This window comes from Temnothorax longispinosus, chromosome 4 (genome assembly GCF_030848805.1).
Source record: "Temnothorax longispinosus isolate EJ_2023e chromosome 4, Tlon_JGU_v1, whole genome shotgun sequence".
Classification (NCBI taxonomy): domain Eukaryota; kingdom Metazoa; phylum Arthropoda; class Insecta; order Hymenoptera; family Formicidae; genus Temnothorax; species Temnothorax longispinosus.
Window position 1 is genome coordinate 5,104,452 of NC_092361.1, and position 113,400 is coordinate 5,217,851.

A 113,400-nucleotide genomic window follows, 5' to 3' on the forward strand; every position below is an offset into this window, starting at 1 on the left:
TCGCGAAAATGTCTTCGGACCGTAGGCACACACCGAAATGTCGCGCCGACCATTAATGAAACGATCGCGTTAAAGAGACTCGATTGTCGTCCGCCACGACCCGCGACGCAATTAAATGTCAATGTCGGTGCACGCCACGCGCGGTCCGTAAAATGCATTGGTGTCATTATGACAACGTCTGCGTTCTTCCGGTATAAAAATCGCTGTTTCTCTCCTTCTCCCCCCTCAAGATATATATTACGTATATATTAGAAATTTCGGAAAACTGTTTGGGAAAAGACAAATCGAGGAGAAACAAGTGTACACATCACGTCATTCACGTCAGAGCATGACAGTTTAATTCCTCAACGAAAACCACGGCCTATTTTTACACACTTGACTATAAAAAGTAACAACAGACCAAATACCGTATATTTATTTACCGTATTTCGCTATAAAAAGTAGAGATTTCGGAACCAGCAAAACTTCATTTCTTTAGCTTTTTTTTCCTTTTTATTATGTTACGTAAGCGGGAAAAATCCAGCGACGCTCCGGCGACGGAATACCGTTCCGCGTTGAACAGCATTAATTATTTCAGTGACACGTAAATACTGCTTTAAAGACACACGAAAAGACGTTGGCTTCTTTCCTCTCGATCCCTCCGGGGCGGGGACGATCTCTCTACCGAATTCCGTGTTCTCCGTTATACGCGCCGAGCTCTTTAGCCTAGGTGAACTTTCTGGGTGCATCCGGAAGGGGGGCCCGGTACCACCGACGAAGAGATTATATCCCGTTCCTTTCTACGCGTGGTGGTTGCCGTGATCCTGGTAAGAGATGAGCGGGTGACACCCGCCCTCGTCGTGGCGCGTCTCAGCGATGCTGGCGTTGGGCGGAATGCTGGACGTGCTGCGGCTGATGGTGCAGGCCGACCGTATGCGGATGCGGGTGTGAGTGCGGATGCGAGTGCGGATGCGGATGCGGATGTGGATGCGGATGAATCGTCGGATGAAGAATCCTCGGCGGCGTGCCGCGTCTCGACAGAAGTGTCGGCAGGGTGCCGCTTCGCGCCGACGTCGGGGTCGAGACCGTAGACGTCGACGTCAAGGTCGGCGTCGTCGGGGCCGGCGTAGGCGTCGGCGCCGGCGTCGGTGTCGTCGGGGTCGGCGTCGCCGTCGGCGTCGGGGTCGGCGACGGCGTCTCGTCGCCCAGCACGTCGATCTCGTCGTCGTCCTCGTCGTCGGAGTCCGCGGGCGCGTCACTGCTCGCGCGCGACTCGCGCCCGCCGCTCAGCGAAAAGTCGACGGGACGTTCTGTCAACATCAGCAAACAATCGTCGATTAGTACTTTTCGTTGGGAACTTCCGGATAAAACTGTCCGGAGCGATATCCGAGCGAATATTTCCGATTTCTCATGTCTGCAAGCGAAACAACGTTGTTGCGACGAGATATTTTTATCGCTCAATCGGTTTCTCAACGCTAATACTTCCACGACTTTCCGCTCGAGCGAAGACAGTTTCCCGGTTCTAATATTGTCTCTCGATTGTGGTGACATTTGAATAAAAGTCGGATTCGCGGCACGCGCTTCTACGGCCTACGATAGCCCTCAGCGGTGAGCACAATCGAGAATATAGGTCTGACCGAGCACTTAACAGGTAATTGAGCAATTCTCTCTCCAAGAGAGAGAGAGAGAGAGAGAGAGAGGGGGGGGGGAGAGATAGAAAGAGAGAGAGAGAGACAGGGGTAAACGGGAGTCGGAACAGGACGGCGAAAGAGAGGCATCGAAGGAGGGAACGAATCTCCCCGCCGGAGTTCCTTACGTAGCTCGCCTCGAGTCTAAAGACGCCGAGGCGGTCGCGTCTTCTGTATGCCCTCCACCCTACTCACCCTCCTCCTGATACCTCCTTCTTGGTTGCTACCAAGGAGACGTCTATGTAACTCGGTTAGCCCTTCCTACCGAACGAAGCCATCTTGTCTACCGAGACGAACAACTTTGGTATATGGGATGCGAACGCCATGGACCAAACTATTTAAATCGCTCTCGAAATGTCTCCCGTCGTCTCGTTAAATAATCGCTTTTATATTCGTACGCCGTGAATCCCGGGGTGGCTTAACGAGCGCATCCGTCAAGAAAAACTTGTGCCAAATTATCGAAAACGGAAAACAACATGTATTATAAATCACTCGAGGCAACGACATCATCGCAGCGAATTTTCTTCTAGGAAATTAATGAATGAGTACTGCGTTATCGAAAACGAAAAATAACACGTAAATTGCTCGAGGAAATGACACCACCGCAGTGAATTTTCTTCTAGGAAATTAATATAATGCCACGTTATTGAAAACGGAAAATGATATGTAAATCGCTTGAGGTTACTATATTACCGCGTCAAATTTTCTTATAGGCAATGTATGGCGCATTACGTTATTAAAAGAAAAACGGAAAATGATACGTAAATTCCTTGAGGCAATGATATACCACCGCAACGAATTTTTTTTTTTAGGAAATTAATATAACGCACATTACGTTATCGAAAACGAAAAATAACACATAAATCGCTCGAGGCAATGACACCACCGCGCCGCGGTAATTTTCTTCTACAAAATTAATATAATGCCACGTTATTGAAAACGTGGACAATAATATGTAAATCGCTTAAGGTAATGATTATACTACCGCGGCAAATTTTCTTTTAGACAATGTATGGCGCATCACGTTATTGAAAGAAAAATGACACGTAAATCGCTTGAGGCAACGATATCACCGCGAAGAATTGTTTTAGAAAATTAATATAATGCACGTCACACGTTACTGAAAACGGAAAATAATATATAAATCGCTTGAGATAACGACACTACCGCGGTAAAGTTTTTTTCAGACAATTAGTACATTACGGTGCATTACGTTATCGAAATGAAAAATAACCACGTAAATCACTCAAGACAACGACACCGCCGCGCCGCTGCGAATTTTCTTTTAGGAGATATTAATATAATGCGCGCCACGTTATTGAAAAATAATATATAAATCACTCGAGGCAACGACACTATCGCGGCAAATTTTCTTTTAGGCAATTAATGTAGGGAAAACCGGGGCTAGTTGATACGCTCTTTTAAATGGTTTACATGTGACTAATAAGTGGAATACAAGCTACAAAAAAATTTTTCAATAATCGCATATTTATACAACACAAAAATAATTTTTTAACCGAATAGTATAATTATAATGATTTTGTTGCACCAATGAAACGAATAATAAGAGAAATAACAACATGTAACAATTACATATGTTATATTACATTTACTTTGTTGAGTGCAAAATTATAATGTAGATATAATGTAACTGATGTTCTGTGTTAACTGACTACGTAATAAGAGACGTTAACGGTGAAATCTTACATAAGATTAAAGTATCTGTTGCGCCGAGATTATGCGTTACATCAGACGGAGTTGGTCAAAATTATAAGTAGAAAGCTGTAACAACCTACCCCGTCACAACCAGCTCTGACCTGTCATATTTAGATATTTTAATTATTGCTTAAGCAAAAAAATATTTTAAGACATTAACATAACTAGAAAAAGTTATTTAAAGTAGAGATAAAAAAACAGATATAATGATCAAATTTATAAATACAACATTTAATTTATCACTGATTTATGTATTTTGCTTTCGGTTATGTAAAACTAAAAAAAAATATTTTTTTTTCTGTTTGTAAAAATACGCTACTCAACCTGAAATAACTAATTAAAATATTATTGCAATGTTTTTGCGGAAATACTATATTTTTTATGTAGTGTAAAGCGGGGAGCATAGACTTCTGCATAACACATAATGCATAATGCATAAGGGAATGAACTAATCAAAGTCCTTCACTTCCATTGTGGAGATAGAAATGAAGGACTCTGATTGGGGACTCTCATTTCCTTATGCGTTATGCATCATATGCGCTTTGCAGGAGTTTATCTTTTGTCACTTTTACAATATTTATCGTATACCAACTTGTTCCATGTACCAACTAGCCCCGGTCTCTCCTACGACACGGTATTGAACATTACGTTATTGAAAACTGAAAATAACACGTAAATCGTTGGAGGGTAACAACACCATCGCAGCAAATTTCTTTCTAGGAAATTAATGTAACGCACGCCACGTTATCGAAAATGGAAAATAATAGGTATATAAATCACTTGATTATCGAAAATGGAAAATAAATTAGTCGAGACAACGACACTATCGCAGCAAAATTTCTTTTAGGAAATTAATGTAACGCGCGCCACATTATCGAAAACGGCAAATATGTATAAATTGCTCGAAGTAATGATATTACCGCGGCGCATTTTCCTTTAAACAATTATAAGGTGCATCACGTTTTTGATAACAAATAATAAATGTATAAATTGCTCGAGGTAACGACACTACCGCGACAAATATTCTTTTACACAATTGTAAGGCCCATCGTTATTAAAAACAAAAAATAATACATAAGTCGTTCGAGATAACGATACCATCGCGGCAAATTTTCTTTTAAACATTTTAAACAATTGTAAGGCGTTATTGAAAAAGAATACCTATAATATAAATCGCTCGAAGACACTACCGTGGCGAATTTTCTTTTAAACAATTAATGTACAGCGCATTGCGTTATTGAAAACGGAAAGTAAAACATAAATTGCTCGGAACAACGACACCACTGCGACGAGTTTTCCTCTAGGAAATTGATATAACGTCCATTTATAAATGCAACGTCAACGGCGAGCGATTATGGTAATATGTATATCTACGACGAAATGCAACCATTATACGCAGATACCGTTAATGATTATAGTTCCTCGCAACGTAACCACGGTTACGGTCTGGCTAGTTACGCCGAACTTGCGTAATTTATTGTCAGCGGTATTTTGGTTGCATTATACAGATATCGCCCATTAGCGTGACAACAGGGAAGTATTTAACGACAACCGACGTTATAACGCGCCATCCCGCGCCTCCTCCGCTCTCCGCTCCGGTCAGATATTAACCGATAACTATGGACCGATTAATCCCGATCCGTTCGTCGTGCCGGTGTATTTGTTTAGCATTTTGATTACGTATCCGCACATTCGTAGCTGCCTATTACTATAATTAAGCCGAATACGCGCGCCGTTTATGACGCTTACGCGGTACTCCGTCCGAAGAGATTACACGCCTCTCCCCAGGATCCAGCTTCCGGATTCAGCTTTCGGGATCCGGCGCGTAAACGAGCGACTATATACGTGCACACGCGCGTATTATTTTTTATCGTAGCGACGCGCGGCCATTCATGAGTTGGTGCTTATCTAGGACACGGCATCATTATACCCATTAATCCAAGTTAATTAACTCGCGGTGCGGGAATACTGCTCGCAGCTGTTTATCGAAAAGTCGATATGCGCATTTAATTTGGTAATTAAGTTATGCGTTGCGGAGACTACTCGATGCGAAATTCCGTAGATACTGTAGATCGCGAGGTCTTTCAAACGATATCGTTCAATTGCGCGACGTAAACGCATCGTTTAGAGCTGCTCTCGCTCTCGTGAAACCACCCTCGCGACTTATCGCACCGCGCAACGGAGCCGATTTACATTTTTCCTTCCGTCGAGGCGAACAATCGTCCGAAATGAAATGGACACGACTCACCAGCGGGCGACGTAACCGATATCGATTGCTGGCCCGAATTGGAATTGCCGCTGCCGCTCGTGTTCAGCTTCCTCAGCTGCTTCTTGTGCTTCATCCGTCGATTCTGGAACCACGTTTTCACTTGTGTCTCGGACAGGTGTAACGCCGCCGCCAGCTCTACCCTCTCGGGCGTGCTCAGGTATCTCTGCACCTCGAACCTCGCTTCCAAACCTGCCAGCTGCTGGTCGCTGAATACCTGAAGCCGTAAGGAAGCAAACTCTTGTCTCCTACAGTCGCGAGAGAGATAAATGGGGGGAAAAGAAAAAAAAATACATATATACATAGTTAAAAGAGAGCGAATGTGCAACTAGAATGGCGAGAAGCGAGAGAGGTGAACGACCTGATGATCGTTCATTCGGCAACGAACGCATATCACAGATACGCCTCGTTGCTGTAAAATTGTAAATAATTGCACGCGAATTCGACTTGACCCCGATTTGCGTTTTGCTCCGGCTCCAACGATCGTCGATTTGGAGAGTCGACTATTCACTATTAATTAAATATTAAAGGATGACATTTAAACCAATACCTTGAGTTAAATAGCATTTTGTTATTTTCAACTACCATGTGTGTCGAAATATATTATTTTAGAACAAAACAGTATTATTTTAATTCCATTGATTTAGTTAAATTATACGATATATTGAGTGGGAGCAGTGTGGCGATCTACAGGAATGGTTGACTCAAATTGAGTATAATTTGACACCACGAATTTAACAGTGTTCGATCCATAACATTTACAAGTTGGACGCGGCTTCTCGATTTCCACTCCGGATGCAGATGGAAGGCACCGGAGGAGGGAAGGAAGATCGAGGATGTACTCACGGTCCGGGCCTTCCGTCGTCGGCAATGCTTGAGAGCGGCCAATTCCCCGACCCCCGGTACCACGCCGACTCCCATGCCAGCGCTACCGAAAAGCGGTCCCAGGAAGAAGGCTGCCGCGGCGGGCGGTGCCGTGGGATAACCGGGGAGCAGACTGGCGAACTGCTGGTACTGGTGGTGCTGCCCGTGGCCGGAGGTCGGCGTCAGGTGCTGATGGTGCAGCTGATGGTGGTGGACGTGCGGGGTGACGGTGCCGCGGCTAAGGATATCTTCGATGAGGAACGACGTCCTGCTGGCGGAAGTCCCGTTCTGGCCTGGCTGAGCTTGTTGCTGCTGGCAGGTCGACTGCATCTTTCCTCGTTCGACACTGCGTTGCGGCTACGACGCGGGGCATGCCCCGCAGGTTACATCCTCGCCCGGGCGCCCTGGCGCGACGCCAAGGTCGCGAGATCCTCGCCGTGCCCCGTTCTTCGCGCCAAGGGGATCTCTCGATCCGCGTCCGCGTGCGCGCGTGTTTACAACGGGGGTCCGACGCCGCACGAAGACGGTAATCTCGCGGGGCTCACTCTCGAAACCGGTCACTTTTCTCTTCCGCGGATCGGCGACCACTTGACCCTGAGACTTGGCTCAGCTAATCGGACGTCGTTCGTCTCGCGAGTTCATCCGCCCGACGGAATCGTGATTGATCGTCGCGGATCCTGCCACGGATCGGGTACGAATCCGTGCGAGACGCCGTCTGTCGCTCACTGTCTTTTGCCGTCGTTCACCGAGTCCTTCGTCGTCGTTCAGGGCGCGTATAGAGGTGAGCGCGGCGCGATTCAGGGCGATTCAACCCCCCGCGACGCGATCATCGGCAGCCCCTCCCGCTAGTTAGCGTACCGCGGCGGCCCCCGTATCTCCGTGGAAGGGTGACGCTTGAATCCGAGGGCCTGGCGCCCGCATTGGCCGGCGTCGCGACGCTCGCCGTCGCCCGGGTTGGCTCCGCGAAGGTCCCGGGGGCGGGACTCGGCCACTCGTTTCCATGGACACCGCGCTCGGGTACTCGTGAATTCAACGGCGTACGAGGAGGCGGCAGTGGCGGTGGCGGCAACGATGGAGGAGGAGGAGGAACGGGAGGGATGGATCCTTCTGTATTCGCGATTCCTCTCCATTCTGTCGCGCTCTCACACGTAGATAATAATGCGAAGTGCAAGCATCTATATGTAAGAGTACGTTACGAAAACCCTCGCGCTCAGCCACCCCCGGCGCGGCGCGGCGTAGCCGTCCGTTATACGTGCGCGACGCGCGACGATTCCCGGTTGCGAGTATTTATTGAAAACCAATTCTCCCCAGTCTCGTAGATAAGGCTCTAATTTCGAAAGTGTCCCTCCCCCCTCGATATTCCCCCCTCGGGACAACCGAAACGATCATCTTCTTACGCGCAGCATCGTCTCGATCTCGATTCGTCGCGCTCCCTTGCATCCCACGTAATCAGGTTCCTCGTACGATGCGCGAATACCGCCTCGCGCCGCGCCGTATCGGTATTGAATCTTGGACGAGAGAGGACGGGCGGAAACGCGGGATTAAATTACTTAGCGGATCGTGTATACGGGGGCGCTTTCCAAATGGCGCGGTACGAGCGTGTGCGGCGCTTGACGAGATGACTACATCATATCTCCATACCCGAGCAATAAACAAAGTACGAGGTCTCTGAAAGCGTAAATTCGACGGAAAGGCGCGATACCGACGCGTCCTTCGGAAATCGTCATCCGGTTGGGATAAGCGCGACGCGCACTTTTTCCGTGTTGAGGGCAGCGTAAACGTCTTAACACTAGACACTTATAACATTATTATGATATATGTAGACGTTCTATACAGAACTTCAAAATTAGAGTGGTAGAGAATAAATTAGCATATATATATTGTAATAATTTTTTTATCTTGACAAAAGTCGATATAAATTCCAACAAAAGCACCTTAATCGGGGATGGTTATTCTCGTTATTCTAGTGTTTAAAAAAAAGAAGAGGGAAAGAAAAGAAAAGAGCGAAGAAAAGAGGAAAAGAAAGGAGATAAGAAGAATCTTGCACTTTAACAGTCTTAACGTTAATCTCTCGACGGCTTTTCGTGTATCTCCGATGATCTCTCTTCGTGCTCTGCTGGCGTGACGACGGCCGGCTATGATTAGGGTCGAGGGACGCGTGCCGACATTTAGACGGGGTTGCTTCTGCGATTATTGAGTAAATTAACGTCGCGGTAATTGCGTTACCGGCGCGTGTCCATCCGTCCGTGTGCGTCCGCCCGCGTCGCCCGGCGTCGCTCGGCGTCGCGTAACTCTCGCCTCACCTCGCACCCTCCACGCATTTGCGCTGAGAGAGAGAGAGAGAGAGAGAGAGAGAGAGAGAGAGCCGCCCTCCGCGCGGCTCTGCCTGTAAAGCCGAAAATCCATCGTCCGGGGTTCCGGCCGCGGCTCGAGAACGTCCTTCGCCGAGACTCGTGAATCCTCCGGGGACTCGTTAGACAACGCGAGAGCAACGGGAGGGACGCATTAATTTTCAAGTTTTGTGTTTATTGTGATACGTGTCGTACAGCCCAAAGCGCGACGGGCTGCGCTTTACAATGATGCGCTTTTTCGAACAGGAGAAATGTACACCTAACTCGCTCACGCGACGATATAGCGCATTGCGCTTTACGATATCTTAACAAAACGTATAAAAGATACGCCGTACATATTTGATGAAGCTTAGACTAGATGTATTCGATGCGTCATCCGATATTGCGGATCCTGTTGCAATCTAAACACTATATCTCTTTGTACCTCGTTGTTTCTTGATGTCTGCTTAATGTTAAAAGAAGCAAGAGTAAGTAGCAAAGAGATGCAACTGCGTTAAAAACAATATATATACACATATGTTGTTAAATGTCATCGTCGTTGGACGCGCGTTTATAGAAGGCACGGGAGAAGGTAGCAGGACCTTGCGACCCGCAGAAGAAGAAGCCGCGTCGCCAGAAGACGAAGAACGCCATGCCGATTGGGATCGCGACGAGTAGACCGATTAGCACTCCCACGAGGATCGCGGCATCCCTTTCCGGTCTCGCGTTCCACAAATCCAAGCAGCGTAGATGTCGGTCAGCCAAGGACGTGAGCTTCTTTCCCTCATGTTCCGGCGGTGCGGAACAGTTGAGCTTCTCGGCTTCCTCGCCCATTAGCGCCTCGCCGTATTCCGGCAACACGTTCCCGATCTGCGAGAGATAATCCGTTAGTTATCGTCGTATTCGATCCGATCGCAACGAGCGAGATCCGAGCCTCTTTACTCTTTTTTTTCCTCTCCCGACAGCTCGCGCGTCCCTCGATTGTCGGAACTTACCAGATATTGATTACGGCAATCGCAGCTCCACTGGTTGTTCGTCAGGCGCAATTCGTCGAGCTTGTCCCATCTCCCGATGAGCAACATCGGCAGGTACCGGAGAGCGTTGGACGCCACGTTCAGCTTTTTCAACGGCGGCCATATCGTGCCCTCGGCGGTCTACGAAACAGTAACGCAGTAAATTATAACCGTTGTCGACGATGCATTTACCGTCGGCTGTCGTATGTCCGACGTACCTTGGACGCCATCGCGTACTCATCGATGCGCTGTAATTTCTTGCAATTTTGCAACTGGAGACTCTCCAGGCTGGTCAACGCCGACAACCCGCCGAATCCAATCTCCGTCAGATTCGGCATCTCGCGCATACTGAGCTCCTTCAGTTTTGGCAGTTTGGGAAAGGCGTTCGCGAGATTGATAATGCGTATCGAATTGCCATCCAAGCTAAGGTACTCCAAGGTCTTGGCCTCCTCTAAGGCCCTGGGCGGAACTGTGAGCTTATTGCCGGTCAGGTTCAGCTTCTTCAAATTCCTACGGAAGAGCAACGGAAAGATCTCAGGAAACCCGATCTCGGGCGACGTAAACGTAACCGCATCAAAACTGTAATCGTCGCATATATTTCTCTGTTTCTTACTTCGCATTGTGGAACTGAACGCTCGGCAGTTCTCTCAGCTGGCAATAACTGATGTCCAACTCTTCCAAGTACGACACGCTGCTGATCGCTATGGATGTACGATAGTCGAATACGCCAAAGGGATTTTCCGCTAGCTTTAGCACCTTAAGGTCGGCAAGGTGCTCAAATATGCTCTGATGTAACCAGTGGAGTACGTTACCACTAAGGTCCAAGATTTTCAGGGTCAGAGGCTCGTACGCTTCTGGCGAGAACCTTCCCTGAAATGATCAGGAATAACGTCATTCATAATAAACAGATAGGAAAACAGAAAACATGTGGTAATCAATTTGAGCGGAATAAAAGTCGCAAGATTCCTTTATAAACGAGGAAGCGAAAGTTCTAAACGAGGTGTGAACGAGTATAATGTCCATTTTCATCAATGCAGATTAACCTTTTTAAATTACTTTATATTTTTATCTAATTCTTAGAACTAGAAAAAGATAAAAAGTAATAAATCAAGATTAAAGTCTGCGTTAGTACAAATGAACATAAACGATTTATCTGAGGAGAGAGTTAAATACCGCGACGCAAGGATAGCGTAGTCATGAGCCACATAAGGCTCATCAATCGGTAATCTTATCATCATGAAACGTTTCACTGCCGTATCAATTCTAAAAAAACCATCGAATTCAGAGAATGCTGGGAATTCGGCACTCTGTGAAATAAATTTTTCCGCGAATTCGCTTTATCTGTACAAGTTGAACGAAGAGAGATATTCTTTTTAGCTTATCCCTCTCTCGTTATTTTCTATCGCTCACGAGTCGAACAAACAATCAATGCGCGACGGTAATTTTCGGTTGGAATAAAATCAGGACAGTTTCGCCGAAATGTTGATCGATTATGTATCTCCAAGCGATAGAGTTCTACGATGAATCCTTTCATATCCAAACTATTTAACGGCTACAAAAATATATTTGTACTTTTATGACGAATGAGCGATTCATAAAAACATTTTGACATTTTGAAAACAGTTAAGGACTTTATGCGTCACTTTTATTGCAATTGTGTATAATAATTTGCATTGCGAAGTTATTGTACACAATGAAATTTGTGCGCAATAACTCTTTTCTTACTTTTGGTCAGTAAATTCACTTGAAATATTTCGAGGAAGTTATAGTTTTACGAGCTTCGTATAAAATTATAATTTTCTTGAAATATTAGCTTGAACTTATAATAATTCTTATCACCGAACCGTAGCGGTAACAAATGAAAGATGTGATAACACCTAAAAAGTTATTCAAATACATATCGAGATACGTGCTATCTATTATCTATAAGTATACGAAGTTTCTATACCTCATCCAACGAGAAATCATGGTTGATCAAACATAAATATAACGATAGGGCACAGAGCCGCAACAAGGTGTGCGCGTTAAATTATTTTTACTTTTTATAGTGTTGGACAATATTTATTAAAAATAAAAATAATTTAACGCGAACACCTTGCTGCGGCTCTGTGCCCTATCGTTATTCATCGTTGTTTGATCAGCCATGATCTCTCGTTGGACGGAGTATATAGTTATCTATCTAAGACGAAAGGAACTAATGTATATTCGTTAATATGAAAATTTAGATGACAGTAATGTCTTTTAAATTCTAAATACGCGGCCGTGTGTGGTTACAATCGAAATGGGAAAGGAGTCCGGTTAAGTGCGTCCGGAATCGCGGAGCGTCAAAATCTCTCTCGTCGATTGATGAATCACGAATTGGAGGCGAGCCACGTTCGCTCCGCGCCTTTTGATCGGCCTAACGCGCGTTAACTCGCGCGAAGATATCGTTCCGATTACCTCGAAGACGTGCGGCTGCAGCTGCTCCGACGTGAGCTGGTTATGACTCAGGTCCAATTCGGTGAGATTAACGAGCTCCTTGAAGGCGCGATAATCGATTTTCACGATACGGTTCTTTCGCAGGATCAGTTTCCCGACGGCTATCCGCGGGAAGGGCGTGACGTGCACCAGGCAATTATGCTCGAACGAGATTACCTTCGCCGTCACGTTCGACCATTGCTCCTTCTCGAAGTGCGTCTCCAAGCTGCGATTGCTGCAGTCCACGTAACTATCTAAAAAGGAGTGCGTTACTCTCATATGTCTATCGATGCAGATCAAGAGACACGGTCGTGTCTCGCGCCAAGTACACGCGGAGCGATTAGCTTTAATCTCACACATAGTTTAACTTTACTTCTTATTTTTTTTAAATAATTCTTAGAACTGGAGGAGGATAGAAAGTAAGTTAAGCTAATCTTAAAACTGAAATGTCTATAATAATGTCCATTTCTACCAATGTAGATTAATTTTAATTTCGATTTAACTTACTTTTTACCTTTTTTTTCTAATTCTTAGAACTAGAAAAAAAAAGTAATGTTAAACCGAGATTAAAGTTTACCTACATTGGTAGAAATGGACATTAGACATTTTAGTTTTAAAATTAGCTTAATTTACTTTTCTATCTTCCCCCAATTCTAATAATTATGAACAAAAAGATAAAGAGTATTCTCCGAAAAAATAAAGATAAAGAGATTAAAGTTATTCTTCGAGCTAGAAAAGGATGAAGAGTTTATAACCCAAGATTATAGAGTTAACATACATATTGGAAATAGATATTATAACTATTGAGCGTCCCGTGAATTTTTGTGATTCGAAGAGAAAACTTTGCCACATGTTACCGCGATGAACGCGTTATCAAGCGTTGGCTCGTCTTCGATCGAGCTAGATAGTATATTGAATTGCGACACTCTACCTGTACAAGAACACACGGCACATATACTCTCGGGTCCCGACGTCGCGTTGTCCGTTTTAATCGCACTCGGAACTACGGTCGTCGCGTTTCCCGGCGTTTCCCGGCTCTCGCACCTCGCGAGAAGGATTACCGCGAGCAGCGGCACCGACAGTCGCAGGTCCATCCTGACGCGTAGAATAAGCTCACGACTTTCTGAGCTTCCTCGCGGTGTCGACTGAAATTGAATATATCCGACCGTATCTGACGCTTCGCGTATACGATAACAAGGTGTAAGCGCGATAAGATAACATCGCTCGTCTAATTACTCATCGCTCGAGACGAGCTGGAGAAGCGCCGAGAAACGCGGCGTTAGCTGATGATAATCCCGCTCTAAACCACGAGCCGATTCGATCTCGAGACGTAATTTCGAATTCAAATCGCGATATTTCGCAGGCGACGCGTTTTAGCGTCTCACCCGCGCGCATCGTAAGAAATCTCACGAAATCGAAAGTAGAGAATTTTGCTGCGCGAAATGCGCAGCGTGTCATTGTAGGAGAAGATATCGTGTGTTGAAGCGTGAATTTTTTCAAGTGGCTGTCCGAGTTAGTATAGAGCCTCCGCACAAAACTTTCGTATGGGAACGTAATAACGTAGATTAAGAAACGTATTGACGATACGTAACCGATACGTTTCTTGTGCGTTGACCCACGTTACGTTACGCTACGCTATCATAACGAGAGTCTTGTGCGGAGGCTATCGCCGGTCGGAATCAGAGAGCCAGTTTGAAACGCGGGGGCCGAGCGCGATCGATCGTTATCGAGAGCGCGACACGCCGCCTCGATAGCCACAGTAGCGACATCTGTGGTCGCGCGGCGGAACCTGGAGCGATCGGAAGATTATTCATTTAGCGACCGCCGGCATCATCTAAAACGTGAGCGAAAGAAATTTAAATTTATTTTCTCCCGCGTCATCGATCGATAAACAAGTTGTTAAAAAAACTTGTAAAAATTTAGATAGTTAGAATTTATAAAATGTTAATTTCATAATTTATTGTTATTTAAATGTTTTGTAGAAGTGCATATATAGTATTTAAATGTTGGATGCAGCGAGCGTTATAGACGTGAACGCACCCGATCGTGAGAGTGCTACAGAAATGTGGGAACGTCAAAAAGAATAACTAGACTTTTAAGATTTTTGAAATGGTGCGATTCCATGGTATGGAACGTATGCGCAATGCGGAATTGGTAGTACCCTCGTGATTGATGGTTCGACTTTTTTTTACATTTCGCTGATTTCTATCCGCAATTAGTTATATTTTATCCGCACTGATTGCACGGAACTACAATCTGGAGCCGAGTGTCAGGCGAAATAAGTTTAAACCGGATTACAAGTCGCCATATAAACGTATAGTCGTAAAGAGGTATTGATCCGATAATGACAATTTAAAATTAGTAGGGAATCGAAAAGTCGAAAGTGCAGAAACGTGCAAAATGGTGTAAAAAGTGCAAACAAGTAAAAAAAAACGGATTACGTGGCGCCATCCGACGGGCAGTCGGCATACCTCGACGGCGCCGCCGCGGCGAGAAACCTTCGCGAAAAGTATTGAATCGGTGACGTCACAAAAGACGGGAGCCAGTGGAAAGGAGTGGACGGGGTGAACGGAGTAGTGGCGTTTGTGCGAAAAAATGTCCGGCTACCGGGATTTATCGTCTACGTGAACGTGCGGCGAACGGTACTCGCGCGATCAGCGGCGTGAGTCGTGAGTCACCGGCGCTACGCGCGCAGGATCGGACACCGGTGCACGTCGGGCACTGGGCGATTTTTTCGGTCGATCTCTCTCTCCGGGATAGCGAGCGATCAAGTGCGTGCATGCGACGTGCCTGCGTGCGTGCGTGCGTACGTGCATTCTTCTCCCCCGGGCACGTGCACGGAGCGAAACACGGGGGGCTCCTCCCCCGTCCCGTCGATGCCTGTTGTGGCCCGTCGGGGCTCCGGACCACTCCGGACGACTATGACGGTTCGATCGCGCCGCGCGTAGTCGCGTGAAAAACAAAACGAGCGAGGGCCGCGCGCCGCTTCTAGGTGGATCGACGCTACGAGAGTCTCACGGTAAGCACCGAACCGATCTGCGTGTTCTCGCGATCGACCCGCGGTCAGGACGGTCGTCGATTCGTTCGCTCGGCGTCCGCTTCTGCGTCTTCCATACGACGGCGGCGGCGGCGAGGAGGTTAGGTTCGGTCAGAGTCCGTTTCCCCAAAGCGACGGCCGTAAACGCCCATTTTTCTCGACGGGACACGAGATCGGGGCTCGTCGCGAGGATCGGCGTACTCGTGGACGTCGCGCGGGCGACGTCGACAACCGTCGTCGTCGCGATCGTTTATCCTCGTCCTTCGAGCTCTCGATCGCGCGTCCTCGCAGATCAGCGTCGTCGCGAATGTCGCCCGCGCGTGTTTTTCGTGTTCGCGCGGAAGATACGCGGACGCGGATTCTCGGTCGTCGGATTTCACGTTGCGCGACGCAACACGCGGAGCCGAGGAGCTGAAAATCATGATCAGATCCCTCCGGAGCGAGAACGCGCTCCGAATCCGACGGTGGATTCCGACAATCGCCGATAATCATCGCCCTTCGGCTCGCTCGCCGTCCGACATTTTTGTACGAAAAAGGTGGGCCGCCTCGCGGATCCTTCGCGGAAGCGCGCAGCTTCGTTTCTCGGGGCGGGAGGGTGGGTGGGGGAGAAAAGCGTGCGACGTAAACAAGCGTCATCTACGAGACGACGCTGATCCCGGAATACTTTGCGAGAGTTTGGAGGCGCCCGGAGACGCGAGATATGGAACAGCGCATTTCGATACCGTTGCGAGACGATCAGCTGATATAATAGGGTCTGTTTTCTATTGCCTGAATGTGTGGAGTAAAAAAAAGATTAACTCCGAACTAGTGGCAGCCGGTTCAGCAATAGAAAACAGACTCATAATATTTCGGTCGCTCGTGCGATCACTACGATCTTTCGAGGGGCGAGACAGGGCCGAGAAAGCGAGAAAGAAAGAGCGAGAGAGAGAGAAAGAAAAGAGAGCGCGACGACGACGCTGTCGCCGCGTGTCTCGTCCCTAATCGCGACACGGCCTTCTCCGGAGGGCGCGCGGCGGCGATCACCCTTCGACTTTATCGAACGCAATGACAGGCCGGGAAAAGAAGCGCGAGGTGGAAGAGGGGAAGGAGAGGTGGAGGTGGAGGAGGCGGAGGCGCGGTCCGCCTCCCGTTTGTAAAGTGTAACGCTCGCAGGGCGTGTTTTAACTGCGGCCGCTTATCTGCGCGGCGACGTGCCCTCTCGTCGCGCGAGTCGCGCACGGCGCAGGTTAGGCTCGCGGCCGATGATCGACGGGCAGTAAACAGTGGCCGGTCGGTGCCTCTGCCGTTTTCGGAGCGGCGAACCCCACGTGCCGAGGGGAAAATCGCGGACCCTTCGTCCCGTCGTCTCTCCGCGATGAGATTCGCTCCCGGCTCCGACGGCCGCCGCTCTCGGAATCTCTCGAGACGGGACGAGTGCGGAGACGCGCGGTGATCTCGGGGAGGGAGAGAGAGAGAGAAAAAACATTCTCCCTTACGTAAGACGACCTCGTGGCCGCGACTTTGCCCCTTGTACCTCGCCGCTCGCCGCCAGTTTTGCGGAAGCTGACTGGAGCCTCCCGACGGGATTTTTCACCCGCGCGCGTTTCTCCGAATTGTCTCCTTTTCGTTTTTTTTTCTTTCGCTGGCGCTATTTAACCCGCGTCGGGAAAGACACACGCCGCGTTCCGAAATCGATGGGAGCCCTGGGCGCCGATGGCGCCGATACTGTCTAATGATGACATTTAAATGCGGTGCCGCATCGTTCGATTGTTCGCGCGGCGCGGCGGGACGCGACGTTTTTCTTTCTCTTCTCTCTTTTTCTTTTTTTTTTCTCTTTATCGATTTTTCACTTTCTCGCGCGTTCTCTCGCCTTGTGCCTTACGAATTTCCGCGGAGCGACCGTTTTTAGCGACCGATAATATAATTAGGAATTAACGGAGCGTCGTAAACAAAGTCAGTCGTCTTATCGCGATTTTGCCTCTTCCCAAAGCATCCTCCGGTTAAACGGGATTTGACCAGCGGGTTAAACGAGTGGTCGGACCCGAGGCGCAGAGGGAACGAGTCGCGAAGGATCCAGACGAAAATGAGGATCGCCAAGGGGGAATGATAGGTAAGAGGGCTCCGTTTTAAGGTGCGATCGATCTAAGGGATCGATTAAAGGGATCGTGGAGTATGACGATTCCGGCGATGTTGTCTGTGACAGGATGCAAGAGGGTAATACCGCCGTTGCGCTAGCGATGGTGACCCCCGGATACGACCAGGACCCTGCGAGTGGGGTCGCCGACTATACGACTCATCAGGATCAAGCCCAGTTCGAGGCGGACAAGAGGGCCGTGTACAAACATCCGCTCTTCCCGCTACTGGCGTTACTCTTCGAAAGATGCGAACAGGCGACCCAGAGCTCGGACAACTCCACGTCCGAAAGCTTCAACATGGATATACAGGCTTTCGTCCAGCACCAAGAAAGAGACCGAAAGCCGTTTCTGATCAATGACCCCGAGATTGACGGTTTGGTAAGATCGAAACACCTCACCGAAACTCCCGCTCGTCTCCTCTTCCTGTCGTTCCCCGCACGCGCGGTTGTGAGGGCCGGAACACAATACAAAAGTACAGGGAATAGGAACACACACACAGAATGCATTGATCATATATGCAAAACTAAACATTACCATTAGAGAGCTTCCGGCTAAATCTGAAGGACAGAAGATATGCTTGCAGTGCCGCTTTCCTTTTATAATTGTGACAATTAGAAAAGGAAAGCGGCACTGCAAGAATATCTCCTGTCCTTCAGATCTTGCCGGAAACTTTCCAAAGGGAATGCTCAGTCTATGGCATTGATACACGGCTTCCGATAGGTTGAAAATCCTGTTGCTTGCGTTATTCCTTGTTTTTATTTGCCTGTACCTTTGTATTGTGCTCCGGCCCTGAGTCGAGATCGGAAACAAATGAGCGAGAGAGGTGGCGAGAGATGACGATCGGCTGAACGTTTAAAGGCGTTTCCACGGGGACGCGTTTCTTGCAGATGATCAAGGCGATACAGGTGCTGCGTATTCATCTTCTGGAGCTGGAGAAGGTGCAGGAGCTGTGCAAGGACTTCTGCAACAGGTACATCACGTGTCTGAAGGGCAAGATGCAGAGCGAGAACCTGTTACGCAGCGACTACAGCCACCACGGGCACGACATGGGCCCGTCGAGCGGGAGCAACGGCAGCAGTCCGCTGCAGGTTAGACGTTTGCCCGATATGCCGCGATGAAGCTAGGCTCCCCGGTCTGCCCGGTCTCTATCCCCTTACCAACGTAGATATTCCCGTAGTAGAAGGGATGTACGCGAAGAGTCCCGCGACGCCGTTGTCGTCGTTGCCGTTTGCACGTCGGCGATCGTGAATCGCTGTCGATTTGATTGAGGCAGTAATATATATTGTTACATATCATCGCGTACGAGCGTACGCGTACATCTCTTGAGATATTACTGAATTTCCCATCCCTGCTCTCTGACGGCTAGTTGAGACATATATTTGCCAGGTGCTGTCATCTACAGGCAATGATGTTGAGTCGGGAGCTAACGGATTCAGAGTGAGCCGAGGGGACGTCGCCGTGGCGGAGAACGACGGCGCGAATTCGCACGCGCGAGAAGAGAGCGTTAATCACGACCAACTGTCGGCGGTTCGACCGTCTTCCGCCGTCCAGCGCTCGGGCAAATCCACTAGCCAGGACCATGACGATCCGCTCTCACCGTCCACGGTGCACGGAAGTACGCCTCTCTCGCAGATCGGGGCGCATCCATGCGCCCCGGTTAACGACATGTATCTCGGCCAAGGTGAGTTTGAACCGCGCGACGCACCAAAGTTGATTCTTTTCGATCGTTCACGCCGATCGAAAGTTGCGTTGACCCATTCAGGAATCAGGATCGGTTGATCGGTCGAGATATTCTCCTCTCTCGTCGAAACTCTGACTCTTCTTGCTCCTCTCCTCCTGGAGCAGCAGTTGTATTTTGCGCATGACGGATCTCCTGCTAAAATTCCGTTTATAGATGACAGTAGCGAGTATCTGCGGACCATCTCCAACAGGATATACCTGGAAGAAGCCGGATACTGGGGACTACTCGCCTTGCGAGAACGAGAAAACGCGGAATACGCGGATATCGGGAGATCTAACAATCAAAAGTATTTCGGTTAGGAATATAATGTGTTTCCTTCCGCGTGCGCGCGCCAGCGCTGAGAAATAGTAACGACTCGTTGCCGTTGCTATCTCTCAACGCGCAAATTACACCGTTATGCTATATCGCATTGAGGATCACGAGTGTAATGGATCACGTCGATCGTGTTTAGACATTACAGTTGCGGGCTCGCCTTCTCCCGCGGCGAGCGAAGACGAGGAGGAGGGTGCCAGCAACGCGGCCTCGAATCACGCTGGGAATCATAGGAGTAATCACGGTAGCGCTAGAAAGGGACGTCAGAAGCGGGGTGTCTTACCCAAACACGCAACTGGCATTATGCGAACGTGGCTCTTTCAGCATTTAGTAGTGAGTAACAATGTCGACAAAACTATCATTCGCGATACGTTTGTTCATTCGTATCTAACGCCCATCTGTCGCAGCATCCGTATCCGACCGAGGATGAGAAGCGTCAAATTGCCAGCCAGACGAATTTGACGCTGTTGCAAGTGAACAATTGGTTTATCAACGCTCGTCGACGGATCCTGCAGCCCATGCTGGATGGTGCGGGCACGGACGTGGCGTCGCGCGCGGGGAAACGTCACAAGACCTCGAAACACGCCGCGCAGCAACAGGCGGCCCAGCAACAACAGGCGGGCTGGCAGTCCGATGATTCGGCGAGTGACTCGGGTTCTAGCGACGGTGAGGGAGGTGCCGCTAGATCGAAAGACGGTAACGATAGCGATGAGGATGATCTTCACTGACCTCTGTCGATCACCGAAACGTCAACCTCTTTACGGTACCTTCAAATCCAGTTGCTCATTACAGTATTAAGGTATTCGGGAATAGATATCGCTTTAACTGTCAAATACGTAATTAATCTTGTGAAAGTTAAGAATATGCGGATAGAGGTTATCACGCTCTCTGATCATTCGATACTTTGATTTTTCGTTAGCTACCCGACCGATCTGCTTTTTTACGACAGCTGATTAGATTTTTAATCTCGACTCGTATATTATTCACGTGTTAACGGACTCAGAAACGAGAACTGAGATTGAATAGGTACTAGAAAGAGCGGTTTACTTAAGTACATCTAACTCAAACGAAAATATACCTATACGTTTGCATTACGCTACGGGAAATGTTATTTATTTTTCGACGACAAATTTGTAAGTGATTCGCGCACAAGTGGAGATAAATCTGAGCTTTCTTTGAAACTACGATCTTTTGTTAGTTTAATTACGTCACTTGTAACAAACGTACGTCCCTGATGATACTATTATTTATGACACTTGTAATGTATGTAAAAGATATATGTTGTTTTAAGTATAATCACATTATATATTTATATGTATATATATTTTTTATATATTTATATATAACGTGATTATAACGACTTGACTCGAACAAAGATTTGCCACAAAAAGAAAGATGCTTTTCTGATAATTATTCATATTTTCCATTCAATGTACATTCTTAAGCATTATCCAAGAATTATACAAATTTATTCTTTTTGACGTGGTGCATTAATTGTCGCTCAGTTTTATAACTTTGACACTATTATGTGTTGGGCGTATAATAAAACAATTTTGTTCCATTTGGACAAAGTCAAATTTTTTTCTGCTAGCTTTGCCGGCAATACTTATGTTATTACTGCTATTGTTGCGATTAATACTGTTACCCAGATACTAACTACCATTACGACTACTATTATTACTATTACTCCTACTATTGTTACTACTATGCTACTTCTAGTAATAGTATCACTACTACTATTGCTATTTCTTCCATTACCGCTATTACTATTACTATACTACTATTTCTACTATCATTATTAATATTATTACTGTTAACACTATCGCTCCTGCTACCGCTAAAGCTACTGCTACTACTACTATTATTACTACTACTACTATTACTATTACTACTACTACTACTACTACTGCTATTACTACTATTACTAAATTACTAGTACTATTACTACTACCTATTACTACTAATACCTTGTACTGCTCCTACCACAATAATTGTCATTTTTGTGTCACAACAAAATATCCGCATATTTTTTATTTTGTGATTATAATGCGTGTGAGCTGTTTTTGAGGTTGAGAAATTGACCTGCTTTACAATTTACAACTTATATAAGGCAATCCAATATGGACAGTGTATGAGAAATGGTAACGGCAATTGCTAACGTTGTTAGCAAATTGAAAGTTGTAAAAAGATGATATGGATAATTAATTAATTTCCAAATTAGATTGAGAATTATAGTTCATAGCATGCAATATTAATTGTACTTTTCGTGCCATTAAAGAGCGTGGTAACTTCCGCGTTTAGTCTTTGTTCAGCTCTGCAGTGTCGTGGCATAGCGAAACGCTGTCCCTCCATGATAATAATAATAATTAATAATAATATAACTAATAATGATAATAATTATTACGCTATTGATAAATGATAATAATTATAACTATAATTATATACAATAATGATAATAGTAATAATAATATAACAGCAGCAGCAACACAACCACAATACAATGATGATATGATACTACTTTAAATATATGATGATTATATTTTTAAACTCTAAGTGTCGTCCCTTGAACGTGTACTGCACGTGTTACATGATACTGTACATATTACATGCGGAACTGTTAGTGAGACAGAGAGAAAGAGAGACAGACAAAGCAGAGAATAAATATTACCAAGTATGTTAAGAAAAGCTAATACTTTTCTTGGAAATAAGAAATTGGATATATCCAATGATAACGATATAATACATTTTGGGATATTAATGTTTAACGCACTGGCTGTCTACATGTGATCATTACGTTTTACCAGTCGAAATTTTTCTTGTCGCGCTACTTTGACGGGCAGAAGCTCGCTCATCTCGAGCCTCCTACGCGAGTCCGGCGAACTTTCGATATCCACTCGCGAACTGGCTGTTCTCGCCGATGCATTCTCGTGTACATACCGTTCTTCCTGGATACACATACGCGTGTATATTTATGCTTTCTCCGACGCTATCATTTCCTCGCGATCCGTCCATCGAGATTTGAATGGCTAAGACCGTCTTACCTTGTTAGATTTGACGTAAAGTAACGTAGCGTAAAATTAGTTGTTTCCAAGTTAACAATTCCATAGGAGGATGTAATCTTGCTGTATCGACAGAAGTCGCAGGAACGTGGAATTCTCATTTTGTTCTTAATTTCTATTTTGTTTTCACCGTTATTGTCGCTGTCACTTTTCTCACGGATATCGCAGTTAGCGATAAGCTGACACTAGTCACTCGATCATAGGAGGGGAATGTGTCATATAATGTAGCCTGTCGAGACGTGGTTGCCTTAAGTAGCCAAATATCATTTCCTCTGTACTTATAATTTTTACGTTGATTCGATGTATATATAGCCAATTGACAAAGTGCTTCCATTAGTAGCTTGTTCGACCTGTTCTTACAAACTCTATATAATTTCTTTTTTTTTCCTCCGTTTCTCAAACGTATAGATTTTTGTACGCCCGACACTCTCCGCTCAATCACCTAATCGTAATGTCGATTGTAACATCGTAATCATGCGGAATATTTGAATATGCGATATAACTTGAGTAAAACGATATTATCAGTTGCAGACAGCTGACAGTATAGCTCCCGTGCACGGTGCCGCGATATCAGTCTGTTTAAAGTAAATAACGTTCGGCTGCAACAACGATGAACACCAAAAAATAAAACGGAAAGACGAGGAACATGACTCTGCGTTGCTCAATCAACACTGTTTCCCGACTTGAAGAAAAAACATTCATTGAGAGATCTGTGCTATTCTCAACGGATTGTTTGTAGTAAAAGTAAAGCAATAACTTACAATCGCAATCTAATATAAAAAAAAAGTGTAATCACTCCTCTAGAAATTATTGCTTCGACGAGCTACCTCGTACGGGGCTATACTGTATCCGAGAACTAAATGAACGTAAGATAACGCTTAGATTAAGAGGTAGGTTGTAAGGCTGAACCACGTATACGTATGTGCTGCGGCACCAGACGACTGTGATAATTCGGTGGGCGGTGCCCAGCCTCCTACTTCACTCCTTGTATACTGAAAATTAGTTAAAAGAAAGCGCAAACGATTACCGAAGAGGTTGAACGTATGTCGGGACGTGCGTTGCGTAGACCGTTTCCAATCCATATGCACGCGGACAGGCCGGAAAAAAACGCGTATATGCACTTGGCATATCTTTCACCGGGCACTCTCGCTTTTTTTACTTTGCACGGATGTCCGTGACGTAAAACTTCATTGCGACGCGTGCATGTGGACACTATATACAAGACGTAAGTGTCTGTCGAATTAACGTTAATGCGAAAAAAAATTATCTATCGAGAATTAAATTAAAAAGAAAAAGATATATAAAGATAGAAATGGGTCAAATAGCTTATGTAATGCAGAAATTATGTTACATGCAGGTATCGGGAAAATCGAAAAAAGTGATGTTCATAGAATTTCATAATTACGTGCTTTGTACTATAATCAAATCTCCGTATTCCTAATTCATCTGGACAATATTCTAATATTCTGGACGTACCTCCCGCCTTCATTTCAATGGCACATACATATGCAGAATGAAAATGTTTCTTTTTATCATGTGCACATTTTCACTCTATGCATGCCTGATCAAATAGCAAATGTACAGTGGCAAAGCAGTGATAAGAAAAATTGTCTATTTTATAGATGTTGGAACCAGTTAAAAATATCCTGATTATTTAGGTTATCTAGAAAACAGTGAGATTCTGTATAAATTTCTTATCCGAATCAACCTCTTTTCGAGAATGGCCCATTTCTAACTTTGTCCAAATTTCAAGTCGTAAATGAGAAACATATACTTAAATGTATACTAAAAAAAAAAAGAAAGCCTAGATATACAAATTAAATACTTCTTTCCCATGTACATCAACGCCCTGTTAAATAAGTTGTTTATCGATAATAAACGCCATCACGCTTGCATTATTCCCTTTTTATTTTTACCGCAATTATGTAAGATGCCATTTGTTTTAATACTGTCGATATATTTCTACACCATTGCTCCAACGAAGAGCGATACATTGCATATAAAGTGAAGATGATTAGGGAAATATGCACTAGAGATTTAATATTTGTGATAAAAAAAAACATTATTTCTTAAAAACTAAACTTGAAAGAAAGGGGAGAGAAAGAGATTATACTTTTCCGCTATTGTTTTATGATTCATATTTCGATTTTTTTAACGTTACACGAATAATCAATTTTAATCGCTAAAGAGAGTTGCTGTATTCTAACACTTTTATGTAATTTTCATTTTAAAAATCTTACCACTACCTAAATCTTACAACTACCTTAAATACACATTCATTCATTTATATACATGCGCACACAACACAAAGCTACTAAACTTATTTTCGTTTCAGTCATCTAATGTCTTTTCTCGTATAACTTCATAAATAATTAATAATATAGGTAGAGAAAGTAGAGGAAAGATTCACCTTGCCATTTACATTAAGTGTCAAAAATGCGTCCGTGATTTTTTTTTCAAATGAACCATTGTGGATGGAGCGATGACGAGAAATAAGATAATTATAAAGATAACAATGCGAGACACATCCGGGTATTTTTCGGGGTATAAAATAATCGTCCGAGGGCGTACCACACATACGGTTAAAGGCTAGTTACCGGAACATCTTGATTTTCTCGATGATTATCCAACCTGGTCATTGATATGTGGTCCGCGGCGTATCCCTAGCAATCAGCGGTCCTCCTGAAAATGTCATTAGTATAAGTATGTGTATGTATGCGGTGCAAATTACCTTTTGTAGAAAGACGATACAAACCTCGAGTTAAATAACACATCGGCTCGATTATTGACCAGCCATACTAACACAAACGAGAAACCGGCGACCAAACTACCCAGAATCAGACTAAAGCGTTCCGTCGCTGCCGCTGGTTTAAGAAACATTCTAACGCTTAACGTTTGCCATATAGATTCTGTCCAAGTCGAGTAGACACCCGATTTCATGTCGTATTCTGTAATAAGAGAAACAATTGGATATCCCCATATCTATCGCGAATAGCGTAGCAACTTACCCTCGATAATAAACGCGGGACTCACAGCCGTACTGTAATTGACGGTTGAATTGATACACAAGCCCGAAAAGTTCTGACCGCCCATCCAAGCAAGCCGATTTTCGTGGCACGTTGTTTCGTTCATATCATAGAGCTTTTCGCCCGTCAGGTAGGCCAAGAGCTGTCCCGTCAAAGTCGTCGCGATGTTGAGCACTCTGTGCACCCCGACGTACAACGGCAAGACCTGATCGACCAATTTGGCATTAGGCGCCGAAGCCGCACGAAACAGAGTACACTTGGCGCTCTCCAAATAGCAGTATAGCATTTCCGCGGTGAGCTTCTCCATGGATATCGGTAGATCGACGGGCTCCGGCGCCTTGCCCGTCACTTCCCGGTAAAGCTCATTAGCAACCTGAAGAGCAATTTTCGCTAAATCTGATGCAAGCGCGCTAGTATCGTTTCTAAAACATGATAGACAAGAGAATCTCAATAATACAAAATCAAGTAATGCTAAAACATGAGGTATGTATTAAAATCGAACAAATTACGTGTATGTACCTATCAAAACTAAGACTCTCTGCGTCATCCAGGATACCATTGTAATATCGGTTCTTAAACTGTCTCTCGTGATTGGTTATAACAATGGTCGTTAGATTCGGTTTCACCTCCAGGAAACTTTGCACGGACGTGGGTGGAACGCTACCATTTATAACCGACGCGCTATAACCAGTCAACCATTTATAACCATTCAACGCGCGCTGCAAACGTTTTATTATGTCGTCGTTGCCATTGCTATGAAGAAATATGTTTCCCTTGCCCAACTGGCCAAATTCGATCACAGTCTGGATATCGTCGAGTTTCAAATTGACTCCGCCAAGGGCGTTAAAATTGTTGTGCTTCAAGTCGTACACCATACGACTGGATCCTATGTAATCAAACGCCTCTCCATTCAGCAGAGAGAAGACAACGTTCGTATCTAGATATAATAATGAGAATAAATATATTATATTATGTTTACATTTGAACATTGCGCGACAATTCTGAGGAAAGATCTATACGTACTGTTGACAGTGGCATTTAAGACATTTAGATAGTACGCGGTGGCAAGCAACGTGACCAGTCCTGTTATTGTATTACCGGCACCGGGCGACACACCATCGAATAACGACGACGCGTCCAATCGCGCCGTCACCATTATCACCGTATTGTTATTCTCGTCGAGAGGCGCCAGGGGCCAGTGTATGTTCCTATCCCCGAGTGGGTCACAAAACGGCGTCGGATTGAAATTTATCATGAAATCCGAACGCTTTATGCAAGAATCCGAGTTAACGGCGGCGTGCATGAACGACTTCATTTCTATCGCGCAGAGAGATCTCTGATACTGCGTCTCCAGGTCGTGCGCGTTATGCGCCCAGAAACAGGTCTTTATGGCCTCCAGGATCGTCTGATTCTGTAAACACGATACTTTTAACTTTTTTGGTCCGTAAAGCGCAATGCCGGCACGCAAAATTCGTACTGTTACAATCTCGTCCAACCTCTGTGTAGAACATGGGGAACGGCCAATCTTCCATGAGCAACGCAGATCCGAAAGGGTTCCACGGTTCCGTCTCGTTGCACTTCTTATAACCGGAATATCGATTTGGGCACTGGTCCTCGGGCGAATACTTCGACGGACGTTCGTGGCTGGCATTCCTCGTCAGCAGCACGCCATTTATGTTGTTCGTGTTCTTCAGTCTTACAAGCGTGCTTCTGTCGAACATCGCGAACGGCAGGACCACGGTGTACGGGCCGGCGGTGGAATTTTTTTCTATCCAGGCGATATCGTCGTCCACCTCGACCAAGTGTACCACACCTACGCTTCCCGATCTACTGGCTGTAAATAACGGAAACGTCGCAAACGTCAGTAAAGTAACATGAAATGGTCGAGAAGAAGACTGAGGATCAACAATCGTGGAAGTGTGACGGGCGAGGGGGAACGAGTGGCGATTCTTACAGGAACATCCGAATTGATGTGTGCCATTGTGCTTTCGGAAACACGCAGCTACACCCTCCAAAGGCATGTATATCATATCCTTTATTCTTTCGGAGGTCACTGGAAATAAAATAATTCCGATAATTGCGATACACTGAAATTGAATGGCGCGTAAGACACGTGGAGCTCGGGGGGGTTACCTGAATTTATGATGACGACTGCCAAAACGTACTTCCACATTTCCATCGCCATGTTCCGTTGTTATCGCTCGTGCTCGAGAGTACCCGAGATTTACGCAATTCGACCAGAATTTCGGGGTATTACCTGGTGCTGTTAGGATACATCTCGAACGCGAGAATCGAGGTATGAAAACAATTAATGACACATCGTGTGAGTCATGACAGAGACAAGTCTGAGAGCAACAGCAGCAGCCATGGGCGCGATCGGGCGCAATTTAGCTGTGTGCAGTGTGCTCAGTGTGCTGTTACATTTCGAAGCGCCTCTATGTCTTAAAATGTGAACGTTGAACTACGTAGCCAATATCCACGAATCCCGTAGGTAATGTCCATGATTTTGCATTTGTGGTTCTCTTCCGTGCTGTTCGCGATTTTTTTCTTCTTTTCCGAAGAGAACAAAAAAATCGTGAATTTTGAATATAACACGAAAGAGAACTAAAAAATCATGAACGTAACACGGAAGAGAACCACAAAATTGACAAAATCGTGAACATTGTCACAAAAGTTGTAGATATAGCGGGGAGATAACCATAAAATCGTGGACATTACCTACGGGATTCATGAATATTGGCCACGTAGTTCAACGTCCATATGGACGTAGAGAGGCGCTTCAAGGTAAAGTTTACAATTTGAAACGAATCTGACATGTTCAAAAGTTAGAAAATTCCAATCGCTTGGATATCGAAGCCCTCCGGTTTGTAATTCGTATAAACGGGCTTTCGCGAGTAGAGAATCTACCGAAGTCTCGCGGCGGAAATTGTGCGTTGAACGAAAAGGCTTCGTGGAGAGGCTGAATCGGGCTGAATTTCGAATTGAGTGCGAAGCTACGCGGAGTAGTGGCAAGGTGTGCAGCGTCCGTTTCTCCAAGCGGATTGTTTTGATTGTCACATGGAGCAGAGACGGGACACACCGAACGAAAAGCGGAAGGGGGAGAATCCGTTGGCGTGCAGCCCCTGGAGGCGCGGGACTCCGGTGAAGCGAAACGATAATCACTTGAAGCAGCTGACGTATCAAAACGGCGCGCAATGCCTGCCGTTTCATATGACACCACCGTCCAAGCTGAGGAAGTTCATCACCAAGAATCCCTTCGAGCCTGATTTGATCAACAGACTGCACCTGTCCACGATCAGCCCGACCGTGTTCGCCAAGGTCATTTTGCTTGCGGAAGCTCCGTAAAGGAGTTACCTCGATCGACAGTGAGTACCTGTGCTGACAGCGAGCGCTAATCGCTAAAATTGCTGGCGATATTTAGGTTCCCAGTCCTGCGCAACACTCCCCGGGATTTACGTGGAGCATAGAGGAGCTGGCTCACATGAAACCGGCGAGGATCGAGGATTCACCGGTACATCAGGTGTACTCTCCCGATCTGGAACTGGAGACTCAGGCCCAAGCAGCTATAGATCGATTCTTCAAGCAGAATCAGATAATTCCCAGCCCGTGGGACGTCAAGCAGGAGGGCAAACCCCTTTTAGCCCTGGACACTCCCAACAGGCTTTTGAACGACTTGAATTCTACTCAGGAACCTTCGAAGATGACAAAAGATGGTAGGATCTAATAAGAGATCGATATTTCGAAATTGATCGATCTCATCGCCGTTGTATTTTCAGCCTGGAGTCAGACGATATTGTCTCTACCTCTGGATCTGCCTCCGAACGTGGAAGAAGTTTTAAAGCCCTTCTTCAATTTTACTCAGGTTTGCCTGTAGTGGCTGTCGAAGATGGAAGTATGATTATCTCTCTTTTGATAAAAATATTCTTGTTTTCCAAAGGAACAAAATGTAGACAGCGACGATGTAAATTCAAGCAACAATTCGCTGAGGAGAAAATTATTTTTCTGTCATGACGAGGGCACTGACAACGATGAGAGTTTTACGTCGTTGTCACCGGTTAAAATGAACGAGTCCATGGCGTTATCTTGCAGCCCTCCTCAAAGTGGCATGTTTGTTCACGGTACTCCGTTAAAGGTACGTAAATAACAGTATTACACATTCAAGTAATTTTTTTTATATAACAGTAGCAATTTTGTACTTCGACAAATAAGATTGATTATGGTCTATAGTTCGAGCATACCGCTAAAATTAACGCGATGATGTGTTTCAGAGGCTACAAACTAGACGGCGAAGCAATAGATCGTCCATAGTGATGTCTGAAAACTTATCGCCACCTAACATGTCGCCGATACATGAAGCTGAGAACAATAGGTTGTACGAAAGAGCTGAACATTGCTCTTCGGCCACACGGTTAAACTTTATGATAGACATGAGCACAGACGATATAGCTGAAAGAAAAGATCAAAGTTCAGTTAATGGCTATCATTCGTTAGGTAAATTAGCTTTTCGTTATAGCCTAATTTTTCAATACATTCTTTTCCCTTTATTTTTATATTATCTTCACTTATACAACTCTTTGGAAAAGAAGTTGCCTGTATTGCTCCTGTCTGTATTGACAACAGATTGGCAGTAGATTTGCTCAAATTTTGCAACAGATCTTTGCCGATATAATCTGCTAACAGATTTCTAACGAAAAATCGAGCAGAATCTGTTATTTCATAAACATTAAAAATAGAACACATCATTTAAATGGTTACGAAATGGCAAGTTTTGTTGAGTTTTTACAGCCATTATATTCTGTTAACAGATTCTTATATTTCTGTTGGCATTCTATCGACAAAATTTGCAGCAGACACTTTCGAAATTTGTTCTCGATAGATTTGGCTAACGGGAATGATAAGGAAAGTTAACAGTATCAATGTTGCGTACTTGCATAAAGCAGATTGTATCATAGTTAGAATTCTGAAGAGTTCAATAAGTTACAAATATAGAAAGAAGGGGTTTAAACATAGTTTTACGTTGACTGTCCTTAGAGAAAAGTAAATCTCAAATAATTATTGTACCACTTTTCCCATTAAAGTATTACAGTATTAATGCCTATCACAAGCAAAACAGATATACTCGTAACAATTACTTTGTTAAAAATATGTTTTAGATATGTCCAGTAGGGAAATTGACGTGAAACGTACTGGAGACAGTGACAAATTGATAATTATAAATAATGATAAAACAAATGCATGTGATTCCATTAATATGGAGGAATTACCAAAATGTATAAATTCGACTGACAATATTGTGCATTCCAGCGCCGTTGTATTTAGTGATAAGGAACATAATAAGGAAACGGCAAGTTTTTCACGTGAAAATCATAAACGGAGTAACATAATGTCCGGCGCGTTCGAGCAGCAAAGTATCTCGAATTCAGTTCAAGACACTGGTTATCAAACTCACAGTATGAATAGCGCAATGTGTACAATAGACAGTTACAATACTTCGACGAATCACAAAACTCTCTGGAATGAAAAAATAGCGATGTCCAAAGATTATACTCAACTATCTTGGAGAGAAAACATTAGAAACGTATTTAGCTCTACACCTTCCAAACATAATAAAAAAAGTGGAACTTAAATAGAATCATAGAAGTCGAATTCATAGACGAAATGCTCAAGTAGATGACAATATTTAGCTCACAATTATCATAAAAAAATATAGCGAATGTGTATGATTTATTTTTTGTCATAAATTTATTCTTAAACCTTATAAGTGGATCTCAATTTGATGTAGGCAATATTATTTTCTTCGCATGTCGAACTTGACATTTTAAAATTGTTTAATCTAATTGAATTGGATCTGACTAGCCTATATGATTTTCACGAGGATGTTATTCTACTTTTTAATGTGCTATAGAATAGAGATTTCAATATATCTATTATATAAATATCTCGTCGAGATACTTTTATGTGGCTATATTCTTAACATTTGTTCAGTCAAAATGTTACGTTAAACGTAACGTCTCGAAACTTTTGCTAAGGAAAAATTGGCTCCAGATTATTCAAAAGAAACATTTACATTTTTTAATCATTTCTTTATGATCAACATCATTGTATTGTATTATTAATATTGGAAATTCACCCGACAAACTTTCAGAGATTGTCGGGGGCACCATAAGGATCATTTTTTGCAAATGGACCCGGGGTCGGAAACGCGTTGTTACTTGATCCTTATAGCTCCAGTAATAGATTCTGTAACTCGTTATGCTGTCGTTAAGTGCTCATAACGACAGTTGTGCGGGTATACTATATGGTAAAAAAGCTGCGCAACGACAGTATAACGATAACGATTGAAAGTTTGTCCAAACACTCTGTATATTAAAGTATGCCATAATTGCTACGTGGAATAAAAAATGCTGAATAAAATAAGCAACAAGTTTTGCAATTTTCTTCATTTGTTTCATTAGATAAAATTTTCTTGTGGTTACAGCCTAAAATATTAAATATACTCAAGATATATATATAAGCAAGATCAAAAACTTAACAAACATTTTACAGCATGATTCATCTAAAATGAGTAATAATAATAATAATAATAATGATATATATAATTATAATATTACATATTACGCCAACAAAATTCTTATAATATACAATCTGTGTAGGTATATACATACATACATATATACGTACGTGTGTGTGTGTGTGTATGTGTGTGTGTGTTTATGTGTGTGTACATATAAATTAACATATCTCTGATCTTCCAAACCCAAAGGATTCTGCATTTGGCACGATGTCATGTAATGGAAGCAAACCAAACACATCATGTCTTTTGATTGTCCCTGGCTAGTTACAATGACACATCGTAATCTGCTTTGCTCCATACTTTGTGTTTTTTTTTGTGTCTGTCATAGGATGACTTCGCCTGTCAGCCGGTTGTGATAACAGTGTATATCTCCGCGTAAAACGTACGACGACGTACGAATAATTGTATTGATTTTGCGAATTTGTATCGTTTAACGAGTCGGCGCGATGCGTTAAGAAAAAGGAAAGATATGCGATGTTAATACTTATTCTTTCTACGTAATGCAATTACAGAGTAACAGTCTATCCCCCCTCGTCGTACCGACTCCGCGATTAACGCGATTGCACATAAGCCCATTTCTTCGACGAAAACCGGCTGACTAGAGTATTTCGCCCAATGTCAGGATTTACTGGTGTATTGCTTTACATTATGTGACTAATCGATTTAATTCTACCCTTTTTAAACCTATCGATTAGCTACACAGTATTATGATCGATGAATGGCATCCCGCTCTCTATAGCAGATTAATTTAGAATTAGCTATACGTGGAAGAGCAGATCTTCAGTCATAGCAAACGCGAGCTAGACTAAGAGAATGTTAACAAATCGTGAAGCTATAACATTAAATTTCCGTACGTTTATCAATTTGAAGATGCCAGCTTGTTTTAAGGTCGATATCAAGGTAGAGTATTCAAGGTGTGAGTAAGAATGCCAGTTAATTAATAATATTTATATATAATATATATATGTAAAACTCTATTTTTCGTTAAACAACATAATATATATAGAATTCTAAAACTTCAGATACACTGAAGTATAACAATGATAATATTGTATTCATTCTTGCAATATATCACAGAAATAATAACAGTAAAATAAAATTCAAAAACAACAAGAAGATAGATTGCTTGTAGCTAAATTTTATATAAATCATGCAATGTTGAGCATAGCGTGTTTAATACAGCGTAATACACATAGAATAATTTCAACTTGGAAGATGTAAAAATCTTAAAATGTGGTCATTCTTCCAATTTCATTTAAAAATAATATTATTTTTCTTTTATTAAATAAATTCGATATTTATCATATTGAGCATGGCATTCTTTCTTGCACCTTCAGATTGAATTTTCTTCTGGTGTAGCTGACTAGCTACAATCACATTAAATATTTGATGTAGCGCATCCTGTTTATTATACAAATTGTGTTTTCTAATTCTCTTTAGAAGATGTTTGCCGTACGAGCGATTAAAATTTTCAACTTTACAACTTGCAATGACTGATCTACTGCTTTAACAGAAACGGAATAACGAAAGACGTTAGACATTTTGAAATTATTATTCATTTAAGACTATTTGAATTCTACTTATGCCAATGGCGTACGTAATTATGAATTATGCTATGAAACTAGCATAATTCTATAATGTTGACGGTGAACTCTTTGAGCGATACATTAAAGGATCGTCGTAAGTAATCCCAGATGAATTCCGAAATGACAAATAGAATGCATTTGCGAAATTTGTCGGAGCCACGTTTCGCGCATCATGAACGTTGATATGTAGAAATCGTATCAGGTTGCGCTACAACAGTTGCGTTTCTCTGTCTCCCTCTCTCTCATTCAAAGTCACTAATATTTATACTTTGTAGATTGATATTTAAGCTAATAAACTGCGTACCAGCGAATTATTAGGAAGAACCTTTATCACGCGGGCAGTGCCCTGTAAAAATATATGTTCTCTCTATATTGAACTACGTATTAATGTATACAAGACCAGTTTGCCTAATATTCTTTCGCGCGTGCGCATGTCTTTGTAGCACACGTACATATCTTACAATTACAAGGTATTATCAAATCCCTCCTTTTCTACTTCTCTCTCCTTAGTGTTACGGTCTTTTTTTTTTACAAAAATAGGTTGTCTTTCCATGTAGTGCTATTTTTCATCTCCATCCGATTTTAATTAACATCTCAGCACGATTGCTATATATTCAGTTTCCAACTGAATACCAAAACTGGTCTATGGATACATTAGGAGGTCTACATATGTACAACACTGTTCAAAATCATCTTGAAAGCCACAAAGAGAGTAGAAAAAGACGTGAAATGATAACATTTCTTCGTTTCGAAATCATGTTGAATGTATCTCAATATCTTTTTTATTTTCTTTTTAAATATTTTTTTGATAATGCGTTTGTGGCACATATGTTGTACATGTGCAACAATGCACACCGCATGTTTATATGCACAGAGTGCCCTCAAATTCGCGTGTGAAAACTGTAATGAAAAGTCTGTGAAAAACTAAACAAAGACTCTTCTTAATCGCAATCGATGATCTTTTTCAACCACAAAAATTGAAAATCTGATAAAATTTACGATGTACAATTAATTAAATAGTCGTATATTCACAAATGGCGCGTATATTTTTATAATTTAATTGTTTAACGCGTAAAATTAGTGTTAACCGGTTCTACATACAGACAAATCATTATCCAAGCCAATATTGAACAAAGTCTAAAGTGCTTACATATTGAAAACTGTTGTTAGGAATTTAAAGAAACAAGAACGTGAACTTTTATATAACTCAGTTTTTCATAAACTTTCACGCTATTTCATCGTCGCCAATTTGGGAACACCTTATACACATGTACAATCAAACTCCCTTTTTCCTAACCGGTTGAACTTCCGTAAACACGATACCTCTCCTCTTCCACGATTTCATATTCGTCATTTTTATCACATATGTGGAATAAGTGACGAACGAGGTATGTACATACATACGAACGCAAGCGTGCGCGCGCGATGGCATCTTGTGTATGCGCAAACAGAAAGATTTGTTTCATCTCGAGTCGAGAATCGGGGAGTCCGACTATAAATACATGAATGAGTATGTCGAGCTTGACGCGTGCAATGTGTACATCTGCATATACATGCACGTATACATACATTTTATATACATATATACACATATACATAGAAATATGTATGCGTGTAATCTTTTTTTAAATATATTATCGATCTCTCTCTCTCTCTATTGAATACGATTGGCCTGTCTCAAAAATAACGAGACTAGCACTCTTTGAAGTAAAATAATGGTAACACTGGGCTTCAAATCGGGCTGTGATTTTGATGTCGAAAATCGCCGCGTTACGTTTGAAAACAATAGGTCTCGTTACTGTTGGGACAGGCTTCGTGACAGCAGATGTTGATTATGCCTCTATACATATCTACAAAAAAGAGGACAAAAGAAAACTGATGTAGAACTTTATCATTAATTAAACTCTCTACGACTTAATATAATCGTCTTGCAACAGTTCTGAAATGATTATTATTACTTCAGTATGTAATAATAATTTCTTTTATCGATATATATTCCACGTACTATTCAATTGTATCATTGTTTCAACAGTGTGTTTAAAAAGTATCTCTTTAACACTACATCTCTATTATTGCTTGTTGTTTAGTGCTACCGAATGTATTTTGGCATATAGCATGTTGTAAACCCTGAGCAACCACACCAATCAATTCGAAATGCATCCAACAACCCTCTCTTTTACTTAGCACAACTAGAAGTTATATGGAAGAATTTACATGCGCGTTTTTTTGTTGTGTTTACAACGAGAAACTGGCCTGACCGAAGAAATTTCCATGAAAGTCGATCTAAACGAGTTTAGAAATGAATGAAGAATTTACTGACGATACTATAGAACAAAAGTACTTTCTTGTTACTAGATGGTAAAATTCCCAAGTGCTTCCGACTCGCGCACAAGCGGGAAGCTCTCGATAACATATCGTACACTTTTTTCGAAATGTAACAAAATGTGTTAACGTTAACCCCTAATTTGTTTTAGGTATCGATTTCCCTCTTTCCAGTCTCGCCATCTCTTACGTTTTTTCTCCGTGCTCGAGTAATCGCTCGTTGTAGAACGTTTTTTTGGCTTTGCGACAACTTCCGATTTCGATGCCGTATTAATACCTTGTGTTACATGATGCGTTCTACTGTGATTTAGCGCTGTACTAACGCCAGCCAAATTCAGAAGCGCGTCCGCACCTTCTGCAATCTTTCTTTGTTCATCAAAATCTGGATTTAGTTCCTCCTCGTTCGAATGTTTGCTGCAAAAGAAATAAAAAGAAAACGATAAAATTTACTTGTTCGCGTAATATTTACGACGATCGTACGTGATTAATTTATCTTTACCTTTCCAATTTTATCGAGTTGATACAGCTATAAGTATGATCTTCACTGGAACTCCTGGTAATTACAGGTACCAGCTTTTCCGATTCCGGCAATTTTCGTTTACGATCTATGTTAAAACATACATTAATACATAAGTATATGAATTGTCTCAACGAAATACAGACAAGGACTCTCTTTTATTATTTCGCATACGTTCAATACCTTTATTGTGATTCAGAATGATAGGTCCATGCTTGAAGGAAAGCATAGCGGCGGCCGCTGCATCGACGTCGCTGTCTATCTCGGTTTCTGCGCTATCATTAATATTGCTAGACGCCAGTCTTTTGGATAGATACGGAAAGAGAACCGGATCTGGGAGACGTGCATTTACGCATTTTCTGGACACCTTTTCCGACGAAGACAAATTCTGGGTTGTAGGGGGAGGAAAAGGAGCGCGAGACAACGCCTGAATCAGATTTGGACGATATTGTGCATCCACCATCCACAATGATCCTTTTCCTAAATTCTAAAAAAGAAAAAAAAAAAAAGAATAGAAAGTTATATAAACGTTCGATGTGACGCGACGTTAACGCGATGACTCTCATCGATAAATCTCGCGGTGCGCTTTCTCGAAGAGAAATTTGCCTCGTACACTCACCGGAGCTTTCTCCACCTTCCGAAAGCATTTATTCAGGCTCAAATTGTGTCTGACAGAATTTTTCCATCCAGTAGGGGCGTTCCTAAAGTATGGGAAGTGTTCCAGAATCCACGCGTAAACCTCCTTCACGGGCAACGCCTTTACGGGACTATCTTCGATAGCCATAAATATGAGGCAGGAGAATGAATACGGTGGTTTGCTATTTCTGTGCAAATGAGGATCATACGGTATATGGGTAGGATGCTTGTTGCGATTAGACATTGGCAAATTATTGTTGCTCAAAGAAATCTTCGTTTGATTACTTGGCGAAATATTGCAATGACTTTTCGCAGATTCCTGAAATATTTGCGCGGGCTTTTGACAATTCTTGGCGGGATGCTGATAGTTTTGTCCGTTTCCGTTCAGCGTCACGCTGGCCTTTCCATTAGTCTCTGTCGACGCAGCGTCATAAAGAAAAACAAGAAAGGATAAAGTTAACGTAAATCCTAAAGAATACTCGACACTCACAAGCACAGTGCGGGATGTATTTCGAGCCGCGCATCTTACCTGGACAGAAACTATCATCCAAGCTTGATACGGAATTGGTGTTCTCAGAAAAATCTGCTATATCGTCGCAGATATTGTTATTCAGCATGTTCTCGTGTTTCATGTCTTTGGAGGGGTTCGAAATGTCCAAACCCTTAAGTAAATTCTGCTGGTGCAGCCAACTGAGAGACGTCAGTTCGTCGTCCGACTGATTGTTCTTCTCCGTCGACTTGTCCCATCTGGGAATTTCACTTTGACATTCGTTGGTCGAGTTTGTGTCAGCCAGAACGCTGGCGTTCTCCTTCTCCTTATCGTTCATCGCATACGCGTTCTCGCCGAAATTATAATCCTGAGATGAATTCAGTTCTATGTCAGTTTCGATACCCGATGCATCAGGCCTATCTGGTGGCATGTTGCATAGAGTCTTCTGGTCACTGCAAGCAAAATTATTTATATATAACATATTTCACGCCAAATACAAAACATTGCGGAAACTTAAAAGAGTACTACTGCTTCCGCAAATAATGTTTTGTATAAAAAAAAAGAAAAAAAAAGGTAACTTGCACTTGAACCGTATAATGTAAAGTATTTAAAGTCCAGGTTGTACAGGGTGTCGCAAAACAGACGGTGCAACCAAAAAAGGGACGATCTCTCGTGGAAAGATAAACACAATGTGCAGAATGGGATCTCTTTTCCTTCCTGGTACATATATCAGCTTACGGTAAACCCGGGGATAAAACGTTTCCTCTCCCCCTTCACGTTCTTACAACATTAAGGAAACTCGTCGACTTGGGGAAAATCTATCGCCATCTCCGGATTAAAAAATAAATCTCTTCGAGCCGGATATCGCCCATGTCCGTGGAACCACCTGGCCGAGGGAAGTTTCGCGGATCATCTCCCGCCGCTGCAATATATCGCGTTACGACATAAAAATCCACGCGGTAAGAAACCGCAGAAAATGGGCCTCCGGACGCTTTTCTATTTTTGGGGCGCCGCGCGGCCGAGGCGCCGAGGATAGAGAGGGAGAGAGAGAGAGAGAGAGAGAGAGAGGGAGAAAGAGAGAGAGAGAGAACGGGAGAGTATCGCGGAATTGAAATCTCCGCGCATGTGAGCCGCGCTCGCTCGCTCGCTCGTGCGAGCTGGCGAGAGTGGCGAGGCCAGCGAGCGTCACGCGGACGGAGGACGGGATTGTTTATCCGCTCGACTAATAAGCGACAAAATGGCCGGCGCTATCACGCGGAATCGCGCATCGGAATTTCAAATGGGACATCACGCCGCGAACGAGTGTCATCTTCGGCGGCGGCGCGGCGCGGCGCGGCGTCGCGTCGTCGTCATCGTCACCATCATCATCATTGTCGCCGTCGCGATACTCGCGATCAGGCTGATAGCAGAGAACGTAAACGACGTAAGCGTCGTAGACGTGGACGTGAAGTAAAGCAGAGAAGCACGTAAACGTAGATGAGGCTAAATAGTCATACATTTACGTTTAAGTCTTTCTCTGCCTTACTTTACGTCGACGACGCTTACGCTTACGTATGTACATACGTTCTCTGCCATCAGCCTCACTCGTGTTCCGAATGTCCCCCTCCCCCTCCAAACGTGGAATTTGCAACTAATGGCGTCCACTCGCGTTGCACACCTCCGGCAACGTGCTCCCGCCGCGCTCTCGCGTCCCTCTCGCCCGATTTAATGACGAATCGGCGAGACACTCTCCCGATGTCTCGCGGTCACCGCGAGACGAGCTTTCGAGTCACGCGATCTCACGGGGAGAGATGGAGAGATCGGCGGGCGCGATCGCGATCGCGGTCGCGGCCGGACAATCTTCCAGACGCGACGAGCACGTGAGGACGATTCTCTGCTCCGCGCGAGACGATTCGCGACGTCGCGCGTCGCGAGACTCGCGAGGAATCCGCGTCTCCCCGTCCCCGCGGGAAATGAGAGCGCGGCGAACCGGAAGAGTGTCGCGGCGGCCCCGGGGCAATCGGGCGGGTCGTGACGACCTGCATTACTTGTTGAATTCAAATATGGAGCTGATAACGATTACGAAACGCGATGGCAAACGCGAAAATGGCCACGACATCGCACACGCACACGTACACGCACGCACGACGCGGCGATGCACTCGCGGGAATTACATAAGATAAACCGAGCGTCGCCTTCGCGAGTCGACGACGGGAAAAGGGGCGCGACGGGACGCGGGTTTTAGGCGCCTGGTTTTGCTCCGCTCTCGGCGTCGGCTCCCCGGAGTCGCGCCGCGCTCCGCGGACACCTCGTCGATCTCGCGGATTCGCGTCTCGCCGTTTCCCCGTTTGCGAACGCAACGGGTCTCACTCACGTGCGTGCGACAGCCTCACGTCGCCGTCGTCGTGCGGTCGCTTCCCCCCCGAGCCCCCGAGTATGTATGTACCACTTTTGCGTCTCCGCGCGTCTCGCACTCGCGTGGCCGCGACTCTCCCGCGGGAAACCGCACCGCACCGCACCGCATCGCCCGTGGGAGCGGGATCGGGTCGGTCGCCGCTTGCGCCAATCGCGGATGAATAAACTCACGGTATCACGGCGGGCAGACGGTGGTCTCCGTTAATTCTCGCGAGACGGGCATCACGGGCATCGCAGGCAGGCACACTCTACACAACATCCAGCTGATCGAGACGCCATATTTTGACGTCATCACGTGGATGCCCCCACCCCGCCGGGGGTATCCACGCGTATCTATCGCGATTCGATATATCGCGCGCGCGCGATTCTTCGACTCGAAGCGGGAAGAGAAAAATGAAAAACTCAAACTCGATAAAATACTATTGAAGACAATTTTACGGAAATTCGGATAATTGTTGAAATTTAGCCGTATATTTGGGATTCGATAATATTTGATTCTAATTTTAGAACTATAATTTATAATCTATTAATGTTGACTATTGACTTTTTAAAATAGCCAACTTCGGATTTTGTAACTAAAGTCAATCCGAACCGAATCTTTTAGATAAGATAAAAGGGATTAGCCATATTATTAATTATAAATAATGAAAAAATTGTTTTCTCCTTCAATTACAATATTTTATTCTTCACGATGGCAATTCTGTCGATAAATTTTAACGATTGGTTAGAGTTAATAGTTAGTGTTAACAATTGGAAAAAGTGGCCTTTATGCGAATAATTGTAAAAAAAAAACATTGTTGTGGCAGAATATATTTATTACATTATAAATGTGCATTTTTATTTCAGAAACATCTTCAATAATAAATTTAATACCGTGTTAAAATTAAGTTAATTATTCATATATTTATGCTGGTAATCCAAAAATTTAATTCCATAGTCAATAACACCTTAAATTGTCTCCAGGGTTTCATTGATTGTCTCCATATATAATTTCTCCGGAATTGATCGTTTTTTAATCTCATCGATACCACAGTATACAGTATGTTTTAGAAATAGGTAGTCAAACACTTTAGCAGCCTATTCTACTCACAAGAGGATGGGAAAATCATATAAACATGTGACTTTTCCTTTTTATATAACTTGGATGTAATTTAGAAAATTATTTATTTAAATAGGCATTTGTACACCGTGGCTCTTTAAAAATTTTCACGCTTCTTTCTCAACCTCCTGACATTATTGTTAGACTCTGTTTTTGGCGATGTACGCACGTATCATCTGTAAAAGTGGTCGATATCTTGAAATAAAGGTAAAATATAAGGCAGCGACTTACTCGGAGAATTCGAAACTTTATTTGAAGCTGCTTATTATGATATACAGAACGAAATAAAAAGTAAAACAGTTTCCACTGTCAAAGACGCGTCATCGCGTCGTCCTATCTGAATATGCATCTGCAAATGCCATATGCCGGTATTAACAATTGTCACAGCCATGAGAGTTACATTTCTTGTAAACGGTTTTCTTCCTACAACTGTTGCGCGGTCATTGTTACCAGAGAAGATCAGAGAACTGTACATATGTACAAACGTCAATGCTGTATCATATAGGGATGTCCTATCGTTAACATAAATCTTTAACCAACTCTTCACCGAACAAATTTTTAAGCGCAACGTCGATCTTGTACCTTTGAGAGAATAAAATTATACGTTAAAAGTAACGTATGTCTTTAATATACTTCAGGAAGTTACTTTCAAACAGTAATGATCATAACTATGGCACACTCATACATTTATGTACATTTATATAGTCACAAAATTATTTGCTAATTATAAAAACCAAGTTAAACAAAGTACGATTTTCAAACAACTTTCGGTACGGAATTCTATATTCTTGAAAATTTTTTATGATCTCCCGATCTCCAATCGTAAAAAATGTACTTAAAAAGTTTTCACTTGATGAAATATGTATAAGTAAGACATATTTATATAAATTTAATATTAAAAATATGTAAGTAATAAAATTGTATCCCTCAGATATTTTATCACAAAGCTTTCGCGTGTCGTACAAAATAATTCGCATCGTTACCTTAGATAGAGATAATGTTGAAAATAAAAAATATTGAATTAAAAATTTTATTTAGAATTTAAAAGAGTCAAAATTCTAGTTTACACATAAAAAGTCTTTTCAAAAAGCTTACAGTCAATCGCGCGATTTGGCCATACAAATCTAAGACAGTCTACGCTCACGATTAAGTCGGTACAATACTTCTTGTTTATCTTACAAAAGCAATTACGTAAAATAAATAAATGTATTTCGTTTCAAGTGAATTATTTCCTTTTCCATTCCGAGGTCTCTATAAATTTTTGGGCTCCGTTTCCTTTAAGACGCACGCCTTCAAATAAATTTCAAACGCAAGCGTTGCATACTCTGACGGGATGATCCCATCCTCGGTGAGGTACAGGCTTACGGTGTTGCGAACATTCTTGACACACCCCATGTCCGCAAGCTCTACAGTGATGTAAAGTAAGCATCGAGGAAAACTTCCGTTCGCAGACGTAACAATTAACCACCTCTGAGTCGGGTATCCAATAAGATGGTCGTACAGTATCTTTTATGAATGCTGTGTGCAAATAAAGAATATTTAGAATTTATCTGAGAATTACGCGAATTCTAATGATCGCACGTGCGACCGCTTTTACTTACATTTGGAATAACTGAAAACCGTTCCAACGGCATTCAGTGTCGACACCACGTGCTCCGTTACTTTTCGTACACCGACGTCCTCGACAGGTTCGAGAGAATCATCGCTGGAGCAGTTTATATCTTTCTCGTAGCACGCGTCGCAAACCCGAACGGGCGAGTACCAGTTTCTGTTGGGCACGCATTTCGTTTTCGACGAGCACTGCGCGCAAAAGCCCTCCCCACATTCGCGGCAATGGTGCTTGTCATCCGTCAGACTAAATAGCATTTTGCACTGATAGCAGTGCTTTATCTCGTTATTCGGTCGCCAATAGGATGGTGCCACTTGATCCGCGGCCCAAGCTTTCAACGCTTTCGTTGGCTGCAGAGAAACGTTGGTGACAGCTTCACTGATATACGAAACACTATCGATAACCCGTTGCGCCGTATTCTGAGAAGCTATAGACCGATTCGACTGAAAGAGAAAAGGGACGGTGAGAAGTTACTTCATTAAGAATTAGAATTAAATAGACAAAAAAAATTTGATAATAAAAAGAAGCTTCTTACTCTCAATACTTACCATGTTCCATATGTGCGTGATCTTTTTGCGTATGGCAACATCCTCGGGATTATTGCCGTACCAGTACTGCCTGCTCTTGTATATTTCTCCACAGTGCGGACAATCTATGATGTATCCCGACCAGGCATTTTTAGCAAAACTGTACCAGTTGTTTTGATTGTCCTCGTAATACCGCCTGCTTACTTCAATTTCTTTTCCATTCTTGTAACACCTTTTGCATATGTATATCAAATTTTCGTACTGACATTGGAATTTGCACCTATCGCAACAAACAATCATTAATTCAAGGAGCTGTACAACTAAAACAGCGTACAAAAAAAAATCTATGTACCAACCTAGTATTACTGCTGTGTGGTTTTCCTTCGCGAAGGTGTCCCATACTGTTAGCACAGCCATTACCACAACACAGACATTTAATGGGACAAGTAAAATACTGTTCTGGGAATAGAGAATTGGAAATGTTTCCGTTTTCGTTAGACAACTGATCATTCAGCCTCTTAAGCGTGTAGTACACCAGATGTGGTTTTCTGGCTGAGCGTACCGTCGTATTATTCAATTCGCTCTCAATGGTGGATCGCAACAGCTCATAATCCGTCGTGTCGTTCGCCGATTGCAAACCGACGTATTTAATAGAGCTGAAAGCGTCAATTTCAAGACTCATCTGTGTAAATCTGTTCCTCAGGATATCTTCCGCACTTTCCGCCCCATCTGTAAAAGAACCAATCAACATGTCACGTTACAGAAGCGATTATCAGCCGTAATAAAGTTCTCAGTTTGAAATTACTGTCATCCTGAGAGAGTAGCAATATGTACTGTTGATCAAAGGTATGGTGTGCCTGGTTTCGTGCAGCACTATAATACTCGGTCCGAGCGTGCTCAACGAAGTGGAGATCCCCTCTTTCTGCCCGATCGCTTGTAAGGCAGCTTTAAAGTGATGGCTGTAAGCGCGCGACGCGGTACCCAGGAACGTGAACAGATCCCTGTTCAGCCTCTCGGAATGGATTCCATAAACCACAATGTCGGAAACCGCAAGTACTTTGAGCAGTAATTTTGCCCGTTCATTTTCACAGCTCGCAACAGCTAGACAAACAATGTAAACCTGTTGAATCTGGCACGCACAATTAATTTATACATATAAAATCTGAGAATGACAACCCAGAATATATTCTACCTTGTAAACCTTCCGTGTCCAAGCAAATAACATTGAGAATTGGATCGAACGCCGCCCAAACGCCCAACGTACAACAGTTCTGCTGGTTTGACGTTTGGAACACCTCCTCGCCCTTGAAAAACACCTGATTCATGGTGTGGCTCTTCCCGTCGCCCGTGTTCCCGAAAATCGACACGATTTTAACTTTGTCGTTCTCCGCGCAGTTCAACTTCCTCAGAAACTCATCCGCATTGAGGACCTGCAGGTTCCCCCATCCATTGAGCAACAAGAAACTCTTGTTATTGTTATTATGGCACTTTGTACAGTTCACCGGGGGATTCTTTCCCGCGGTGAACAGCTTGGGACTGAACTCGGGTAGCTTGTCGAAATCGTTGTCCAGGCTGCTGTCCAGGCTCTTCATGATCGCCGAATCCGTCGGTTCTACTTTTAAGGTTTCAATCCAGGGTTTCCACAACGTACTCATAACGTACACGAACTCCCTTGAAAGAAACGCAGATCAACACTCGAATCGCTGTGTGTCGTTCATCAGTGTCAGAGAGAAGCCGAAGCCTGAGAGAGGCCATTTTGGTCCGTGGGGGACCCCTGTACACTACCGCCAATACATCCGTGTTGGAAATTGGTACTACGTAGCCACATCCATTCTCCGACACTGCCGATAAAAACATCCGCGCTACATCCACAAATGGATATCTTATGCCACATGCGATTGTGAATCAAGAAAATTAATTATATATCTTTAAATAATTTTTTACTAATTATTGTGGACATAGCGCGAACGCGCATCAGAATTTTATGTTTTATCGGCAGCGTCGGAAAATGGACGTGGCGTGGACGTGGCTGCTGGTTGGAAATGTTGGTCTATCTCTTCCCAGTCTATGGTCCGGGCTGTCCGGGTGTAATTCGCGCCCCCGAAGGGAGAAGAACGGAGGATCGCGAATGCGAGAGGTGTAGCCTGGAGGAACTGAGATTTCGCTGATTACATATAAGTGGTGGGCACGCATCGTCGGCGAATTGCATCCTGTCGTTAGCGAAATCGTTGGATGGCCGAGCGAGGTCAATTCCGGTTTCCGAGTTCGCTTCCGTGATCCGTGATCTTTATTCTCGAGCGAGTCCCTGTTCGCGTACTGGACGACTGGACCGGATCTCGCTCGAGTCGCTATGAGCCAGTGACACAACTGGCCACTGCCAGCGGCATGCCGTCATCATCATCATCGTCGTCGTCGTCGTCATCGTCGTCGTCGTTGTCGTCGTCGTGGTCGTCGTCATCGTCATCGTCATCGTCGTCGAGAGGCGGCCACCAGTCCCGGCTGAGCTCCGAGATATGCTCTCCGAATTCGTGTCCGTGGCAGTGACCCGCCCCGGCAAAATTGTCGCCCTCGTCCGTCACGTCCGTGTGAAGTGATCGAACGATGGAGAACCAGGACGATCGGACGGTCAGAGCGAACGGAAACGGTACGTCACCGAGCGGTAGTCCTTGCTTTAGGTCTTTGTCGGTGTCGTCGTCGCGACACGCCGAGAGAAAAAAAAAATACGAAAAAAAAAGAAACGAGATATTTAAACGCAGTGGTTAGGAAAGCGCAAAGCTCTATCCGCTTGTCAGGCTTTTTTTCGAGACGTCGCGCGCGCGTTTGTTAAATGTCGAGGCCGCTCGCGATATGCGATTTAATTTCATTAAGAGAGGTCTGTTACGATTCAGAGGATCCACAGACGAAGATCAGCCGATTGGAGTCGGAGAACGTTAAGATGCGAGAGGAATTTAATGTACAAAGGGCCAAGATGAAGGAGTTGTTCCTTCAGAAAGAGGGTACGTAACATGCGCGATATTTATACTCCGGACTACAAGTAACTCTTTGGCAGTTATACCTAGAAGCAATGTATTTTTGTAGTGGAATTAAAACGGAGGCTAGAGGAAAATATGGGCCTGCAGAAGGAAAATTTGAGACTGAAGAATGAGCTGGACGAAGCAAAGAGCCAACTAGTCGTCGCGGATCTTAAAATACAGAATGATATAATGATGGAGAAGAGGAAGGCCCAGGAGGAGATAGCATCTTTGCAACAGGTTATACACGAAACGGTGGAGGAGTCCTCCTGCTCTAGGAAGCAGCTTGTCAGCGAAGTGTCGAAATTACAACTGGCTCTTTCTAAGCTTCAAGAAGAGAATGCGCTGCTGAAAACGCAATTGCCGCGCGACCCGCCGACGGACGGGCCGCAAATCTCGTTGTCTACAGTAACCAAGACATTAGCTAGAAAAGTGGTATCGCAATTAGGCGCGGATTCCTTATCTTTAGGCCCTGACAATTTAGAAGAAAGCATGCGGAAGGTAAAAAAATATGTACGTAAATCTAAAATTGCATGGTACATTTAACCCTTTGTGTAATCGCTTGCTAATAAATGCATATATGTCTTTTGCAATATATTTAAGTGATTTCTAACATCATCTCTTTAAACACGTTAAAACAAACGCTTGTCTTACAGCAATGATATTTGTAATATTTGCCGCGATATCGATAAAAACTTTTAATTTTATAGGCGCAAGAAGATGCGGAAGTTTTACGTTCATTGGTTGTTCCACTTGAGGAGGAGATAAAAGCTTTAAAGGAGAAACTGAGATCAACCGATGACGAATTACAAAAATATAAAGAAGTTCTAATAAAGAGACGGCAGCAAGAACCTGGTTCCTTCGAGCCGTCGTGTGATATGTGCGTCAACTACGAAGCGCAATTAGTCAAAGTAGAAGCGACTGCCAAGGATTTGGAGAAGCAGTTGTTGGACTCTCAACGTATGCTGCAAGCTCAAAAGGAGGATCTAGCTAAGGAAGTTGAATTTCGAAAGGAGATGGAGGAAAAGTGGAATGAGAAGAAAGAGGAGCATAAAATCAAAGTTGCGGAGCTCACCGTTACCTCGCAGACGGCGCAGCAAAATTTACTAGAGTTGAAGAAAACTTTTGAACAAATTCAAAGGAGTGTATCGGAGGAACTTTGTAAATTGACACGAGGCAGAGAAGAAGTACAGAGACATCTTACTGCGTAAGATAATCTTTCTATCAAAAAGTTATTTTTAGTGGTATATAGGTATATATATGTGCGTGTGTGTGCGCGCGCGTGTATGTAATACTAAAAATAACTACACACGCGCGGACACACATACACACAAAATTAAATTATATGTAAAAATGAGAGGTAGATGATATTATGGTGTATTATTAATAAAGCTTTATTCAAACTTTCAGACTTCAGATGGAGAATGAAAATCTTGTGGGCAAACATAGTAAACATTCGCAACAACTTCAAAGTGAGAGTATCAATATGCCAAACACTGTTGAGGAACTGCATATGAGCCTTCTAAAAATTCGCGAAGATTTAATTACAGCCAAAGTGGCTCAAGAAGTTGCACAGGAGAAGGAAGAAACATTGCGATACGAAGTTACTTTACTGAGAGAACAAATGGAGCAGGAGAGTAGGGTTAAGGAACAAGACAATGCTGTATTAAAGAATGAAATAAGTGGGTTGAGGTAAGGCTATACATTGACTATATATACGACAATGAAATTATTATAAATTACGATTGCTTCATACCATAATTATTAACACAAAACTTTACTCTGTTCCACATTTTACAGAGCGCAATTAGATAAATATATAAGAGATCATCGTACACTCGCCGATAAAGAAGAGAAACTTGATCGGTTGGAAAAACAGCTGCAGGAAGTTCAGAAAGAGAAGAAGGATGCAGACTCAGTTACAACTGAATTGCGACAAAGAGTTATGAGTCTACAGCAAGAATTAGATACCAGCGAGGCAGTACAGAAAGACTTTGTTCGATTATCACAATCATTACAGGTAATGGAAATAAACAATGAATTCAGAATTGTCGAGATACAAAGTTGATTAAAGATTGTCGAAAAAATTTGTAGATAAAAGATAACCAACTGTATTAAACTATAAGTAGAACTGTGATATACCGATAAAATAACATTATTTTGACGATCACACAGGTACAACTGGAAAGGATTAGACAGGCAGGTAGCGAAGTAAGATGGCAACATGAAGAGGATGTCGAAGAGTGTCCTAGTTGTCACACCACATTCTCAGTCACAAAAAAGAAGGTAAGTTGAAGAAGCGCGAGTTAAATTATTATGGCCTGTATATATACATATAGAACAGAATTAAAGAGGCTTAACATCATGCAGGTACATTGTCGTCACTGTGGCCATATATTTTGTCAATCTTGCCTCTCACACGTTGTGAACAGTGGGCCGAAACAAAGACCATCCAGAGTCTGTGATGTTTGTCATACTTTATTAGTGCAAGATACCGCACCATACTTCAGCCAAGAACCTCCACATACACCTGACTAAATGTTCTAAAGTTACGGGATTCTAACACAGTTTAATAAGACATGCAATATCAGTCTGGTAATATACTGATTGGTATGTCTCAAAAGTATACCGATCTAAGGTGACTAAGGCCCGTATTCATAGTCGAATCTTATTTTAAGACTGTCTTAAGTAATGTCTTAAGATGCTAATATGGCTCTGTGATTGGTTCACAACATCTTAAGATCGTATACTTAACACGGTCTTAAATATAAGATACGACTATGAATACCGGCCATAGATGACTCTCCTTTTTTGTAGAGAGAGAGAAAGAGAGAGAGTTAGAAATGTTGATAGCGTAAAAATGGGATTTAGATAAGATTCCTATTACCTGAAAACCGGAGTGATACAACAGATATCGTGTAAATATAAAGTTATGTACTATCTAATGGTTACTGTAATTTAAACAGATTAAAGCTTTTGAATGTATGTGAGTTGTTCAGAAGAATCGTGAGTATTTATATTACATTATCTTGTCTTTATTTAATTACGGATCTCTCAGATATTCAATTAAAAGTTTTGTGTCTATGAAAGAGAAACAGACATCTAACTCTTTTTGATGGAAATATTTTTTACTTAACCCTGCAACCGTACATGTTAATCGTTTGCGTCCTGGGCATTTTGACTATGTGGTATTTTCCAAAGGTTTGTTTATTTAGCGCGTTCGTAACGGTTTCTAAAAAAAGTTTGGGGTGGAGAAAGTGTGAGGCCACAGGCCCGCCGAAATCCGTTAGTTAGCTTGTGACTACGAGTAGTAAACTTATTGAGGACGTCAACGACCCACATATACGGTTTATATTATACATAGGTAAAATTCAACTTTTCAAAAATCCTTTTTTTTTTCTCAAAATATAAATTTTTACAAAAGTTTCGACTCAATTATTGCTCAAGTGCTAATGTAAAATGGCAATGAAAAACGGTGGACATCAGGCGATCGTTCCGTAAAAAAAATTGTGTTGCTGTATTATATTTACTTAAAATGATAAATTTGGATATTTTTGGACTTACCTACGAAGTTTTGTAGTTTAACCATCGATATTTTATTTTTTATTTCAGTTTTATCCTCTATAAGTCGCCATACAGAATTAGCGATTTTTGATCTTTCAAATAAATACCCTTTTTTAATATTCTCGAAGTTTCTTATATTTTTTTTCTGAAAGTACTTAACTTCAAGTAAAAATACCTAGAAGGATTTTTCTTAACAAGTTAATTAATAAAAGTTATGAATTTTTAAACATTACGGTGCGTTTTTAAAATTCTTTTCTTTCAAGGATTAAATTGCAAAATTAATTTTATAATATTATTGTTTAAATTTATAGTTAAAATCTCAAGGAACATCTTGTTGAAAAAGGTGCCGAAATTAATAGGTGCCGAAAAAGAGTGTACGGTTGCAGGGTTAATTTTTTCCTGCATCTTTTTTTTTTTAATAAAAACTAGTAATTGAATTGATACTTTTAATTGTTGATTAAACAAAATATAATGTACAATTATTTGTTATCTTATAACCGCTAGCTTTAATACAATCGTTAATAATGTAATGACAATGCGAGGGCAATAAGAACTTAAGGTGCAGTTGATAGTATGTAATCTATTTAAACCCCAGCAATCAATTTAAATTTGTACAATACCACTAAATAGATTATTACATTGTCAACTACGACTGCTACCCTTGTAGTGTCTGAATTATCAAAGAGGCTTTACCATCTATTAAATTATACAAGTTTACAGTGGGTGAATACTATCGTTCGATATCCATCCAAAGTGCCTGAATGAATTTTTAAGGTCGAAATGATACAAATCTGCAAAAAATACTTGTAAATAATTTGGTGAGAGTTTGAAAAATTAATTATCTCAAAATATCTCTAGAACAGTCCAAGGACATGCACGCGTTTATAATTTTTAGTTATCTATATTCATATATTACGATATTCATACAAGAACAAAATGCTTAACAAAAATTTTAGGATATACACTACCGCTCAAAAGTATCTGCCACCTTAGAAAAAAATTCTAATTTTTTGAAGTAAACTTAATTTAAAGTGGAGATTATTGTTACATATATTTATTATCTTACACAAAACTAATGTTATATTGGTATCCCTTACTTTCTAATTTCATGTAATTATTTTGCGTACGGAAAATCTCAAATAATAAATACATTTTCCGAAATCATCACGTTGGTATATCTAGAAGTAAAAAAAATAAATTACAAAATTAATCAACATGCCAAAATTGTGTAATGTAAACCGTCATAAAAAAAAACGGACATATTGATGAGGCAAAAATTTAAAATAATGTTATTTTCTTGTCAAATTATTGTTTAAATAACATGTAATTATCTATGCAATAAAGACATGTAGCAAATTATTGGCTTTTTCATTAAAATTTCATTAATAAACTCATCCCTGATCAAATTTTTTTAAGGTGGCAAATACTTTTGAGCAGTAGTATGTATATAGGATGTATTTATAAATATCGAATTTTTTATGAGGTGAAAAGGTAACTTCATACAGCAAAGCATCTGTTCAATAAATTGTTCACCGAGTTTTAATAGCTTTAATACCTATCTCGTCATCTACATTACTATTATAAACACAGGAGCATGTATTTCAAATATTTTTTGTGTTACTTAAAAATTATGCGATGCGTGAAAACTTACGATCATTGTAATCTTGAGACGAACAATGAATTAAACGTATTATAAATGCGTTTGATAAGCAATCGTAACAAAAAAATATTTTATATGAAACCTGAGCACAACTCTTTAAAAATTAAAACTGTCAACGAATAGCGAATCGTAAAGTATAAAATATATATACAAATCAAATTAAAACATTGGCAAATTTATATTAAAATGACGTATGTAAATACAAAATATTTAAAAAAGATATATTTTTATGCGCAAAAATTCTCAATACATCGAGATAAAACGTAGATAAACATCGAGTCTAATATAATTCAACACAAGCACAGCAACTCAAACTAAAAAAAGAAGCCCTCAATGTTTATATTGCAGTATCGTGACTAATAAAAATGAAAGGTACAAGGGAAAAACGAAACAAGGGGAAAGCTATGTTTTGTCGAAATTGATCTGATCATGCTATCTTGAAGCATGGAACTTTCGAAGAAACGCCAAATATATCGTGCTGGGGAAAAACGATCATAATCCACGTGTTTGTGCGGAAGAATCTATCAGAATCCAACATACAATGTAAATACTAAATAAACACTATGCATTTCGATACTTAGTATTTACTGCCAGTACTTTTTTCAATAGCTTCCTAAGATATTCTAATGTCTTAAAACTTAAAATTGCGTCTGTCTCGAAATTACCCAGGATGGATCATTTTTCCTCTGTACCCTTCAAATAATTTATAAATTAAATTAACATTTTCAATAAATTTGAATTAATATCATTAAATTAACATTGCATAAATTTGAATTAATATCGCACTGACAATTACTTAATTTATTAATGTTATAAAATATCAACATAAGACATACAGAATTATTAGGTAACCCTCGAATAACACGATTAATTAGTTCCGTGTTATTGAAAACCGTGCAAGAGTCAAGATTCCAGATCCATATAAAATTGGGCATGTGATTTTAAGAGATTATATTCATATATATATCTCGTTCAAATTTTAAGAGATTATATATATATATCTCTTTCAAATTTACTAGAATATATATATATCAAGATCTACTCCCGCTCCTAAGTATGTGCATTTTTTTTAGGTTCCTGGGGCTCGATTGCGTATCTTGAAACGAGGTGAAAATTACAAAAGTGAGGAAATTCACTAGAATATCTACGATTTTATTTGTCGAATTCTAGTAAATCTGTTCACTTTTGTAATTTTCAACTCGTTTCAACTATACACTACTCCTCTCAGCCACAACTACGTACGTTATCCCCAAATACATTTTAATAAATATTGGTACGAGAAATATAGACTTCTTCGAATACTTACAGGAAGCACAGAAAAACTCGTGCAATGTGATTACTCCTTGATTGCTGAAGAGAGTTTGATATCTCTTATAAATTCTGCATTATTTGAATGATTTCTTAAATGGTGATTCATGTAATACCCCCACATATATAATACACAATCGACCCCCTGGGTAGACATCGTGGTCATATTAAGTTCTTGCTATTGAGGCGAGAAATGACCCTATTTCTACTGCTACGACTAGGAGCCTTAATTGAATGACCGTGTTATTCCAACTTCACTCAAGTACCGTGTTGTTCAAGGGTTGCCACAATTTTTTGCCGTGCTACTCGAGACTCCGTGCAGTTCCAAGTACCGTGTTATTCAAGAGTCACCTGTATTACTCGTACGATCAGATCAATGCTTTACAAATTTCTAATTTCTGCGACTTAATAACTTTTTTTCTTTTCCCTACTTTGGCCCAAAAATGTCTTGTAAACGCAACGGACCAGTAAGTTGCTCGATGATATACAATGACATAAAATTTGAATTAGACACACTTATTGATATATCACATGGAAAAGAACACATTCATTACGTTTGCGATTGGCTGTGGACGTTTTTGTACATCAATCGGTGGTTCCTCAGATTGAGCGTGTTTATCTCTAAGCTCCTTCCAATGATTCAATATGTCCGTGTACTCCAATATCTTTTCATAATCGTCTAACTTATTATACACGTGTAAAAGTCCTCGATAATCGTATTCTAAACCACTATAACCCTTTCCGAATAACTTTAAGCCTGTCGAAACAAAATTTTGCGAAATGTAATAGCGTTTTGTGTCATGATAAACGCAATTCAAAACATATATACTTACTGATCGAGATACTACGATGGTAAAGCTTTTCGGCGTCTCTGTACCGGTTCATATGGAAATTGTATAATGAAGCTAAATGCCCTATACTCAAACCTACTTCATAATCATCGGGTCCTAATAATTCTTCTTTAATACCAATAGCTTTCAGATGCATCGCTTCCGCTTCCTGGAACACATTGAACGTACAACGAAATAATTAAATATGCAGCGTGTATATACATACTATATCAGTCTTTATTCTATGCATCGAGATACCTGAAACTTCCTCATACTCTGGTATAAGCGGCCCAAGTTTCCGTAATGTTTCGCCGTTTGTACGTTTCTTTCGCCAAACGCAGTTTTCGACATTTCTAAAGCAGACAAATGAAGACACTCGGATTTGAGTAAGAGATTCTGTTCAGACAACGGTGTGGACGCGTTATCTATAGCTATCTCTTCGAGAATAAGTGCCTTTATTCTCCTAGCACTCGCGAGCATCAAATGATTCGCGGGTAAATGTTTCTCCATGATATCTATAGCTTTTCCAGCATGATCACTGTAAAATGAGAGTTAATCGTACCGTATAATATATACGATAAGCCAGATGTAATTCCACAATTGATTACCTTGCATCGTCAAATCTGCCAGAGCTGTATTCGTGTACGTAGAGAGCGTAAGCTAAGTCTTCGTGTGCTAAGGCAACATGAAGATTAGTCCTGCCGAAAATCGTTTTTCTAATATCTAACGCAGTCTAAAATACAAGAACAGTTTTAATAATAGTCTGCACAGATTACGGTGATTCGCGCGGTGATTTGAAGATGTCTGGAGATAAATACCTTGTATATAGTTACACTATTGCTGATGCTATCGAAGTTTAGTAAGAAAAATCCGTAATCGATGAGAACGTCGCTATACTTCGGATGATCCGTATCGAATACTTCTCTCGCGAGGTATACGGCCTCCTTAATCAGCAAACCGGCTTTTTGGAATTCTCGCTTCACCACGCATGACTTCGCTGCTTGTCTCAAAACGTCGACGATGATTCCCGCGGGAAGCGATGGTTTCAATTGTTTTAACGCTTCTATGCTCCATCTGGATGGTGGGTAGTATTAGTACATATACATATAACGTCAGGAGTAGAAATTATGTAAAACAAACATTATGTCCATTTCTGTCAATGTAAATTAACTTTAATCTCGATTTAACTTGCTTTTCATCTTTTTCTAATTCTTAAAACTAGAAATGGACATAAATGAGGATCAACTCGCAGTCGAATTCGATTTCGATCCTCATTCCATATTGGTTTACAAGAGATCGATTAATAAGTCAAAAGTTTCTGGCAATTTTAATTCATTTTCGGGAAATATAATAATAATACGTATTAGGTAAGCACCTGTAAGCTTCGTCGTATTCGCTGCGTATATAGAATAGTACACTGAACTCTGCAAAAAGGGCAGCATGATTGCTATTATTGTACTGCTCGCTCTTTAACTTTTCTATCATTTTCATGGCAATTTGATGAGTCTCTGCAGCTTTCTCAAAGTCGCAGTATGCCGCTTCTGCATGTAACAGCCTAAAATGTCAATCGACAAGATGTACAATTCTTCTAATCCCGCTAGAAACTTGCTCGGTACAAAAATTTGATAATCTAAAGCCCCTTGCACAATAGCTATACCTTTGTCGGCAACTTTATCGCCTATTGTGCAAGGGGCTTAAAGATCTGTCAACTAGATACACATGCGCGCGAGCTTGTCGCCAAACACGATGTTACATTCTACTCGCAGACATTAATTAAAACTAATATATGTCGACGCTCATACTTGTGACAACAATCCAATGTTCTGCACCAATCCTTGGGGGTGTCATTGTATTTCACACACAATTCCTTGCAGGTTGTCAGCACCTTTTTACTTTCCAAATACCAGCCGGCGTCGCTGAGAAATCCACCGAGTCTCAAACCTAGATTTATCAATTTGTCTGGCGAAGAGGGACTTGAGCAGCATACCCTGCCGTAATGGTTGACCAGATGTCCCGCTATCCCTATCTTATGGTCCATCGGTGCCTTCGGTCACGAAAATACAAAAAAAGGCAAAATATTTTCTGACGTCAGAGGAAGAGTATGATGGGTGACAGCCATCAACATGTCATCAACCAAACTCCGATTAACATCGGTGTTTAAACTCGTCAAATAATACTTGTGCTTAATATGAATAGAATTGATTTCTTGTTTAACATATGGAAAAGAAGACCGGGTTAGAAATAGCAAATTTAAATTTCACTTTAGGCAGCTCCAGTCGGATTAATCGCCGATTAAGTTGATCCAAATCTGGTCCAAGTCACTCTCGAGGATTCCTACGTGACATGCTCACCTGAAATATTCTCAGGAGGTGTAATCGCCGATTGGTGACCTTGAGCATCTTGGAGAAAGTCTCCAGATCGCTTAATTCCGCCCCCAGTATGCATAGTCTCCTCTCTCTGTACAGCTGAAAGAGATCAAACCCCATGAAGGTCAACGGAAGGCTGTTACCGTTAAGCGCGTGCGGGGCGATATCAATCGGAGATCGGCCGTCTCGGAGGAATCGCGAAAACGGAGCGTCGAGTTCGCTCGTGCCGTGGACGGACGGTCCTCGGCGCGACTCGCGTCAACTCCTCGTCGTCGTCGTCGTCGTCGGAAACGTCGGGGCACGACCGAGAACAATGCCGTCTCGTCCCGCCGAGGGTGGCGAGGCGGAGATACAAAAACAAGCGTGACTGTCATCGCGCGCGCGGTTATCTCGATCGTCTCCCCCTCGCCTCCCGTAATCGTCGCTGCGCCGCCGGAGACGACGACGACAGCTTGACGTCGTCCTTTTACCTGATAGTAGAGATCGAAGCGCACGCTCTTGGGCAGATCGGTGAGACACGGTTTGTAAGTGCGAAACCTGTCGACCACCGCGGACACGCACAACTGGTACAGGCTCCGCGTGGAAAACAACCGTGGCTCGCGTCCATCGGCCATTTTCGCGAACGGCCTTTTTTTGATTAATCACCAACACAATCTCGGGTGTTGTAACCGCGCCGTCCGCAGTCCGCACCGTCCGTCGCCCGTTGTCGCCCACCGTTGTCGTAGCGCGCGCGCGCGCGCGTTCGTGAATGCGTAGCGTAGCGTTGCGTCGCGTTGCGTGAATGCGTGAGTGCCGTGAATACCGCGAGCGCGAGCCGCGAGCCGCGAGTACGTATGTACTACGTGCGTGCGACCGTGCGTGCGTGCGGAGGGCACGTACCACGTACGTCGCGCGATCAGAGATGTCGCGCCGCCGTTTTTATCCGACAGGTCGCGAGCGCACCGCGAAACCGCGTGGTGCTCGCGCACCTGAAGTCAGCCGCGTTCTTCGTTCTTCCGGCTCGAATCGAGCTTTGATTCAAATCTACAGGGTGTCCCGGGCATCGCGTACTCCGCGGTTACTCCTCCCGATGACAGCTCCCTTGATCAATGACTTTTCCGTCAGCTGATTTCGGTCAAAGGAAGAGATTATGTGCTCGCGAGAAGCGAGCTTGAGCGAGCTACGTGGCGTAAAAAATTAAGCTACCTGCTCCATAGTTGATTTGGATTAATTTCAGCTGATGAGAGCTTTAATTGTTTCGATAGAATTTTAATTTGGAGCGTAAAGGTGCTTTTTCACGTAATTGACGCTCGCAGTATACATGTAATATACATGTATACATGGCTACCGCTCCTCCCCCGCAAGCAGGGGTGAGTGTGGGTGGACCTCGGTTCGCATGGAAATTTGAAAACCTGAACCGTATAATAATGAACCTTGTTTCGCCCCATAAGCAAGCCAGGGTGGGGTAGGGTGGATCTCGCTCTAATTCTTGCGTGTTTACGTTTTTTGAACGTAAATCGTAATCCGCCTGCGGCGGAGCTCCTCTCTCGCATAAAAAAAGTAATCTAACTCCAAGCCTATTTCTAAAAACTTGGAATAAAAATCTAGAAATATAAACAAATATTGATCATATAATTTTTTTACTATTTTTCCCGTGTTCCTTGTTAAAAATGCTTCCAAAAACCACACATTTCAATGGGCCAAAGTTATCATAATCGTCCCATTCCGCCATTTTAAATTTTTAAATTTTGTCATTAAATCATAGCGATCTTGAAAACTTCCACGTACCAATTTTCGTGAAAATATGTAAGAATTTTGAAATTATTGTCGCCGTATTGGATCCGCCATTTTGAAAAAGAGATATTCGATCTGGTTGAAGACATAATAAGTCTATTTAAAAAATTAAAAATTTAAGCATTTTTTTTTATTTACGTTTAATTATTTTCTAATTTTTATAAAATTATGATTTAGTATGTGATAAAACTCATTACAACTTTCCACGTGAATTACGTGAAACGAGGTCCACCCCCCATATCGCCTGCTGCAGGGGAAGGGGCGGAGCCAAACAATATTGGTTCGGGTTAGGTTAGGTTAGTTTTTTCGTAGATAAAGCCCCCCTGGCCTAGGGGAGGGCGGACTTACTGCATCCACGCCATGCACTTTCCCACCCACACAAACAATTGGTTATATATCTTCTTTCTAATGTTAAATTTTATGAATGTCTCAATTCATAGAGTGAGATATAATTTTTTTTATTACAAGAACATGAAAAACGTTAATTTTGTCGAAAAATTAAATTTTCTAAACTATATAAGCATTTCCGGAACTCAACACTTCTGTAGGTTTCGTATACATATACCTATAAAATTTTATCAAAATCGGGCGTGAGAGGTTTTCGGAAGTTTATCCGGGCGGGTTTCAACCCAACATCCAGCTAAAAGATCTCACAATTAGGCAATCTCAGGATTCAAGTCAGTCGGGCCGGAGAAGCAATTGTTCAAAGGGACACCCTGTATATGATATAGCCCACCACACTGCATCACACAATCACAGTAGCATATATATGCATATACATATACAGGGTGTACCAGAAAGATGGGTATCCCGAATTAACTTGAACGGATGACGTTTTGGTCATCCTCTCTCCTAGGTCCTGAACCTAGGTCAAGTTCAAGTTCACCACCAGACGCCCATTTCCAAACCCTAAAACTTTTGTATTTAACAATTAATTTTTTTCAAAAACGTCATCCGTTTAAAAGTTAATTCGGGTTACCCATCTTTCTGGTACACCCTGTATATACCAGCGGGCAGCGCGGCACGGTGGCGGGTGGCGGGTGGCGGGACTGGCGGGGTGGTGTTGTTTAACGTCACGATACGCAACTTGGCGACGTTACGAGGAAGGCGAGAGTGCGAGACGGTGTCTTTTCTTTTCAGCACCACTAGACAAATATCGGTTGATACATCGCGAAGTGCAGCCGAATCACTATGGATCAGGAAGACGTTCTGACGATACTAAAGATCCTCATGATAGGCGAATCCAATGTAGGGAAATCGAGGTAACTCGCAAAGTGCAATGTGCAATTCATTCCTCATTTATCGATGACGCTCGAAACACTAATCTGTTTATTACAATTGTTTTCAGCATACTTCTGAGGTTTACCGAGGATGAGTTCTACGAGAACATGCAGAGTACGGTCGGCATGGACTACAAGACCAAGCAGATCAACATCGACGGCAATGTGGTGAAACTCGCGATTTGGGTTTGTAATCGTAATTTTGTTCGCGACGACAAAATAATGTAATCTACGCGACATATTACGGCTGCGGTTCACTTGATGTTACAAATGCTTCGAAGCATTCCTCTTCTCCTTTCTTTCAATAAAGAAAGAAGAAGAAGAATGCTTCAAAGCATTTGTAGCGTCAAGTGGACTACAGCCTACATTACAGCTTTATCGAAACGCGCTGTTTACAGGACACCGCCGGCCAGGAGCGATTTCGCACTTTAACGCCGAGTTATTACAGAGATGGCCAGGGTGCTATCTTAATGTACGACGTTACGGATCGGAATACCTTTGTGAAATTGGAAACGTGGCTCAACGAGTTAAATACGTACTGCAATAAAACGGACATCGTTAAGATGGTAGTGGGCAATAAGATAGACCTGCCGAATAGAGAAGTGAGCACCGAGGAGGGCCTGCAGTTTGCCAGGAGGCATCAGACCTTGTATATCGAGAGCAGCGCAAAAACGGCGGACGGTGTAAAGTGTTGCTTTGAGGAACTCGTACAAAAGGTAGATGTATAGAATTTATACTACAATTTTATGTGGATACATGTTTCAGGATAGGTTATAATTATATTATTTATGATAGTCAAAGATTATGCCACTTATAACTGGTATCTTTGATTATTTATGACGCTTTGTAACATATATGTTGTGTATAATAGATAATACAAACACCTGGTCTTTGGGATACACATTCTTTGCGATTGTACGACAATGGTACCGTGGGTGGCGCGAGACATCGAATGGGAAAACGAGGAATGCAGTTGACCAATGATCATCAACAGCAGGATGCGTACTCAAATTGCTATTGCAGTTTGCTGTAATGGACTGTGAAAAAGTACATGTGCTCGCAACGATAGTGTATATGAATGTGTTAAATTTGAAGATCTTGCGCGAGAAGTAGATTTCGAGAGACATTGAGTGTGTGTAACATGGAAAGGGTCAAACGTAATAGGTCACCATTTCACACGTGCTATATATTCAGATCGTACAAAACTTATCCGAAAAAAGGCATGTATACTTGCTTATATCACGTACACATCTAAACGTACAAACTGTCGTTAGAGACTAGGTTGAATCTGGCATCGGAATCTACGGTGTGAAGCAAAATTTTGTGTTTGTGTAAATACATGATTTTACAAATACAAAAGAAACATTTAATAAGACATTTGTATGGGTCATAGTCGGTAGTATCGATCGCATTTTTGTACAAGTGAATTCAAATATTTGTATAGTCTTTTTCGATTGTGTTTGTCGTTTTATATTTTGCACAATACGTGCGCTTGACGCATATCGTTGTACATTTGAAAAAAGCATGTATTATACTGTAAAAATGTATCTAAGGATGTTGTTTCATTGTTGTTACTTTGTTGATTGTGTACTAATTTCTAGAGGTGCTACAATATAATATCTCTTATCAATGAATATATACTGTGTCGAGAAATCGGAGAGTATATATTTTACGGAGATTTCAATACAACTGTATGGTAGTGATATATAGTATATCCTAGAATTCGTGTACACGTGCGTAATGCGATCCTCTGCCAGAAGAGGCAACTTTTTTCTCGGGCAAAAATGCATTCGAGCAATTTGAAGCTAACGAATAAGCGCTCTAAGTTACGGATGACTCGAGGTGACGACGTGCGCTGTACGTGCCGTTTTATTATTTTTCTAAATTTTTATAGCAACTTTACGTGATATTTAAATATCGCTATTTATAATACGATTTATTTAATAAGAGATATTAAAAATTTTCTAATTCTCTCTTTCTCTCTCTCTCCCCCCTCTCATTTCGTTCTCACTTTCTCCCTTTCTCTTTTTCACTCTTAAAATTGTCATAATTTTAATACATTTTTTTACAACAATATAGAAATTTATATAAATAAGAAATAACAAAGGGGATCAGATTCAGAATTTAAATTTGAAAACATTTAGGATGAATTAGAAGCAGTAAACCTAATCTATTAACTTCTAATAAAATATTGGATGCTGTACAAATTTATAATTCAAACGTGTAAGTTTGTTTTAAATTCATTTTTTATCTTTTAAAAATTTTTATGTTAAACACTATTATATTTTGAATATACATGTCTCCAAATGTACTGGAGTATGAAATATTTCTCGCGCATCAACATAGGTATTGATACTGAAGCAATAATTGAAAGCAAAATAAGTAGATTAGATCCAAAATATGTTGTTCCAAGCTTTCTAAAGATACGGATAAAAAGCTTAATTAAATATTTTGAAGCATATGCTCGCAATATAGGCCTTTCTTTTGTATGCGTATATGTATTTACTCTGTGAATAAGATATTTTACTTTCAGTAATATGAGTTGAAAAAAATGTTCTCTTGTTAAACCAAATAGCGATATTTAAATGCCATGCATCAGTTAATTGTTATGAAATCTTTAGAGTAATAAGTGAAAGTAATAGTGAAACTGTATACGTTTAGCGTGCATTATTATGATTCATAGGCGTAATTTAGAACGCTTATTCATAGTACTGCTCATTTAAAAATTACTACTAAAAACTCATTTTACTAAAGGAAAAAAGTTGCTTCTTTCAACACTAGCTAGGGACTAGCATATTGTGAGCGCAAATTCTGAGATAAATTATGTATTATAATTTATTCATTTGTAAATAAAAAAAACATTCCTGGATGTGCGATATCATTTTAATGTAAAAAAATGTCATGTGATGAACGATAACCAATCCATAACAATTGCCTAAATAATTAGCTTGTATTTTGACATCTGTAATAGCTTCGTAGAATTACTTAATACTATCTCTATCTTTATTCGTGTGGCTTACAATTTACATCTATCCTGAAAATGTTAGATGCACAAAACGAAGAGGCATTACGTGAAACGAAGCTACATATAAAATTTACAAATGAAGGAATGCTCGTTTATGGTGAATGGAGTAACGAGAAATTGCTCGGTTTGTTAAAGGACAAACTTGTGCGATATAATAATGTTAAATCTTTATCCGCGTGCACCGATGTATCATGTGATGCGTTATGTGATAAATCATTACATTTTATTATCCATAGTGGAATGTATAATGAATGTATTTTACTGGAACTAGAAGGAAAAGGTATCAAGACTTTTTCGTACGGAGATTTCTGTACACATCCGTCCTGTTGCTTGTCGTTTTATTACATTGAATAGTAAATTTTAGGCATGTCGTTACGAAGTATCATGAAAGCAATGAAGTATGGTCTCCTCGGTCTCACTTCCGAGGAACTGAAATATTTCTACGGTTTCGGGGCAGAAATAGATGTAGATACATGGACGAAGAAACTTGATGGTAGATTGATCTGGAATCTGGCTGCTACTGGATTAACCGAAAATCAATGCTGGACCATTGTTACGTGCGGACTGGTGTCTCAAGATGAAAGCATATTGTGTCGGCTTTTATCGAGCGGCATCGACGTCCCAGGAATTCTGAACTGGCAGGGGAAAGCCAAGCCGGCTTCACCAACGATAATCCGTTTTCTGAAAAAACTCGGGATGGATGAGGACACTTGTAATTATGTAGGAGAGAACGGTATCGATGATGAAGTTGAAAATATTTTGATTGATCTTGGGTATAACGAATACAGAAAGAAGGAAGCTTTAGGAATAACTGAGGTGTTTTAATTGATTTCAAAGGACATTAGATAAAAACGCACATTATATCAAACGATAAATAATCTACTTTGAAATTGAAATAATCGACAGGAAATATTACATGAATGCAGTTTAACTGTATTGGAATCACACTCTACTTTCCTGGAGGGGAAAACGTCTGACACTGTATCCGACAATTCATTGAAGACATCTTGTTCTTGCAGTTCAAGTAAAACGGCTTTTTCAGATATTTCTATCGTAACAAACCTTGCCACGTGTATTTGTTATTTGAATTCGTTGCCGAAAGAACAAGCTGGCGAAACTTTGACGAGAAACGATTATTTGAGGTATTTTATGGCGGTTTATAAATGTGCTGTGTTGAATTTGCATGAAATAAGTACGATAACATGTAATAAATTGTGTAACGCATGTATATAATACATAGACAAAATGTGATGGTACCACTATCGTGGGCGATAAGTAGAGCTTTGAGATATCAGCCGACAGATCCGAATCATTACATAGCACACCAGTTGCTACGTTGGAAATATGGAAATGTTTCACAAAAGGAAATGCATAGTGCTCGACAATTTATCGCTTCTGTTGCGACAACACTAGATCAAACGCTTATGGTAAAAAAAAAATACATTTGGCATTCTTTAGAAAGGAAGTATATTAGTAAAATGTGAAATTTGACTAATATATAAAGCATTATATTGATTTATTTTTAGTTCATATACTTTATAATATATAATTTTACCAACTAGCAAAAACGCGAAGTAAAAAACGCCGTAAATAAATGTTTAAATAAAGCTGTCGTAAGAGATGTTGCTTGCAACTTATATTCAGAACGGCAAAAATTGTATCGTATCAAAGAGTGTTATTGGAAATGTATAAAAGTGCCAATATCGGCACTTGATACAAGCAAATTGAATCCGCAAAAAGAAGCGACATTGCACTGAATGGTGGACAATATAAAATTTATTGAAAATTGTTAAAAATTGAAACGAACACTTCTCTTAAAAGTTATTAAATAGGACAAAAGCTTTCGACGGAAGTTTCTTAAAAAATTCGTTTATTTCATTATTTGGACTTGTACATTCATCGCAAGTTTATCAGAAGAATATTTCGGTGCAGAAAACGCACGAGTATTACGTGGAACGGAATGGAATGAATATCTGAACATCACAATAAAAGATGTTGATAATACATCCTGGCAGTGATCGGAGTTATAAGTTTATTAGTACACGAGGTACTAGACGCACTTTCTGATTCATTCTGTTTTTTTATTGTGTACTCGACCAAACATTTTTAATGCATCTACGATAATGGTATACGAGAAACGTGTGTAATATGATTTATCTTGAAAGAAAGACCTTAAAATGCGAAATACGTATCATCAATCGCCTGAATTTGATGGATTCTCTTGTAATCATAATCCAACAAAAAAAAAAAAAAAAAAAAAGACAATTTGTGACTTCCATAGTTCTTTTTTTATCATTTTGAAATATTCATTAAAATTAATTTTACATACGTATATTAAAATACCTATATTATTAAAAATAAAATAAAATATATAATGCTTTCCATATAGGCGACATTTTACATTTAAAAAAATTGTTAAATTATCTTCCTATGAATTTAATAAAACACATATCGCGAAATTTAATTCATGTACAACCGTTAAAATATTACCTAGTTGAATGGCTCACTCGCGTTAATCCTATTCAGGGATTATCCCTGTATATATGCATTGTAAAAAAACGATTCCTGCAGATGTAATGATTCAGGTACTATTGTGATGAATCAATGATATAAACTATTTGAATAGGTAAATCGATTAAGAAAGCGATAAAAATGAAGGCAATTGCTTCTGAGTTCTACTAGTTCTCTTTGCAGTTCTTCAGCTTCTCCTTACGAATAACTATCTCCATTCCGATGAAAATTGCAGCAAACTTCAATAAAATAGCAACGTATCAAAATATATTTTTTTGCATCTATCTTGTTTGGTCTATTAACCTGAGCTGCTAACAGAATGGGTTTCAAATGTTACACAGATCGACTTTCATTCGCGCGTTAAGTAAAAACTGGAAGTACAAAGTAGAATAATATCTAATCCTATATCTCTTTTCTGGACGTTTCGTGGCAATCTACTTGTTATCTTTCTCGGATACTTTGTTAAAACTCGTTGAAACCTAGCTGTGAATCATCGAAGGAACGTTTTCCTTCTGATTCGATCATCTGCATAGCGACGCAATGGAGACCCGTTTACGCAATCGAAGAATATACTTTAAACAGAGTACACCTGGAGCTTATTAATCTCGGCCCTTTCCTCCTCGGTATCGTCTCGGCAGATCATAAGTGTATGAGACAGACCACATGTAACGGCAGTAATGTATAAACCTTCCAAGGCTTTCACCTCCATCGGAGTCGTCGACGACTTTCGCATTTCACCAAAACCCTAAGAAAAAATAAAAAGGTATAGTTTAGGGAATCATTTGGAATCAATCGAGTAGGGTATATTTAATTCTATGATTTTGGGGTGCTGGAAAGGTCGATACTAGATACAGTTCTTTATTAAACAAAAGATCTGGTTTTGATTCCCGGAATCACCATTCCGTGTGATTTATATTAATAGAAATTTTGTGTGAAAAAATATTCCACTGTTATAAAACCAGTACCCGAGACATGAACTTCTCAAAATAACCGGAGATAAACTAATCACAGTGCGCAGAAACTTCCAAATAACAATAAATAAGCTTTAAAATAACTCGCATCTTTTAAAATGGAGATTGAATAAAGGGGCTTACATCTCCTTTCCACAAACATTGCAATTAATGAAATTAATGAGGCAAGCAAGGTCCATGTAAGATCGCAGTGCTTTCATACTGGATGGCGAGATTAGATTTAAATTGTAGCGCTATAGAAGAAAAAAATTACAATATCCTATATGTATCTTTAAGGTAATCCCATCTTACCAATTCTCCGAACGTAGGACTAGGGCCCCATGCAATAACGGAGTCATCGGCCGCGACCACCACGCTCGTTTGTGAACAACCGACGCATCGAATTTCCCAACCGGATAGATCCTGAATAGGCTTGGGGTACATGTTGGCCTCGCCTGTGCGCTTAGTCTGACCGAACATCAAGGCGGAGCCGTGTACGTTAATCGCGATGCTGTACGTGCTGCCGCAATAAACCGCACGGACACCGCGGCTGGGCGGCTCCAGAAACTTGATCAGACGTGGTACCATTTCGTCGCGCTGCTCGTTGTGACCCAGACGGCCAATCCCACCGAATCCCCAGGAGAACGCCCGGTTCTTGCTGTCGATCGCGACGGTGTGATAGTGACCGCAGCTAAAGTCCGTGATCTCAACGCGATCCAACGGCGTCGCGTGGCCGTCCTTACCTCTCTCGACGTACAAAACGATTCGCTTAGGCGCTTTCTCATAATGAAATGCCATTTTCGTGTTCGTGATGAAGTATTTGCCGTCGGTGTTGTGGCCTAGAGCGCCGTACTCCGGGCATCCGAACGAGTGTAGACCACCCTTGATGTCCAGGATCATCGAGAATTCTGCGCCGCATCCCACTTTCACTATCGGCGGTCCGGAATACTTAACTTTGGTGGCAGTCACGATACAAGGGTCATTTTTGCCGACCCCGCATTGGCCCAGTTTATTGTCGCCAGCAGCAAAAACTATACCGCGGCTCGTTAAAAATAAGGTGTGGTTGCGTCCGCACGACGCCCCTATAACCGTGTGTCCTTTTAAAGCTTCGACCTCGGTGGGCTCGTCGCGACGCTTCGTGTCTCCGACACCCAATTGACCTATGCAAATCGTGCGGTCTCAGCAATAGTATTGTCTGAATAAAACTAATAACGCAATACATGCAAATTTATAATACAATTAGATGCTGATATGTATTGATCAAGCTTAAATTAATGCTTCTAGGACACTGAATATAAAAGTTTATCGAGACGTTGCCCTGTGCTAGCGTGAAATCTATACAGACTTGTAAGCGTTAAATTTTTAATAACAAATAAAATGATAACTGTGATAACGGGTTGATGGCTTTGCATGAAAGCGGTCGACTCGCTGATAGATTCAATCCCAGCCCTTTCGCATGCATGTTCTGGTTTTACAACAGGTCGATTGGAGGTTTGCGATCAAAGGAATATGATATGAATAATGGTCCACTTTGGGAACCCTTTTTCTCATAAGAAAGGAAACGATAACCATTACAGTTATCGCACACAGACGCGTTATCGCTCACCTTTATCGTTTCTACCAAAAGCCAAGCATCTATTATCCTCAGTAACGATAATGCTGTGGGATGCAGCGGGACCGGATGCGATTAGTCGTACTCTAGCGTCGTTCAAATTTTTAAAGGTGTGCGGCGTCCACAGGCTACGTCCCACGTTCGCCTTCACTCCCTTAGGCGGTGCCTTGCGACCAGCCATTTCCCAATTAGTAAGGCCACACATGAGCAATGTTCCAGGCTTGCCCCAGCCGCCCTAATATAAAACAGAGATTTCACAGTTACTAATACATTTCATTCGGTGCGTTAACTCATTTGGTCGACGGAACGAGTTAGGCTCGTGGTCAGCGACTTGAGCGCATCTATGAATTTAACATACAATGGTAATACAATGTTGCGCTGATTCTTTTACATATATATACAGCAAATTCGTTGATCTTGACGCATTCTATGTAATTTAAACAAGTTCCCAGCTAGCAGAAGCTTCTAAAAGATGTCTTAAAAACGCTTAAAAGGACATCTGAAAAATTATATCGTCTTTAAGATGTCTTTTAGAACTTTCTGCTAGCTGGGTTGGGTCTTGATCGTTTGAATGCCATAAACAGTGTACCTTGTCCACAGCAGGTATGAAACAAGCGCCGGCCGAATGGGTTAAAGCCCAACACAGTTCTACATTAACAAACAAAATTTAAGCAAGAGCTAGAAGTAATCGTATCAAAATGCTGATCGCGAAAAACAAAATTTTCTCCCGTCCGTTTTGTAGATCCTATGATACTTTACAGAATGAATTTTACAAAGAGGTGGAAAATCACTAATCGCGACAGTTGAAACATAGTCCATTCTGTTAATGTAGATTAAATGTAATCTTAAGTTTAACTTACTTGTCATCTTTTTCCAATTCTTATGTCCATTTCTACCAATGTAAATTAACTTCTAATCTCGGTTTAACTTACTCTTTCTATCTTTTTCTAACTTTTAGAACTAGGAAAAGATGACAGGTAAGTTAAACCAAGATAAAAAATAACCTGTGTTGATAGAAATTGACACGAGATTAGAAGTTAATCTACATTGGTAGAAATCTGCATTAGAAAAAGATGAGAAGCAAGTTAAACTGAGATTAAAGTTATTCTACATTAATAGAATGGGCATTAAGCTATGCTTTAACTGTCGCGATTAGTGATTTTCTACCTCTTTGTAAATTCACTCCATAAGTTAATCTATTGTACATTGGTAGAAATGGACATACAAAGTGTCAACAATAAACCTAATGTACCTGATATTAATTCGAGTAAATATTCGCATTTCGATATTCGAACGCAAAACAATAGCGTTAATTACGGGACGATCGGGACAATCGGCCGTCGCGTCGCGTCGCGGGTTGAGGGACCGGGCGCGTCGCTTAACCACAGACCGAGGAGAGGGGGTGGGAGGGGAGCGGGAATGAGGGGAGAGAAACGAGGAGTATATCACCTCCGGGGCCGGTAGCTCGGGCATGTTCGAGACGTCCGCGAGCGCGTCCTCGGCTGCGGCGTCCTCGCCGTCGGCGTTGGAGACGGCCTCGGCATCGTCGACTTCCGAGTCGTGCTCGCTGGAGATGTCCTCCTCGTCGTACTCCACCTTCCGCGACTTGGGCGGACGGTTCTTCGCCTTGCCGCTCGCGTTTTTCCGCTTGGTGGACATCGCCGCGGTGCGCGCGACCGGGACGCGTGGCCGTGTCTGATGGAGCAGGCGTCGCGCGATCCTCCTTCCTCCACCGTCGTCTCTTCTTCCTCCTTCTCCTCCTCTTACGCGGGCGGCAAGGACCAGGTGGACGGTGCTACGTCGGCGGCGACGACGACGGCGGCGAGCGGCGACGGCGACGTTTCACGCTGACGGCCGCCGCGATGACATTTATCGATGTAATGGCGCTGAGGGAGCCGCGCCGCGCCGCCGACGGCGGATCGACAACAAAAACGCGGCCACCTGGCGCTCAAAAATCATAATAAAACCACGCTCTCGCGATAAGTATATACATATACATACGAAACATACATATACGCGACACCGTAGTTTATGATTGTAAATCGCCGGGGGGTACGCTCCGCGTTCCGGCGCGTTCCGGCCCGTTCCGGCTAGAACGCGCCGGAACGCGCCGGAATCGGACCGCGCTCGAGCGGGAAAATTCAACCGGCAACGGCTTTGAAGTTTTGAGGTCGACGGTCTCCCCTCCGATCGAGGTTTTCGCGTCGATCGCTGTTGTCCTCTCGTCAGTCGTCAGTCACCCGGAATAAGACGAGACGTGCATGAGACGAACGGCGGAGAATTTTGAGCGACAGGCGCCGCGTGAGGTTAGGTTTGTCTGCGCAACAGGTTACGTCGCGTTGTTATGCGAACGCGAGGCGGGACGCGTATATATCGGTCTGAAAGTGTACTTTATTTATTTTCAGGAAAATTGACGCGCTGACGAGAGGATCCTTCCATTTTTATTCTATTTTTTTTACAACAAAATACTTGTAATATTTCTAAGTTACCTGGCTGTATTTTTGAACTTTCCGTGTCATGTTGATAATAATAATAATATGTTGTCTTTTATATACAAAAGTTTTCTTGCGTAAAAGAAGCTCCAAAAGTTTTTGGTGCTTTTTTTATTGTTTCTTTTTTTTTTAATGATTATTGTAAGAATATTTCCACGCGTGCACAATTGTACAGCGTTTTAATGGTATTTTTTATCCTGTTAGTATATCGATTTATTCTCATCTTTATAATTTAATATTTAAATTGTGTTATAAATATATATATTTTCCCAGTATATAGGTAGAACAGCAAGTTATAATAAAGTCAAAATGATGTCAAAATGATTTTTGGTCATTTTACCATTTTGACGTTAGTCATGCGATCAGGGTTATTTAAAGGGCGCATTCAGACCGATAAAGCAGCTAGCCTGCTCTTCGCTGATAGCATCACGTCGACGACACCTGTAATTTCTCGTTGCATATATTTTTCAGTGATCCAGTTAAAATTGCAATTTACGTGGCTCAAATTATCGGCTGCCTTGCACGTGCGAGAGTCAGCACAGCACAAATCGGCGCCGATAGAAAACAAAAACACCTCTTTCCAGTTTCTACTCGGGTGGTAACTTCCGCTTTCGGCGCTCAGCGCCGCGAGCCGCGCCGCCGCACTCGGCCAACCGTAGTAGTCCACTGTCGGCACTGTCCAAGTTTCCGCCTCGGGAGCGTTTCTTTTCGCCTGGAACACGGGATCATGGCGGTGGGCAAGAATAAGGGTCTCTCGAAAGGAGGCAAGAAGGGAGTGAAGAAGAAGATGTAAGTAAGGAATATTGCGTCTCGCGTGTAACCGGCTGTTTCGCGTTAGCGATGGATTTCTCGTCGGTTCATCGTTTCGCGCGATGCCTTTGGTTATGTCGGATCCCTCGTGTGCCCGGTGCATATGTGTGGTCACGGAATAACGCCACATCGCTGCATTATCCGGCCTCCTTTGAACGCGGTACAATAATATGATTATCGATCGCATCTCTCGCGTACCTCGACTACTGTCACGTGCATTAAAAATTAATTGCTCTAAATCGACTGACGCGTGCGATTCGCGATTACGCGAAATGAGATCCTAACCTAATCAACCTGGTGTATCAATCATGTTGGAAACAAAGGAAATGTATTCGAGCTAATTAAATGGAGAAACTTTTAATTTAAATTGAACATAATATACAGCTTTATTAAGAAAATATGAAAAATAATCTACAGGGCTATAGCTATATATGTAGTGGGTTGAATGGGGTGAGATGTGAGCTATATAACCTGGTTGATGAAGGTTCCCCTGCAGGGAGAAGATTAATCCGCATAATTTTCGACTTATTTGAGTTTACCACTGCAGACACTTATACATACGTAACACAATTCGGGAAGAAATAGTACAAGCAAAAATGTGAACTATATATCTGTACCTTAGAGAGGTAAAGGATCGTATCTCCAGTTTTTATCAAAATGGAGTTAATACATTTTTCATTATAATAAATTGTATAATGGTAAAGCGTCTATTATTACTAGTTCCTAAGATACAATGTTTAGAGAAAGTTGTATTGAAAATTTGTATAATGCCCAATTTTTAAACAAGGTACAGTGTGTTATTGGCAGTTGCACTATTAAACATGCCAGTTAAATTACTTTATTAAAAACTTAGTAAATCAAGTTGCTACTTTTATTTTATATCTAAAAAAAATATTTAATATCTAAAAAAAAATCATTTTCCTATTTAAATTTTTAAACTTTGATTTCTCAAAATATTCAAAAATGGACATACGATTCTTTACCTACAAATATACATATATAGATATATGCTATATTGGAAAACCAGGTTAATTAAGGATCACTTCTGTCTCTTTAGCGATTTTTGAATAGTTTATGGTTCTTTATTGTTCTCGAAGAGTATAGCAATAGAAAAGGACAAGTTGGTCATAAATGTCCCTCTCTTTTATTCCGTTTTCTTCTAAAGTAGAATTCACATTCCAGTATAGTATATTATAGTTATAGTTCACTGCTCACGCAGTACAATATGTTATAGTTTATACCGTATAGTACATTATAGTTCATACAGTATAGTATATTATAGTTCATATAGTAGAGTATATTATAGCTCACAAAAGAGTTAGAGGCCAAGAATTACAGATCAGGATGTAAACATTTTGTGTCAAAAAACTAGTAGAAATTGATTGGAGACACGTGACTAGTCTTGTCCCAAACCTTTGAAAAAGAAAAAGAAGACGGTTCAGTTCTCACTAACTAGGGAGGCACTTAAAAAAAGAGCAATTATTCCTCGATGCAGCTGCGGAATCCAAAGACATTTAATATTTCAATGTAGATCATGTGATGAGAAAAGAAGAAAATTTAACATACAATTAGATGTAACAGGATCGAGTTATATTGTTCGTGGCAGCAGTTAAAAAAAAGAAAGATTCTTAGAGTTATAGATTCTTAGTTATTTACAAGTTTATCAGAGAACTGGGAGGATTATATAAAAGGAGACATAAAGTTAACAAATTAAAGTGTAGATGTGTTAAAAAAAAATACTTTATTGGATAGGAAATGTTACAATATTTAAAAAAGATAAAATAACAGATTCTCACCATTAATATATTGTACCTTACATTTTGTCACACAAGTGCTATTATTTCAGCGTGGATCCCTTCACTCGCAAGGACTGGTACGATGTCAAAGCACCGTCCATGTTTGCCAACCGACAGGTTGGAAAAACTTTAGTTAATAGAACGCAAGGAACAAGTAAGATTTCTTTTCTTCTTAATTAAAGTTTCCTATTCAAAGCTGAATATCTTTTTAGCTAAATTATGTGTTGCACATAGCTCGTTTCATGTTTCTAGCAACATTGACTAGTGACAGCATAAACAGGAAGTTTAATGTTTGTCACTGACCATCGTTATGTCTGTGAACATGTTACAAAGTATTTATCTCTGTTACAAAGTATTTATCTCATTTCGCAGAGATCGCTTCCGAGGGGCTAAAGTTCCGTGTCTTTGAAGTATCTCTAGCTGATTTGCAAAGCGATCAGGATGCAGAGAGGTCCTTCAGAAAATTCAGATTGATTGCTGAGGATGTGCAAGGTCGTAATGTACTGACCAATTTCCACGGAATGGACTTGACAACCGATAAACTTCGATCAATGGTGAAAAAGTGGCAAACTTTGATCGAGGCCAACGTGGACGTGAAGACTACCGATGGCTACTTGCTTCGAGTGTTCTGCATCGGTTTCACGAATAAGGATCAGCTGAGCACGAGGAAGACATGTTACGCCCAGCACGCTCAGGTTCGTATTTCACTGAATTATTCGTTGTGCATTACACGCAACTCCGTTATCCATTTTGATCTTCTCAATGGTTGAGTGGCAGGAGAGATTGCGTAGATTAATGCAGTCGCTTACCACACTACTTTCATTTTTAGTAAGTAGTGATATAGGAACATGCTACATATACATATATATACTATATTATAATATATTACATAGATTGCTTGTTGTTTAATTATGGACATTTACAAATATTGAAAGGATATTTTTTTTTACTGTCTGAGGTATATTTATATATATAGCCCTTTAAGTAAAATAAAAAATTTTAAGTTATTCGATTTAACTAGACAAAAATATTTCTGAAACAATTGCATTTTAATGACACAATTTACATAATATTAATTTTTTCTTTATTTATGTTTGGCTAGATATCTTTAGTTATGTTTGGCTAGATATTTTCCATTGTTTTTTTGTTTAATTTCTTATTTTATAATACATGGCTTATAATTTAGGTTAAAAAAATCAGGCAGAAGATGGTTGAAACCATTACAGAGGACGTTACTAAAACTGATTTGAAAGGTGTAGTTAGTAAACTGCTTCCGGATGCAACTGCTAAGGACATCGAGAAGGCCTCGCAAGGCATTTATCCTCTGCACGATGTTTACATTCGTAAGGTGAGTAACAATATAATGTAGACATAATTGGAGGCAAATGATTGTTTAATGCTGGTATTTTTACTAACTTAATAGAACGTTAAGAGTGTCAGTAAACAATAGAATGTAATTTTATTTCAGGTGAAAGTATTGAAAAAGCCGCGCTTCGAACTCAGCAAATTGTTGGAGTTGCACGGAGATGGGGGCGGTAACAAGAGCGAGGAGGCCGGCGAAAGTGGTTCCAAAATAGATAGACCTGAAGGTTACGAACCACCTGTACAAGAGTCTGTTTAAGGATGGGTGTTTTAAATCTTTCATAAAAATAAAAGCCAGACGATTGTGTAAATAACACTTTTATTTACATGTTTTTTTATCCGTATCTAGTGCATATTATAGGTTGTAGCGTGCACTACAAGGTACCGCTATATACTTAACCCCCATCGCGTCCTTGAGATTAAATTGTAGAACGATCGATAATTGGATCGAATTAGACAAGCTTTGCGCGATGAAAATTCTAATTTGATTAAATTACAAATTATTAATTAATTTTGTAACGTACGTCACGCCGGTTGTGAGTAACGTTCTAAAACTTTCACTCCAGGATGCTAGCAGATAGATGATGAGCAGGAAGAAAAGTATCTTTGTTATTACATCCACCCAGTACATACTGCGACAAAGAAAAGACATTATTAGATTGATTTTCATAGAGAAACGCGCATTTTTTTTCCCTTCGGCGATTCTCAAACTTACACTCTCAAATGTCGACGAGCGGCCGGCAGTGTTTCTGGAAGTTCTTTTAAAATGTAAATTCTGGCAGCTCGAATGCAATCCTCGAAGTACGCATCTATGTCCAAGTCCTCGCCGTGCACTTGATAGTTTTTATATTCCGTGCTGTTGAGCTTTGCCCTTATATCCTCGACATACGTGTTTTCGAAGTCCCACTGATTATTGGCGTAATATTCGAAAACTTCAAATCCCTTGTTTATACGGCGTTGTACATGGCACATGCTGTAATACAAATGAAATGAACAAGCGTGTGTAAATGCTCTTTGCGTATCGATCTAAAGCCTATGGTCTCGCCGGTGACTTACATCGGTTTATACCCTGCCAGAAAGAGGAGCGCGTCGATGATGTAGGCCGGAATCATGTGGAAGAGTAATATACAAATGTTGTGGATAAATCGCGATTTCTTCAAACTACCACCTGGATACCAGACGACTCCGTTCAGAGGTATCTTTTCCGTTATCTTTCGGCCGCGTGTTATTATTTCCGCCCAGGTAACCTGTGGACAAGGGTGAAAATATCTTTTTGATGCTGTTAAAAGATACGTACACCAGGCACCTATTATTTTCTATCTACCTTGAACTCATTACTACTCGTCATATTATAAACACGTTTCTCGTGATCCTTGAAATAAATAAAATTCCACGTGGTAAGGAGAATACCATTGACGGCGATATCGACAGGCAGATAATCGGCGTAGCCGTTTTCGTTGCAATACATTGTCCTGATCACTCCCTTCCCAGCACCGATCAGAAGACCGGTCGGCCCGTTGATATTGTCTGTCCAACCGGGTATCGGCTCCTTCCAGATGGGAATAACTACGCTCGGCCTAACGGATGATGAAATTAATAATAATAATTTATTAACTTCAGCTTGCCAAGAGGTGGACTACAATATTTACTTAACGCACTCATACCATCCATGCAACCATCGTACTTAATACTACCTATTCTCTCGTACTCTAATAGTCTCTTTCTCTTTTCATCATTTCCTCAACATGTTCCCTTTTACACTATCCAGTTAATCATTCCATATTCTATATCCAATCCCAGGCAGCCAAGTCTGTTTAAAAGCATATCTCCAAGTATCTGCTGAATTTTGTGTCAGCAGAAAGACTACAGATTTGATGCCGATATATCACATGATGTCGGCAAAACGCCAACAGAAGTATAACAGAATCTGCTAACATAATCAGCCAGCAGATTCTACTGGAATCGTTCAGTTTCTGCTGCCAATCTGCTGTCTGATTATGTGCAGGCTCTGCTAGCATAACAAGCTGAATGCGGACGCAGTTGATGTCAGTCTGCTGACATGCCTGATCAAATTTGTTACCAATCTGCCGAGATACTACTATCATTTTGCTTAATATTTCTCTCTTATTTCTACCTTAATCTATAGCCGGTATTCACAGCCGAATCTTATTTCGAGACCGTCTTAAGTAATGTCTTTAAAATGCTAATACAGCTCTGTTGTGACTGGTTTATGACAAAATTATACTTAAGATGATCTTAAATATAAGATCCGACTATGAATACCGGCTTATAAACCAATCCTTGGTACTAACACCTTTCTCTATACGTAGTGACTAATGTAATCCCTTTCTTGATGGACGATGAAATTGTGTAATGAAAGCATTTAACGATCTAGTAACTACGAATTAATTTGGACGAGACGCTCTCGTCGATACCTCAAAATTATCGATGGAATATGCTGCATAGATTCTTCGACGATGCTCTCTGATAAGGCCTTCGTGAAAGCGTACGTATTAGGCAATTTTCCCAGAATCTTGTCTGTCATAGCTTCGACCACGTCATCGTCCATCCATTCGACGCATTTGATCACTTGATGAGGATCCGCGGGCGGGGGATACGTTCTCTCGCCCAAAACCTGTCGGGGGCCGTTCTTTATTTAGTATTTTCTCTGAACATTCAGACATGCAAATGCCCAGAAATTATACTGACTTTTTCTTCGAGATGGCAATAGGCCGTGCTGATATGAACGAACAGAATTAAATGCTTCATTTCTTTGGCCAGCTCTACCATCTGCTTCGTGCCACGTGTATTTAGCAGTACCGCTCTTTTTAACAGCTCATCGAATCTGTAAAAAGATTAATAACCGAGCAAATAAGAAGTTCATTAGTCATCGAGAGAATCGTATTCACAGGTCATATATATATATATATCTGGTTGATCTAACTATTGTATAAAGCAAACGAATAACAAGATTACGTAGATCTTTCAAGAACAGATCTTGAAGTAGAACGTCAGCGGAAATAAAAGGAAATCTAACTAATAGAATGAGATGGCAGGTTGGACTGTAGAAACTCTATCGAGCTGGATTTATCGTTTCGTAACCATTTACATGACATATTCCATTTAAATGATTACGAAATGACAGATTCGGTTTTCACCGTCAGATTATAATATTTGCTAGAACCGAGTAATGCAAATCTCTCCGCGATGCTCGAATCTGTTGGCAAGCTATTTCGCTAACATTTTGCTTATTGACAGATTGCATTTTCATTAAAAAACGATGCTTTAAACGTTTAAATCTATAGTGTCTCCGAATCACGCTAAAAATACTTGAGCATCAGATTAGAGGCAGCGTATCCCTTTTCGTTATCGATTACCTGACAGTAGCTGCTCCGTGAATCACGATGGTAACGTTCTCAATAAGCATCTTCCTGTCTTCCGGGGACAATCCAAGTCCCAGCATTGACACATCACCGCTAATGGCCGTTACCGTTTTTTCAAGCGCCGACAGTCCTCTTTGAGTCTTCACTTTCTCGAAGAGCTGTAATTTTTATTTCAAATAAATCGTTCATTACTTGCCAATATGGAGGGGGCGGAGGTCACATATAATATTACGAGGGTCACACAATTGTATTATTATACAAGAGCGAAGGTAAGAGCGAAGTAATTGCAGTCCGACCAAGGAATTATAAAAACATCCTAGAGGACGTGAGTCATAAACACTGTTAACGTCATTGTTATATCACTACTATATAGATCTATATCATTATTATCCTTTATCCTTAGATGTAGTATGCCGTTGTATAACGCAATGGATTCGCAATCTTGATCCTTGAATATTTTTTTCGATTATGTTACAAGCAATCGATTAATATGTAATGAGATTGTCCTTGGTATAAAAAAGATCAAAACAAAATCTATATATATATGATTTTTTATTATATATCAGATCATTATCGTGTGACATATGCATACTACGTGGTTTTTAATGTCACGTAATTTTTTTACACGATGTATCTCGTACAGAGACGTAAAATTTATTGGTCAATATTGCGCAAAGTTTTATTGTAAATTGTTGTAAAAAATATGACTCTGCATTTTTCTTATATTAATCGATTAAACTGTGCTTAGAAGTATTAAAATAATAATAAAAAGTAGATATAAGTATTAAGATAATCGATAAATAAATATTCCAAGAAGTATTTTATACTTTTTACGACAAGAAAAAATGGAGTTAGTTGGTTATATATGATATATACATAATATATATAACTTAACGGCTGACTTTTTTGCAAGAGTTTAACACTAGACTCATTGAAGTAGATTAAAGGTATCTATCAAATATGTAAAAAAAAATTGCTTTCACAATTTTTCTAAACCATCCTTAATGTAAAAACGTTGCAATCTAATTTCCTGTTACTTTATCCTGATATAGAAAAAAAGACTCCAGAACATGCAGGTATATTGTAAAAAAAACTTACAGACCATTACTAACGCTTATAAACCACCTCTACGTTGAAGAAAACATCCCCGTACTTCAGAAACATTACAAGTCGAAAATCTGCCTTACATCATTTTCAAATGAAAAAAATTTGACTAGAACATGGAAACACCACCTCCAAGCTATCCCGTTGAAGGTTAGCTACCCCCAAATTATCCCTTTGAAAAAAATAATAGAATGACTATTCGCCCATAAAGAGTTTTTTGGCGTATTATCACTGTTAAGGGTAATTTTTCTTGTGGCCCTTTTTTGTACATAATTTTGATTTTATTTCGAAACGTACAATACATAAACTGAAGGTAAACAGAAATTTTGCTTAAACGCACTTTCCGCTTATTTTTCATTTTTTCGTGATTTTGGCACTTTTTGACAGGGTGTGTCAGCTGGAGGATTGCTACCCTCAGGTTCAGCAATTTTTTTTTGTATTTAGAGCCTACTATCCTCTTTAAAATGAGATCTTAACAAAGTTGATGTGTTGATTTTTATGGAAGATATGATTTTTTAAAGTAGGTAAGACGTATGTGTCCCACTGATCAAATTAAAGGATTAATTTATTTTAGAATAAAGTATGGGATGTCTCGTGAGACACTAATTTTTCAATGATTCCATTTTAATACTTTTATATATACACAGGAATCAGAGGAATTCAAGTTATGTAAAGCAAAGTATTACGGTATGTATATTATATTACGTTCACAATATTTTTTATTGTGCTCAACTCATTGGCGAACTTTGAGCTTGCGCTTTGAAAAAAAGCGCTTGAAAAGAAGTCTTGTTATATGTACATTAATTACCTTAACTAGTTGTGACGTGACGCGTGCGTATGTGTATGTAGGATGTCTTATAATTCGCGACTATACTGCGTACGTACCGCTGTTCCTTAATCAAAAGCGAATCGGAAAGTCTCGAACCATTTTTTTCCCTTTTATCTCTCGCTTAGCGAGGGGGATGTCATAAAATAAAATCCATCCCTCAATTAGCACTGTTCTTTAACGAGCATGTATTTAAATTCTAGATTTACACCCCAAGCAATATATTATATAATTAATAAGTCAAATAATCGGCGCGCAGTTTATTAAGTTGGAATATATATGTATATTATATACATTTGTAATTCGTTCTGTAACTATTAATTTCTTTACTTGCGCACCACGTATCGCGCTTGACGCTGTTTATTAACTTGTTGATATGATTAATAATCATCTCGTATTACGTTGACATATATCGGTGACGCGTTTGTCGATGTTTTATTTTAATAATATGATAATCGCGAATGCATAGCGTGATCCTATACACTTTGTGCATAATTGAAAGTTATACATTATCTAATCAATTTGCCACGGTAATTGTGTCGTGCGATACTGTCATAAGTGGATTATTCAATAGATCCAGCAGTAGAGTTTCGAAAAAAAAGAAAGGGAAAAAAAAACAATATAGAGCGTCGCCGTTAGTCAAATGAAATATATTAGTAATGAAGTATAGTTGTAATGAATTGTAGTTGTAATGAAGTATAGTCGATCGCGCTCGCGTCGCCGATTGAAGCTAATTGTAAGCTAACGAGACGCGCGGATGAATTGAATTAAGTTAAAGATTTTCGCAACAATCGTTTTCTCCCGAGGTGAAACAGGTACAAGCGGGAAAATTGTATATGTAATTCTAATGACGCCTAATTTGTCGGAATTTTATCATGCACGTACGCGCGCGCGGGCGCTCACGGCGCGCGTACGTAAGGCGTGTTTACGGTATTGCGTTAAAATTCGAAAGACGTGACATAACGTGCGCCGCGAAACGTGCAATCCGCACTTTCACCGAGATCGGCAAGAGCGCGATACTATAATAATCACCATATCTCTTTCCTCGCTTGTTCGACGGAGAGGGCCTTGACCCGGTTTTCTTTCGTCACATAGATGGCTCGGCTGTTATGACGACGGTGGCGGTGGCTGATGGTCCGGTTTACTACACTTTCACTGGTGAACTTTATTTCCAAAGCGAAGAAATATCCAAAGCGCGCGTGAGCGCGAGAGGAAACGCGCGTTTTACAAGCCTCTCAGCTGCACCACGCGCCATCGTCGTAAGGCAACAATGATGCAACCAGCGACGCAATAGCAAAGTCATAGTCACGCACTTTCTCTTTTTGGTGCTGCCTCATGGGAGAGACAGAGATAGAGAGAGACCCCAAGGTGGAACGTGAAATTTTTCCGGGTACCCGGACGAGGCAAGATACATGGCGATGATATCACGTACGTATATATATCCGTGTACTTGCCGTACAATTAGTCGGTCAGATTACTAATTGTAATTCTTTTTTACGCGGTATTTCTTTTAGAAAGTATCAACCAGGTTTCCTTTCGAAAGCAAAACGGGGTCGAAATTTACCGGAGAACTAAAAATATTTCGTCCAACCGATGCTCCGGATCCTAATTGTGATTCTTTTTAACGCGGTATTTCGCGATATTTCTTTTAGAAAGTATCAAGGTTTCGAAAGCAAGAAACGGGGCCGAAACTTACCGGAGAACTAAATATTTCGTCCAGCCGATGCTTCGGATCCTTGCCCTTCTTCGTTCTGATGAGCATGTAGATGTGCGCAATGTCGGGCAGGCACCGCAGGAGCTTCTCGATCAACACTTTTCCCAAGAATCCCGTCCCACCGGTCACCAGTATTTTCTGACCGGCAAGAGTCTCGGCTATCCTGTCCGGCGCTACGTCATCCGTTTTGCTCTGCTCCATTCTCGCGGCCGAGAAGAACGATCCTTTCGAAGACTTCCCTACGATATATATATAGAAAGCTCAAGTGCGAATGATCGTAATAATTGAGAGACGCGATTGTTGGCGAGTGCAGTTGGGTGAAAGAGAGATGATTATATTCACTTTTCTTTTTACGGAACGGAAAGCTATCTAGAGCGTATTGCGCAATGCATAATTAACACGTATAGCGGCCGTATACGAACGACAGACGCGCGCTCGTTTTGCTATACAGGGTAATTAGGTATTGCGCGACTGCACACAATTCAAGTTGGGAGAAGTATCGAGTAGTTATCGAAAGTGAATCGCATTATGCATTTTCGCAACTGGTTTCTGCGTCGCATTGAATATTTATGGCCTGGCAAATGAACAATAGTAACCTCCATGACAAGTAGCAGAAATAATAGAGGAGGGTCTTTTTCCGAGCAATATTAAATGATAATGTATTCATATATTGTACGCAAAGTTTACTTCGCGAAGAGGCGAGCCTGCGTTTATCGAACTGCGAATTTTCTATTAGGAAGAGGATCGAGTTGACGATAAACTCAAAATTATATTATAGAAATAACAAAAATAGGTAAATATATATTTTTTAACGATTTTGATAGAAGAAAAGAAATGCGTTCAGTATTATATATTACTCCGAAAAGTAAAACGTCTAATTTTCTCTTGCAATTAATTTATTTTGCTTTATTGCTCGTCTCGAATATTTTCAAAAAGTAGGACCCCTGTCGAGAAATTATTAGACGTTTCGTTTAAATAGATGTAACTGCTACGTACAAATATCGCAGAAACATTTCCATCAAGTAGCCAATACAGCTTTTTTACAGAAACAATTTTTATCGGCGCGGATCAATTAAGAAATACCAGCTACATAAGAATTACTGCTCAAATGCGCAAATAATATCAGAACTGGATCAACAAGGTAGTATCAGGAAATCTTATTCCATTAAAAACATGAGAATTTTAATTAAAGATATAATATCTTTAATTAGAGAAATTTAATTCAATAATCTTTAATTAAAAAATAATAATTCGGAATACTATGTATTTTTTAGTAAATTAAAAATAATGGTTGGCTTCAATTAAAGACATCAGGATATTTTTGTAAATTGCCTATGAAAAATCAGCATAAAAATATCGACAATAATAATATTGGTGAAAAAATAAAATAAAAATAATAATTCGATTATTTTTGAAATCACATTTTTATCGAAAGTACTTATATGACTTAAACTTATCGTATATGACGTATATTGTATATGACTTAAACTATTACGTAGAACTAGAATAGCGCGAATATCGATCAGTCGCGTCTTCTCGCAACATATATAAAAGTTGTATAATTATTTGACTTCTTCTATAGCTTTGCGTCATAAATAGTGTACACGCTGCGAGCGACGTACTATGTACACAATGCATCGTAACTATACGTAATCTGTTTCCGAGTAATATGGATATTTCTTTTTCAATCTTACGCACGTAGCATTGAAGCGTCGATATGTTCTTGAACGTGTATCTGGACGTAACATTTATTTATAAAGAATGCGCAAATTTCATTTAACATAGGCATCGTAAATACACACGACCCGCGTTTATTTTTAATCGAATCTTAACGTGAAAGCGCGCGCGATCTCATTTAGAAAGTATGAGAAAAGTGATTTCCCGGTCGTTATTAAGCAGCTCAAATGTCGTTATCGCGACTGCTGTTTACAGCGTTAATTAACAACGGAATGTTATGCTGCTCGCGTGCCCCGCAGAAATAACTCGAGGGGAAATAGTCCCCTCGACTCCGCGCGGCTCGTTCACGAATTCGGCAAACTTTTACACGCGCGCCGCGTTAACGCCGGTAAGTCCCGGTCTACAATAGGTGTTTTAAGCCCTAAGCCTTAAGAAATTGTTCAATCACAGTTGAATTTGAGGAGAATAATTGACTGTGGTCAATTTCTTAAGGCTTAGGGTTTAAAACACCTATTGTAGACGGGCACTAATACTTAATTGATCCTTACCGTTAACGTTTCTCCAAATTGTATACGCACGTCAGCGGCCGTAAGCTTTTACACGCACTCACCCGCGATCGAGGAGATCCAGAGAGAGAGAGAGAGAGAGAGAGAGAGAGAGAGACTCAGCCGAGTCGGCCGAGTTGAGGCGTACGTTAACAAATCGGATCGAAGACCCCGCGGATTATATCGTGCGCTGTATCGTGCTCGCTGCACTCACCGCGAGAAGAAACGGTCGGCGGACGAATGCGACGCGAGTCCGCGGCTGGAACTGTTTCAGCCGTGTGCTCGGCCTCGGATTCGGCGGCCATGCTCGCTCGGGGTGGTGCGAACCGGTCGTCATAGACCGGGAAAGTACCACGCTGATCCAACTTGATGTTTTCGCATTTATTTTCATAGCGAATCGCGCACACGCACACGCACACGCACGCCCGCGCGCCCGACACGCACACGTGGTTTTACCCGTAGACCCGACAATCTTGCGCAACGCGCACGTATGCGAATATCGCGCGCATCTCGGCATTCTCGGCTGTACAGCCTTACAAACAGGATGTCGTTTATTTCCAAGTGCGTCCTCGAAAAGGATTAAAAAAAAAAAGACCGACTAGCGCCGGTTTGTCGATCCAGTTTAATTATTGCAGCCCGCGAGCGAGGTCGTGATATCAACGCTCCAGCGAGCGGCAGCTGCGCGGATTCTCCGACGTTGTCCGGCGCGACGAAGAACAAGAGGATGAATCTCGCGGCTGATCTCGCTTTCATTCTTGTACTTTTCGACCTGTTCCACGTTGCGCGCATTCTCTCTCATGGCACGAGATTACGAAAGATACAGAGTTATGCTATGGTACAGTCTCTCTTTATGCGCGAGAGAAAGAAGAAAAAGGCGTTTCCTGACGGTTTTTGGACCCAAAAGCAGGTCAATATCGTACTATCTCGCGTATCACGGTAAAGTGTTATCGCATGAAAAGGCTTAGAGGCCCTTTGTGTCAAGGTGACTCTCACGCGCACTTGACCCAATTTATTTTTATGATTTTGGCCATGATATGCGTTTTGGAGAATAAGAAAAACAGGAACTTTCGACACTTTTGCCAAGAATTTTCGATAAATATTGCAGCAAATATTGATAACCTTGATGTTCAACAAAAAATTACTTTTTTTCAAGTACGAGAATAAGAATAATTTTTTTTCGTAATTTTTTATACTCTGAATACAATTCAGTTTTCACCAAATTCTTCTATTACGTCATAATTTTCAGAAATTTACAATTATAAAACTGCAAAAAGAATTTTAACGTATTTTGACTTAGATATTTGTAGTTAATTTGTACAGAGTCTATTGTGACTTATTGTATATAAGCTATCAAGAATCTATAACAAAATTTTAAATTATGTTATTCAAACATGAAGGTGTTTCAGATCGTTAAAATCTGATGTCAAAGTTGGTAAATTTAACTTAAATTTTATGAAAAACTTTTATATGTGAATTACCTATTCCAAAAATTTAAACATTTTTTTGAATTTTGGTTTCGTCATTTTTAATTTGACAATTTTTACATCAGATTAGTATTCAATGACCTAAAAACTCCTTAAATTTGAATAATATAATTGAACCATATTTGGTAGATCCTTAATGGCATATGTAAGGACAATATTCACGCAACGGATCCTATATCAATCATAAATATTCTTTTAATCGACACAGCTTTCTTTGAAGGGCTAAACCTAAAGATGTGTGAACTGTTCGAACATGAAACGAATCGAATCGAATCGGGTGACATTCGATTCGATTCGAATTCAAATTTCTATGATTCGAATCTGAACTATTTGAAAAATTCGAATCCAGATGGTTCGAATACGAATCATATATATTGTTAATTTTATAAAATCATATTTCTTGTTAATAAGTAAATCATGTCATGTTAATAAGTAAGTCAGTCATGTTAATAGGTCTATTTAGAGAGTGCATTCAGTATAATTACAACCACTCACTGAACGATTAATTGTAAGCAGAGCTGACCATAAAAAGTTTATTTCTAATTTTTTATATACCCTGTGACCCTATCAATTTGCAAGCAGAAATTTGAATATACGTAAAAAATAGTAAGCTATAAGTTAGGTATTGATAATAAAATAAACTATATTATTTATATATTATTTTATTTTAATTTCTATATATGCAATTAGATAATGTTATTGGATACGATAGTAGAGTACTTAATAATAATAATTTGTCTGTGATGTCTAATTGTTTTAGTCACCGCGACATTAAATAAAGCATTTTATTAGTTTTATATTAATATTTAAATATGTTTTTTGTTTTAAAAAGAATTTATATTTTATAAAATCAATATGATTTTTGCTCGTCAAAATATTCTCTTGTTATCTGCATGTTAAAATTCAATCTAATAATAATTATATTGTTAAATCTTATATTGGTTATATTGTTAAAAATTATATTTCAATGATTTTCGATTCGATTTGATTTTATTCGATTTCGATGAAATTTTATCAATTTAATTCGATTTAAATTCAAAAATAGAAATGAAATTTGATTCGATTAAAGTCGACATCTAAAATACTTGATTCGCACATCTCTCATCTTATAGCGTAGAGTCCTAATGACATACTTAATTTTGATTGCAATTAAACTCCAACACGTCACATACTGTATAGTTATAATATGCCAAGATTAATTAAAAAATAGTCGTTTTTATAACTTTAACTATTTCTCAAAACTGTGATATACAATTTGGGAATGGGGATCGTATTTAGGATCGAAAAAATTATGCGAAACGATTATTCTCGTTCTCGTGCATTTTCTTGTTGAACAGAGTGTAATCAATGGAACAAATCCCAACAGGTTCTTTGGAACCGCATGCTCCAATTTGCGCACGTGAGAAAGAGGGAGATCGCGAGAAACGTGTTCCAAATATTGTAACGGGCGAGCACCCGGAATAACATATTGAATTTCGCCGAGCGCGAGAAATAGTGCCACGAGTTGAAGGCTTTCCTCAAGTTATGTCACCGCATAACGCAGAACCAATATCTCCTTCTCTTTCTTTTCTTCTCTCTTTTTCTCTCACTCTCTTATCTTTTTCTTTCCTCCCTCCCCCTGCATTGTTTATACTTAGGTACTGCTCACAGACGGGATCGTATTAAAGATATTCAAACACACGACAGACTTCCTTTCGTAACTGCATCTTTCTCTCTCTCTCTTTCTCTCTCTTTGCTTTCCCTTTCCCGCTGAAAAGGTATACGCGGAGCCGTGATGAAAGTTTCTTTACGAGCGGTCATTCGTAGTAAATGCTACTATTTATTTATGCCGCGACCTGTATATAATTTCCCGCCGCCATGTAAATACGTGCGAAAAGTGAAAATCGTACGTGTTAAACTAAGTCGGTATCAGGAACGAAATGCGTCGAAATCATCGATCCTTTTCGCATGTTCGATTGCGACCGAGCCACAAACGCGCGCTATTTGTTCCTAAGATTCTGTTACGTCCATGTTAAACTCTACGTTTCCTTTCTTCCCGGGGAAACTTAACAGAATTATCTTTCGGATAAGAAAAAAAAAGAAAAAAAACCGTGGACCAACGATTATTGATCGGCGAGCGGGCCATCATCTCGACATATTATTCCGTTTACTTTTCTACATGTTTACTTTACATAAATGTGATGAAACCGTGAAAGATCGTAAGAAATCTTCCGGATGGCAAAATTTAAACAGACAAGATAGGAAAGTTTATTTGCTTAATTTGCTAGGCCCGCGGCAATAAGTTCGGGATTGTCATAATGTCAAAGATCTTTAAAGAAATCCTGGATACTTACCTAAACAAATATCAGTCTCATGCACTCATACGTTCATACCTGCGGTTACTCAACAAGACTCAATTGAAAAGGAAATTTGCCCCTTTAGCCCTTTAGGACCGCGCCATAAACGAAACGCTGCAGAAGTCTTGAGCGGTCGCGGGGCAATCTTCTCGCGTTCTTTCTAAACCAACATTAATGCTGTTACTCGCATCTGCGGATATTAGCAAAGTTGGAAACGTTACTTCATACAAGTAACGCATTACCGTTACTAATTTTAAGAAGTGACGCGTTATCGTTATCGTTAAGAAAGTAACGATTCATTAGTTTTTTGTTACTACTTTGTAATACTAAAATAAAATATTTTACTTTAAATTTATAAATTATTTAATAATTAATATTAAGTAGGATTAAATGGCCAATTTTCGAGCAAAAATCAATGTTGATGTACAATGTTGATAAACAATAAAATTTATTACAAAAATAAAGTTAAATAAGGTTGACGTTTTGGTTTACTTATTGTTAGCCATCTTCAGCGCAATTAATTTGAATTTAAAAAATATATAAACCTAAGTTACTATATAGTTAATGATTTGTGGGAATCTATTGCATTATTTTACATAAATTTGCAGACTATCGCTATCTATTGTCATTAATAACGTTTAATTGACGTCTAGAGACGTCATCTTGCTACCTGTGATTAATTAGGAACCTAGAGACCTAGGCTATAAATTTTTAGGTTTATATATTTTTTAAATTCGAATTAATTATTTTGAAGATGGCTAAGTAAGCCGAAACGTCAGCCTTATTTAACTTTATTTTTGTAATAAATTTTATTGTATATCAAAATTGTATATCGACATTAATTTTTGCTTGAAAATTGACCGTAATCCTACGTTTTAGCTTTAATATTATCGAGCGGTATCTTATTCCTTTTATTAATCAATATATTAAGTTTAATAATCCATATTCAAACTCTAAACTAGTCTCTATATATACAGCAGGCTTTTTTATATTAAACATATAATCTAATAATTTTTCTAATTATTTGTTTTATATTAATATTTATATTTTTATAGGAATCTAAACTGTAATTAAAAAACGCAAATCTTACCAAAAGTTTTTATTGTTTTGTCGTTATATCGTGCATTTCAATATTCACTGCCACTGCAGTGTTAAAACACTATAATTTATGTTACATATATGTTATGGTCAAAGCCCGAAACGCGGACAATCCTGGGATTGACTAATCAATTCTACCGAACGGCCAAACGTCTTGGTCAAAGTTTTGTAGTAATTTGCTGATATGTGTGTATATACAGGAAACAAATAGGCGGGGAATACAATAAATGCAATAACTATTTACTTTTATTTTTAGTTATTAATAATTCACCTAATTGTTTAAATAAGACGTATAAGGTCTCAAACAGTGCAGAAAAGCAAGGCATACATGTAAAATAAAAAAGAAAAGTCCTCTAGGCCGATTTTTGTGGAAAATACACTTTAAAAATTAAGGTTAATTGTGTAAACAGTTTAATACAAGGGAATTCAAATGTTTAAAGAGCCGGGGGCACGGGTTTCCGTTATCCGATCAAGCTGAACTTTGGCAGAAATTATTTTTTTGTGAATTGTAAACATTTTGGGAAATGCCGCAAAAAAAAATTAAAAAAAAATTTTTTTTGTCGAGTATACCTTAATGTACATATTTGCCAATAAATAAGTGAAAATTAAGAACTGACATAAAATACGAGAAGCAATATATTTATGCCGAGTTTATTAATAAATGATTGAAGTTCAAATGTCACGGATAACAAAAAAATCCTCTCAATTATAAAACTTCAGAACCGAGAACCTACTATAACCCACGATGAAATCCTACTTCTACCTTATATAAACACATCGCGACATCGTGACTATATGTATAATCGCTACCGCTACTATTAGTCTTGTTTCTTCTCTGTTATTTTACTGATGGTGAGCTTCGAGTTGCTGTATCGCAATCTAATTTCGAACTGAGTTCAAAGTTAAACTCTGTGCGCGACGTCACTTATCATCACCAAGTGCCAACTAATTGAGAATCTTAACCTTTTGCGAATCCACAAGGCTCGGAGTTCAGTGAATCATGTCAAATTCAACAAGTAGTAAGTCTCATTATTTTTGCTTTCTTTTTCAAATGAGCCATCGGACTCTCGAATTTCTAGACTTTAGGAGCTTTCCGGCAAGCGATACAAGTCGACACAAACGTCATCCTATCTTTCTTTTTTGGCTATGTGTAACAAAGACAAAACGACACTTGTGTCGACTTGTGTCGTTTGCTGGAAAGCTCCCTTTATTCACTACTCATCTTTCTCCTCTTTCATTTCTACTCTCTACGATCTTCAGCTTCTTTCATCCAAACCCCTAACATTTCCACCCTCTCGCTACTTCAGGTTGGCTGATTAATGTCGGCATGCAAACTCGTAGTGTTTTTTTTTTTTTTTTACTTTATCGTGAAGATTTCCAGTTTTTATCTTATTATCAGTAAAATGCAAATATGTTACCAGCTAAAATATGTTAACTATTTTTTATTAAATAAATTATTTCTAATAATGTCTTATCAAGAGACACGGCCAGTGTCTCGCGCCAAGTACACGCGAAGCGAGACCGCACCGTGACTCTTTTACGCGACGCGACGAGTTGCGAGTACTCGAGATGTTGAGATCTCAATAACGAGTGAATGGATCAAGTTCTAAGTTATAGGCTTGATCGATAGCTTGGGGTCGATTTATAAAAAAGAGTGTTTTTATTTTTCCGCTACGTGTTCTACGAGCGGAGATATTGCAATGCAAATATATGCATATTACATATATTATATAGGTATTTATAACCTCATTCAAACTTATATTATTATTTCGAATTTGTAATATAAATTCTTACCATACTTTATTAATTTTTAAAACGTAAACGATTACCTATATATAGTGAATTCTATAGCAAATTTCAATATGTTGCTACTATAAATATGCATGTCATAAACTCTTTCTATTATGCAGATTGAGTCTCAAAACCTTTAAATGACAGGTAAGTGTAGATTCTCGTCTCGATTAGTAAAAAAGAACTATTGTGACAATTTATTTTTTTGACGCTGGAGTGTAAACGTCACTCCAAAAGTAACTATTCTCGAGTTAAAGGTGGATTTGCGTCATGCCGCTATATTAGCGATTCCTTATGTTTAGTACAAAAGACCACGAAATAAACTTGTGCTTCTTTCGCATGCATATATACGCATACATAATTGGAAGCGTTTCTCAATATTGCATGAGAAATAAAAAGAACCGCAAGAGAGTCTTCTGCTGAAATAATGAATATTTTACTTTAGGAAATATATACAATATGTTTAACATATAATTCACTCGTGTATAAAATATGATACTGACTTCTAGAAATTACAACGTCTCACGATTCTATATATTTGGATAGAATTTTTTTCTATATCGAATCACGCACGAATCGCATATACATAATTTTTTTGTGATCATGAACCTGAAATTGATATGAGATTCAAAACAGGAAATCGAGAATGACTATAGCTATCAGGTAAATAATTTTTACACGTATACACCGGTTTACGTAAAACTTGATATAAATAGATTTTAGCGAGTTATTGACTATTACGAATTATAAAATTACAAAATTTTGGTGGGGATACTGAGATGTTGCAAAAGGACGATTGGTAAAATAGGTCGATTTCTGTCTAAAAAGTGTAACGAAAATTATGCATGTAATCTGCTTATGTTTTTTGGGTCGCTGAATACGATGATAGCATTTTTATCCGTCCAAACCAGTGGGGAAGTGGCCAAAATTCGCTAAGGAAATAAGCCACACCTTTAACTTTTTATATAAGTACGCAAATTAAGAATTTACACATTGCTACATCATTTTATTTCGCTCATAAATCTTTCTCTATAAAGAAATTTGTTTTTTATTTGATTTGATGGTTTTTATTATTTTATTGATTTGACTGCGCTTGTTGACCGATCGACTATATCATTTTATTGCTTTTGACCGTTAATTTTATATTGTTTGTAATTTTCATGTATATTAATTTTGTTTACACGCTGAAGATGACACAAAGAAAGGGTCGAAACGTCCGAATATGTATTGACTAATATATTTTATTTTATTGACTATATTTTGATTGCGCAATAATTATCGCGCGTGGCTCCGATTGCCTCTCTCACTATTCCCTATTTGATTTATTCACTCCTATACTTAGTTTATTAAAATTATTCACAGTTTACAACTAGAGACTTTTTACAACGTTTATGCTAGTCTCTAAAGATTAAAAGATTATGAGGAAAGTAAAACGGGAAAATAAAAAAATTATGTTGAAAGAATACTTTTTACTTAATGTTTTATTTAGGAAAGTCAGAAAATTGATATTAGTATCAGTATATTAAACGAAGAGATAAGAAAATACAAAACATCCGGCGTACAAAAATTATATAATTATAATGTAAAATAATATATTGTATTATGTAAATTTATCATCTAAATTTGTAGAAGAAGTTCTTATCCGGATCGAAGTAAGCCGCTAACCGAATGACGAAGCGTGCGTAGGTTCGCGCGTAAAGAGCATATGTTTTCTTTTCAATGCTCGTTTCAACTTGGAGAAAGTATTTGATTGAGCCATAAGGCTCGTTAAATCTTCGTTACATTATTGCCAGTTATTGCGACTTATCTTGATCTTACGACAAAGTAATTTTAATGATGGTTATCAATCAAAAATAAATAATACCTAAACATACATATGTATTTTACATATATGTAAAATTGTATTTGTACGTGTATGTAAAAATGAAGAATGTTAAGCAATTTGTTTTCTATCGGGAACTATTAAAGATAATAATAGAAAACCTAGGAAATCTTATCTTGCAAATTTAACCTTTACAAAATTTTATTGCTATTTCTAGTAGCTACCGAGAAAATAGTCTTTAACATTTTTAATTTTACATTGTGTGTATGTGTGTAATTTTGTATAAAAATTTATAAAAATTTCTTTGATTTGCAGATAGTTTCCTCTTATTTTGAATTTCCTCTCTAAAGTGACATAATCAAAAATACATAATGATAGTATTATACACTGCTAAAAAAAAGGGGATCACTTTTTGTCAGTAAATTTTTGCCGATTTTTGAACTGCAATTACTCAGTGAATAATTAACGTAAAAAAAGTTTAAAAAAAGATTTTACAGGGCAAACTCTCTAGTATAAGGTGCTTTTGTTCAATTTTCACTCAGGTTTATACTCAAAGGCGTGGTCAATTTTAAATAAGGACGTATTTGAGATATCCAAAATCGTGAAACTTGCAGTCTTCCACCGTCTAACAAAAAAATTGGCGAACATAATCATTGATACCATCTCAAAGTACGGACTTTGAGGAAAAAAAAAACACTTTGTCCTTATACGCCGATTATTTAACGAGATATCGCAATTTAAAGTAACCTCGGTTTTTTTACGATTTTAGCATGATACCGCGGACATTTGCGTAACCTGATGTGCATCACCAAGCATGTTGCTCAGTCAAATTTTGCACATCATGTATGTATGTGTATATGGAGTGTATATATACATGTGTATGTGTGTACATGTAGCGGTTTTTTTAGCCATTTTTTCGCCATATTACGCGCATCGCGCAATCTTGATCTCATATTGATGCATTTTTTTACATCAGATTTTGAATAAAATTTCTCAATCTGATGTAAAAAAAATGCATCAATATGAGATCAAGATCGCGTGAGGTAATACGGCGAAGAGTGACAACACTTCTTACTTTAAAAAACCTCTACTGACATAATCTGATAACAGTTTGGTAGCAGAAACCAAGAATGCAGATTTTGCTTCATTTTTGCCGTCAATTCGCGCCAAATTGTATAGCAAGTATGTCAAAGATCACTGGATTTTTGTAATCAATCCTGCTATCACATTTCGTGATCACAATATTTCTGTCAACGTTCTGTCAATATAGCATATGTCAGATTCTGTATTAAATATATAATCTTTCTACCGACAAAATTTGTAGCGGACATTTTGGAGAATCTGTTCTCCATAGATTTGGCCATCTTACAATTAGTATACGCAACGGCAAACGTAGCTTGTATCTTGAGCTATTTACTACTTTGTTGCCTGAAAAAAATTTTATTACACGTGAGTCATCTCAATTGTTTGTAACACGTAATTTCAAAATAGCTCAAGAATCAATTTAATTGCAAATTAGCGCGTACATATGCGCGCGCGCGCGTGTGTGTGTGTGTGTATGTGTGTTACTTTCGTATATTTTGAAAGCCCATACATTTCATTATACTTTATTCCATTATACTTATATTTAAAAACAGGCTGAAAAGCGAATCGTTGCATTTCGATGTTATTCGAAATATTTGTTTCGAGGTATTTTGATAAATTTGCATTAAGCTATAATAAGTATAACAAAATGCAAATTTATTGATATCGATTCATTAAAATCAATATCAAAATGTACTATTATAGTCTTTAAGATCTTTTATTATGATATTCTATGTATTATGGTTGCGAGTATTTGATAGCGTTATCGTAGCGTGTACAATATATAATAAAGTTCTCAAACGTTGGCACGTTTCTTCGTTGATAAATATACATGAAAGAGATACTATCATACATGAAAGAGGTTGTCTTATCATGTAACGTATATTATCAACATAAGATAAAATCAATTAGACGTAGATGTGCAGAAAAAGAACTCACTCCATGGATAATTTTTCGAACCAAACATAATATATTCACATATTATATTTCATCTATACTTTAAAAGAACTTTGACAAAATTCCACGATGTTAAAAATTAAAAATAAGAAGTAAATAATAGTTTTTGATTACTTCTCGCGCATAATATTCTTGGTAAAAAAATGTTTTTATATTCTTTTTTTAGAATTCACAACTTTCTTGAATTTTTAGAATCTTTTACAATTTTTAATTTTTAAAAACTTTCAGATTTTTTCTATAAATTGGAACATTTTTTAGAAATGTCGAGAAAATATACATCTTTTCTAGAATTTTTTCTATATGTGAATTCTGAAATGTTCTAAAATTTTCATAATTTTCGAAGAAAATTTATAAAAGTCTGAAGAAGTTTAAGCTATTTTTTCTAAAAATTTTTATAAATTTAAAGTATAAAAAGTTGTTAAGAATATTGTGAGAATTATTTTTGTTAGGAATATTATATTTAGCAACATTTTGCAATAGAGACATTGAAAGGTATAAAAATTGATTTCTTTTTGCACAACCATGTTCAAATTTATAAATCAAGTACTTAATCCTTTGCGATCCAAACTATTTCTCGCGAACAAGCGAGGATTTTGAATATTTCATTCTTAATTTCATCTGCTTGGCTGGTCTAACATTAATCAAAGAATTCCTGTTACTTGAAGGAATTTATGAAAATCCCAAAAATGTTAGTTTAATTACAATATCGCGTGCACTTGGAGAATTACGCTATACCGTAAAGGATTAAGCGAGTTTTATATTCTACACTTATTCAGTCGACGGGACTAGCATCGCTATAATGGCTTAGCGGAAATTGTCCACGTGTAAATTATCCAAACGAGGAAAATCCCGAATACTAATTTCAGTAGGCAATCGGCGAAGTATAGGTACGTAAAGACTCGTCTTGCCCGCGGCAGTGTCGAGGGGTCGTCTTTCAGGTAATATTGCCTCGTACCTAAGATATACGCTAACAGATATTCGTTCCAACCGATAAGCTTCGTATTCGTGAAAAATGTCTCTTTATCGGAGGGACACAATTGATGTTCCAGATCGCGTAGATTGTCATCACTGCAATTAAATACAGCAGAAAAATAAAATAAATCATTAATTAGAATAATTAGTCTATCGAATCGACGGTGTATTTAAGAGGAATTTAACTTCTTACCGAAAAACCCACTGCTTCATGGTGTAATATTGGAGCAATTCCAATCCGACGTTTACTCTATTTTGTACTCGCACCAGGAATGGTTTATTTCCAGTGACGATAAGTAGAATGTCTAACAGGTAGGCGGGTATAGTTTGAAAGAACATGACGGCGAGCCAATGTAGAACCTTGGAGGAAGTCAGTCGTCCACCGGGATACCAGAGCGGCTCTAAAACAAACGTTTACGTTGCACACGTTAAAGATATATCTCACAGATATATTTTTGCAATCTGTTGCCGCAAACTCGTGTTGTAATATCGCCTTACGCGAGAAGGGGTTCGCGAGAACGTGTTTCTTCCCGATTTCTAAAGCGTCGCCCCAAGAAATTGGATTCTCGTGGTTCGCCGTGGCGTTTAGAAACAACGGCTTGGTAGACTTTTCCATTCCGACCTGCCAAGCCAGAGCGATTGTCGCGTTCACGGCCATGTCGCAGGGTATTATATCGGACACGTAATCCGCGTTGCAGAGCATGGACCGTACTACTCCTTTACCCGCCCCGATCATTAATCCGGTCGGGCCGTTCATATTGTCCACCCAGCCGGGCACGGGCTCTTTAAAAGATGCTGTCACTAAAATCAGATTGTATATTGTTAACATTTTATTAATGATACAATCGAGAAGATTCCATAAAACAAAAGAAGAATATGTCGTACATAAGTACAGAATAAATCTTTCTATGCAAAACTATATTTAAAATATTGAATATAAAAATTGATAAAGTTGATTTTCTCGAAGAGGAAGATGCGTATATAAAGATTTTATTTGCTTCGTTATTCAACGATAATCGTTTTACGTGACGAGCAAGGATTAAAACATGAAAACGTTTAATTTTTTCACCTATCGACGGGCGTATGACTCCTACAGGCAGGCCGCATCTCGACACGAATTCCTCGCTGAGTGCCTTGCTGTAGGCGTACGTGTTTGGTTGTTCGCCCAATAATTTCAGTCTCATTGCCTCCAGGGCGTCATCCGTCATCGTATTGACCATGTGAATGACGTCGTCTGGCGAGATTCTGCTATGGTAAGCTCGTTCCTCCAGCACCGCTTCGCCGCATTGGCAAAAAGACGTCGAGATGTGAATAAACGACTCGAGTAGAGGCAGCTGAAAGATAATTGAGCTGGTTTTCTACCCTCTCGCTCTCATTTACCTCTGTGAAGCTGTTTCCTCTAATATCGAGCAAAGTTTTTATTTGTATAATTATAGAGATCGTAGATATATTTTTTTACAATAAACAGCGGCGAAAATTTACTGTAACATATTACGGTTTGCAAGTTTCACTTACACCGGGAACTGAATAGCGAAATAACAGTGTTAAAAACTAAAATAAAACACTAATTACGTTACATTAAATCTGACTAATTACATTCGAGAAACGTTAAAAATATCAGCGTTCTAGAATTGGCGTACACGCAATACAGAAAAGGTAACTTTTTCCTTTGGTAAAATTGCGTTCGAGTAATAGTTAATAATGAGTGCAATTTAAAGCTAATGAATAATGTCGTGCGTGTATCGGGCGCGGTCCGCGCTGAACGTGTTGTTTTGTTAATATTCTGAAGATTCCATGACAATTATCTGTATGATATATTTAAATATTTAACTAATATTTAAATATTTAAATATTATTTAGAATAAAACTTAATAAAAGAAAATTTTTTAGCTTTCTATCATTGAGAATAAAATGAGTTATTCACAGAGCAAATGTGTACACATAGGCTGCGTTTCGACGTTCACTGCATCATTGAAAATTTATAGTTTACGTCACGTATACTATAAATTTTCAGTACTAGCAGTGAGTATCGAAATGCATAACCATAAAAGGCTTGAATTTTGAGTGTATGCTACAAAATATTTCAATCGAGATCTTTAAATCGACTTTACAAAGTTACAAATATCTTCAGAAGTTATAACATTTTGAATCTGTTCTAATTATTTAATCCACTATATTTTATTTTATTTTCAGCCGTTGCGTTTCAGGGATATCAATTAACAAAAATTTTATCTTATTGAATTATAATTATTTGTATTCAAAATAATTATATGTATGTCATATATGTTGTTATGAAATCTTTAGAGAAATAATTAAAAACAGTGCATATAGTAAAACAGCGTATGTATTGTATGTATGTACATGTCCAACGCGCGTGATTCACGTGTAATTTCGAGCTCATTTGTTATAGCTTTAAATTGCACTCATTAAAAAATTACTGCTCGGACGCAATTTTGCTGGGAGAAAAAAAGTTGCTTTTTTCTGACACGAGTGATCACAATGTGCATTCCACGAATTTTAGGACACTCTGTACAACTGAAATTCTCATAATACTAATATTCACATAATTTTCAATAATATACCTAGCTATAATTATATCATCGTATTATTATATTTATATCATTGAATAATAGATATTATTAAAGATCAAATTCTTGTGCTGTTTATATTTTTGATGTACATATTAAGAATATATGTATATATTTAAATATATTTTTTAATAAAAAATAATAGAAAAGTTAACAAAAAATATATGAATTATAAAAATGTAATAAATTAATATATATATGATTATTACATATATATAGATATCTATATAATTATGAGCAATTTTTCTCATTTCTTCCAACTTTACTTTTTGTAAAAAACTGTAAAAATTACTTTTTAATTATTTTTTAAATTCTTTTTCTTATTATTTTATATTTTTTATATGTATACGAACAGAGATTATACAAGAGAAAAAAAAACATATATGAATATATTTTATAATATACTATAATTATATATAAAAAATTGTTTCTCGGGTTACATATGCGTGCATTTTGGTGTTTATATCAGTCAATTTTTATCTCGGTTGTTATTATATGTATTATAAAATCGAACGACATATAATCGGTACGTTTTGCATTGATTTCTAATTTTTGATCAGTGTACAGCGAACATTATTCTTACCTGTTTCGCCAATGCTATAACGTTTATGGTGCTTATGGTGTTCATCTTGATGGCGTTTTTCAATGGCAAGTCGAATCTGACACTAGCGGCCATATGAAAGACGACGGCAACCCTGCTCGTGAGGCGTTCCTTATCCGCGACGGATAAAGCGAGCTCTTCGACGGTTATATCACCGAATATAACTATCAGTTTCTTTAGCCGTTCCGGGTACTGTTCTCTGAGGATTCTAAATGGTTCTTGCTGTAAATACAATTTCCATTTCAGTGAATGAACTCGCCTTACCCATTCGAGATAATTTTATAATCCGTAACTGTTAAACAAAGCGATCAGCTCAAACAAGCAGATGGTAGGATATTCATAACCGATCTAATTCGAGCAGTGTAATTTATGATTAAAATACACGGAAAATAATAAAGTTGCTTCAATTAAACGTCGACGTCACGGGCTGCAACAAACATATAGTTAACTCAACTAGATATTATTGAACCAAATATTTAAATTATTAAAATAATTATTTAATTTTTTTATTCATTAATATTGATGTTGCGTCAATAGATTTTATCTCAACATCATTTTTTTCCGTGTACGATTATTGCATATTATGTATGATATTTAAATTAGATATCCAAGTAATATTTAAATATTATTTAGAGTATGACTTAATAAAAGAGAGAAAGTTTTTTTATCTGGTATTATTGAAAGTAAAATGAGTCTTAGCCATATGCAAATATATGCAAATATATGTATGCGTAAGTGAAAAGCTTGCATTTTGAGCGTGTGTTATAAAATATTTTAATCGACATCTGTAGATTGGTTTTTCAGGGTCACGAACATCTTTAGAACGTCTGAATAATGACATTCGATTTGATCGATTAAGAAACGTTTTTGTTTAAACTCTATTTTAAAGAGAGTATCTGAAGGAGATTCGAATGAGATGTCAGAAAAAACGTTTATCGATTTCGCGCGCGGGCTTGCATGATTCAAGGATACGAAGCTCTTACCAAACTCTTCTTCTTTACACTTCGATGACGGACACTCGAAACAGGGAAAGATGACGAAATAAATTGAAAATTTCTGACGGCACGATCGATGTCAAGGTGATTTGCGACGATTCATTTCGGTCTACCGGGTACATAGTGTAATTACGTGTGCGCGCATCACTCTTTATTTCCCATCGATCTTCCGCATAAGTCCCGTTACGTTTTGATTAATTTTAATATTTATGAAGACCTAGGGACTCAGGAAATCACGTATTTTATCTCGTCTCTGCGAAGGACGCGTAAAAAGAAATTTATAATAACAAGTGAGATCGAGAGAGACCTTCGGGATCAACGAGCGTTCGTTGCTTCACGCGAGATTAAAAAGTTGACGCGTTCGCAGCCGCCGTACAGTAACATTCCTCCGATTACCACACGTAAAGCCAGTAACGTAAATGTCTTTCGTTATTCCACGTAATCGGCGCAGGTCCATTAAAGTTTAGAGAAGCGATTGCGTTCAGCGTTTGCGGCCGCGCGTGGCGCAATCGCTGAACCTTCAGCGCCTTTAAGCGCCGCGAATTGTCATTAACATTAAAAAGCTGATAAGTAGCTTACGAAAGTAAAAGCTACGCGCACGCGCGCGCGCAAAGAGAGGCATTAGAATTATAATAAATCTTTCTCTCTCTCTCTCTCTCTCTCTCTCGCGAGAATATAATCGCGGCGCGAAGTGTGAATAGTGCGATCGGGAAAAGTATGCTGCCGCTTGTGTTGCACCGTCCACGTTGCTTCACCGATCGGCCGCCGAAGCTATTTTAACGACATCAGGTGCATACGCTCGAGAAGAGAGATCGCGATGCCGGACCGTTCAGTTATCCACCGCGACATTAGACGCATATATCTGCGCCGAGATGTCTTCACTTATACCGCGGTAATTGTCCCTTTCTCTACCCTGACCCCGAGCAGATAACTTGTATTTACATACTATGCACTTACATAAGATACACCGCACACAAATCGGCTATTTATTTCTTTTCTCGGTGAGTATTTACATAATATTTGTTTGGAAGACCATCCTTTTCGAATTATCGCCCATTAAATCCCTCGCCGAAGACGCGTTGGGATAATAGATAATGTACGCCGAGGAAAATTCTCGGATCGCGAATATTCTCACTTCGGTATATACCACCTAACTTCTGTAACATTTGGAGAGTAATTGTTTCTTAGAATCTTCGATCATTCTATATCTTCGGATATATTCCATTAATCTCTAATTAAAAAGTTTGAATTAATTTCTCCTCTGTTACAGAATCATTTAATGCTTGCGGATTAAGAAATTTAAAGAGAATATAAAGAAAATTAAAAGTCATTTCTCAAAGATATAAGTCGACAATGATAAAAATAGAACGTCTTTATACTTGCATCTTTATACTGTAATTAAATATTCGGATTGACTTGTACATTTTAATGCAATTTTTGTCGGAGACTTAATGTGAAACGCAATGAATAATAAGAGAACGGGCGTGAGTCTTATTATTCGAAAAAATAAGCCGCTTCCGCTTCTGGCTGTGTCTAGGTGTGCCCAGTTCGATAAAATTATCTTCTGACCGCAAAACAACCTGTGGCAACAGATTTTTCTTCAACTTACATATTTGCCGATAGTGTCATACGATATCCTTATATAGAAGCCATACGACTCGCTTACATAAAGTGCATTATCTCTTATTAAAAAGTCTTAATAAAGACGCATCGAAAAAATATCTCGAGGAAAATCTTGAGATTTAAAATAAGCAATATTTATTTAAGTAAACTAAGTTTTAAAAAGAACTACTTTTACAATTTTCGATTAACGGGAATTTGTTCTAGAGTCTCATTGTCAGTAAAAATCTTTTTATATAAAAGTATACATAATTATATATAAAATTATATATCCTTTCCCCACATAAAAAACATACCAAAATCAACTTTGTAATTATTTTTTAATTATTTTTCTTGTGTATGCGAACAAGAAAAAATATATGGATATATTTTATGTAATTTTATATATATATATATTTTTTTTATATAAAAAATTGTTTATTGGGATGCTACTTGCAGTATCAAATTTTGGACATTCAAATTTTGCATATTTAACAATTGAGATATACGAGTGCAAATCAAAAATTTAAATTCTATTTTAATTTATAATAATTGTTATAAATCTGCGGTATCAAGAGGTAGTATCTTTCGCGTCTCATTGAGTCTTGCAACAAACAAAGAGACAAATTTATACGTCTTATATTTAACCAGACTTGTCTGGCTAAAAATAAGACTTAATCATCGTAACGCTTGAACCGATTGGGTTAGATTTCATTGACAAACGAGATTTGGATTACGTAACGAAAGGATTTTTACATTTCATGTAAATGCAAGCAGATATTATAACGCAAGATTGAATTTAATTTTGAAAGCCTGAACCGCCTTCTTTACATACAAATGCATATTTTTCCTCAGAATTATTGATTTTGAATAATACGCTGTACTCTCCCAGCTAGCAAAAGCTTCTGAAAGAGTCTTCTAAAGGACGTGTGGGAAAATTATATCATCTTTTACAAGTTTTTGTGATGCCTTTAAGACGTCTTTTAAAACTTTCCGCTAGTGGAATCCTGAGTGTAATATCCTATTATCCTGAGTGTAATATCGTGAAATATTGTATACTACATTATTATTTATATTTTAGATCAAAATCAGCCAATTAACGGGTAAAAGTGGTGTAAGAGAATTAAAAATGTGTAATATCTCAGTAACAGAGTAATTATACCTTTTTAATAATTGAATAATCGAGTATTCTTTAATAATAATCGATGAATGATATAGCTGTTAAACATTCAAGAGTTTTAATACGATACGATGATATTATTACTCTGAATATCAACACAAATGTTATTTTTTTTACATTAAGTCTGATTATTATCATATAATTTCTTTATATTTTAAATGCTGCGTCTAATTTTTAACACATTATTTACTGATTTTACATAATTAATTAATGAACTAATTAATGTTTATAAATATTTAGTATAATTTTTAAAGATATATTTAATATATACACATATTACCGTGCTGTGCTGATATCAGAAAGTGTAACAATTGCATTAGTGTAAAACCAATTTTAAAATAATATCTATGTGTTTATTATCATCAAACGTCAATAATGTACGCGTTGACGTGCAATTATCCTAATCGCGTAATCGACGATTACACTAACTAGTGACAATACTCAATTTTGAGTATTGTCATTTATCATTTTATCATTAATAATAATCATTTACGATATATTTTTGCATCAAGATTTATAACTATCATTGACGTTCAGAATGCATAAATAAAACCTTTCCTTGAACATTTTAGTGGTACAATTATATTTGTACGTTTATTAATATAGCGTTATAAAAATACGGAAAATAAATCAATTGATAAAAAAAGACTCTGAGCTAAGAAACTCAGAGTGTTTGTCCTCATTCTTTATTAAAATTAAAATTTACAAACGTATCGGTCTGTTATTAAATCATTTTTAGTGTGATAAAAAAGTTATTTAACAATCAAAACCGATAAAAAAGGTATAAAGTTCGCAAATGCGCATAGCTCGCATATTAAGTATTCGCAAATTACATCGAAAACCACAGGTAGCTTGCATTAAGCGTGATTCGTGTTTCCTCAGTATGGATTTCATATACCGTGCGGTATATGAAAAAATGTTTTAGACAAAAAGGTTAAGTGTATCTCTGTAATCGTGTATTTAGATTTTTTTTAAATTATATTTTTGCAAAAATAACACTTAAGAGTGAACGCTACTTTCAAATGTCAATAACTCAGAAACTAATCATAGAGATGAAATTGAAACTTTTTATTAGAGACACAAGTACTACAACGTATTAAAACATATTAAAAATTCAAAAAAATTGACTTAAAACGTTTTTTTTTTTTTCATATAAATGGTGCTAGGTCCATTTTAATATTTCCTATAGGCCTAGTTTACACCGACCTCTTGATACGCGTATCAAATAGTATATTTGAACTGATCAGCCAATAATCAGACTTATTTACTAGTTATTTACTATTTAATACGCGTATCAAGTGATCGGTGTAAACTAGACTATAGAAATCCATGTTGTGAAACTGTCACTTCTAATGTTATTAATAATCGGTTGGAACATATTGTGGGAATACGATTTGTGCTTAGTGTGAGCTGTGTGGTTTGCAATGAATACTTAATGCGAGCTATGCGTGAATTTGAGTGGTTTATTGCGAACTTTATATCTTTTTTTACCAGTATTTCTATTGTTAAATAACTTTTATGACACTAAAGATGGTCTTAATAATAGACCGAAACGTTTGTAAATTTTAATTCGAATAAAACCTAGCGACACACGAATGGCTTTGAGCCCCTTTTTTATCAGTTGATTTATTAATCGTTTGAACCTCTTGGTATTTTAAAATACGGAAACTTTTATTGTAACTATCTAAAAATTTATGCGAAAAAATCAATACAAAAGATACAACGTCTATTACAAATCTTACATCTGTAATTTAATTGACCAATTTTAATCGATTGTTTTATTAGAACTAGATAATATTTATAAAATATACATTTTTTTAAATAACAAGATTGTTACAATAGTGCAAAAACCACTGAATTTTATATCTTGAATATTATATACATTTAATTAAAATGCTATTAAGAACGAATTAATAGGTTAATTGTGAGACAATTGTTTCAACTTTATTCTGTAATAATTATTCAATACATTGATTGCAATAATCAATCAGATGTATTCTACATATCTATAATAGCAATTTGCTTTTAATAATATTAAGCAGCATTATTTCGTTTAAATTTTCAAGATAGTGATCTATTGAATTGATTTCTGTGAATTTTTTTCACAAAAGAATAAAATTGAGTTTGTTACATACCTGCAGTAAGAGCTGCAACCTTATTTGCGGATCATAGCCCTTCTTCTTTCTGATGATTAAGAAGATCTCTCCAATATCAGGACAGCTTAATAGTAATTTGGAGACTAGAACCTTTCCCATAAAGCCAGTACTTCCAGTGATGAGAACGTTTTTGTTGGCAAACCATTCGGGTATCGATTTTGTGGTCATTTTTGAAAAAACTGCGGAACATAAGTAAAATATTTGTTAAGAAGAAAAATAAAGAGAAAATCTATAAGATTGTAATAGCTCGTTTCTTTGAGGTTTTAGTGTTTATAATTCTAGTTTATTTAATCCCTTTTCCTGTTGTTCTCTATAAGCCGTTACATATTTTACACATGACCACACCGAACGTTACACATAACCATCGAAAAAGTTTTAAAATTTGATATTAAATATGAACAAGGATACTTCGTTATAGTTCGTATTAATATTTTAATAATAATAGCAGCATGTATTCTCTCACAGACGTTTCTTTTCGCTTTTATTTAGTATTCAGTTCTTTAAAAGATTTGCTTTTGTAATTGAATAGGACTGCCAGACACATGCAAAATATAATACGTGAAGATAACTATTTCTTCACTCGCAATATTAATTATTATATGTAATTTTATTACAAAATTTTAAAGTAGAAAAAAACATAATTATTGCAGAACACAAAATAAAGGAAGAAAACGAAATGGAAAAAGAATATAGGAATTACGAAGTCATCTTTGTAAGATACTATTAAGGCATCTGATTCTCGTTCTACAGGTTACAAAAATACAGGTGCAAGAATTGCAGTTATTATTTGTGTGGATATATGTGGATTTATGCTGTGCATATGTAATTTTTGAAAATGAAAAAGCGAGAGAGTATTTATGTATATATAAAATAAGTGTTTTAAACTATATTATATTATATAACATTATAATATGTATTATATTACATAATATTATATATATCATATAATATAATAATGTGTATTTTGCATACTTAATAAATACCTTAAAATTGCAATAAATTTTTAAATCAGATTATACAGGAAATGCAACGAGCGTTTCGAACGGATATTGCACTTCGCACGAGAATTAGAGCGTGTACACTAAACTAGCAATCAAAACTTGAAGTCACTTGAAAAAAAAATCTCGCGTCTTATCGTTCCATGTCGTAGGGACTGTCAGAACGGACTGAATGCAGATGCATCATCAACGACGGCTTTATCCCTGCACGGCTGACCGCACGGTCATACCCGAGCCTTTCTTGACTTCGCCTTCGTCCAGTGCCACAGTGTCCGGTAAACGAAGGCTCGAGGGCGGTAGCGAGTCGCCAAGGTCTCTCGCATTCTCTCTTATTTTCCCTCCCAGGTAGATGCAGCAGCGATGGAACCGAGCGGATCCGCTCGTCGCATTGGCATTACATCGCGATTTTATTTTCGTTCACGTAGCAAATTTACATGTCTCACCGATAATTCCCACGAGTCACGAACGGATCCATCCGTAACTGGAACTTACCGCGACGCGACGTCACAGTATCGTATATTTATGTTCATTCATATGCAGGGGGCAAGTGATTTGGATTCTATCCGAGATTCGCGATATCACTACATCGCGGCATCGCCGCGGGCATAAAGGGAGCCATTGAACCTCGGGGCTTCCCAATGATTCCGCGACCTTGCAGCAGCCTCGGATTACGTATATAAGACCGCTTTATCATTTTTGTGGTAAAAATTACGTGTGAAATATATATTTGTCTTATATAAAATACCGTTATAAGATCCTGTTGTTTCTGAGAACTTTGAAATGTTTTTCTAGCCAAATTAAAGCTTATTTAAAGACAAATTCATATATAGGAAAATTATTATTTGAAAGTGCATTTTTGAGAAATAAACTAGTGCGTAGTGTGGTGAATAAAATGAAATAAAGATCCTTATTTGTAACTATCTCATCTACCTAACGACAGAGCTTCTCTTTTCTTTTATATATCTTTGCAACACGATATGATGTACAAGGTGTCTCGACCTGCTGTGCTACTCTACTCGTTAATGGCAGATACCTGAGATTATTTTGAGACGAAAATTTTAATACCAAAATATCGAGGCTATGACAGTTTTTAAATAAGAAGTATTCAAAGTTTACTAATCAAAATGTCTGAAATTCGCGCGGTCAGTCATGACACACTGCATAATAGTGAAGATGTTTTCAAGATTAACTCTGGAGAAAAGAATGAATGAATTAACGTGGGACACCCTGCATAATAATATAATAAATAGGTATTCACAGCTTACATTTACGAATAGTTTATATATATAATAACACTTTATTATTAAGGGAAAATTTATAATGTCCGAATAAACCATGCGTTCACACGTGATATCAAAGATCATCGTTTAAAAACGATCATCTTCAATGCACAATACAGGGATGAGAATTATTTCAACGGAAAAACGCAAATTAATGAGAGTTATACCAAAGAAAAAAAAACTTAAATTAATATCTCGCATTATATTTAAAAATCATAATAATATTGAGATGAGAGACGGTCGACGTAGAAGTATTCGTATTCGTATCTTAAAAATAAATTTTTAGTTCCATAGATCGATATTACGTTCTCGGGGTTAGAGACCTTATTCAGCTCGGGGTAAAGTCGAGAAGAACGCTTACCGACTATATTTTTACTCATTTGATATAAATTTGTGGATTTTTAATTCATAATTAATTTTACAATTTACAATTTGGTTGTTTTATAAAAACGATGTTTTTATGAAACATATTTACGGCATGGTGTTTTTCTATGTAAAAATTTTTGTAGTTTTCTATGTCGATTTAACTTTTTCTTTTTTTTAGAGTGTAACAAATTTCTTAAACTATGCAGATTATTGTTGATTCTCAATAATATCTGTTTAATATATCATCAGAGAATATGATAATTTAAAAAAATGTTCATGGAACATATATTGTAGAAAGCATTAGAAGTTTCCTTACTTTAGTTTGGACTTGGACATCATAAGCAGCCTTTTTCAATTCAAAATCACGTTGCGCTTTTGCAAACTCTGTATCATTTAGGAAACGTGCAGCCATTCTTTGTTCCTCGGCGATAGCTTCCCTAATTTGAGCGTCTCTGCAAGCTTCTGCTTCACCTATTCTAGCATCTCTCTTTACTTCTGCTGTACGTGCCATACCGCCCATACCGAGTGCTTGCAGATAACCCTATAAATAATATATTCTCATAAAATTATTGCACGACATGATAACATTTATGATAATACAATGAGTAACGAATGATTTTAGCATTTAAGTAAGCAATGCCTGAACGACCCAAAAAGGCAACATAATATAAGTATACATCGTAGCTCCAATTCAATATTTATAAATATTTTTAAATGGAAAATTTGAAGATACTTTAGCAATTTATACAAAATATTTTACAAATAACAATGTTTAAGACGTTCTTAAAAATCATACATCCAATCTTAATTTTTTTTTAAACTATGTTTTTATTAAAGAAATAAGACAAATTTCGACAATATCTTCATATTTTGCTATTTAAAGATACTTCAGTATCGAATCAGCAGTAAATGTGCACAATTGTGTTGTTACAAAAAGCAATAAAAATTTTTGTTGTTGTAGAATCTGAAGAATTAACAATAATGTTACAAGACATAGCGGTGTGCGCTGTGACATCAGGTATAATAGTAATAAAATAAAATTTGAACGTACCTTTGCCCCCTGCAAGTAGCAAAACAAAAATGTATTCAATATTCACAACATACAAGATCTAACTATAATAATTATTTAAAAAGTTCATACATATCAACTATTAATAGACATTATTGAATCGTTTAAAGGGGGTCTTTTGAATATCTCTCTATACACTTGCATGTACACTATGTACACTTTAGTAATTCAATTACGATTTCTACATGTTATCAGCATTATTTTTCTTAATTAAAGATTTTGAATGCTTACGCGTTCGACTTACATATTTTTGTGTTTATATACCGTGTTTATATATACAGTGTTTTTATACATTAGAAATGCTGCAAACTTACCTCTTCGTCTCTAATATCTTGCAGTGTGTACGATACGACAGTAATGCCCATATTTAACTAGATCACTGCTCGCAACTTCGAAGACTTCCTTGCTAAACTTTTTACAATCCTTGTAAATTTCCTACGGCAAAGAGTAGACCTCATGAGTCTAATAGCTTTTAATATAGGCAATTTAGGACAATTTATATTGATGCTCAACTTACCTCTACAGTCATATTGCCCATTATAGCTCGTTGATGTCCTTCTAGAGTGACGAGAGCTATGTTATGTATCTCATCTTCAGATTTTCCAAGGAACTGCTCGCACGCCATAGATAACATCTCTTCATTTTGTCCTTGAATTTTCACCTGGAGCAAATGCATTTTGCAATACATGAGTGTCATGTTAAGATCATTAAAGCTCGTTTATAACACACTTGTAAAGTTTTCAAAATTTTATACAACAACAAATATATATTATCAATAAAGTTTCCAGAATCATTATAACTTTATAACTTATACTTTTATATGTCATTATGAGTTATTTTAGATCTAATTTGAATCATATACATATATGTCAATTTTATTACATACAATTATAATAAATATATGTAATATCTTGACACAGCATAGATAAAAGCTTCTTTCTTCTTAATTACCTGTGCTATGTCTGTTATAGACATCAGAAATCCTTGACAGGTGTATACCGTTGGACCCTCGACTTGTAAAGTCATCGTATTCAGAGAAATTCTGTAAAGATAAGATATGCATAAGCCGAGGAATTCATCATGCTATCTATGTCTACGGAAGTACTTATATGACTCTCACTTTTGTACTTGTTGCACGAAGGGCCAAACAAACACCCATCCTCCAGGTATAAGAGAGGTTTGCTGTAGCAACATCCTGGAAGAAGTTAATGCAAAACTGAATTAGAAAACTGACAATACGGAGGACCATGAAAAAGATAACGGTTCGTTAAATTAATATATAATTAAATTAATATGTAAATAAAACAAAATGCATACGACGGCTGCGACTAGTCAATAAGTTGAAAACAATTTGGGAATATCGTACGTATCATTTCATGTATATCTATGAAAAATAAAGTGAATAAGACTCATACATCTCTACATCTGTTGTGCTGGACGATGACTTGCACGAATTATGCAAACGTTGTCGTACATTTCTTCATCTTCGTCGCGTTTATTAGTCTCTGCGTTAAATTGTGTGCCAATGCCAGTTTCGTATGCATCGTTCGGCTTGTGTTTTGTATTATTCAAGGCAGCCATGTTTACCATTCCTCCTGTTTTCATGTTGAAGGGATCCGACTAAATTAACATACAGATCATCTTTCATATTACATCATCCACCCTGTGTTTTAATTTTATTGCACATGCATCCACGTATCCTGTTATATACGTATCCTACCGTTATGACATCAGATGCACCGCTTTCTCCAAGAGCCAAACCGACGACGTCGACTCCAGCGGGTCTCTCGCGGAGCTTTCTGAATGATCTTCATCTCCTCAACCTTCTCCCTGAAATAAGTCTCTTTCTAATCACGCTAATTCCCACGTTACTATTTAATTAAGACAAAATAAATACAATTCTTACCTGAGAGACACTTTTTCCTCCTCGCTGTCATTATCATCGGATAGAGTTTCGCGTTTTCTTAAAGGTTTTTTCTTCTTCTTCTTGGACTGGATGTTAGATGCTTCATCATCGCCGCTGCCCATTTTTTTGATTAATTAATCAGTTAATTAAACTCTATCTTCTTTCGAGCAAAACCACAAGAGACAGGTTAACGTAATGCAGGTTGACGCAGAGTCGCTGAGAGTCGCTGTCAATCGATTATCGATTGATAAATCTCCATCAATAGGGTTCGAGTCTCCGCTAAATCGGGTTCGAGTCTCCACTAAATCGAATTCAAGTTTCCGCTATAAATTGTAAGCAGAGAGAAACCTGAGAGCGGAATATATAGATCTAAGAATACAATCGTCGTCTTTTTGAATGTTGCAAATGTCGCGGCTATCTATTCCAGAATATTAATACGCGGAATACGCCTATTCGTTAGAACGCGAGAAGTTTCAAATTATCCGCGCGGAAGATCAAGCACCTCCGCCATATTGATGACGTCACCTTCCATTTTCCCAGAATGCGCAAACGCGTCGCGACGACGGCGGGCGGCGGACACGGAGCGGATCGGTCCCCGAACGAGTGGCGCGTCGCGAGTTATTTAATTAGTAAGAGTAAGCTTTATTTTGTCTTGCATGCATTATTTAACGCAGTACCTATCGCGTAGGATAGATTCAGCGCTCGGGTATTAACGTATTTGCAAATATACGCATTATTTCAGTACGGTACTTATTCGGTCGAAAGCGCGTCGCGTTGTCAATCGCGAAAGTGGACGATCGCGTCGTATTTTCCAATGACGCGAATATCGCGGATATTTGTCAAAACTGTTAGTACGCCTATTCGCTAAATTACAAAAAAACAATCATGATCATACGCAAGCGTATAGTATTCGGGGTTCTCGAAATTCGGAAAATTCGTGATCGCGAAGTTGTGAGTTGTGAGAGCGGGGTGAGTAGCGACGCCAATGGCACTCTCGGGCCTTGGCTCGGTTTGGCGCGAGAAGTTTCGCGCGCGGGGGATGACGGGTCTCCGCCATATTGATGACGTCAGACGTTCTCCTTCATTTCCAGATCGCAACGGGCGACGGGCGCGGGAAGGACCGAGTGGACCGACTCCGGAACGAGTGGCGTCGCGGGAGTTGTTTAATTGGTAAGAGTAAGCATTATTAATCTTGCGTGAATTATTTAACGCAGCACCTATCGCGTAGTATCGACTCAGCGCTCGGATGTAACGTGCGTGTAACGATATTTCTCAAAAATAAGTATTTCGCGGTACTTGTTTGGTCGCAGGCGCGTCGCGCGGACAATCGCGGGTGATCGTATTTTCCATCTGTCACGAATATCGCGAAGCGCCTCCGCTCTCCGCTATGTTGCTCATGTTAATTACGCTACCCTTTCATTTCCAGATCGCGACAGGGCACGAGCCGCACGAGACGGATCGGCTGCGGAACGAGTGGCGTCGCGAGAGTTGTTTAATTGGTAAGTGTAACCTTTATTAATCTATGCATGCATTATTTACTGCAGTATTTATCGAGTAGTATCGATTCAGCGCTCGGGTGTAGATATATTTCTAAAAAATACGTATTTCGCGATACTTGTTCGGCCGAAGGCACGTCGCGCGGATAATCGCGAAAATGACATCGCGACGTTTTCGGTGCGAAAAGTTGAGCGCGCGGGAGACGAAGTGCCTTTGCCATATGTTAATTACGCTCCCCTTTCATTTCTAGATCGCGACGGGCGCGAGACGGATCGGCTGCGGAATGATGAGTGGCGTCGCGACTTATTTAATTGGTAAGTAGTTATACTTAGAATATTGCACTAAAAAAATATTTATCTAGATTGCTATTTATTTAGATTAAATATAATTATCATTGTTTATATTAATTTTCCTGTCAATAAAGATATTTAATTTTAAATTAATATATGTATGTATGTATATATTTTTAAATAAATATATTGTTGTAAATAACTTATAATATCATGAACAATGTAATAAGGAAATACATAATCGACACGTAAAAGCACAAATATATTGTGCGATAAAATGGAAATGTTATCACACATTAATTTAAATAAAAATTTTTAATTCTAAATAAATATGTGTATTATATTAACTAAATAAGCTATTGGCGGCAATCTAAATAAATATTTTATTTGATCTAAATATTTCTTTCTCAGTGTGTGATAACATTTCCATTTTATCGCACAATATACCTGTGCTTTTACGTGTCGATTATGTATTTCCTTATTAAATTATTTATAATATTATAAGTTATTTGCAGCAACATATTTATTTAAAAAAAAATATATATATATACATGTATAATATATATTAATTTAAAATTAAATATCTTTATTAACAGCAAAATTAAAATAAACAATGATAATTATTGTAAAAAAATTCCTCTGTTCTGCAACAAATAATTTATATGATTTTACATCACATTATTTTGTTTTATTTGTTATAAACCAGTTTTTCAATTATTAGACGGATAAGCTATAAAGCATTATGTATAAATTGGCACTTTATAAACATTAATATAATATTGTTATATATATAATAAATACAATATACTGCGTTATTGAAATACATGTTTCTTGTTCTTATAACATAATACTTCTATTTTATATACACATATTTGAAAAAATATTTACCGATATTGATTGCACTAATTTATAAAATATTCAATCTCGGACGAATATTTGGAGAAGAAATTAAAGCAAACACATGCCTAACGCATTTAATAACTTATTATTCCCTATCTAAAGATAATTCTTTATTTCTATTTTGCATATATAAATATTCTGTATTAATTTTTTGGGGGAAAAAGAAATTTGTAAAAAAGCTTTATATTTTTAAAATGCTAATATTTTGTTCTCAATACGATTTTAATTTTTTTTATACCTTCTTCATCATTTCAGCAATGTAACCAATAAGAATTAACTGTTTCCATAATTATTTTTTATATCTATGAAACTATTTATCTTTATTAAGATACAACTCTAGATATATAGATATAAGTATTTTATCTTTGTTGTCTGAATTCTATTGTCTAGGAAAAAAACTTTACAGTTTTACTTTTTCGAGTTAAAACATTCAATATATAATATTATTTTCAATATATTTTAAATAAGTATAGTTTAATAACTTTAATACGTTAAAACTTTTAAACTTTAAAACAGGTCGTTATTTTAATTTTATTAATATTTTTATAGTTAAATAACCGTTAATTTTTATTTATTGTATTCTTTCTCTATGTACCTGTGCGAGTGTAGCCTCAAGCATATTAGAACACCAAATTAAATAACGTAAAATAAGTCCGAAATAAAATATCTGTCATAATTTTTTATAGCTCATCTATTTTAAGTTAACAGATCCATAAAAGAGGTTCCATATTTACTTATAATCTAATTATAATGATGCATAAATATACATATATCTTATACAACTTTCACAGATCCGTTATCTCATTAATAATACTAATAAAAATAACATCTTAATGACAATTCTTTTTTAAAATATTTACTTGTATAAAATTTAATAAGAAAAAATCAATAGTCCTGACATAATCTAAACTATTATAAATTTTAATTATTTATAAATAGAAATATATATTAACAAGTAATATTTTATATGATGTATTTGTCTATATTAATGTCAAGCCATTGATTCAAACATTGATTATATGGATAGACTATAAAATATTGTGTAAAAATTGGCGTTTTATAGAAGTAAAAATTAGTTCAATCATATATAATATTGTATCTCATATATATATATATATATATATATATATATATATATATATATATATATATATATATATAAATAAATCAGATGCAATATTATACATCAGATGAATATACAGCACTATTAAAATATGTATTACTTGTTTTTATAAGAGAGATAATGCTTCTATTTATACACACATTCAAAAAGTATTTATAAATATAAAGGAAACACACGTCTAACTCATTTAATACCTATCCTTTTCTCTATAAGAGAATAGTTTTTATTTTTATTTTACATATATAAATATATTGTACTAATTCTTTTCGTAAAAAAGAAATCTGTAGAAAAGTTTCATATTTTTAAAATGTCAATATTTCATTTTCAACTTTATTGCAACTTTCTTTTTTATTC

At 38.9% G+C, this 113,400-nt stretch overlaps 16 protein-coding genes and 1 long non-coding RNA gene across 29 annotated transcripts; 7 read left to right on the forward strand and 10 right to left on the reverse strand.

Moving 5' to 3' along the window:
• Positions 1 to 315: 315 nt before the first annotated feature.
• Positions 316 to 7,287, reverse strand: Bsh (brain-specific homeobox). Its single transcript, XM_071776314.1, has 3 exons — positions 6,496 to 7,287; positions 5,632 to 5,866; positions 316 to 1,289 (listed from the first exon to the last, which is right to left on the reverse strand). Exons 1-3 carry the CDS (start codon positions 6,841 to 6,843, stop codon positions 850 to 852), a joined length of 1,023 nt encoding a protein of 340 aa, XP_071632415.1. The 5' UTR covers positions 6,844 to 7,287; the 3' UTR covers positions 316 to 849.
• Positions 7,288 to 9,018: 1,731 nt separating this feature from the next.
• On the reverse strand, positions 9,019 to 13,485 carry LOC139811079 (uncharacterized). Its single transcript, XM_071775124.1, has 6 exons — positions 13,245 to 13,485; positions 12,296 to 12,567; positions 10,470 to 10,726; positions 10,075 to 10,366; positions 9,839 to 9,997; positions 9,019 to 9,713 (listed from the first exon to the last, which is right to left on the reverse strand). The coding sequence occupies exons 1-6, from the start codon at positions 13,405 to 13,407 to the stop codon at positions 9,387 to 9,389; spliced, it is 1,470 nt and encodes a 489-aa protein (XP_071631225.1). The 5' UTR covers positions 13,408 to 13,485; the 3' UTR covers positions 9,019 to 9,386.
• A 1,349-nt stretch (positions 13,486 to 14,834) lies between these two features.
• Positions 14,835 to 24,471, forward strand: LOC139811081 (homeobox protein PKNOX2). 4 transcript variants are annotated; one of them, XM_071775128.1, is made up of 8 exons: positions 14,835 to 14,982; positions 17,320 to 17,439; positions 17,533 to 17,842; positions 18,352 to 18,552; positions 18,851 to 19,145; positions 19,359 to 19,499; positions 19,657 to 19,850; positions 19,925 to 24,471. In XM_071775128.1, exons 3-8 carry the CDS (start codon positions 17,534 to 17,536, stop codon positions 20,243 to 20,245), a joined length of 1,461 nt encoding a protein of 486 aa, XP_071631229.1. In that variant the 5' UTR covers positions 14,835 to 14,982; positions 17,320 to 17,439; position 17,533; the 3' UTR covers positions 20,246 to 24,471. The 4 variants fall into 4 exon arrangements, with proteins under 4 accessions (XP_071631229.1, XP_071631228.1, XP_071631231.1 ...); XM_071775127.1 differs by having other exon boundaries at positions 14,836 to 15,332; XM_071775129.1 differs by lacking the exon at positions 14,835 to 14,982 and adding an exon at positions 16,801 to 16,825.
• Positions 24,472 to 24,697: 226 nt separating this feature from the next.
• On the reverse strand, positions 24,698 to 27,982 carry Nct (Nicastrin). The gene is made up of 8 exons (XM_071775110.1): positions 27,736 to 27,982; positions 27,557 to 27,655; positions 27,099 to 27,436; positions 26,626 to 27,013; positions 26,122 to 26,539; positions 25,585 to 26,024; positions 25,332 to 25,524; positions 24,698 to 25,258 (listed from the first exon to the last, which is right to left on the reverse strand). Exons 1-8 carry the CDS (start codon positions 27,785 to 27,787, stop codon positions 25,240 to 25,242), a joined length of 1,947 nt encoding a protein of 648 aa, XP_071631211.1. The 5' UTR covers positions 27,788 to 27,982; the 3' UTR covers positions 24,698 to 25,239.
• A 148-nt stretch (positions 27,983 to 28,130) lies between these two features.
• Positions 28,131 to 32,219, forward strand: Bora (aurora kinase A activator-like protein bora). Its single transcript, XM_071775123.1, has 6 exons — positions 28,131 to 28,920; positions 29,024 to 29,315; positions 29,379 to 29,464; positions 29,540 to 29,734; positions 29,871 to 30,093; positions 30,756 to 32,219. Exons 1-6 carry the CDS (start codon positions 28,660 to 28,662, stop codon positions 31,226 to 31,228), a joined length of 1,530 nt encoding a protein of 509 aa, XP_071631224.1. The 5' UTR covers positions 28,131 to 28,659; the 3' UTR covers positions 31,229 to 32,219.
• On the reverse strand, positions 32,036 to 40,431 carry LOC139811076 (uncharacterized). Of its 7 annotated transcripts, none has more exons than XM_071775116.1 (6): positions 40,293 to 40,431; positions 37,767 to 38,179; positions 37,221 to 37,651; positions 36,785 to 37,088; positions 36,584 to 36,689; positions 32,036 to 36,498 (listed from the first exon to the last, which is right to left on the reverse strand). In XM_071775116.1, exons 2-6 carry the CDS (start codon positions 38,155 to 38,157, stop codon positions 36,216 to 36,218), a joined length of 1,515 nt encoding a protein of 504 aa, XP_071631217.1. In that variant the 5' UTR covers positions 38,158 to 38,179; positions 40,293 to 40,431; the 3' UTR covers positions 32,036 to 36,215. The 7 variants fall into 7 exon arrangements, with proteins under 7 accessions (XP_071631217.1, XP_071631223.1, XP_071631218.1 ...); XM_071775122.1 differs by lacking the exon at positions 40,293 to 40,431 and adding an exon at positions 40,153 to 40,272; XM_071775117.1 differs by lacking the exon at positions 40,293 to 40,431 and adding an exon at positions 40,081 to 40,216.
• Positions 40,432 to 41,447: 1,016 nt separating this feature from the next.
• LOC139811071 (zinc finger FYVE domain-containing protein 1) lies at positions 41,448 to 45,204 on the reverse strand. Its single transcript, XM_071775109.1, has 6 exons — positions 44,549 to 45,204; positions 44,191 to 44,457; positions 43,713 to 44,085; positions 43,378 to 43,636; positions 42,822 to 43,272; positions 41,448 to 42,738 (listed from the first exon to the last, which is right to left on the reverse strand). Exons 1-6 carry the CDS (start codon positions 45,009 to 45,011, stop codon positions 42,524 to 42,526), a joined length of 2,028 nt encoding a protein of 675 aa, XP_071631210.1. The 5' UTR covers positions 45,012 to 45,204; the 3' UTR covers positions 41,448 to 42,523.
• A 292-nt stretch (positions 45,205 to 45,496) lies between these two features.
• On the forward strand, positions 45,497 to 49,352 carry Rbpn-5 (Rab GTPase-binding effector protein rabaptin-5). Of its 2 annotated transcripts, none has more exons than XM_071775111.1 (8): positions 45,497 to 46,000; positions 46,245 to 46,352; positions 46,435 to 46,880; positions 47,078 to 47,574; positions 47,778 to 48,059; positions 48,168 to 48,387; positions 48,543 to 48,653; positions 48,738 to 49,352. In XM_071775111.1, the coding sequence occupies exons 1-8, from the start codon at positions 45,958 to 45,960 to the stop codon at positions 48,903 to 48,905; spliced, it is 1,875 nt and encodes a 624-aa protein (XP_071631212.1). In that variant the 5' UTR covers positions 45,497 to 45,957; the 3' UTR covers positions 48,906 to 49,352. The 2 variants fall into 2 exon arrangements, with proteins under 2 accessions (XP_071631212.1, XP_071631213.1); XM_071775112.1 differs by having other exon boundaries at positions 45,498 to 46,000; positions 46,435 to 46,868.
• Positions 49,353 to 50,496: 1,144 nt separating this feature from the next.
• Positions 50,497 to 57,075, reverse strand: Pat1 (Protein interacting with APP tail-1). The gene is made up of 9 exons (XM_071775113.1): positions 56,566 to 57,075; positions 56,081 to 56,194; positions 55,532 to 55,773; positions 55,105 to 55,284; positions 54,548 to 54,803; positions 54,338 to 54,462; positions 53,988 to 54,267; positions 53,733 to 53,898; positions 50,497 to 53,656 (listed from the first exon to the last, which is right to left on the reverse strand). The coding sequence occupies exons 1-9, from the start codon at positions 56,707 to 56,709 to the stop codon at positions 53,427 to 53,429; spliced, it is 1,737 nt and encodes a 578-aa protein (XP_071631214.1). The 5' UTR covers positions 56,710 to 57,075; the 3' UTR covers positions 50,497 to 53,426.
• Positions 56,904 to 61,111, forward strand: LOC139811083 (ras-related protein Rab-18-B). Of its 2 annotated transcripts, XM_071775134.1 has the most exons (5): positions 56,904 to 56,922; positions 59,009 to 59,130; positions 59,217 to 59,334; positions 59,547 to 59,864; positions 60,020 to 61,111. In XM_071775134.1, exons 2-5 carry the CDS (start codon positions 59,060 to 59,062, stop codon positions 60,179 to 60,181), a joined length of 669 nt encoding a protein of 222 aa, XP_071631235.1. In that variant the 5' UTR covers positions 56,904 to 56,922; positions 59,009 to 59,059; the 3' UTR covers positions 60,182 to 61,111. The 2 variants fall into 2 exon arrangements, with proteins under 2 accessions (XP_071631235.1, XP_071631234.1); XM_071775133.1 differs by lacking the exon at positions 56,904 to 56,922 and having other exon boundaries at positions 58,920 to 59,130.
• Positions 61,112 to 61,253: 142 nt separating this feature from the next.
• LOC139811084 (uncharacterized) lies at positions 61,254 to 64,554 on the forward strand. Its single transcript, XM_071775135.1, has 5 exons — positions 61,254 to 62,453; positions 62,538 to 62,989; positions 63,080 to 63,315; positions 63,414 to 63,600; positions 63,736 to 64,554. The coding sequence occupies exons 1-5, from the start codon at positions 62,189 to 62,191 to the stop codon at positions 63,928 to 63,930; spliced, it is 1,335 nt and encodes a 444-aa protein (XP_071631236.1). The 5' UTR covers positions 61,254 to 62,188; the 3' UTR covers positions 63,931 to 64,554.
• Positions 64,023 to 69,776, reverse strand: LOC139811080 (protein RCC2 homolog). The gene is made up of 4 exons (XM_071775126.1): positions 68,696 to 69,776; positions 67,241 to 67,481; positions 65,947 to 66,794; positions 64,023 to 65,429 (listed from the first exon to the last, which is right to left on the reverse strand). Exons 1-4 carry the CDS (start codon positions 68,903 to 68,905, stop codon positions 65,259 to 65,261), a joined length of 1,470 nt encoding a protein of 489 aa, XP_071631227.1. The 5' UTR covers positions 68,906 to 69,776; the 3' UTR covers positions 64,023 to 65,258.
• Positions 69,777 to 70,366: 590 nt separating this feature from the next.
• On the forward strand, positions 70,367 to 74,020 carry Rps3a (ribosomal protein S3A). Its single transcript, XM_071775132.1, has 5 exons — positions 70,367 to 70,527; positions 72,395 to 72,498; positions 72,717 to 73,039; positions 73,531 to 73,692; positions 73,813 to 74,020. The coding sequence occupies exons 1-5, from the start codon at positions 70,466 to 70,468 to the stop codon at positions 73,963 to 73,965; spliced, it is 804 nt and encodes a 267-aa protein (XP_071631233.1). The 5' UTR covers positions 70,367 to 70,465; the 3' UTR covers positions 73,966 to 74,020.
• Positions 74,009 to 83,232, reverse strand: LOC139811075 (putative fatty acyl-CoA reductase CG5065). The gene is made up of 9 exons (XM_071775114.1): positions 82,959 to 83,232; positions 80,716 to 80,972; positions 77,084 to 77,247; positions 76,416 to 76,551; positions 76,142 to 76,341; positions 75,031 to 75,283; positions 74,763 to 74,953; positions 74,422 to 74,679; positions 74,009 to 74,338 (listed from the first exon to the last, which is right to left on the reverse strand). Exons 2-9 carry the CDS (start codon positions 80,932 to 80,934, stop codon positions 74,200 to 74,202), a joined length of 1,560 nt encoding a protein of 519 aa, XP_071631215.1. The 5' UTR covers positions 80,935 to 80,972; positions 82,959 to 83,232; the 3' UTR covers positions 74,009 to 74,199.
• Positions 83,233 to 91,127: 7,895 nt separating this feature from the next.
• Positions 91,128 to 107,987, reverse strand: LOC139811150 (putative fatty acyl-CoA reductase CG5065). Of its 2 annotated transcripts, none has more exons than XM_071775261.1 (9): positions 107,848 to 107,987; positions 107,645 to 107,765; positions 106,578 to 106,802; positions 103,597 to 103,796; positions 97,670 to 97,909; positions 95,568 to 95,832; positions 94,997 to 95,299; positions 94,692 to 94,899; positions 91,128 to 94,594 (listed from the first exon to the last, which is right to left on the reverse strand). In XM_071775261.1, the coding sequence occupies exons 4-9, from the start codon at positions 103,783 to 103,785 to the stop codon at positions 94,321 to 94,323; spliced, it is 1,479 nt and encodes a 492-aa protein (XP_071631362.1). In that variant the 5' UTR covers positions 103,786 to 103,796; positions 106,578 to 106,802; positions 107,645 to 107,765; positions 107,848 to 107,987; the 3' UTR covers positions 91,128 to 94,320. The 2 variants fall into 2 exon arrangements, with proteins under 2 accessions (XP_071631362.1, XP_071631363.1); XM_071775262.1 differs by having other exon boundaries at positions 107,313 to 107,765.
• LOC139811463 (flotillin-1-like) lies at positions 105,628 to 109,358 on the reverse strand. Its single transcript, XM_071775747.1, has 7 exons — positions 109,237 to 109,358; positions 108,451 to 108,525; positions 108,282 to 108,372; positions 107,848 to 107,991; positions 107,313 to 107,321; positions 106,578 to 106,802; positions 105,628 to 105,648 (listed from the first exon to the last, which is right to left on the reverse strand). Exons 1-7 carry the CDS (start codon positions 109,356 to 109,358, stop codon positions 105,628 to 105,630), a joined length of 687 nt encoding a protein of 228 aa, XP_071631848.1.
• A 963-nt stretch (positions 109,359 to 110,321) lies between these two features.
• On the forward strand, positions 110,322 to 111,068 carry LOC139811151 (uncharacterized). The gene is made up of 3 exons (XR_011731559.1): positions 110,322 to 110,406; positions 110,663 to 110,735; positions 110,984 to 111,068. It is a non-coding gene; the product is annotated as an uncharacterized lncRNA (long non-coding RNA).
• The last annotated feature ends 2,332 nt before the right edge of the window (positions 111,069 to 113,400 follow it).

Coding starts and splice junctions, on each gene's coding strand:
- Bsh (XM_071776314.1), bottom strand. CDS start 6,843: ATGCAGTCGACCTGCCAGCAGCAACAAGCTCAGCCAGGCCAGAACGGG. Junction 5,867..6,495: donor GACGACGGAAGGCCCGGACC/GTGAGTACATCC, acceptor TTACGGCTTCAG/GTATTCAGCGACCAGCAGCT. Junction 1,290..5,631: donor ATCGGTTACGTCGCCCGCTG/GTGAGTCGTGTC, acceptor TGATGTTGACAG/AACGTCCCGTCGACTTTTCG.
- LOC139811079 (XM_071775124.1), bottom strand. CDS start 13,407: ATGGACCTGCGACTGTCGGTGCCGCTGCTCGCGGTAATCCTTCTCGCG. Junction 12,568..13,244: donor TGCCGTGTGTTCTTGTACAG/GTAGAGTGTCGC, acceptor ACTCCTTTTTAG/ATAGTTACGTGGACTGCAGC. Junction 10,727..12,295: donor TGCAGCCGCACGTCTTCGAG/GTAATCGGAACG, acceptor TGATCATTTCAG/GGAAGGTTCTCGCCAGAAGC.
- LOC139811081 (XM_071775128.1), top strand. CDS start 17,534: ATGCAAGAGGGTAATACCGCCGTTGCGCTAGCGATGGTGACCCCCGGA. Junction 18,553..18,850: donor ACGGCAGCAGTCCGCTGCAG/GTTAGACGTTTG, acceptor TATATTTGCCAG/GTGCTGTCATCTACAGGCAA. Junction 19,851..19,924: donor GGCTCTTTCAGCATTTAGTA/GTGAGTAACAAT, acceptor CATCTGTCGCAG/CATCCGTATCCGACCGAGGA.
- Nct (XM_071775110.1), bottom strand. CDS start 27,787: ATGGCGATGGAAATGTGGAAGTACGTTTTGGCAGTCGTCATCATAAAT. Junction 26,540..26,625: donor CTTAAATGCCACTGTCAACA/GTACGTATAGAT, acceptor TATTATATCTAG/ATACGAACGTTGTCTTCTCT. Junction 25,525..25,584: donor TCCCGCGTTTATTATCGAGG/GTAAGTTGCTAC, acceptor CTCTTATTACAG/AATACGACATGAAATCGGGT.
- Bora (XM_071775123.1), top strand. CDS start 28,660: ATGGAGCAGAGACGGGACACACCGAACGAAAAGCGGAAGGGGGAGAAT. Junction 28,921..29,023: donor GCCCGACCGTGTTCGCCAAG/GTCATTTTGCTT, acceptor GGCGATATTTAG/GTTCCCAGTCCTGCGCAACA. Junction 29,465..29,539: donor CCTTCTTCAATTTTACTCAG/GTTTGCCTGTAG, acceptor TGTTTTCCAAAG/GAACAAAATGTAGACAGCGA.
- LOC139811076 (XM_071775115.1), bottom strand. Junction 37,652..37,766: donor GGATGATAGTTTCTGTCCAG/GTAAGATGCGCG, acceptor CTGCGTCGACAG/AGACTAATGGAAAGGCCAGC. Junction 36,499..36,583: donor AACTCGATAAAATTGGAAAG/GTAAAGATAAAT, acceptor TTTCTTTTGCAG/CAAACATTCGAACGAGGAGG.
- LOC139811071 (XM_071775109.1), bottom strand. CDS start 45,011: ATGAGTACGTTGTGGAAACCCTGGATTGAAACCTTAAAAGTAGAACCG. Junction 44,086..44,190: donor CACCATACCTTTGATCAACA/GTACATATTGCT, acceptor GTTCTTTTACAG/ATGGGGCGGAAAGTGCGGAA. Junction 43,637..43,712: donor CCACACAGCAGTAATACTAG/GTTGGTACATAG, acceptor TTGTTGCGATAG/GTGCAAATTCCAATGTCAGT.
- Rbpn-5 (XM_071775111.1), top strand. CDS start 45,958: ATGGAGAACCAGGACGATCGGACGGTCAGAGCGAACGGAAACG. Junction 46,881..47,077: donor TGCGGAAGGTAAAAAAATAT/GTACGTAAATCT, acceptor TTAATTTTATAG/GCGCAAGAAGATGCGGAAGT. Junction 48,654..48,737: donor TCTCAGTCACAAAAAAGAAG/GTAAGTTGAAGA, acceptor AACATCATGCAG/GTACATTGTCGTCACTGTGG.
- Pat1 (XM_071775113.1), bottom strand. CDS start 56,709: ATGGCCGATGGACGCGAGCCACGGTTGTTTTCCACGCGGAGCCTGTAC. Junction 54,463..54,547: donor ATAGTGTAACTATATACAAG/GTATTTATCTCC, acceptor CTTGTATTTTAG/ACTGCGTTAGATATTAGAAA. Junction 54,268..54,337: donor GGCAGATTTGACGATGCAAG/GTAATCAATTGT, acceptor CTCATTTTACAG/TGATCATGCTGGAAAAGCTA.
- LOC139811083 (XM_071775134.1), top strand. CDS start 59,060: ATGGATCAGGAAGACGTTCTGACGATACTAAAGATCCTCATGATAGGC. Junction 59,131..59,216: donor TCCAATGTAGGGAAATCGAG/GTAACTCGCAAA, acceptor AATTGTTTTCAG/CATACTTCTGAGGTTTACCG. Junction 59,865..60,019: donor TTGAGGAACTCGTACAAAAG/GTAGATGTATAG, acceptor TGTGTATAATAG/ATAATACAAACACCTGGTCT.
- LOC139811084 (XM_071775135.1), top strand. CDS start 62,189: ATGTTAGATGCACAAAACGAAGAGGCATTACGTGAAACGAAGCTACAT. Junction 62,990..63,079: donor AAGCTTTAGGAATAACTGAG/GTGTTTTAATTG, acceptor AATAATCGACAG/GAAATATTACATGAATGCAG. Junction 63,601..63,735: donor CACTAGATCAAACGCTTATG/GTAAAAAAAAAA, acceptor TTTACCAACTAG/CAAAAACGCGAAGTAAAAAA.
- LOC139811080 (XM_071775126.1), bottom strand. CDS start 68,905: ATGTCCACCAAGCGGAAAAACGCGAGCGGCAAGGCGAAGAACCGTCCG. Junction 66,795..67,240: donor TTTTGGTAGAAACGATAAAG/GTGAGCGATAAC, acceptor CGATTTGCATAG/GTCAATTGGGTGTCGGAGAC. Junction 65,430..65,946: donor GTCCTACGTTCGGAGAATTG/GTAAGATGGGAT, acceptor ATTTTTTCTTAG/GGTTTTGGTGAAATGCGAAA.
- Rps3a (XM_071775132.1), top strand. CDS start 70,466: ATGGCGGTGGGCAAGAATAAGGGTCTCTCGAAAGGAGGCAAGAAGGGA. Junction 72,499..72,716: donor TAATAGAACGCAAGGAACAA/GTAAGATTTCTT, acceptor CTCATTTCGCAG/AGATCGCTTCCGAGGGGCTA. Junction 73,040..73,530: donor GTTACGCCCAGCACGCTCAG/GTTCGTATTTCA, acceptor CTTATAATTTAG/GTTAAAAAAATCAGGCAGAA.
- LOC139811075 (XM_071775114.1), bottom strand. CDS start 80,934: ATGGAGCAGAGCAAAACGGATGACGTAGCGCCGGACAGGATAGCCGAG. Junction 76,552..77,083: donor CACGGAGCAGCTACTGTCAG/GTAATCGATAAC, acceptor ATCTTTTTACAG/ATTCGATGAGCTGTTAAAAA. Junction 74,680..74,762: donor CTGGCAGGGTATAAACCGAT/GTAAGTCACCGG, acceptor TTTGTATTACAG/CATGTGCCATGTACAACGCC.
- LOC139811150 (XM_071775261.1), bottom strand. CDS start 103,785: ATGACCACAAAATCGATACCCGAATGGTTTGCCAACAAAAACGTTCTC. Junction 95,833..97,669: donor TTATAGCATTGGCGAAACAG/GTAAGAATAATG, acceptor ATTATCTTTCAG/CTGCCTCTACTCGAGTCGTT. Junction 94,595..94,691: donor ATGAAGCAGTGGGTTTTTCG/GTAAGAAGTTAA, acceptor ATTTAATTGCAG/TGATGACAATCTACGCGATC.
- LOC139811463 (XM_071775747.1), bottom strand. CDS start 109,358: ATGGGCAGCGGCGATGATGAAGCATCTAACATCCAGTCCAAGAAGAAG. Junction 108,373..108,450: donor TTCGTGCAACAAGTACAAAA/GTGAGAGTCATA, acceptor TTATCTTTACAG/AATTTCTCTGAATACGATGA. Junction 107,992..108,281: donor CTATAACAGACATAGCACAG/GTAATTAAGAAG, acceptor CATTTGCTCCAG/GTGAAAATTCAAGGACAAAA.